This window comes from Pelophylax lessonae, assembly GCF_965119305.1.
Source record: "Pelophylax lessonae genome assembly, chromosome: 3".
NCBI lineage: Eukaryota > Metazoa > Chordata > Amphibia > Anura > Ranidae > Pelophylax > Pelophylax lessonae.
The window spans coordinates 236,405,780-236,549,958 of NC_138770.1; the positions used below are offsets into that span (position 1 = coordinate 236,405,780).

Consider the following 144,179-nt stretch of genomic DNA (forward strand, 5'->3'; position numbering starts at 1 on the left):
CAATCTTTTTGTGGGGGCTGATGGCATAATCCGATGTAACTGGCTGTCGGTTTAGGTGCCTGAGCAAGGGAGGATGAGAATGCATACAAGGCAGCTAGGGTCATCTGGATCTGAAAGTGGCACACCCTCTAAAATTTGCAGATGTTTGTAAACTGGTGAGATCCAGAGTCACAAGCATCAGTTGAACCCTGTGTATGGTTTGTCAGACAGAACACATAATTAAATAAAAAACACACAGATGACCATTTTGAAAAAAAATTATACAGATTTCTTGTATCCAATATTTCTGGTACATATTAAAGGAAATATTTTGGTTATTTTAATTTATGCACCAGCATTTCCTAAACCTAAAGCCATGTTCTATAAATTGCTGATGACATTCACAAATGCGCCATCTGTGAAGGCACAAATTCTTGAAAGTGTATCCCATCGCCAGACTCTCTCAAAGATATACAAAGCAATAGGGACATTCCAACAAAGATATTCAACAAAGTTAAAGAATAATTCCAGGTATCAGCATGTTATACATAGTTACATACTACTTCTGTGATCTTCACTTGCTTCTGGATCTCTGGATTTTCTGAATGAATGCGAAGTGTTCTCTTACTGGAAGAGGCGGAGAGCTTGACATCACCACCCTGCCTCTTCATCTCAACCAATGCAAAGCATTCTCTGATTGCCGGCTGTGTCAAGGGACCAATCGCCTGTATTCATAATGCAAGAGAGCAGCATCTTGATATAAGACCCAGAAGCAAATGGAGATCATTGGAGTAGTGGTGTCTACTTTAAACTTTCATATTAAAAAAGAATAGCGCACACATGCAAAAGAAATGGCTATCAAATATGAAGACAATCCATAAATAAAAATGGGGATTTGGTCCCACCATATGGCCATATCGTGCTCAAGCCCACCACTACGTCAAAGTACCCCATTTTTAGTGGGTCCTACGCTATCCATAAAAAAGGATGAATCCAGCCTCTCTAACCCTTGGAGACAACACTCCTTGCTGGGAGAAATGTGCTAATGCACTACAAGGGACTCCTCCTATATCTACTTGATAGTGGACACTGATCGAGTACAGGCGTGTGTGGGGGGGGGGGTGCTCAACCTCAGAAGTCTGGTCAGACCGAATACATAATAAACAAGCAAGGTTGAGCACCCCACCCCTGACACACACACACACACCTGTACTCGATCAGTGTCCACTATCAAGTAGATATAGGAGGAGTCCCTTGTAGTGCATTAGCACATCTCTCCCAGCAAGGAGTGTTGTCTCCAAGGGTTAGAGAGGCTGGATTCATCCTTTTTTATGGATAGTGTAGGACCCACTAACAATGGGGTACTTTGACGTAGTGGTGGGCTTGAGCACGATATGGCCATATGGTGGGACCAAATCCCCATTTTTATTTATGGATTGTCTTCATATTTGATAGTCATTTCTTTTCCATGTGTGCGCTATTCTTTTTTAATATGCATGTTGCTTGGTTCATAGCTGCACCAGCTTTAGAAATACATGTTCAGGGTTTGCTCCCCCAACTTTTTGCTACTTTAAACTTTCAGTAGTGTTGGCCAGGTATGTCATATACTGTACATTGTTACATTGGTCTGAGCTGGATCAATGAACCCAAGTATAATATGCTGATACCTGGAATTATTCCTTAATGTATAGATATTTTTTAGATTGGATAGCATAGGGAAGGTTAAATAATATGTAAATCCAATATTTCATAGTCCTGATATGTGTCTGCTGTACCATGTACTTGTATAAAAAGTATCCTCTTCCCTTTTTATTGCTTCCTTTGTATGAAATACCTGATGTTTCTGCCAGTCCCTCTGATATCGTATTAAAAGCTGACTACACTAACAAAAACAAAAAAAAAAAAAACAAAAAAAAAGAAAAAACAAAAAAAAAAATGATCAGTTATAAGGCTGTGCTGGGAACTCAGCCTGCTCTCCTCCAATGATCAGACCTGTCATGACACACACCCCTGCAGAGCCATTCATTTGAAAGACGAGTGTGATGCTGTTTCTCCTCTCCTATCTCTGATGCAGCGGAAAACATAGGGTATGTGATCACATACTTTAAATTTCATGTTTTACTTCTTTTCTTGTGTGTATCCTTTTGGGAGATTCTCTTTCACTTTCTGTTGACAACAGGCACAGCAGGAAGGGAGAATGCATCTCCACAAAGTGAGGGAAATTCACCTCTTAGATCGCTATTACTGGGACAAGGGTGCCCAGTGGAAGATTTAGGCCAATTTCGCACGAGCGATCCGATCAGATCCGACTGTCAGTTTTTTAGGCGGATCTGATCGGATCCCCCGTGCATCCCTATGGGGCAGTGGATGTCAGTGGAGCTATACGCATCCGATCTTGTCCGTGAAATCTGGATGGATGGAAACTCTATTTTCCATCCGTCCAGGGGATCGGATGGGATTGGATGAGAGTGGACAGGCGGTCCGCTCTCATCTGATTCCCCCATAGAGATGCATGGGGCTCTGACATCTCCCTCTCCGCACAAAGAGCGGAGAGGGAGACGTCACCTTCCTGCTTAGCGGGGATCTGTGTTTACGATCCCCTGCTGAGCAGCACGGATCTGCCTACGAAGGCGGACTGTGTGAAAGAGCCCTTACTCTCACTTTTCATTTTCGTAACATTTGTAACATTTTGGATAGGTCATCAGGGCAAATATAGCAGGTGAAACTACCTAGTGGGTACAAAGACACCAAAAAAAAGAAAACCTAACAGGGTTTTATTCTTTCCCTTCTCTATTCAAAAAAAAAAAGGTAATTAAAAGTTCATCTTCAAAAACTTGTGTTTAGATAAGGTTTTGGTAAAGGGTATTTTTATTAGGTTCCCCGACATCATAAGAATTTGTTAAACATTTTATTTTATTTTTTTATCTCTAAAGAGTATCTCAAGCTCCATTTTTATACTGAACCAATACTGAAATTTATTGATTCAGACTTGCTGGCGTTTTTTCATATGTTATTAGCATTATTGTGTCAGTATGTTATTAGCATCTTATGTTTTATATACTAAACTAATTCTTATGGATTCGCCTGTAACACAGCCTTTTTTTTATACTTATTATTCTATTCATCCAGTTTGATCACAACCAGGTTTGCTCCTCCGTCTTGGTGTAAGAAGTTACATATATGAGTCTCAAACCCTGCAGATAGACTACAAACCTGGACATTGGTTGTTTGAACAATCTGCTAATTTTAAAAAGAAATCATAATAAGGTCTAACATTTGTTTTTAAGAGCCAAACTTACCAGATAATTCACCTGCACTATATCATGTCCAGCTTGTGCCACGAATTCTTGAGTATGAGTCTCACAAGATGCAAATGTTGGGAGAGTTTAACAAACTTTTTGATGAACAAAAAAAGATATACAGTTCAATGACCAGATATACTGGTATCTATCATTCCAGTTCTTTATTTACCCAGAACAAACATAATTGTCAGCTTATGTCTAAAACGTCCGATAAAATGATCCAGTTTTTAAATGTATTAACAACTGCAGTCTTTACTAGAAATTCTGTGACTTTCCTTTTGTAGTTCAAATATGTATTTCTCACTTTATGAAAATATTTCTTATTCATTGCAAGAAAATATAGGTTAGGTTATAACAGTGGTTTAGGATGTGTAAGTGTGGGGTTCTTTTGACTCCAATAACAAAAGCTGTACATCTGGCTATAAATAAACCAAAATTCATTATTTAAAATTGTCAAATATATTTTGTGTTCAATAAAACAAAAATACATCTGCTCTAATTTGTCTCCCTTAAAAATACTTTGTTTAAAAATGCAACAGCCAACCATTTTTTTTTTCATTTTTTTTTTATTAATTATGTTGACCTTGAGATCTTTTTCTTTTAAAAAAAAATAGGTTTGCTTGTTTTATTTGTAAAGAAGTATAATGGAAAAATAATAAATGTCCATAGTATAGTTTTTGAATAAAAATGTTTTTATATATAATATTTCATTCTTTATTTTCACAGTTTCCTTATAAAGGAGGTTTTAGAAAAGTGCCATAAGTCATTTATTTTATGTAGGCATTGATAAGATCCTACATTTGTAAGCCAAACACTAGAGTCAGTTGTCTCTTCCGCCCTCCTTTTTTGACTTCCCTTCAAATGCATTCATGTTCTGTAGTTTACTTCTATTTAGCTTTAGATAACTTTTAAATATGTTGAGCTGCTGTCCATGCCAAGGGTATTTCTAACAATACATTTGTACACCCCAGAGTCTGAAGGTCTAGGATTTTGTACAACTAATGTTCCCTGGGGGTGAAGAAGCTCAGTCCCCGTAGACCGTCCTTTGCTAGCTGTTGTTAAGACTGATGAGTCTGGTAGCTCCCAAGTTATCTCTGGCTTTGGTATTCCAATGGCCATACAGTTTAGATGTACAGGTGAACCAGATCTTGTATGAATGTTTTGTGGGGCTTTACTTGTAATCCTTGGAGGATATGCTACAATCATAACAGGAACACTTATGGATGATTCACCAGCATTATTTTTTACCTTACACAAATAGTTTCCTCGATCATGTATAGTTGCTTCTTGAATGACCAGAGTGCCATTTTCTAGTAGCATATATTTCCCACTAAACTGAGGTCTGTCTATCACATATCCACTTGGGAGCGTCCAGATAACACTAGGCTTTGGTATTCCATCAGACAAACAGTGTAAAGACAACATCTCCCCAATGATACCTTTTATTGGTCCTCTTGGATGTGTTAGAATATTAGGTTTTTGACCAACCTCAAGAATGATGAGTTTTTCAATGTAGCCTACTTTATTTCTGGCTGCACATCGATATTTGCCTGCATCATTTTTGTTTGGACTGTAAATAATTAAGGTTCCATTAGTGCCTGCATAATATTTTGAAATCATCTGTCCACTTACAAATCTAGAGCCATTTGGCAGAAGCCACATTATTTCTGGAGTTGGGTTTCCATCTGCAAAACAGTTGAGAATAGCCATTTTTCCTGGTTTGGCAATTATCTTCTCATTGAATGGATTTTTAAACACTGGCCTCCTAAGCACTTCCAGAACTTCCAGTTGGACCACCAACATACTTTCACCACCATCATTGCGAGCAACACAAGTGAATTCTGCTGTATCAGAGGGCCTTACATTCCGAATTTCCAGTGTTCCATTCTGATGTACTATAATCCTGCTGCCATGATATGGTGCTGTAAGATAAATATTATCAGGCATGATCCACATGATTTGAAGTGGTGGTGTCCCTTCAGCTTTGCAGTTGATTAATTTCCTAGAGTGTTTTAAGGTTGAATCTTTAATTATTGTCTTATTTGTATATAAACCATTAATAACAGGTGGTGTTGATTGAACATCTAATTTGAGGAGCTTTGTGTCATCTCCTGCAGGATTACGTGCCACACACATGTACTCGCCTGCATCCAACAACTTCACAAAGTTAATAGTTAAAGACCCATTTTCATGCAATACATATCTGTCATGGGATGTGGCTATCATGTCACTTGATGGAAGCAACCAGAATATTTTAGGTTTTGGTTCTCCTGTAGCCTCACAATCAAGAACCACACGACCACCAGCTCTTGCCTCAAATTTTGTTCTGGTGTTTATTTTAATGCGTGGAGCAGCAGTGACCACAGTAATATGGATTTTCATTTCATCTCTTCCTAATGTGTTTTCAGCATAACATGTGTAATCTCCCTCTTCAGCCATCCCTACTTTGTTGAGATACAAAGTACCATTGTCGAAGAGAACATATCTCCGTACCCTCCTGCCACTGTCATCAGCTTGTAGAACATTGTTTATTACTGTGCCATCAGGTAAAGTCCAGGAGATTTCTGGAGATGGAGAACCTAAAGCCTTGCAGTCTACTTTGAAGTCTTTTCCATATGGAACTTCCTTGAGGAGCTGTTGTTTTTGTATTATCTTTGCAGGTTTCATTGTTATACTGACTTTCATAAGAATTACATCATCTCCCATTTTATTTCTTGCTACACACAAATAATCACCGGCATCCTTTTCATTTACAGACTGGATGATGAGTGAGCCATTAGGGTACACTTGAATCCGACTTCCCATTCTGCAGATAATAAGAAATAGTATTGAATTAGCAACAATAGTTTTGTTTGTTTTTTTTATTCTTGTAATTGGTAAAAGCTTTAATCAAATATTACATTTAGGTAAATATTATAGAAATATAAGGGGATAATAAAGCAGTTTTGTACTTCAACAGAGGTCACTTAACCAAATTACTATGTTTGGTTCTTTTTATAGAAATAGTGTAGCAGCATTTTCTCATGGAAAAGTAAGTCTCTCTGTTACTCTATATTTGTCCATCTCAACATAAATGTGAATGTGTAATTGCTCGCTGCTGTCTCCTACCACTCTTCTCTGCTTGAGTGGTAATAGTCCAAGCCGACTCCACAGCATCAGCCCACTCACCTCCAGCACACAGCAACTGACTGACAGCCTCAGCTGTGTAGATTTTCCTATAATTATGTCTAGAGGAGAGTGTGCATGTTCCCTACATTCAAGTTTCACTGAGCCCTATGTTGTAGCTGTGAAGTGCGTGTGACCACATCCCCCCCACCAGCCTTTTACTGCTGAGAAATAAACTTTGATCTGTGTGTTTTAGATTGATGTAGAAAAGGGAGGACTGCAGATATACAGATAAACAAGAACAATGTATGTAGGAGGATTTGATTAATCCCCTAATATCATTTGAGACTAATCACTTTAGTGGGCATATGTATGGGTTTACAACCACTTTAGAAGAGAAGTTAAAGATTAAAAAATAAATAAACATATATACTTACCTGTTTGGCTGGAGTATCGATGCAATGCTGCATCTGTTCCCCACCAGCTTTGCAGTGAGAACTGAGTGATCAAACTACACTGATCGCTCAGTTCTCCCCCTCCACTCTGAGCAGAGAGCCGTGACTGTCACTCTCTGCTCCATCCTCCTGTCCTCACTGCAGCGCTGAGCTGTGAAGGGGGTGGAAGGGGCTGGCTCAAGCTTTCAGCAGATCCCTGAGAGGCTGAGCCAGGTGCTGATCAAGGATTCTGGGCGAATACTGACCATATAGTGGGGATCTTTTCAGAGCCTGGACTGGCTCTGTAAGCTGAAAATGGGTCACAGGAGGGCAGAGCAAACTGCGCTCCTGTAATCTATAGCAGAAGTATGCTTTGGCCATACTTCACCTTTAGTTTGGATCTAAGTGTAGTTCCAATTTAACTCTGAGCTTTTTTATAGGTACAGCATAAGTAGGGTGATCTATATTTTAAACAAAATGTGCTGGAGAAAAGGGATCATTATAACTGAATTTAAAAGCAATGTTATGTGACTGATTCAAGCATGGCTGGTGATAGAAGTATAATATAGTGGATATACAATTATTAACTCTGTTTGAATCAGTCATTGAAGAGATTTTATGGTAATGCTATGTTTGCAACCTATCTTTACTCTCTCCTTTTTTTTCACATGAAAGAGAAATTATCTTTTTATTACCTGTATGCCAAATATAATGTTATCTGAGTCTACATTTGGTACTGGTGGAACTAAATTTGTCAAGAAAAGTACAGCAAATATCCTGGCCATCTAATGACACTATAACGGACAGGAAACAAAGGGTCTTGCCTAGTTCTCCGAGTCTGAGGACTGATACAGCTAGTAATAGTCTACATGTGTGTCTAGTGTTAGGCAGGGCTTGTATTAGAAGCCATTTTCCTGCCCTTAGTGACCACAAAAGTACACTGAAACTGTCACCCAAATTATTTTTTTTTCTGCTGTTACAGCCACAAAATACAAATAAATGTGGAAATAGAGAGATAGCACAGGGAAATATAGGATGGGAAATAGGGAGACCAATGTTGAGAGAGAGAGAGGCAACTTTTCAGCCTTCAGGGTACCCATAGGAAACATTAGGTGGACCTAGAAAATCTCTCTTCTATGGGTCTAGGAAATCTCTGTAATAATTTAAGACATTTTTATCCATGATCAGGCTTACATGTATTGGCACCTTTAATTAAGTATCCTACCAGCACTAAATACTCTGATTTGCCAATTTTTTTGACACAAAGAGGTTTGCAGAGATAACTTTGGCTCCATTGCTTCATGCTGAGAGGTGCAAAGGAAAATTGCCTCCCCCGCAAAACAATTTTCATTTCAAATCTTTTAGGTCCTGTGGATTTGTGGAAACTTCTGAGCACATGTTTGTGAATATCACAAAGAACTCTTTCACACAGTAACTCATTGCATGTTAAATTTATTTTACTTTAATTTGAAGCCAGGAGAAGGAAATGGAAGCATTGAAAAGGCAAGTAAATAGAGCTGTGATAGAATGTAACAGCAATATGCTCTATGCCAGTATTCTAAAAAAGGAAACATGAGGGCTAACTTAAATGATAAATGAAAAGAGAAAAAAAATGAATTGGATTATTATAACTGGAAGTCAAACATAAAGAAAGTTTACAAACTAAAACAAAGAGTTTTCAGATCTAGGGTATATTATAATTAGGGTTGAGCGGACACCTAGATGTCCGTGTTCGACGGGTTCGGCCGAACTTTAAAAAAAAGTCCGGGTCCGTGTCCCGGACTTTTACCGAACTTTTCCCGGACACCGAACCCCATTGAAGTCAATGGGGACCCGAACTTTAAGGCACTAAAATGGCTCTAAAACATCAAAGGAAAGGGCTAGAGTGCTGCAAATGGCAGCAAAACGTAATTAAGAGCATGGCAAGTGCTCTGCAAACAAATGTGGATAGGGAAATAACTTAAAACAACAAAAAAAAACAGAAAAATAAAACAATGTTCTTCTTCATCTCTGAAGGACGAGGCCCATATGGAGTAGGAGGGAGGTTGAGGTGGTGGTGGATGTGGCGGTGACATAGGCGTGCGCACAGGGTGTGCTGGGTGTGCCTGGGCACACCCTAATCACCTAGGGCACATAGCATTGCCAGTGAGGAGATGGGAAAGATCTCCCTGGGACCTGCTCTGCTCTATTTCTCCTTGCCTACAGGTACATGGCCCCGATACATTACTCTCCCTGCTGGCAAACACATGCATGTGTATTTCAACTTTGGGGTGCACACCTTAATGCAATAGGCTGCGCACACCTATGGGCGGTGTAGGTGGAAGCGGCGGTGGAGGAGGACCAGGGCCGGATTAACAGCATCATGGGCTTGGTGCTGAGGATTTTGAAGGGCCTTAGGGCCGTGCCTTGCCATGCACCCAGAGGAGGAAGGGTGCAGCCATGCATGCCTAATTCAACATGGGATGCTGTCTCTGAAGCCCATAAACACATCCATGCATCGCCAACTGTCCCTCCTTGTCCGGCCTTCACGCTGTGTGGGGAGGTTCTGAGGGTGCTGCCTGGGGAAGCGAGCATAGAAGCCAGACTTCTGTGTTTACAAGTGACAGAAGAGCGGTAACAGTGAATATGGCCAACCCGGGGCCTATATAAAAGGTAGGGGCCTGGAGCTGCAGCTCCAATAGCCCCTACATTAATCTGGCCCTGAGGAGGAGGACGAGGTAGCCAACACTGCTTCTTTTCACAAATTTTAAATGAGGGTACACCCCAAAAGAGTGAGAAAGAGCAAAAATGGAACAATGGGTGGGTAAGGTCGGTATCCATTGCTATTCTGCATAAGGTACGGAAAAGTCCCGTGGGATCCATGCCTGGTTCATTTTAATGAACGTGAGCTTGTCCACATTGTCTCTGGACAGGCGGCTGCGCTTGTCTGTTATAACGCCCCCAGCCGTGCTAAATACCCGTTCAGATAATACACTGGCTGCAGGGCACGCCAGCACCTCCAAGGCGTAAAGGGCAAGCTCAGGCCATGTGCCCAATTTGGAGACCCAGAAGTTGAAGGGGGCAGACCCGTCATTCACTACATGTAGGCGTGTGCACACATACTGCTCCACCATGTTGGTAAAATGCTGCCTCCTGCTAAGACGTTCCATCTGAGCTGCTGGTGCTGCTGTTTGTTGTGGCGTGCTGACAAAGCTTTTCCACATTTCGGCCATGCTAACCCTGCCTTCTGAGGTGCTGGCGGTGCCCTGGTTGCGTTGGCGACCTCCTCCTCCTCCTCCTCTGCCTTGTGCTTCCACTGTGGCCCCGCTGTCAGATGGGAATGCCAGCAGCATGGCGTCTACCAGCGTGCGCTTGTACTCGCGCATCTTGCGATCGCGCTCCAGTGAGTGAATTAAGGACGGTACGTTGTCCTTGTAACGGGGATCCAGCAGCGTGGCCACCCAGTAATCAGCACAAGTTAGAATGTGGGCAACTCGGCGGTCGTTGTGGAGACACTGCAGCATGTAATCGCTCATGTGTGCCAGGCTGCCCAGAGGCAACGAAAGGCTGTCCTCTGTGGGAGGTGTATGGTCCGTGTCCTCTGTATCCCCCCAGCCACGCACCAGTGATGGCCATGAGCTGGCCTGGGTGCCACCCTGCTGTGAACATGGTTCCATCTCCTCCTCCAGCTCCTCCTCCTCCTCATCCTCCTCATCCTCCAGAACTGTGCCCCTGCTGGACAATTGCGTCCCTGGCGTTTGCGTGTGCAGGAACCCACCCTCGGAGCCCCTTGCGAATGACTGCCCTGAAAGCCTTGGAAATGTTACCTCTTCATCCTCCTCCTCCTCCTCATCCTGTGCCACATCCTCTTCCATCATCGCCCGAATTGTTTTTTCAAGGAGGCATAGAAGTGGGATAGTTAAGCTGAGAACGGCGTCATTGCCACTGGCCATGTTGGTGGAGTACTCAAAACAGCGCAACAAGGCACACAGGTCTCGCATGGAGGCCCAGTTATTGGTGGTGAAGTGGTGCTGTTCCGCAGAGCGACTCACGCGTGCGTGCTGCAGCTGAAACTCCACTATGGCCTGCTGCTGCTCGCACAGTCTTTCCAGCATGTGCAAGGTGGAGTTCCACCTTGTGGGCACGTCACATATGAGGCGGTGAGCGGGAAGGCCGAAGTTACGCTGCAGCGCTGCCAGGCGAGCAGCAGCAGGGTGAGAACGCCGAAAGTGCGCACAAACGGCCCGCACTTTCTGCAGCAGCTCTGACATATCGGGGTAGTTTTTAAGGAACCTCTGCACCACCAAATTCAGCACATGCGCCAGGCAAGGGATGTGCGTCAAACCGGCTAGGCCCAGAGCTGCTATGAGATTTCGCCCGTTATCGCACACCACCAGGCCGGGCTTGAGGCTCGCTGGCAGCAACCACTCATTTGTCTGCTGTTCCATGCTCCTCCACAACTCCTGCGCGGTGTGTGGTTTGTCCCCCAAACAGGCAAGTTGTAAAACTGCCTGCTGTCGTTTACCCCTGGCCGTGCTGAAGTTGGTGGTGAAGGTGTTACGCTGTCCGGATGAGGAGGCGGTAGAGGATGAGGAAGCGGAGTAGGAGGAGTTAGGAACAGGAGGCAAACTGAAGCGCCCTGCAATCCTCGGTGGTGGAAGGACATGCGCCAAATTGCTATCCGCCTCAGGCCCATCCGCCACTGCATTTACCCAGTGTGCCGTTAGGGAGATATAACGCCCCTGACCGTGCTTACTGGTCCACGTATCCGTAGTTAGGTGGACCTTGGCACAGATGGCGTTGCGCAGTGCACACCTGATTTTTTCCCCCACTTGGTTGTGCAGGGAAGGGATGGCTTGCCTGGAAAAGTAGTGGCGGCTGGGCACGACGTACTGTGGGACAGCCACCGACATAAGGTTTTTAAAACTGTGCGTCTTCACCAGACGGAATGACAGCATTTCAAAGGCCAATAATTTTGAAATGCTGGCATTCAGGGCCAGGGATCGCGGGTGGGTAGGGGGGTACTTCCTCTTCCTCTCAAGTGTTTGGGAGATGGAAAGCTGAACGCTTCCACGGGACATTGTGGAGATGGTTGTTGGTGACCCAGGTGGTGGTGTTGCTGACAGATCGTCTGTTTGCGGGGTGGCAGGTGCCGGTATCACTACAGATGTGGCTGGAGCGGCCGAGACTGCAGCAGAAGAGGAAGCAGGATGAGCCAGAGACGTTTCTTGGTTTTGAAGGTGTGTACTCCACTGCAGCTCGTGCTTTGCACTTAGATGCCTGATCATGCAGGTTGTGCTCAGGTTGAGAAGGTTCATGCCTCGCTTCAAGCTCTGATTGCACAGGGTGCAAACCACTCGTGTCCTGTCATCAGCACATTTTCTAAAGAACTTCCACGCTAGAGAACTCCTTTGAGCTGACTTTGGTGCGCTCGTTCCCTTGCTGCGTTGGGCAGTAGCGGGCGTAGTGTCTAGGGCACGGCCGCTCCGCTTCTGCACCCTGCTCCCTCTTCTGCTGTGCTGGTGGCTCTGTGCGACCACCGCCTCTTCCTCCAAACTACTCAGTTCACCTGCATGACGTTCATTCCATGTGGGGTCGAGGACCTCATCGTCCTCCACATCATCTTCCACCCAGTCTTCACCCCTGCCCTCCTTGTCGGTCTCCACAATGCTGAACGCCGCAGCAGTTGGCACCTGCGTTTCGTCATCATCGGAGACGTGCTGCGATGATCCTTGCATGTACTCATCTTGAGAAATAAGTGGTTGGGCATCGCTGCACTCAATCTCTTCCACTTCTGGGGCAGGGCTAGGTGGATGGCCCTGGGAAACCCTGCTGACAGAGTCCTCAAAAAGAATAAGAGACTGCTGTATGGCTTGGGGCTCAGACTGCTGGCCTGATTTGCAAGGGGGTGAGGTGAAAGACGGTTGGACATTGGCTGCAGGTGCCAACTCTGACCTTTCTGCAGTAGACTGGGTGGGAGACAATGTGAAGGAACTGGAGGCACTGTCAGCAGCAAACCAATCTACTATCGCCTCAACTTGTTCTGGCCTCATCACTTCTAGGGGCGTTTGATGCCCTACCAAATACTGATGCAGGTTCTGTCGCCTACTCACACTTGAGGAAGGTGTTTCACTTGTGCGTGTAGCTGGCACAGATCGACCATGTCCTCTCCTTGCAACAGGAGCTCTACCAGCAGCACCACGACCCAGGCCACGGCCCTTATTTGACGGTCTCCTCATATTTCTGTAATTTAAGATCTTGCCCTAGAAAGGTTTTTATTGAATAGCGGAATAGAAAATATGATCCAAAAAAAGTGTATGTATATCACACGTACACAACCACACTAGGCCCCAATTACTATTGTTTGTACCCCTAAAAGGCTAGATGAGGAGTAGGGGGAGTATGGAACAGGCAGCACCCTCAAACCTTCAGAAGTATGAGATGAACCCCAACAACTTGGAAAGGTGGATCTCTCTCACACGTACCGACACAGACTATCCCGCAATTCAATTGATCCTCAAAGGTTTTTATTGAATAGCGGAATAGGAAATATGATCAAAAAAAGTGTATGTATCTCGCACGTACACAACCACACTAGGCCCCAATTACTATTGTTTGTACCCCTAAAAGGCTAGATGAGGAGTAGGGGGGGTATGGAACAGGCAGCACCCTCAAACCTTCAGAAGTATGAGATGAACCCCAACAACTTGGAAAGGTGGATCTCTCTCACACGTACCGACACAGACTATCCCGCAATTCAATTGATCCTCAAAGGTTTTTATTGAATAGCGGAATAGGAAATATGATCAAAAAAAGTGTATGTATCTCGCACGTACACAACCACACTAGGCCCCAATTACTATTGTTTGTACCCCTAAAAGGCTAGATGAGGAGTAGGGGGGGTATGGAACAGGCAGCACCCTCAAACCTTCAGAAGTATGAGATGAACCCCAACAACTTGGAAAGGTGGATCTCTCTCACACGTACCGACACAGACTATCCCGCAATTCAATTGATCCTCAAAGGTTTTTATTGAATAGCGGAATAGGAAATATGATCAAAAAAAGTGTATGTATCTCGCACGTACACAACCACACTAGGCCCCAATTACTATTGTTTGTACCCCTAAAAGGCTAGATGAGGAGTAGGGGGGGTATGGAACAGGCAGCACCCTCAAACCTTCAGAAGTATGAGATGAACCCCAACAACTTGGAAAGGTGGATCTCTCTCACACGTACCAACACAGACTATCCCCCAATTTAACTGATCCCCAAAGGTTTTTGATTAAATAGCGGAATAGAAAATATGATCCCAAAAAAGTGTATGTATATCACACGTACACAACCACACTAGGCCCCAATTACTATTGTTTGTACCCCTAAAAGGCTAGGAGTAGGGGGAGTATGGAACAGGCAGCACCCTCAAACCTTCAGAAGTATGAGATGAACCCCAACAACTTGGAAAGGTGGATCTCTCTCACACGTACCAACACAGACTATCCCCCAATTTAACTGATCCCCAAAGGTTTTTGATTAAATAGCGGAATAGAAAATATGATCCCAAAAAAGTGTATGTATATCACACGTACACAACCACACTAGGCCCCAATTACTATTGTTTGTACCCCTAAAAGGCTAGGAGTAGGGGGAGTATGGAACAGGCAGCACCCTCAAACCTTCAGAAGTATGAGATGAACCTCAACAACTTGGAAAGGTGGATCTCTCTCACACGTACCAACACAGACTATCCCCCAATTTAACTGATCCCCAAAGGTTTTTGATTAAATAGCGGAATAGAAAATATGATCCCAAAAAAGTGTATGTATATCACACGTACACAACCACACTAGGCCCCAATTACTATTGTTTGTACCCCTAAAAGGCTAGGAGTAGGGGGAGTATGGAACAGGCAGCACCCTCAAACCTTCAGAAGTATGAGATGAACCCCAACAACTTGGAAAGGTGGATCTCTCTCACACGTACCAACACAGACTATCCCCCAATTTAACTGATCCCCAAAGGTTTTTGATTAAATAGCGGAATAGAAAATATGATCCCAAAAAAGTGTATGTATATCACACGTACACAACCACACTAGGCCCCAATTACTATTGTTTGTACCCCTAAAAGGCTAGGAGTAGGGGGAGTATGGAACAGGCAGCACCCTCAAACCTTCAGAAGTATGAGATGAACCTCAACAACTTGGAAAGGTGGATCTCTCTCACACGTACCAACACAGACTATCCCCCAATTTAACTGATCCCCAAAGGTTTTTGATTAAATAGCGGAATAGAAAATATGATCCCAAAAAAGTGTATGTATATCACACGTACACAACCACACTAGGCCCCAATTACTATTGTTTGTACCCCTAAAAGGCTAGGAGTAGGGGGAGTATGGAACAGGCAGCACCCTCAAACCTTCAGAAGTATGAGATGAACCCCAACAACTTGGAAAGGTGGATCTCTCTCACACGTACCAACACAGACTATCCCCCAATTTAACTGATCCCCAAAGGTTTTTGATTAAATAGCGGAATAGAAAATATGATCCCAAAAAAGTGTATGTATATCACACGTACACAACCACACTAGGCCCCAATTACTATTGTTTGTACCCCTAAAAGGCTAGGAGTAGGGGGAGTATGGAACAGGCAGCACCCTCAAACCTTCAGAAGTATGAGATGAACCTCAACAACTTGGAAAGGTGGATCTCTCTCACACGTACCAACACAGACTATCCCCCAATTTAACTGATCCCCAAAGGTTTTTGATTAAATAGCGGAATAGAAAATATGATCCCAAAAAAGTGTATGTATATCACACGTACACAACCACACTAGGCCCCAATTACTATTGTTTGTACCCCTAAAAGGCTAGGAGTAGGGGGAGTATGGAACAGGCAGCACCCTCAAACCTTCAGAAGTATGAGATGAACCCCAACAACTTGGAAAGGTGGATCTCTCTCACACGTACCAACACAGACTATCCCCCAATTTAACTGATCCCCAAAGGTTTTTGATTAAATAGCGGAATAGAAAATATGATCCCAAAAAAGTGTATGTATATCACACGTACACAACCACACTAGGCCCCAATTACTATTGTTTGTACCCCTAAAAGGCTAGGAGTAGGGGGAGTATGGAACAGGCAGCACCCTCAAACCTTCAGAAGTATGAGATGAACCCCAACAACTTGGAAAGGTGGATCTCTCTCACACGTACAAACACAGACTATCCCCCAATTTAACTGATCCCCAAAGGTTTTTGATTAAATAGCGGAATAGAAAATATGATCCCAAAAAAGTGTATGTATATCACACGTACACAACCACACTAGGCCCCAATTACTATTGTTTGTACCCCTAAAAGGCTAGGAGTAGGGGGAGTATGGAACAGGCAGCACCCTCAAACCTTCAGAAGTATGAGATGAACCCCAACAACTTGGAAAGGTGGATCTCTCTCACACGTACCAACACAGACTATCCCCCAATTTAACTGATCCCCAAAGGTTTTTGATTAAATAGCGGAATAGAAAATATGATCCCAAAAAAGTGTATGTATATCACACGTACACAACCACACTAGGCCCCAATTACTATTGTTTGTACCCCTAAAAGGCTAGGAGTAGGGGGAGTATGGAACAGGCAGCACCCTCAAACCTTCAGAAGTATGAGATGAACCCCAACAACTTGGAAAGGTGGATCTCTCTCACACGTACCAACACAGACTATCCCCCAATTTAACTGATCCCCAAAGGTTTTTGATTAAATAGCGGAATAGAAAATATGATCCCAAAAAAGTGTATGTATATCACACGTACACAACCACACTAGGCCCCAATTACTATTGTTTGTACCCCTAAAAGGCTAGGAGTAGGGGGAGTATGGAACAGGCAGCACCCTCAAACCTTCAGAAGTATGAGATGAACCCCAACAACTTGGAAAGGTGGATCTCTCTCACACGTACCAACACAGACTATCCCCCAATTTAACTGATCCCCAAAGGTTTTTGATTAAATAGCGGAATAGAAAATATGATCCCAAAAAAGTGTATGTATATCACACGTACACAACCACACTAGGCCCCAATTACTATTGTTTGTACCCCTAAAAGGCTAGGAGTAGGGGGAGTATGGAACAGGCAGCACCCTCAAACCTTCAGAAGTATGAGATGAACCTCAACAACTTGGAAAGGTGGATCTCTCTCACACGTACCAACACAGACTATCCCCCAATTTAACTGATCCCCAAAGGTTTTTGATTAAATAGCGGAATAGAAAATATGATCCCAAAAAAGTGTATGTATATCACACGTACACAACCACACTAGGCCCCAATTACTATTGTTTGTACCCCTAAAAGGCTAGGAGTAGGGGGAGTATGGAACAGGCAGCACCCTCAAACCTTCAGAAGTATGAGATGAACCCCAACAACTTGGAAAGGTGGATCTCTCTCACACGTACCAACACAGACTATCCCCCAATTTAACTGATCCCCAAAGGTTTTTGATTAAATAGCGGAATAGAAAATATGATCCCAAAAAAGTGTATGTATATCACACGTACACAACCACACTAGGCCCCAATTACTATTGTTTGTACCCCTAAAAGGCTAGGAGTAGGGGGAGTATGGAACAGGCAGCACCCTCAAACCTTCAGAAGTATGAGATGAACCTCAACAACTTGGAAAGGTGGATCTCTCTCACACGTACCAACACAGACTATCCCCCAATTTAACTGATCCCCAAAGGTTTTTGATTAAATAGCGGAATAGAAAATATGATCCCAAAAAAGTGTATGTATATCACACGTACACAACCACACTAGGCCCCAATTACTATTGTTTGTACCCCTAAAAGGCTAGGAGTAGGGGGAGTATGGAACAGGCAGCACCCTCAAACCTTCAGAAGTATGAGATGAACCCCAACAACTTGGAAAGGTGGATCTCTCTCACACGTACCAACACAGACTATCCCCCAATTTAACTGATCCCCAAAGGTTTTTGATTAAATAGCGGAATAGAAAATATGATCCCAAAAAAGTGTATGTATATCACACGTACACAACCACACTAGGCCCCAATTACTATTGTTTGTACCCCTAAAAGGCTAGGAGTAGGGGGAGTATGGAACAGGCAGCACCCTCAAACCTTCAGAAGTATGAGATGAACCCCAACAACTTGGAAAGGTGGATCTCTCTCACACGTACCAACACAGACTATCCCCCAATTTAACTGATCCCCAAAGGTTTTTGATTAAATAGCGGAATAGAAAATATGATCCCAAAAAAGTGTATGTATATCACACGTACACAACCACACTAGGCCCCAATTACTATTGTTTGTACCCCTAAAAGGCTAGGAGTAGGGGGAGTATGGAACAGGCAGCACCCTCAAACCTTCAGAAGTATGAGATGAACCCCAACAACTTGGAAAGGTGGATCTCTCTCACACGTACCAACACAGACTATCCCCCAATTTAACTGATCCCCAAAGGTTTTTGATTAAATAGCGGAATAGAAAATATGATCCCAAAAAAGTGTATGTATATCACACGTACACAACCACACTAGGCCCCAATTACTATTGTTTGTACCCCTAAAAGGCTAGGAGTAGGGGGAGTATGGAACAGGCAGCACCCTCAAACCTTCAGAAGTATGAGATGAACCCCAACAACTTGGAAAGGTGGATCTCTCTCACACGTACCAACACAGACTATCCCCCAATTTAACTGATCCCCAAAGGTTTTTGATTAAATAGCGGAATAGAAAATATGATCCCAAAAAAGTGTATGTATATCACACGTACACAACCACACTAGGCCCCAATTACTATTGTTTGTACCCCTAAAAGGCTAGATGAGGAGTAGGGGGAGTATGGAACAGGCAGCACCCTCAAACCTTCAGTATGAGATTGTGTTCACTGTACCCCACAAAGATTGAGTTCACTGCACCCCACAATGATTGTGTTCACTGCACCCCACAAAGATTGTGTTCACTGCACCTCACAAAGATTGTGTTCACTGTACCCCCCAAAGATTGTGTTCACTGCACCCCACAAAGATTCTGTTCACTGTACCCCACAAAGATTGTGTTCACTGCACCCCAAAAAGATTGTGTTCACTGCACCCCAAAAAGGATGTTGTTCACTGCACCCCAAAAAGGATGTTGTTCACTCCACCCCAAAAAGATTGTGTTCACTGCACCCCACAAAGATTGTGTTCACTGCACCCCAAAAAGATTGTGTTCACTGCACCCCAAAAATGATTTTGTTCACTGCACCCCAAAAAGGATTTTGTTCACTGCACCCCAAAAAGGATGTTGTTCACTCCACCCCAAAAAGATTGTGTTCACTGCACCCCAAAAAGATTGTGTTCACTGCACCCCACAAAGGATTTTGTTCACTGCACCCCAAAAAGATTGTGTTCACTGCACCCCAAAAAGGATGTTGTTCACTGCACCCCAAAAAGGATTTTGTTCACTGCACCCCAAAAAGATTGTGTTCACTGCACCCCACAAAGGATTTTGTTCACTGCACCCCACAAAGATTGTGTTCACTGCACACCAAAAAGGATTGTGTTCACTGCACCCCAAAAAGATTTTGTTCACTGCACCCCAAAAAGATTGTGTTCACTGCAGCCCAAAAAGATTGTGTTCACTGCAGCCCAAAAAGATTGTGTTCACTGCAGCCCAAAAAGATTGTGTTCACTGCAGCCCAAAAAGATTGTGTTCACTGCAGCCCAAAAAGATTGTGTTCACTGCAGCTCACACACAGAAAAATGGATGTGGATCACTGACACCTGCCTATCTCCAATCCCACACCACACAGCAATATCGATTGTAGTTTGTAGAACACAGTTTCCCTAAAATTCAGCAGACTCTGTCCCTAACAGGATTGAGAAGAGATCGTAGATCAGGATTGAGTGCAGACCCCACCCCCCACACAGCAATATCGATTGTAGTTTGTAGAAGACACTGACCCTATATAATTCAGCAGACTCTATCCCTAAAATGCCTACAACTCGCCCTGCCTAAACACTCCGACCTGTCCCTCAATTCTATCCGGACACAAATGGTTTTTTCCTGCCTATCTTTCCCTAATCAGCAGCCAGCACGTTGATGTGTGCTCTGTCCCTGAATCTAAGCAGCATAATGACGCCGCTGCGGCTGCCTCGAACTTATAAAGACTTGGTCACATGCTTCAGACGGCCAATCACAGCTACTGAGACATTTGCAGGCATGGCTGGGATGGCTTAAGGCACACCAGTTAAACGATTGTTGATTGGCTGTTGAAAGCCCGCCATGAAAAGAGCGCCAAAGCATGCAAAACCCGGAAATAAAACGACCGAACACGGATTTTTACCCGAACATACAGTAAAGTGTCCGTGTCCGTGTTCGGGTACAAAAAATCCAATTATTCGGTACGAACACGAATAATACAGTCCGTGTTCGCTCAACACTAATTATAATTGAATTGGAATTAGGGTGATTGGCTAGACTTAAACAGGTAAAGATTTTTATATAGTATGAAAGAAATGCAATCTTTACATCAGAGTCTTTCACATCTGGCTTTCACTGGTATTGGCACAGGTCCCGTAGAAGAACAGTTTTAGAGTTTCATAACAATTTAAGGCCTTCTCCACATTGCATTTTTTGGGTGTTTGGCAGGTGATTCTAACAGCTACCAAACTCCCTACAAACTACGGGTCCTTAAAGCACGCACTAAGTCAAATAGCTCAGTTCACACTTCATAGTTGAGTGATGGAAAATTATGGCACGGCTTCTTTGCATTGATATAAACCATCAAACAACAGTATTGCTACACCTAACATTACTGACTAAAAGGGAAGCTTTGCAGTAGAAATCACAACACTACTTGTTAGTATTGCTAGTATCATTGGTGGTCATAAAGCACCTGGACCAGATGGCTTACATCCAGGGGTCCACAAAGAGCTGTGCTCTAAGGCTATATCTAAGGCTGGGTTCACACTGCCGCATGGAGCGGCTGACAGCAGGGGTCCAGTGCATTCCTGTTCCTCGTTTCAGGTCCGATTTCAGTCCGAATTTTTTAGCTGAATTCGGGCCTGAAATGGACCAGAAGAAGCACAGGACTCCTGTGCAATTCGCTCCGGAGCCGCTCTAGAGATGTGAACTGACTCTATAGAGAGTCAATCACAATCTCCTGACATGCGAATTGGAATTTTTCGAGACATTTTATTTACTGGCATGGTACCACTAGATTGGTGTAAGACCAATGTGGTGCCTATATTTTAAAAGGGAGCAAAGTCTACTGAGTAACTACAAACCAATTCGTTTAACATCTATAGTCAGGAAGATACTGGAGAGTTTAATAAAAGAACACAGGGGAATTTTTGCTAGAAAATATTATTTCAAGGAATAGTCAGCATGGATTCATGAATGAATGAAGTTGTCAAACAAATATGATTTTGATTTTGTTTTGAGGAAGTAGGCAAAAACTTTGACAAGGGAATGGCTGTGGATGTAGTATACTTGGATTTTGCAAAACTGTTTAACACATTCCTCGCATACAGCTAATTTGTAAATTACAGTCTACTGGCTTTGAACATTTAGTTTGTAAATGGATAGAAAATTGGTTAAAAGACCATATTCAGAGAGTGATTAATGATTCATACTATGAATGGCATCATAATATCATACATACTAGGATAACAGCTGGGGGAGTCAGTGGTGGAAAAGGAGCTGGGTTTTCTGGTAGATCATTGCCCTAATAGCATGCAATGACAAGCTGCAGTTTCTAAAGCTATCACAATACTTTTTTATATTAAAAAAGGTAAAGACTCCAGAATGAGAGACATTGTTTTGCTACTGTACAAATCATTAGTAAGACCTTATCTGGCATATGCAGTTTAGTTTTAGGCACCAATTTATAAAAAGGATATCTGCAAACTAGAGAAAGTGCAAAGAAGGGCAACCAAACCGATAAGGGTCATGGAGGAGCTTAGCTATGAGGAAAGATTAGCTGAACTGATTTGTTTCTCTCTTGAGAAGAGGACATTAAGGGGGGATATGATCAACATGTAGAAATACATATGTGGACCACATAGTGAACTTAGTGAAGAGTTTTTTTACTTCCAGGTCAATACAAGGGACAAGGGGGCACTCTCTTTGCCCTACGTATACTGTATATGGAAAAGCTGCTTCACAATAAGAGCTGTGAGACTCCCTCAAGAACTAGTTCTGGCCAGCTCAGTAGATTATTTTAAAAAAGAGCTGGATGCATTCCTAAATGCACAAAATATATCTGGATGGAAATTTTTGGAGATAATAATGCCAGGGGTAGTTGATCCAATATCCGATTGCTTCCTGGGGGATCAGGAAGGATTTTTTTCCCTCACTGGGGTGAACTGGATAATGCTTTATTTTTATTGTTTTTAGCCTTCCACTGGATAAACAATGAGTATAGGATTGTGTATATGAAGGTTTTTTGTTTGTGAATGGTTAAACTTGATGGTCAAGTGTCTTTTTTCAACCTAACCATATAACTAACATAGTACAAGGAATTTCTACACATGTAGTTTGTGGTGGACCATTGAAGGTGGAATCCTTTATATCACAGCTTGGCCAAAGTTTTTACTAAATAGTGACTGAATCCTAAACAAACCAACTAACTTTATTAAGGAAACTCCAAATTCAAATCACTTTCATAACCCATAAAAAGAATAAGGTCTTCTTTTAAAGCAGCAAGTCCATATAAAATGAAAATGTTTAGGTTAAATATTTGCTATCCATATTGTGCAACAGATGCATAAAAACGCTGACAGGTAAAGGTTTTCAGATTCAGGAATGATTCTAAAGTACACACTGCTAAAACCTATTAAGGAGAATAAAAGCCCTCTTCTATGGAGAGTAATGTACCACATGTGGTCTATTTTTTACATGCTCTTGTGGGTTTCTTTATGCTGACTACACCCGAGAGTGCTTGAGAATTTGATTTAGCCCACATTAGTCTAGCAATAAAATCAAACATGACAGCTGTGCTGGATAACATTTCTTTTAGAATCACAGGAATTTCAGATTTCTAGTTTAAAGTAATTGAATTTGAAAATGTTTGTTGTACTTTTAGAGGGGTAAATCTGCAGCTATTTACTAAAAAGGTGCCTTTTTTTTTTTTCAAATCCTAATCCAAGAAAAAATGAAAGCTCACACAGAGCAGAGCACTGAATAATGCCAGCAGTGACACATCTTCCACTCTGCACATATTACAATCAGCCACTGCTTTGTTTTGTATTTTTGTGACCCAATGAGTCTGCTCCAACTGGTACTGGTGTTATTGAAGCACAGATAAAAAATGCTGATCTTGCCTGAAATCCTAATGTTTGCTAAAAAGTAGCTTTGCAGGCTCCTGTGCCTGCCTACATTGCAGCAAGCGGAACAGGGCAGGAGCAGGGGTCAGATTCATACTATATTTACAAGGGTCACAACATGAAAAAAAAGCAAACCTTAGTACTGCGCTAAATAATATCATATAAAACATTTAAAAATGAATAAATAATAACATCTGCTGAAACCTCAGTTGTGACAATTGTGTACTATACTATAGATAACATGTGAAGTATTAATACTTGTGATATAATTAAATGCTACTTTAAAAACATAAAGTCCACAACTATGCAAATTTTATGTAAATATATTGTGATGATCCTTCCTGCCACCGACATCCGTGTTGTATAGGGTGCTCACTCTTCCTTCTCCTTTCGTGCATTTAAATGAACACATCCATGTGCCACCACGATGAGTGTTCCCTCCCTTATAGTTGGGTTCTCACCTCGCACCTAAGCTTGGTCTAATAATGCCTCCCCCCCCCCCCGAGCTGGGGATGAGTATCCAATTAGCCCCAATACGTATTGCTTGTCTCCTCACTCCACTCCTCCACAGCACCATTGCAATGCCAAATAGGAAGAAATAATTCAATAGTCCTTACACCCTTAAAAGCATATCTTTATTAAAAACCATAGTATGGGTACTCACATTTTGCTGGTGCTTCCAGGGTACCAGTCTAAACATACAAAATATCCTCCAACAGCAGTTTCATTTGTGCCTGCAAGCCCTCAATCTACACTCCTGGGAGCCGGTTCTGCCTAGCCATCGGCTTGCCGTCACTGTCCTTGCCCTTCCCCTACGCGTATCGACACAGGGTCATGTGTCTTCATCAGGGGATTATTCTACTCATAGAATATCCCCCTGATGAAGACACGTGACCCTGTGTTGATATGCGTAGGGGAGGGGCAAGGACAGTGACGGCACCTGGCCTGCCTTCATCAGGGGGATATTCTATTGGATCTTTCCCAATAGAATATCACCCTGATGAAGATACATGACCCTGTGTCGATACGCGTAGGGGAGGAGCCGGTGTGAAAAAATTAATGCCATCAGGATACACACACTTTTTTCCAGAAAGATTGGATCTCAGGGAAATGAAATCAAATGAGCTCAGCTGACACACAGACACACATCATGAGATATCAATCTATGAGGCTCCTATACTGTCATCACATTTGTTCTATGGCTCCGCCAAACTGGTTCCCCCACATCAGCATCACAAATGGTAAGTATTTATATAAAAGAGGAAGAATAGAACCTCATAGCGCAACCAATAAAATAATTTATTTTGGTTATATGTGGATATCATGAAAACCTAAAAGAAAACAAAGAGTGCACCACTCTATTGTATTACACCTTTATTAGGTAAATAATAAAAAAGCACAGTTGTACTTTTTTAACCACTTTCCAACTGTCCTATAGATGTTTTACTACTAAACGGCAGCCACGCTGCACAGGATCATGTAAAGTATATATAAAAGATTCTGCACTTCCAGGTAGCCAGCGGCTCTCTCCTGTTCAGATTCTACAAAGCCCCGTAGACTCGATGTCCGCTGACTGCTGCTGATCATTCATTATACAGGCAGAATGGCAGTCTTCCTATGTAGATGTAGCACCCTCCTAGTCAGGTAGGTGCTAGGCAAATGAATCTATGCTCCTTCTGCTTATCAGGGGAGCCTGATTTATTAGGTTGCCTGTCAAATGTTTCCAGGTGTGATTCATTGGGTCTGAGGAAGTGTCCCCACTGTATCCAATGAGGGAGCTTGTTGGACAGTGGAGAAAACCCAGCCAGTGACACATTAGCTTTTATGGGAGTCCCAGTGGGAGGGCATTCTTGCAATGCATCCTGGGATTGCTCATAAAAGCGGAGGGGGCATGTGACAGAGCGTCTTTGGCAGGAAGTAGAGTCCCAGAAGGAGATGGATGGCTGTCTCTCCTCCTGCAGAGTGTGAGAAGGTGGTCTTAGGCAGTCAGCCTAGTGAACCAGGTGTGGAGCTGAGCTGCAGAGGATCCAGTGTAACTGACGATGGAGCTGCTGGCAGAGTCTCTTGGGAAAAACAGTGTCCATGAGTACTGATGGACCTGCCAAAGGATCTGGCCCAGGAAGGGGGACCACACTAGTGAAGTCAGGGGATCAAGGAGCTAGCTCACACAGAGAGTATGACAGTAAAGTGGGTGCCATGCAGAAAGCCCTGAAGAATGGGAACAAAAGGGGGTACCAGGAAGGACCCTGAAGAGTGTTCTGCAGTACAGTACAGCTTATCTAATGCGGTTCATTAATTACTACTTCATCGCTAGTATCCCACTCATTCCCTTCTCCTATCCAAGTTCTCAATAAAACCACAAAAACCAAAGCTCCTAGACTGTTTCTTGACTGAGCCAGGCACTTTGAAGTCGCTGAACTATTGTACTGTTGCTATGGGTAACCCAGGGAAACCCATCACCAGCAGCTCCCAAGGGAGTAGTGCTACATAAACAAGGCAGATCGCTGCTCTGTCAGTAAGGAAGGCATCGATCCTGTGTTCCTGCAAAGCAGGGACACAGATCCATGCCTTCCCCTAGTAAAAGCACCTCCCATACTACACTAAAACACTTGCTAGGTACACAGTTAACCCTTTGATCACCCTTGATGTTAACCCTTTCCCATCCAGTGACATTAGTACAACGGCTGTGCATATTTTTAGCCACGATTCCTGTATTAGTGTCACTGGTTGCCAAAAGAGTGCTAAAAGTGTCAGTTATTGTTCGATTTGTCCGCTGCAATATCACAGTTCACTGATCGCCACCATTACTAGTAAAAAAAAAAAAATTCCATAAATATATCCCATCCCAAAAACATGTAGTAGAATATATATTGTCCTAAATGGACAAAGAAATCTGATTTGTTACATTTTTTTATTGGATATGTTTTATAGCAGAAAGTAAAAAATATTGTTTTTTTTTTTTTTTTTAATTGACGGTCGTTTTTTGTTTATAGCAGAAAAAAAAAAACACAGAGGTGAACAAATACCTCCAAAAGAAAGCTCTATATGTGTGAAAAAAAAGAACATACATTTTATTTGGGTACAGTGTCGCTCGACTGCCCAATTGTCAGTTAAAGTAACGTAGTGCCGTATTGCCAAAAAATGGCCTGGTCATGAAGGGGGGTAAATCCTCCAGAGCTGAAGTGGTTAAAAAAAAACTTGCTTTATGCTTGTCTCATGTGTAAAAACTTAGTGACAAATCCCTCAATCCTTTGGAGAATGGACAGCTGCAGACTCTAGTAACAGCACCTCTGAAGCCTAGGAGCGGTCTCTCTCTCTCCCAGCTTCCAGGCCACCACCTAGTGCAATGTACATCCTAGCCGGCGGCCCAGAGAGTGTCCGCTCCTAGGCTTCAGAGGTGCTGTGATGAGACTCTGCATCTGTACATTCGGCGAAGCGGCTTTGTCCATCCTCCTGAGAATCAAGGGATCTGTCACTAAGCTTTTACATGAGACAAGCCTGAAGCAAGTTTTTAAATGTGAGTGTAACTGTGTTTTTTTAATGTTTTCCTAATTAAAGCAGAGTTCCGGGCACAGAAATAATTTTTCAACAAACATACCCCTGGGACAGTCAGGGCTAGTACATTCCACAATGGCTAGCTTCTGATCTGTCCCGGTTCGCACTTACCTTTTAGAAGAAATACTTACTTATAAAATTTCTTCCACAGCGTTTCCATCTCTCTTGTGGGCAGCTGAAGCCGGCGCGGTCCTCTTCGGCGTCTTCTTCCGTGTCTTCTTCTCCCAGAATGCGCCTGCACCGGCCCCTCTCGTGACTTCCGGTGCGGTGCCGCATTCCTCCACAGCTTCTGGGCATGCCCAGAAGCTGTTTAGCAGGGAAGTCGCCCGGAAGTGACGAGCGGGGCCGGTGCCGTCGCATTGATTCCTGGGAGCGATGACGTTCAGCTCCCAGGAATCACTGCAAGCCCGGAAGTGACGACGGAGCCGCGGCACAGAGGGAGGAAGTGAAGACTAGGTGAGTATCTTCGATCTTCAATTACAAGGTGAGTAAATAAAAAAAAAAACCTAACTATCCAATTCCTTTTCAGGTGAAGGTGTAGAAGCGGACGGGCAAAAAAAAAAAATATCGATTTTGTGCCCGGAACTCCGCTTTAAGGTATAACACACTAGGGCGGTGCGCTTTCTGTTTTCCTTTATGTTTTCACAGTCACTGGTTGCTCATGCCAGTTCATGAGAGCTGCATGTCCCAGACAAGTAGGATCCACAGAGACTTTTATGGACTATGAACTTTTTTTATTTCTCTGACAATTTCATGTGAGACTATATTAGCCTAACAACTGGTATTTATTTCTTATTTACTATGTGGATATCAGTAACTCGCATTGACAGAAACAAACATGGCGCCTCCAGAACTTCCGCTAGCTTGCACATTAGGGTTACTGGCCACAAGCTCCACCCAACGCATTTCCACACAACTGATTACAGTTGTGTTTTATTTAAAGAGATAGCACACCTCTTCTTTTTTTTTTTGTAATATCAATTTAATACCTTTGCGTTTTTAATCTGCAGTTGCTGAATTTTTTTTTTTTTCGATAAATGAAGAAAAATTAAAATGAAATGTTCTTGCAATATGGGAATAAGGGCAGTCTTTACAGTGACTGTGTACTATACAACCCCCAGAAAATCTAATTCCCTACATGTATGTACCATTCACTGCTTTTCCTAGAAGATAGTTACACGTCATATTTCAAACATCCCCTGCCAAAGGGGTATTAATTTGAAACATTTTCTAAGATTATCCACTGCCTAATGGCATGCAAACTCTGCAGATTTTCTCACTCTAACACTAATATCGTACCAAGTGACTATAATGCAGGCTGACATTTGGAAACCTGTTTGAGAAAGGACATGTTGAAACAGACAACTTCTTCGGAGAAAGGTATGAGTCTGCAAAAATGTTTTTTTAAATCCTTGCAATGTACAACATTTTCCTGTAGGGGAGTTTTTTTATTATCAGAGTAGGTGGTCAGTTCCACAAAACTGGGTATATGATGTATTCCACTTGTATGCAGGAGAACTTACTGATGGTTGGGTGTGGGTCTGTGTGTGTGTTTTACCCAAAAAATGCAATAAGGCCCCCTCACATTGGTGGTCAGTGTGAGAAAGGCCCCTTTACATTAGCAGTCAGTGAGAGATGGACCCTTTACAAAAGTGGACAGTTATATAGGGGCCATCTTACATTGATAGTCAGTGTGACCCCCCCCCCCCCTCCCCACACACATTGATGTCAGTGGAAGAAGGGCTTTCTTTCACTGGTATTTGTGGGGAAGTGTATTTGTGGGGAAGTCGAGCCCTCTTCAATTGGTGTCAGTGAGAGAAATGCATCCTTACATTGGTGTTTAATGGGAGAGGGACACCTTAAACTAGTGGTCAGCTATAGAAGAGTCGCCTTACATTGGTGGTAAGTGTGAGGAATGCTGGCCGGTGTGAAAAGGGCTCCCTTAGGTGGTTTTCATGGCTAAAGGTTTTTACCTTCATGGTAAAAAACCCTTCTGTGTGCAGCTCCCTTCCCCCCACAGAACCCCCCTAATAGTTGCCTGAGCCTGATCTCAATCCAGTGATATACACAAGAGTAGACACAGTAGCGGGAGCTATTGGCTCTTGCTGCTATCACAGAGATTGAGGAGGGGGCAGGGCTGTGTCCCGTTCTGTGTGTCAATAAACACACAGAGCAGGTCTCGGGAAGAAGCATGCATGATTCCCCCCATAGCAAACAACTTGCTATGGGGGCACTCAGTGGGGGGGGGGGGGCAGAACCCCATAGGGACTTAAGAAGAGGAGGATCAGGGCTACTCTGTGCAAAACCATTGCACAGAGCAGGTAAGTATGACATGTTTGGTATTTAAAAAAAACCTTTAGTACTATTAATACCCCTTTCATTGGTAGTCAGTGGGAGAAGGAGGGCCCCCTTTCATTGGCAGTCAGTGGGAGAAGGGCTCCCTTATATCAGTACCAGTGAGAGAAGGGGCCCCTTAAATGTAGTAAAGTGTAGTTATTAGGAGAAAAACCCTTTACATTGTAGGTCAGTGGAAGAAGGACTACCTTATATCAATGTCCGAAAGAGAAAGAGTCCATTAAATTGGTGGTAAAGGGAGAAAGACACCTTATATTGGTGGTCAGTAGGAGAAGGGTCTCTTTACATTGGTTGTCAGTGGGAGAAGAGCCTCTGTACATTGGCTATCCGTGGAAGAAGGGCCCCTTTACATTAGTGGTCAATGGGAGAAGGGCTCATTTACATTTGTAGCCAGTTGGAAAATTGCTATTTTACATTGATATTCATTAGAAGAGGGACCCTTACAACGGTGGTCAGTTGGAAAAGGCATTGTTTGTCAGTAGGAGGATAAATGCCCCCATTACTTTTGGGGTCAGTGGGAAGAATGACTCTTTATTTTGCTGGTCAGTGGGAAGAATTCTTCCTCAAAGATAGCTAAAAAAGATCATTGGTGTCAGTAGTTACTTACCTGTGAGGAGACGTTCCACTGGTCATGAGTGAGATTGGTGCCTAACTATGCAAGCACTGTGGAGTGAGAGATCAATCTACCCAAACAAACTGCAAGCAAATAATGTACTTATTGGTTGCCTCCAAAGTAGACTATACCTACCCTTGGTATGATATTGTTGAACTTATTATTTTTGCAAGTACAGCAAAAAGTTATAGTTGGAGTCTTATCTCTAAACCTTCCAGTAAGAAGTGTCTGAGACAAGGTTCCCCTTTCACCCTATATTTCAAGCAATTTTTCAGGCATAAAACAGAGGTAGTACACAAGCTTTTTTTCTCAATCAGATCAACATTCTAGTGTACAAATATAAAAGAGGCCTAGCAAAGCCCACAGTCAACATGATGGTAAAGAATAGCCTGAATGATGGGCAATGAGGGTGCATGGGAAAACACGGGACACAAAAACAGATAAGGAGAAGAAAGAGAGAGGGTGGGGAATGAATAACTGTAAATTCCAAGGACATCAGCATTGTTTAACTGTTGTTAATGTAAAATAATTCTTCTAGAAAATATAATTTCATTACTTTTTAATATCATCACTGAAGCCTGTGAGCACACAGCTTTTGGAAACAAAAGCAACCATCCCCTTCTAGAATCACAGCTTTAAAGAGGAAGTAAACCCTCCTCTGACACTTTTACCTATAGGGAAGCCTATGATAAGGCTTACCTATAGGTACTGTAAATATCTCCTAAACATGTACCGTTTAGGAGATATTTAACTTACATGCAGCCAGTGACATCACTGGCGCATGCGCTCTGAAGGAACGGCCGCTGGTGCCGTTTCTTCAGAGACCCGCGCCGTGACTGTCGGCCAATCAGTGACGTCACCGCGGCTCCGGCCAATCAGATGGCCGGATGCCGCGATCCCTGAAGACGGGCGACTGGACATGTCGCCCGTCATACACGTAAGCGGGCTGCACGGCGGGGGCTCGTTCTAAGGTAAGTATTGCATAATGAGCTAGTACGCGATGCATACTAGCTCATTATGTGTTTCTCTTACAGGTTGCCAAAAAAAAAAGTTGTACGGGTTTACAACCTCTTTAACACAGAATATTAGTTTTAGTTTTACTAGTCCTAACTTACATTAGAATGTATTTCTGCTGCTAATGATGGTAAAAATGTACAGTATATCCAACAACAAATCAAGGAAAAGTCACCTCCTTGCCTCTGGCTACTAACTGCACATAAATGGTTATTCCAGCCCTAAAAGATACAAATAAATATTAAATACGAACAATAAAGAACAAAAAATGTATTTTACCTGTGCCACTGATCTACCACTGCTTTTGATGGCAGTCTCCATATTATTTTTGGTATTGGCTCCCCAGTTGCTGTGCAGTTTAGCACCAGTTTGTCACCATAGTTCATTGCTGTGGATTTTGGAGATGCATGGACAATCCTTGGAATTGTCTCACTTTGCTCCACAAGGAGGCTGACCACTCTTCTCTCAGATCCAGTAGAACTTGTTGCTATACACTCATAATTGCCATTATCTTCGGGTTCTGCATTTCTTATGTAGAGTGTTCCATTAGAGAAAAGAAAGAGCTTTGCATTAACATACTGCAATGGCTTTACTTTTGTGCCATCAAATGCTACCCAGTGAACACTAGGCTGAGGATTTCCTTTTGCAGAGCAATGGAGTTTCACATTTTCTCCTGAAAGTGCAAGGACCGTCTGACGTTTATCTTCCAGAATAACAGGTGGGGCAGCAATAACTTGAATCCTTACTGTAAAGGTATCTGCTCCAGCTATGTTGGTAGCTAAGCACTTATAAATCCCGCGGTCATAAATAGACACTTCTTTAATGATGAGGGTCCCATCAGATTGTACAAAAACTTTGTGATTATGGGCAGACTTCTCAGATGCAATGGTTTCATTGGACAGTATCCAAGTTATTGTGGGAAAAGGTCTTCCTTCTGCTTGGCATTTCAAGTTGATAGAGCTACCAGAGTGCACTGTGATCTCCTTTGATTTGCCTTGTAGAATCCTGGGAGGGTATGTTATAACAGACAGTGTGACGAGTAGCCGGTCTGAGCCATACTGATTTGTAGCCACACAAAGATATTGACCTCGGTCCTGGATTCCCACATTAGAAATAGACAACGTTCCATTTGGAAAAACTTCCATCCTGTTTCCACGTCTTGTCTTTGACACAAAAGTCCCTTTTCAAAATAAAATTTAAATTACTAAAGTGACTCTTTAACCAATTTTTTTTTTTCATTTTAAAAGAGTGTTGGGGCTAGAATCTCTTTAATATGTTATAGGTGTTTGGGTCCATTATGAAGATTTCCCTGTCTCTTGATTTTTTTTTGTCCCACTCACTATATATGTAGTTAGGGGAAGCTCCCCAATAGGTACAAAGGCAGCAATACAAAATGACAGAGGTTCAACTACAAAAAAAGTGTTTTATTGCTGTTTGTGTCCTGATTACAGAGACCCTGCTCACTTCCTGTCCCAGTGGCAATGTGGGAAGTAAGGAATCAATTCATAATGGGGACACAAGCAGCAATACAATCCTGACAGAAGTTTTATCCTTTTCTGAATCTTCGAATTCATCTAGCATAACATAATTTTGTCTGGAACTGGACTTGCTGAAGTTGGATTCAAATTTTAAAAGGCTTTTCAAATGTTTAAATTATTATTTTATTAAAAAAAAAAAAAAATATATATATATATATATACACACAATCTGAAACCCACAAATACCTGGGATAAAACAGCCTAAACACACTAAGGGCACATTTTATCACATACATATTCCTGTTTGAATGTTGTCTCATCTATCGTACAAAGATTGATTTGATCATACAATGAGAATATACTTTTACTGCATGTTAGCCATGTTAGCCAACGTTTTGGTCTCCTCAAATACAGAACCAGGTGATTGTGGCGAGTCTGTATGTGTACTTATGTTTCCTATAAGATCTGCCTCTCCATAGCCAGCCTTTTTATAATCTGTTTCTGCTTTGCGTTTTTTCTCTTTCTTTCTTTTCTTTTTCTAATAACTTTTCAGGTCTTGGAAACCTAAAAATACATACTTTTCTGGAAATGTAAATACACTGCTCAAAAAAAAAAAATCAAAGGAACACTTTGAAAACCCATCAGATCTCAATAGGGAAAATATCATGCTGGATATATATGTATACTAATATGGACTGGGTAATGTGTTGGGAACTAAAGTATGTCACATTGTTTGATGAAAATGAAAATTATCAACCTACAGAGGGCTGAATTCTAAGACACCCCGAAAATCAAAGTGAAAAAATGATGCAGCAGGCTAGTCCATTTTGCTTAATTGCAGCAACTCAGGTCAGAAGTTTGTATGGCTACCACATGCTTGTATGCATGCCTGACCACAGCAGGGCATGCTCCTAATGAGACGAATAGTAGTGTACTGACGTATTTCCTCCCAGATCTGGATCAGGGCATCACTAAGCTCCTAAACAGGCTAAGGTGCAACCTGGCAGCGTCAGATGGACCAAACATAATGTCCCAGAGATGTTCTATTGTATTTGGGTCAGGCGAGCGTGGGGGCCATTGGTATTAATTCCTTCATCCCCCTCCTTTACTTTTTTTAAGCAGTGTATATAAGAAAAAAAGAAAAAGAGTGAACTAATTTCTGCATTCTTTAAAATGTTGTATATTTACACACAGGTGATCAGCTTGATGTTTTATTAACTGTTGTGGAACACTACTAAACAATGTTTCACATGCTAGTTTTAGCATGGGAAAGACTGTGCATTGTATCTAAATGGTATATTTTGGGCATATTACTTCAAAATAAGAAAAAATTGAGGTTCAAGACACTCAGAGCACATGGATTCTGAATATTATATCACAATCATGAGTAAATGCATCTATATAAGTATAAATATACATCATACCAGCAAAAGTTATTTCTGCAAATACAATAAGAAGAAAAATGGCTTACCTGAAGACACTTTAGTCCACAGAATAGTAGAAGTAGGATTTCCATTAGCTTCACATGGAATAAAAGCATCAGAGTTTGCAAAGACTGTGAAGCTTGCAGCTTTGCCTCCCTTAATGCGTGGCTTAGAGTGGCCATTATTTGATGGACCTTCTTCCAATTTGTTGGTTGTTGCTCTCTTATCTGTTTCTTGTGCTGTGGTGGAGGAGTGGTTAATTGGCACTGTTTTTTTCAAGACACCAGGAATATGTGCTATTATGTGTACTTTTCTATCTGATGTTTTTGTATCTGGCCTGATCTCTACATTAGATGTAGCTACTTTCTTTCCAGATATAAATGGTGGTTGGGTTATGGCTGGACTTAATATGGGTGATGGGTCAGTCAGACTGCTAATGATTTTAGCTGTCACTGACAGTGGATAAGCAGTGCTGGTTAAACTATCTTTATGGTTTGGTGATGTTGCCTTTGGTTTTGCTGTAGTAACAATTGTATATTTAAAATTGTTCTTGTTGTTTAACGCTTGGTCAGATGTGACAACAAAATTATCAGATGGTTCAAGATGTTGAGTTGGTAATGTATCAGTGCGATTTAGCATAGGTGAGGGTTTCAGGAATGATCTAGGAGCCTTTGAAGTACTGGTCAAGAAAAATCTTTTAACAGGGGTCAAAGGAATATCATTGTTTGTAGTCACCATTGTTGTTTTGTGTGCTACAGTAACAGTACTAGCTAAGGAATCTGAAGGTGGAGTTATTTTATAAGATTTGGTGGTTTCTTCTTGAGAAGTAGCAGGCTTGTTTGAATTTGTTGTTGACTTCCAATCATTGTGTTGTGCAAAGCTGCTATGAGGATGCTTTTTCCGTGGTCTTTTTCGTCTCAGGTATCTAAGTCTTGTTGTACTTTCAACAAAGGCAGATGTTACTGGGGTTATTGTTGCAGACAGATCACCTTTTGGAGGAGTAAAACTAACATCTTTAAAAGTGGTATCAGCAAATGAAGTGGTAGAATAAGTCTTGGACCATGCATCACTTGAACTGGTTGTTGGAATGGTTATTTTTGCACCACCTGCCTTGGTTTGAGAAGCATCAGTGGCAGCTGCTTTTGTGGTGCTTAAATAAACTGCAGCAAGTTCAGACCCTGGACTAGAAAGATAAAATGGAGTTGCTGGTGTAGTGTCGGTTGGCTCAGAAACTACTGTGTTTTGGGATCTGGTTGATAAAACTGAGGTAGGTGTTATATGACTTTCAACAAGATTAATTACACTTGTAGCTGTATTAATAGCAGTTGTGTGAACAGTGATGGGTGTTACTAAGTCAGGATCACCATCTGGATTAATGAAAGATTTTGTAGCTTTCACACTTTTTGGATATAGTGCTGTCTTGCTCTCTGTTGTTATCGAAGATGTGATGGGTGAAATGTTTGAACTGCTCACAATAGACTGAGTTGATTCTATAGCTGTAGACATTTTGGGAGGTGGGATGCCAGATGTTGGAGCATGGGTATTATTTACAGATATTGCAATAATATTTTTTCTTATCTTCTTTAATATTTCCCTTTGATTTATCTGGCTGTTACCAAATAATCTATGCCAAGGAATTTTCCTTCTGATTACTTTGGAGGTAACTCTAGGCCTGGCAGTGACATGGGAAGAAGTGGTTTTTAGCAGGACTTCACTTTCTGTGATAGACAATCTTGTTGGAATATCTGTAGTTACAGCTTGTGTTTGTGTTATAGCCTTGTTTGTGCTGCCAGCAAACAACATACCCAAAGTAACCTCCTTGGGATTTCTAGAAGTAAAAGGCTGTGAAGGCATAATCCCAACACTACTTGATGGATCACTATATTTTAATCCTGCATTTGCTTGAGTGTTGGATTCTTCGCCATGTATAGTCTCTAAAGATCTTATGTTAGACTGTTCAGTTGGTGAGTAAATGTATGTACTTGAAGAATTAGGACTGTACAGCAGTTGATTTTGTTCACTAGTATCAGAAACTTTGGTGTGAGGTGTTGTAGGTGTGGACAGCTCTATTAAACTAGACTTGCCAAACTTCCCAAACTGATGAATTTTAATGTTTGGATAACGACCTGGTCTTACAATGCGTCTCCTTCCAGGAAGTTTCCTACGACCATAACGCCTTAGAGTTGGCACCAATGTTGTAACATCTTTAACTATCTGAATCTGTTGATGAGAAATAATTGTGGAGCCAGCTGACAGACTTGGTGAAATTATTTTCTGAGTACTGTGAATATAAATTGGCCCAATATCTGTTTCTGAAAGAAATACTTTTGTACTTGACTTTGTTGAAGAATCAATGCTAATGACATTTTTGCCCTCAAACCCATCTTTTCTTTCAGGGTAGTGTGGAACCCTTGTGCTGTGAACAATTGGTTGAGTTGAATCTAGAGAATTGGTCAAATATTTAGACCCCTGCGTAGATGCAGAATTATCTTTTTCAGCTGTTGAAGTGATGATTTGTTGTGCACTGCTTTTAGTGTTTGGTGTGACAAGTGACATATGGGAATTGGAAATATCTTGATTAGGAGTAGTTAGTTTATTTGTGATAGTTAATTTGTGCATAAGGGGTGGTTCTGTAACTACTTCTATATCTGCAGCCCTTTGTGTACTTTGAGCAGTATCCGGGGATAGGTAGGAGGGCTTATCAATGCTTTGGGATGTACCAAGAATACTTTGGGAAGTTGTAGGCAAAAAATGAAATGCGGTTGTTTCATCTCTGATAGTATTATGAATGGGAAGGGAATACGATAATATAGCTGGGTCAGTAATAGTATCTGGAGATGTAGTTGTAACATAGCTGATTTCTGGTGGTGGGCTGGCAACAACATCATCTGAAAGGTTATTCAAATAGCCAGATGTAGTAATAAAGCTGTTGATATCATTATGAGTTGTAACTTGTAGTTCATTATCACCAGTGGTTGGTTTTATTATATTATGCTGAGTAGTATGGAAGTTACTGGATGCAATTGGTGATGCAGTTAAAGTTTCCTGTGCTGTAGTATAAGGAACACTGTTGGTAGTTGGTGGTCTAGTAATCATTATTTTTGGGATTGCAGTCAATGAGTAGAATGCAGTAGTGGAGTATTGTCTTTCCCCTTTGAGACTCCCTGCACTAGTAAGAGGAAAAGATTTGAGCAAAGGACTGGTTGTGACTCCTCTTGATGTCATGTGTGGGATACCTGTAGTAGCTTCAGGTGCAGGTACTGCTGCCACTAATGTGGTGTTTAAGATGCTTATAGTGGTCATTTGCTCATTATTATAGCTGACTGTATTATGTGTAAATGTATCAATATATTGAGGACTTTTAGTACTTTTGTATGAATATTCTGACATGGTAGAATCTCCTGTGGTGACTGTGATTTCTCTGTTTATTGCTGTTTTGTGTATATTGCCTTGGTGAATATTGGTATGTTTTGATGTTGCTGATGAAGATGTGAATGATTGTGTATTTGTTGGAGCTGTAGTTGTGCCATACTGTGTTGAGTGCTTTTCTGACACTATCAAAAACTTTTCAGCCACTGGAAGGAATTCTTCACCAGATGCTTCATCCGGGTCACCAGATCCAATTTCTACGATATTTTCTTCTTTTGTTGAACTCTCTGTAACTTGTATTGGTGTTTGACTGTTCAATGAACTCTTTTTTGTCTTTTCTAAGATCTCTGTCCAGCGCTGAGGATCGATTTTCCTTGTGTTTTGTGTAAATTGCCTCCGATATCCTCTAAGGCGTTGGTTTATTCTATTCCTTCTGTGAAACTCAGTGTTCACATTTCCTTCGCTGTCCAGCTTGGTTTTGATGCGTCTGGTTGGGAATCTTCTTTGTGTTACAACTTTCCCTGTGGCCAAGTAGTTATTTTCTTTAACTTCTTCAGTGCCTGATCCTTCATCAGTTTCCTTTTCAGTCTGGTCTAACTGTGCTTTTTTTTTGATAAACTCAAGTTTCCTCTCTTTCACAAAAACTCTGTGTGTCAGAATGTCAAGACCATACTGATTAGCAGCTATACATCTAAAATGTCCTCTCTCTCTATGTGTTGTGTCTTGAATTTTAAGTGTCCCGTTGGGGAAAATAAGTTTGTTCCTGGATGTCTCCTGTAGTATAGAATGGTCAGGTAATATCCAGTTCACTGATGCATCAGGAACTCCATTTGATCCACAAGGAAGATACAGCATTTCCCCATTAGTAACTGAAAGCTCAGCTCCATTGACAGCTTCTTCTTCTACATCAGCACTTACAACTGTTACTCTGAAACTAAGCACATCTGCATCCACATAGTTTGTTGCTATACAATGATAAACACCTGTGTCAAAACTGTCAGCAGCTTTTAAAGTAAATTTTCCATCCCTTGTTATTGTTATCCTACCCTCTTCACTTAAATATGGAGCTCTGATCTTGCTTCCATCAGGAAGAACCCATTCAATGTTTGGTGCAGGTTCACCATCAACTTGACAGTTCATCTCCACAGTTCCTCCAATGATTACAGCATACTCTGTTCGTGTTTGGTTGCTTTTTTTAATCATGACCCAGCTGTTTTTCGCAGGATTATAAACAGAATTTGGAATAGTGACATAGACATCAGTTAAGTACTTAATGTGGAGCATGCTGAGGGTCGTTGCTGACCTGTCCAACTGTAATGTCACTAAGTCTTGCATTAACCAGGTTGGCTCTGCTCGAAGATCTGCCTCAATGTCTGTAAACATTTCATCACCAGACCCCACTTGTTTGTATTTATAACTAATGAAAGGAGACTTTGTAAGCAAGAGGTCTCTCTTAAGCTTCATTGGGGAGTCACTGTACATTGCTAATATCCCCCATATTTTTTGTATATGATCATAGTCTATGCTGCACACCAAAAAGGAAGAAAATGTAGTCCTCATTATTGTAATTTCATCCCTTCTGTCCAATGTTATCTGGGACATTTTGGTTGGTCTTTGAATGTTGCATGCCAGGTTTGCCTCATTTCCAGATTGGTCTGTCATATTTAGAACAAGAGATCCCATTGGAGCCACAAAATCTTTGGCTGATATAACAGTAACACTCCCGTCCTCTGGCGTAGTCACATTTTTCAGTTTGTAAATGTTTTCTATAACTGGTTTTGCACAACTTAGATCTTGAGATGTTAGTTCGTTTAAAGATTTACCCTTATTCTTTTGAGGGGTAGAACAAAGTGGGCATTGCTGACCTGAACGATCCCTCTTGCATTTAATCAATTCTGTTGAAACATAAATGAGAATAAAGTTTTTTACAGTTTTTAGGTTACATTATTTTGATTTATATTTAGTGTTGTCCCCTCCAGACTGCTCAAGTACCTTATAATTCCCCCCAAAAGAATGAACTCTGCATCCCCCACAAGATGAAAGTTGTCCACTTTTTTAATAAAAGTAAACTCCCTTGTCTGACTTATTGTAGCATAATTATTGGAAAGTTGTGGCTATGTAATTTTAAGTGATTACAGAACTATCCAAGGTCTAATAAAAGGACATTAAACATACATTACAATAACTTTCATGAATTATTTTGTAAGATTTTGAAGGGATTATAGGTGAAGAATATTTTTCAAATGATCCAGCTTGGAGCAATATTTTCCAAAACATAACTGACATCCTGTCCAGTAATCCCAGTTAGCATTGTTGCCAAACCAGGGTTGCCAAATGTAATTAAAGAAATAGTCAAACACTGGCTAAAAACTAGCATGAAAAGTAAATCTGTCTCTAAAAACATATATAACATTAGATAAAATATTTGTTATTTACTATTTCTAGATTTACTAGATAAAAATGAGCCAACCTGTAAATCCTACTGCCAGAAGTAGAGTGCACAGCAAAGTTTCAAAACCTAATTTACTGTACAGGAGTGGATACTTTTGCACAAATCCTTGTTTTTTAGATGTTGTTTGCAGCTGTTTCTCATAGAATATTGGGCTCTATCTCTTAAGTATTGATATTTTGCACAGAAATGGAGACTTATGCCCTGTGTGTATTAACAACACATGTCTAATGCATAAATAGAGTGCAAAAGGAAATACCTTTATATTGCTGTCCCAACTCTGCGAGCCACAGCAGGTTGCAATCACATGACCACGGGTTACCATGAAGATAAAGTCCTTCTAATTCATTCAAGTACAAGAACATTTCCTTGGGCAGTGTAGATAACTGATTGTCAGACAGATATATATGCTTTATAGATGATGTTTTAAATATCTGGATGTAGCATAAAGTAACAAAGGTGTCTGTGTGCAGCTGCCGTAGTGCATTTCCCTCCAGGTGAACTAGTTTCAGAGAAGTGAGGCCATAAAAGGATTCTGGGGCCAGAAATTCCAGTTTGTTATGATCCATATGTAATCTGACCAGACTCTTTAGACCACGAAATGTGTTCCTGTGTAGGGTTTTCACTTTATTATAACTCATTTTCAATACCTAGAAAGCAAGGAAATAGAACATAACTAAATCTTGTGCATAGGGCCATCACAGCCAGTGTCATGAGTTATTTTTTAAAAAGAGCTTAGGTCTAATAGAAAAGCAGGATATTGATACCTTGTTGAAATCACTACAAACAACCAATAAAGATTTTAACTGGGGAGAAAAAATTATTTTTAACTCTGGACCTGAAAACTTTATAGCCCAACTCCACCCAAATCAATTTTTTTCCCATCCCTCCCTCCCACTCCCTGATAACCCATTCTGCTAGGCTTTCAGCTGTCCTTGCCTTGCAAAATCAGTTATCTGAACTGAGTCCCCCTATCCATGTCCCTCGCTGACACCATTTCTGCCTACAGGGACTGCTACTCCAGCGCCGCACGGCATGTTAGCCCAGTCAGTCTCCTTCACTTCCCTCTGTCTGACATTGGTCGTCTTCTTAAAATTAACAGGACTCCTCTGCTGGTCAGCTTTCAGTCTTCCCATATCCTAAAGTTCCATTCCAACTCCTCACAGAAACTTGAATTCTATTTCAAAAAGCCTTTTCTTCTGAGATGTTGCAAAATTGGGCTCCATTCCTGTATTTTGTCTTTTCTCCCATGATTCACCTACTTCATCTGCTTGCAGGGCAGCTCCAGCAGGGTGACTGAAATCATCTTCTATAGGGAGCCTCCCAGTCCAATTTTTTTTTTTTTCAAAAACTGTCTTTCAACATAGCTTCAATGTGCTTTGTGCACATATTCCCTGAAAAGGATTTTCTGTAATGTTCAGATCACACAATGTGGTGCAGTGAACGTTACCTTGAAAAAAGATATGCTATCTATAGACAGTTGTTGAAATGATGTTATTTCCTTCTCATATACTGGAACAGCTTAAATTGGTTTACACTTAAAGTGTTACTATACCCACAGCAGTAAAATCAGTCTGTATATGCAGTAAAGCATGCTTGTTATACTCACTGTGGAACCTAAGCGGGTAATCCTCCGCATTGTATAAAAAGGCTGATCGATTCTGTCTTCTCTGATCATCCTCTTCTTTAACAGTCCCAAATCTATCTGCTAATAGAACAGAGCCTTAGGGGCAAGCTGCACATACTCAGTTTGGTGTGTATTGGTAGAGATTTTTTTTTCTTGGGAGAGTGCATGTGATCAGCACAGGGTCAATCAGCACTGTCCAGACAGAGGGTCAGGGGTCCTTCAGCCTCATAGGACAGTCAGAGGAGAGTGAAAACTCTTCCTACAAGTTTTAACCAGATCCTTAAAAAAAATAAAAATGAGTGCGCTGTCCATTTAAAAATAAATATTTTGCTGTAATCAATGCATAAAGAGCCATCCTCTCCAAAGGAGCACTTTAGCACTTTGAGACTATACTGCACATCAAGCACTTTTCACATATATATGGACCATTATTTGATTTATTGATTGTTCTTGTATTTTTTTATTTGCATATCGCTTTCCAGAATCCTGTATAGGGGACATTTAAGTTCCATATCACAGGTTTTTTTTTGCACATTGTTTATTTGGACATTGCCTTTGTTTGCACTTTTTTTGCATTGATTTATTTATTTTTAAAGGGACAGCGCATTATTTTTAGTTTTTTGAGGATTTGCTAATTTGCCTAGTGTCGGTAATATATATGCTGCAACAGTCCCATCAGGTTTATTTATTAAAATCTTTGAATCAGTGTACAGAGCGCAATACTTTTTTTTTTGCATTAAAGCTTTAACCAGACACTGGTGGAAGAAAATGTTTTTGGCTGTTTATATTTACAAAAATAATTGTATTTCCATATTCTGTGTACTGTAGGAGACCAGATATAGTGAATGCATGGTCCTGGGTTTAGTAACACTTTAATGTCATATCAAAAATAAGGAACAAACTTGTAGAAATGTAAACTTCAAATTTACAAATAAACACTGTAAGAATAACTCAAAATATGCTCTACTTTCACTTTAAACTAACTGCACTGACTGAACAGTCCTATCTCTAGTGCTATTTTGTAAACTTTTAAAAATAGGCTGTCATAAGAGAAATAAAAAACTGTCTTAGTCTACCTTTTTCTGAAAAAGGCAAGTTGCTTGGGACATTATTATTTTGAGACAATGCATGAAAACAAGTATGACGTTCAGAAAGTCTTATTTAAATTCATAAACCTAACCACAAAAATCTCATATCATTTTTAACACATTATTGTAACTTCAAGAGTGATTTTATTTATTTTTTTTCATTGGTAGTCATCATTACAATAATACCTTATTACCTTAATTATAGTGCAATCTATTGAGGCCCCCACTAGAAATGATGCTCTGTTGGACCTGGTAATCTCAAACCATGCAGAGCTTATTAATAATGTTCATATAAAAGAACATCTGGGTAGCAGTGACCATAATATGATTTCATTTAATGTTAGCTGTAAGCAAACAACGCATACAGGAAATATAAAAACACTTAACTTTAAGAGAGCAAATTTTCCAAGGATGAGGGCTGCTCTCCAGGATTTAGACTGAGAGGGAATATTGGCATCGATGAGCACAGTACAGAAATGGGAATTTTTCAAAAAGACTTTATGCAAACTCACTGCAAGGTATATTCCCATTGGCAATAAGTTTAACCGCTTGCCGACCGCCGCAAGTAAATTTACTGCGGCGGTCAGCCCCTGCCAGGCAGAGTGATGTTAATTAACGTCACTAGCCTGGGAGGGTCTGGGGAGCGAGCGCGCGCCCGCGGAGGCGCGCTCCCGCTCCCACGCGGTCACGGACCCCCCCCGCGCGTGTGACCGGCGGACCCGATGTCCGCCGGCCACTCTGCGATCGGCGGGGGAGAGGGAGAAAGTCAGGCAGCTTGTGTAAACAAGCTGCCTGTCATTCTCCTCGGTGTAAAGACACTGATCACACGGATCTACTATGTAGATCCGTTGATCAGTGTCCTTACAGCTCAAGCCACAGCCAATCACAGTAGAAAGCATGCCCCTAGGGACACACACAGCCCCTCCCTTCCAAATAAAGTTAACCCCTTCACTACCAGTGTATTTTTACAGTAACAGTGCATATGTATAGCACTGATTACTGTAGAAATGTCACTGGTAACCCCAAAAGTGTCAAAAATGTCAATCAAGGGTCCGATCTGTCTGCCCCAATGTCGCAGTACCGCAAAAAAATCGCAGATCGCCGCCATTACGCGTTAAAAAAAAACAACAAAAATGACAAAAATCTTTCCCTTTGTTAGTAAACGCGATAACTTTTGCGCAAACCAATCAAAATACGCTTTTTGCGATTTTTTTTACCAAACATAGGTAGCATAAAACAAATTGGCCGAAAATGTTAAAAAATTTTGATTTTTACATTTTTTTGGGGGGGAATTTCATATAAAAAAATGTGAAAAATATTGCTATTTTTGCAAAATTGACGCTCTTTTTTTGTTTATAGCGCGTGATCAAAAAATCGCACAGGTGATCAAATACCACCAAAAGAAAGCTCTGTTTGTGGGAAAAAAAGGACGTCAAATTCGTTAAGGTACAGCGTCGCACCACCGCGCAATTGTCCGTTAAAGTCACGCAGTGCCGAATCGCAAAATACCCCCTGGTCTTTTAGCAGGAAAATCCTCTGGGGCTTAAGTGGTTAAAAGGCTAAAAATAAAACCTATGTGGCTCCTGGCCAAAGTTAAAAAAGCGATAAATAATAAGAAAAGAGCTTTATCAAAAATATAAAAATGAAGGAACACTATCATTGTTTAATTGTTTTGAAGAATATAACAGAATATGTAAAAAGGAAATCAAGGACGCAAAAATTCAAAATGAACGACAGATTGCAAAAGATAGTAGGACAAACCCCAAAGAATTCTTCAAATATATTAATAGTAATAAGGTCAGGTCTGAGCACGTAGGCCCTTTACAAAATAATCTGGAGTGGGTGACTGGGGACAAAGAGAAGGCACATTTATTAAATTCTTTCTTCAACTTTGTGTATACAAAGGACCATGGGGGAGCTCATGACCATAATGGGGATGGTATTGACACGGCCCCAAATGATCCATAATGGCTCAAAAGTGATATGGCCCAGAATTATTTTGACAGAATAAGGGTGGATAAAGTGCCTGGACCAGAAGGCATTCACCCACACATCCTAAAAGAATTTAGCACTGTAATTTTAAAGCTTTTGTTTCTAATTTTTAGGGACCCGTTAAGGACTGTAATAGTACCATTGGATTGGCGTAGGGCCAATGTGGTGCCTATATTTAAAAAGGGATCAAAGTCTTTGCAAATTAATCATAGACCTGTTAGTTTAACTTCTATAGTCGTTAAAATACTGGAGAGTTTAATTAAAGACCACATAGATGATTTCTTGCTGGAAAAAAATATATTTTAAGCAACAGTCAGCATGGATTCATGAAAGGCAGAAGTTGTCAAACAAACCTGATTTCTTTTTATGAGCAGGTAAGTAAAACCTTGGACAGAAGGGTGGCTGTGGATGTAGTATACTTGGATTTTGCAAAAGTGTTTGACACAGTTCCCCACACATGGCTAATGTGTAAGGTAAAGTCTACAGGCTTGGAAAGATCAGTTTGTAAATGGATAGAAAATTGGCTAAAAGATAGAATTCAGAGAGTAGTGGTTAAGGATTATCACGTTGAATGGTCTAATAAGGTTATCAGTGGTGTACCCCAAGGTTCAGTGTCGGGACCCTTACTTTTTAATATCTTTATAAATGATATAGGGTTTGGGATAAAAAGTACAATTTCAGTCTTTTCAGATGACACCAAGCTTTGCAGTGGAATAACTTCCTTACAGGATGTCTCCAACTTACAAACTGACCTCAATGCACTGTTTCACTGGGCAACTATGTGGCAAATGAGGTTTAATGTTAATAAATGTAAAGTTATGCACTTGGGGGCTAAGAATATGCATGCATCATACATACTAGGGGGAGTAGAACTAGGGGAATCCATAGTGGAGAAGGATCTGGATGTTCTGGTAGATCATAAGCTTAATAATAGCATGCAATGCCAAGTTGCGGTTTCCAAAGCAAGCAAAGTCCTTTCTTGTATTAACAGAGGCATGGAAAAAAAACAAAAAAAGAGGAGAAACAGAGGTCCCCCCTGAAAGAGTCAACTTGGGACACTAAATTATCGTGAAAAAACTATAATACTTTATTAACAAAAAATATAAGCAGGTGACTAGTGGTGTAGAGCAAACCACAGAGTAAAAGACATATACAATGTAAAAGAAAAATGGGATTAGCTGCAGCAAAGCATACATATATGGGGTGCAGGTCTTGGGATATAGACCAATATGTGGGGGAATGAAACATTCAGCAAATGATGGCAAGTCCCAAGAAAAAGTTGCACTTGGTGGGTTGGCTAAGTCACTGTTATCACCTTTTGGAAACCCATTCTGGCTGCAAAAAGGCTGCATGAGAGTAACAGCACTGATATACAACAGGAGGAAAAGAGGTGAAGAAATGTATTTATTTATTTTTTTTTGTATTAAAAAAAATGACAATTGTTTATGATATGCAGTGTTTTAGCAAATAATATAACATATAAGTAGTGCATACATTTACTTTTAGGCTCCGTTCACATCTAGGCGTTTTGGGGCGTTTTTGGGGCGTTTTTCTGCTCTAGGATCAGCTCTCAAAACACCCAACAAGACAAATCCTATTCATTTCAATGCCCCCTGTTCACATCTGAGCGTTTTGACGCTGTATACAAAACGCCAAACGCTCAAAAAAGTACATGAGCTTCTTTTTGGGCAGATTACAGGCGTTTTCCATTGATCTCTATTCAATCTAAAAACGCCTGCACAAAAATCGCGGTAAAAATCGCGGTAAAATCGCGGTAAAAAACGCCGCAAAAATCGCGGTAAAATCGCGGTAAAAAACGCACGAAAAACGCTACGCTCAGGTGTGAATGTAGCCTTATTCTGACTTTCATCGCTGTATGCTTGTACTGGGTATGTGACTTAAAAATCATTCAAGCCAGAGAAAGCTGGGCAACTAAAATTTTTAGGAGGGGGCCAGAAATGTGAGCCCTAAATTTGCATAATGGCAGGTTTTCCTTAAAACTGAACTATATAATTGAGATATATATTGTTGCATAGGAATCTCTGTTAGTGGTCATGTCATGCTTGACTCACCTTATCATTGTTCCAACCTGTACTGCAATTTTGTATATTTTTGCTAAAACACAATAAATAGTATTAAAAAACAAAAACAAAAAAAAAAAAACTGAGCTTTAGCCAGGTTATGCAGACTGAGTTTAATAAATTAATGAATTCCCATGCTAATTATTTAACTTTTACTGTTCAAGAATTGGGTACTGCCAATCAAACTGTACGGGACCACAGAGTTAGGAATAGACCATGTTGGTTTAATGAGGGGTTAGGAGTATTTATGAGCCATTTCCCAGCTTCTAGGGGGCATGTAAGAGTTGTTACTTCTGCTATTCCATATTCCTGGAAGTGCTTAGAAATTGGTCTAAAATGATGAATAACTCTTGTGAAGGTGTCTATTTCTCTTCTTTCTTTGTGAGAACACCTTTCAGAAATGCACCCCAATTATTTTTACCTGCAATGAAGATAAGTCACTAAAAGCATTTTCATGGATTGTATGTATCTCATTGCTATGTAACATCAGTAGCTCCAGCTTCTGTAAGTCCGAGAAGTCGGTCTCTTCTAGTCTGCTTATGCTGTTGTACCTGCAGACAGAAGAATATGTAACAGTCACATATAAGGAATGTGATTTGTACAGCAGATATAGAAAACATGTAGAACATGATGAATATGCTTCTACACATAAAAACATGAATACAGTACAAGGAATAAATGAATTTTTCTCCAGTGGAGTGAGGTCATTTATGAAACATACCTTGGAGAGCTCTCCTGCCTAGAATATCACTTCATAGCATTTCTTGGAAATCTCACACACTACATTTTATTGCAGATCATTTTATACTTTGGACTTCTGCCTCCACGTTTTTTATGGCTCCACAGCTTATATCCTGTCCCAGATTACTGATGTATCATTTTACAAGCTATAGACATATATTGCAAGGAATTAATATACAACCATGAGCTGTAACCCATGGTAACTATCCAATGTCAATGTCTGTTTGAAGGAGTTACAGTCAGAGGTCCAACTATAACACACCCTTCCCTAATGCAAAACTGAAACAGGGCCGTATCATATCTCATGCCAAAGCCTTTGACTGATTCTCTTTTAAAAGTAAACTTGGATAAAAGTCCAGCTTTTTTTAATACTTTATGTCTACTAAAGGCTCAAACATTAGATAATGTTACAAGAAATGGGCAGGGAAGGATAGAGCACCAATGCTTTTTTTTGTACAAAATGGGCATCATTTAATAAAGGATTACATGTTCTGGTTTGCCTGCATCACTTTGCACTCCCAACAATCTGTAGGTAAATTTAAAATTCCCTTATTTGCATTGCACATTACTTGAAGACTGCAGTAACTATAGCATCACTCAGCTAATGAAAAAAAAAAGTGCTCCTTAAAGTAGTATTAAACCCTCAACATTTTTAGCTTAAGTCATTGAGCACAATAAACATTTCATAGTACACTGTTAACATTTTTACCCTAGTACTTGTAGTTTACACCTTTCAAAGTTGCTAGCTCCTGGTTTCTCAGTGCTGCCTCCCTGAACTTCTGATCTTCAGAGGAAAAAAGGGACCATTGGACAGTGCAGTCTGTTAACTTGGAGAAGGGAGCTGGGAATTTTAGCATAACTCATTGAGCACAATAAACATTTCCCAGTACACTGTTAATGTTTTTACCCTAGTTCTTGTAGTTTACACCTTTCAAAGTTGCTAGCTCTTGATTTCTCAATGCTGCCTCTCTAAACTTCTGATCTTCAGAGAAAAAAGGGACCCTTGGACAGTGCAGTCTGTTAACTTGGAGAAGGGGGTGGAGGGGAATATGATTAGCAGACAGGTTACTGCTGGTTACTGCACTTTGCATGTCATTAATATTCTTTTGAACTGCGTTAATAAAAACACCTTCATCTGTCACTTTGGAGAAAGGCACTCCACTAGAGCTCATAAGATTAAACTTATTTTTATTACCAAATAGAAAGTAAAATATATATGATCTGTCACACATAGACGCAGATCACTAAAGAAAGCAACTGTGGACATCTGTAAATCATTAGCTACTCTTAGCGTTTTCTCAATTGGCCTCATAGTCAAGCCTTTATTTGTTTATTTCTCATGAGGAGGTTGTCTTTCAAGTTGCAAGACCACGGCTGTTTCTGAAACATGCTGTCCATTATATATTTGCAAATTCTCTTATGTGTTGTTAAGAAAAATAAATAGATTAGGTAACTGCTACGGTTCATGGCTGCCAGCTAAGTGTGGTGCCAAAATGGTGGAATAACTGAATGGTATGCATAGGTTAGGAACACAGAAACATTATTGAAAGGTAAGGCTTAGCAGGAAAATGTTCACACCTGCGCATGGTAATTGTTCTTGGTCTATGATTTTGTAACTGATTACTGTAGCTGGGGATAAGCATTTCACAAAATGCAAAGTTAGAACAGTGGAATGTGCAATATTTGTTAATTAGAATGTGAGATCAGTCTGGAACACACAGTGGTGTTAGGCAGCCCTGCGGTGGATCTTAGCAATGTTTATACAACAGTGGTTTGAAGTGAAAAGTAAATTCCCTGCTGAGGAAACCAATGTGTTGCAATATCATACCTTTAATGAAACAAGAGACTCTTTTGAGAAGGGACTAAATTATATAGGTTTTTTCTAGTCATGGATCAATGGTATAGGGCAAGTCCACAACTCTTGCCTATCTAGACTTTCTAGCCTCCTAACTGGCAAGTAAGACAGTTGCTTGGGGGCTGGGGCTAGGTCTCAACTCTCAACCCGTAGAATCTGGTAGAGATTTGCATAACAGAGTGCCCCATGCTCCAATGCTCTATGTGTTCTTAAAGGTATGTGAGAATCTATACAAGAAAGTGAAGATGCCTGCTTTCAATACCTCTCACCTTTCTGATGCTTTTGAAGCAACCCCAGAGTTGTCTGAACTTGCATGCTGCATGTAATGGGACCTCTTTCTCGACTGTAAAAAAATAACTTTGTAAGATCTATTCTCTTATCAGTTTCATACCGTTTATAAGTATGAAGAGTATGAAGAGGTCCAAGGTACTCTTAGGCCAGCTCACCTAGAAGTTCCTGGCACCTGTTTTCAGCATGCAGATCTTCTTCTCCTTTGAATGGGCATGGTAAAGCCCCTAGGAACACTCCCAGGAAGATCTATACAAAATTTCCAAGTCACATCAACTGGCACTTCTCAATCCACAAGCAGTGGAGTAGTGCTTCTGCCCCAAGGTGCTCCTTAACTTCAAAACCCTTCACCCTATTAGAAAGTATGCTCATGCAGGGAAAATTTAGTTCTGCCACTTGAGATCCAGGATGTTAATCACACTTGTAGTGCTATACCTGTAGGAGCCACTGGAAATGTGTCCAGGTTCCTCCCCAATGGATTGCCCAGCAGCCAGGCACACAAACACAGTCACTATTTTCCTTAATAATGAGTCTAGGGGAGTTGTTTTATTTTTTGGAGACCTTGGAATAGGGTTGAGGGAATTGAGTGGAATACTCCAAAAACAGAAACTTTGTAAGGACAGTGAACTCCTTTCTGAAAAGTTGAAGCAGAAGATCTTGCATATAGCAAACTGTGGACTTGATTAGAAGCAGTTAACTTCACACAAGCTTCTTCCTTTAGGGTAGCAAGAGCAGAGTCCCTTCACAGAGAACTAAGTAGACTAAGCTGTTCAGGACACCAGCCAATATTCCCTTTAGCACACATCTAGCTGACTCTCTAGCACAGTGTTTCCCAACTCCGGTCCTCAGGGCACACTAACAGGCCAGATTTTAAGTATTACCTTGGGGAGATGCAGATTAGAATACTGCAATCACTGAGCAGCAAATGATATCACCTGGGATGTATTTCAGTTTTATTGCAAACCTGGCCTGTTAGTGTGCCCTGAGGACCGGAGTTGAAAAACACTGCTCTAGCGCAAGAGGGGTGACAGCAGCTCAAAAGTCTCTAAGATCTCTTACAGCCATCTGTACTCACAAAAATGTCCAGCGACAGTTGGCTGCCTCCTTCCAACTTCCAAGTGACACCTTTCTCCGGTGATAACAGATCAGATCTTCAGAAGACAGCCCCTCAGTCAGCTCTCATTAGCTTCAGCCTCCAGGGCCTCAGGTTGCCCACCTGAGGCCTCACAAATGGCAAGCAATTGACAGCAAGCCCTCCAGGCTGGACTAATCCTCTCCAGGAAAAGACCCAGAGCCCAGTGTCCTGAGAGAATATATACATTCTCCCAGCATGCCTTCAGGGCCCTGCTTTCTGGAATTGGCCAGGGTTGTATAAATATTCATGCTGCCATCTGCATAGCTCCACACGTATAATGCAGAAAGTTCTCACAGCTTTTCTAGAAAGCAGAGGCAGTAAACAGACTAGCAGCAGCTAAGAACACTGAGCAGCCCTAACTATTTAAAGGCAGCTGCACTGAATACAGTGAGCAACTCAATTTACCTAACACAGTAATTGCAGGCACACCAAAAGCACATGTCCACAGAACACAGTGGGGTTGAGTTACTAAAACTGGAGAGTGAAAAATATGGTGCAGCTCTGCATTGTAGCCACTCAGCTTCTAACTGCAGCTTTTTCAAATAAGCTTTCACAAAAAGTCGGGAAGCTGATTTCTATGCAGAGCTGCACCAGATTTTGCACTCTCCAGTTTTAGTAAATCAATTGCAGTGAGCAAACACTAAATCTATCTATCTGATCCTAGCACCTATCTGAAGGGTGCTTCACACATAATAGGTAAAGACAGGAATATATACTGACTAATAAACTCTAAGCCTTATCTGAAAACGTGAATTTTCCACCTTAGACTGGAACAGATAAATCAGAATTTGCACTCCCTCTATTAAAAGTTCTCAATCAAAATCAAGTGGCACAGTACTTATACTCTAACAGAAAGCAACACTAGACAGGTTATGAGGTGGGCCAAAAGGAACAAAGCTTGCCAGTGAACCAATGTGAAATCCAGTAAAGTCTTCCTAAAAATAAAGGTATCTATACATCTCACAGTCACTAATAAGGGGTTTTATTATTCATTTCTGGGCCATCTGTATATCCAGAACTGGTGCTTCAATGTGAGGTTTTTTAGTTCTATTTTGCCCACCTTACCTGAACCTTTCTGGTTATACTTTCTTGTTACTTTACATGCTCTACTCAATATAAGCCATTGCTCCCACACACTGTACTAATGATAGCCAACAAGAATGAAAAAATTGTATAAATTGCAATGGCTCTATAATATTAGGCTGTATCTGTTTTAAAAAGAGCATCTCCAGGTGTACAGGGGGCTAAGAGGCACAAAGGAATCAATTGCATGGTTCAGCCCACCATCCAAAAATGAGAAGAAAGCTCCCTTATTTGTGGAACTTGAAGTGGAAGTGAAACATATCTGTTTTTAGAAGGCTCCCCTGTGCTTCATAGAAAGAAATCATATTTGTTTATTAGATACATTTACACAGTATATGAGATAAAGTATTTCAATGTTACTGAAGATCAGTTTTTAAAGAATTTTCCATTCTAAACTTACCCTAAATTTATGCGTTCCACATCAACTTGAATTTGTTTAGGGATGACATTGAGGTACCTAAAAGTGCAGTGGACTTCTGTCTTAACATAACAAGCACACAGTTTGGGGCATGCCCTTACACCAGGAAGAACCAGGATCCAGAAGATGAAAAGGTAGCCAGGGAGACATGAGTGACGTCTGCCTATCGTCTGCTTCATTATTGCTTATTTTACCGCAACATTACCCTAAGAAAGAAAACAAAAAAAAAATAAATAAAAAAAGGCAGAAAGAATTTCACATTAGCATCTGTTTTCCATGAGGTAAAAACCACAAATGGAATGGCCAAATACCAAAAGACATCCACAGAACATAAAGGAAGCAACAAAAAATGGCATTTAAGCCTTTACCTCAAATCTGTGGCTCAAGTGGCTGACACTTTGTAAACAGGTTAATGGAATTTCTGGTAAGGCGGTTCATGTTACCATACAGATTTAGCCAAGAAATCAGAATGTGGTTTTCGTACATAATTTGGATGTGTCAGTCTAATCGCCAGATGTCTGGGTTAACCCATTCCTAAGAGTGGGATTTAAAACTTAGCAAGCATGAGGAAAAATGCAAATAGTAATGTTGTGGAGTTGCTTGAAACAGCTAATAACATTTCAGCTTACAAAAGTTTCAAGTAGTCAGAACATTATAATAGAAGATTTCTGAAACACATTAACCACTTAAGACCCGGAAGATTTTACCCCCATTCCGACCAGGGGGTTTTTTGCAATTTTTTACTGCGTGACTTTAACGGACAATTGCGCGGTCGTGCTACGCTGTACCTAAACTAATTTCACGTCCTTTTTTCCCCCACAAACAGAGCTTTCTTTTGGTGGTATTTGATCACCTGTGCAATTTTTTGATCATGCGCTATAAACAAAGAAAGAGCGTAAATTTTGCAAAAATAACAATATTTTTCACATTTTTTTATATGAAATTCCCCCCCAAAAAAATTTAAAAATCAAAATTTTTTAACATTTTCAGCCAATTTGTTTTATACTACATATGTTTGGTAAAAAAAATTGCAAAAAGCGTATTTTGATTGGTTTGCACAAAAGTTATCACATTTACTATCAAAGGGAAAGATTTTTGTCATTTTTGGTGTTTTTTCTTTAACGAGTAATGGCGGCGATCTGCGATTTTTTTTTTGGGACTGCGACATTGCGGCGGACAGATCGGACCCTTGACTGACATTTTTGACACTTTTGGGGTTACCAGTGACATTACTACAGTAATCAGTGCTATATATATGCATTGTTACTGTAAAAATGACACTGGCAGGGAAGGGGTTAACTGTATTGGAGAGGGAGGGGTTAAGTGTGTCCTAGGGGCGTGTTTCTAACTGTGATGGGACATGTCTCCTATTGTAAAAACAGAGATCAACGGTTCTACATAGTAAAACCGTCTGATCTCCATTTTTACACAGGGGAGAATGACAGGCGGCTTGTTTACATAAGCCGCCCGCCTTTCTCCCGCTCTACATACGATCGTAGTGTGACCGGCGGACATCGGGTCCGCCGGTCACACGCGCGGACTCCTCCGTGAACGAGCCGCGGCGGGCGCGCGCCTCAGCGGGCACGCGCTCGCCCGCTATTGGCTCACAAACCGGTCACAGGCTAGTGACGTATATATACGTCACTTTGCCTGGCCGGGGCTGACCGCCGCAGTATATCTACTTGCGGCGGTCGGCAAGCGGTTAAGACATGCTGGAATACCTTGGGTATTTAGGTATTTAGTTTAGGTCAGTGCACTTTGCATACTCCCTTCAATTTGCAAAATAAAGACATTTGGTTTTTCCATGTGTACTTAAACCAGGATTCGTAAGCACTGTGTGTATATCTACTGTCTCCTTACCTAAAACAAATTTCAATTTAAATAAGACAACCACCCTCTGTATGTGAAAACACTTAAAGTAAACCTGAGCCTAGGCTATGCACACTATTTTTTGCAAGTAGCAAAAGTACTGTAAGACAAACCCTCATTCACCTCTGCATGTATTGGTGTGGTGGAAAAACAATCTTCAAAAATGTTCTGTGTTAATAAAAGAACACCAGATGTTTTTAAGAAAACTACTGAAAGTAGAGTTCATGGGCTTTGTTTTGATATTTAAGAATTAATTAAGAATTAATTACTTTACAGTTAAAAAAAGCTAAAAAGGTTAGATTTGGTTTGTTTTAAAGCTATTTTATTGCTTGTTAAAACAATGGAATTTTCTTAAGGGTTAACTCCACTTTTGTGGGAAAAAAATAGCAAAAAAAGAAAAAAAACAATATAATGTATACAATATGCAACACAAGTCATATTGTTATTGTATGTTATTAAAATGACCTTTCCTTTTCAATCTGCAGCTGTAATCTTCTGAAAATATGGTTACCTGGAGTTGTTCTGTCCACAGAATGTGTACTGACCACACCCCAGAAACATAATTTCCCGCTTGTGTGATTGGCTCGCCAATTTTACCAGAAGTCTGCACTAAGATACAAGTCAGATTTTAGGCATCCCCCGCAACAAACATGTCATTTTTGGTGAGATACTCCCAATAGGAACACGTCTAAGGGGATGCAGGCCCAGCAGCTTTCCTCATTAGAGCCCTGCAGCTGCCCCAGCTGATAGATTATGAAACCACTCCCATTTGACCTACTCAGCACAGAGGAACAAACAGGGATTTCTTCAGAATAACAAAAGGTAGGAATCTGCAACAAAGTTTGTTAAAATCCTTGTAATGTACATAGATCACGCAGAGGGGAAGGTTTTTTTTCTCAACAAAGGTGGAGTTAAGCTTTAAGTCTGTACTCTGGGCACACTTGGACTTTAAAGCAATCATAGATAAGCAAAGGTGATTAGATGAGCAAGTATGATCTGACCACATGTTTTTCAGACGGTGTAGACTTCTTATATGGGCTATACAGTAGTAGTTGAATAAGGTATTCCAGCATGTCTTAATGTGTTTTACCACTTGGCTGAAATATATGCAAGTATACCACAAACATTAGACCATTTGCAGATTTGAAGTCTGTCAACTGTCTGTTTTTGGAGTCCACATATTAAACAGTCACCCAGTCATGCAATTACACAAGCATCTAAGAGCCGGTTCACACTACCATGACCAGAAAGTCGCCCCCTGACTTGAAGAGACTTGTTTAGAGACTTGGAAGAGACTTGGAAGAGACTTGTGCACTACTTTGAAGAGACAGGCGACTTTGTCTGTGGGGAATGCCTGGCTAATCTCTTTCTTCTTCCTGGAAAGTCTGATAACAAGTCGTGTCAATTAAGATAAGGAGGCGACTCCCATTGAAGTATATGGGACAGTCGGATCACAGGTCGCCTCAAAGTAGTACAGGACCCTTTTCTGAAGTCGGAGCAACTTCAGTAGTGCCAATTAAGACAGCACTGATTGATTAACATTGCTTTTGTTATGTCAAGCTACCTGGGGCAACACAAGTTGCCTCACAAGTCGGCTAGTGTGAATGGGCTCTAAATCCTGCTCATTGTATCCTCGGGCTTTGTTTATCATCATAAATGTACATGGAAAATGCATTTCAGCCTGCAGCTTTTTTTTTTTTTTCAAGGTGTCAAAAAAGCAATAGGCTGCATTACATTAGTGCCAAACTGTGATCCACCCATTATTGAGGAACAGCAGGACTTGCAAATCAATAAATGGAGCTTGATAATTGTCCAAAACAACACTAGCCTTTATATTTATTAAAACTATTTTTCCTGACACAGTTGGGTTGATTTACTAAGACTGCAGAGTGCAAAATCTGGGTGCAGCTGTGCATGGTAGCCAATCAGCTTCTAACTTCAGCTTGTTTAATTAAAACTAGAAGCTGGTTGGTTTCTATGTAGCGCTGCATCAGATTTAGAATTCTCCAGTTTTAGTAAATCTACCCCAGTGCATCACCATGCTAAATGAATGCCATCACAATGCATGGTGTAAAGCAGGAGTAAAAATGTAGTAAGTCACTTTGATTCCTGTAATTCGATAACAGGAATGATTATGTTTTAGCACTTTATACATGTTGTTCACTAAAGGAGTCAAATAGACCAAAGTAAATGCCATCCACAGATAAAAGCTCTGCTTGCAATAGATTGGCTCTGGAGGCTTTAAAGCGTATTTCTACTTTTACAGTCAGTTTCTAGAAAAAAAAAAAACACTATACAATATGCGTGTTCCCATTCATACAGCATAGCTATTTTTTAAAATATTTCTTACTTTTTAGATATTTCACAAAAAGAGGTGTCATGACTGCAAGGTTTTTGAACAAAGACAAAGATTTGTGCCAGTAGGGGGTGGTTTGAAAGGAGGAGAAGATGATTTGTGCTTGGGGGAAGAGGATTTAGGCTGGGAGGGGGGTCTGGAAGGAAAGAGGATTTGTGCTGGGAGGGAGGATTTGTACTTCTAAACCTGACACTGACTGTTGCACTCTGTGCATTATGTACTTCTGACCATAGAGCTCTGTGTGTTACAAACTCCTGACCTCTGCACTCCATAAGTTATGGACCCCTAAACCCGGCCTTGAATGCAGCACTTTGTGTGATATATAGTCCCAACTCATGAAATCTGTGCATTACATAATCAGCCCTGATACCTTTTTATTATGTACTGCTGGCACTGACTGTGCCACTTTACCACACCCCTCTAAGCCCCACCAACTTTTGGCCATGGCGTGCTACATGCGCTGCATTATTACTCTCCTTGGGGTGTCCAAAGGTGCTCCAGGTTCTATCAATACCTAGCAATGTCCCTGGTCATATTTATTGCAAATACAGTTGGGTCCAGAAATATTGGGACATCGACACAATTCAAATCTTTTTGGTTCTATACACCACCACAATGGATTTGAAATGAAACAAACAAGATGTGCTTTAACTGTAGACTTTCAGCTTTAATTTGAGGGTATTTACATCCAAATCAGGTGAAAGGTGTAGGAAATACAACAGTTTGTATATGTGCTTCCCATTTTTGAAGGGACCAAAAGTAATGGGACAATTGGCTGCTCAGCTATTCCATGGCCAGGTGTATGTTATTTCCTCAGTATCCCATTTACAAGGAGCAGATAAAAGGTCCACAGTTCATTTCAAGTGTGCTATTTGCATTTGGAATCTTTTGCTGTCAACTCTCAATATGAGATCCAAAGAGCTGTCACTATCAGTGAAGCAAATCATCATTAGGCTGAAAAAACAAAACAAACCCATCAGAGAGATAGCAAAAACAGTAGGTGTGGCCAAATCAACAGTTTGGAACATCCTTAAAAAGAAAGAATGCACCGGTGAGCTCAGCAACACCAAAAGACCCGGAAGACCACGGAAAACAACTGTGGTGGATGACCGAATAATTCTTTCCCTGGTGAAGAAAATACCCTTCACAACAGTTGGCCAGATCAAGAACACTCTCCAGGAGGTAGGTGTATGTTTGTCAAAGTCAACAATCAAGAGAAGACTTCACCAGAGTGAATACAGAGGGTCCACCACAACATGTAAACCATTGGTGAGCCTCAAAAACAGGAAGGCCAGATTAGAGTTTGCCAAACAACATCTAAAAAAGCCTTCACAGTTCTGGAACAACATCCTATGGACAGATGAGACCAAGATCAACTTGTACCAGAGTGATGGGAAGAGAAGATTATGGAGAAGGAAAGGAACTGCTCATGATCCAATGCATACCACCTCACCAGTGAAGCATGGTGGTGGTAATGTCATGGCGTGGGCATGTATGGCTGCCAATGGAACTGGTTCTCTTGTATTTATTGATGATGTGACTGCTGACAAAAGCAGCAGGATGAATTCTGAAGTGTTTCGGGCAATATTATCTGCTCATATTCAGCCTTCATAACTCATTGGACGGCGCTTCGCAGTGCAGATGGACAATGACCTGAAGCATACTGTGGAAGCAACCAAAAAATATTTTAAGGGAAAGAAGTGGAATGTTATGCAATGGTCAAGTCAATCACCTGACCTGAATCCAATTGAGCATGCATTTCACTTTCTGAAGACAAAACTTTGGATTTAAATACCCTCAAATTAAAGCTGAAAGTCTGCAGTTAAAACACATCTTGTTTGTTTCATTTCAAATCCATTGTGGTGGTGTATAGAGCCAAAAAGATTAGAATTGTGTCGATGTCCCAATATTTATGGACCTGACTGTATGTTAGAAAGTCAGCCTGCTGATTGCCTCGAATCTCATGCCTGCATACTAGAGTCCCATTCCCAGTCTTCTAATAAAAGTACAGCTCCTGGGAATAGCTGTGTCAGTCACACGAGCATATTTGTGTCACAAAACATTACATTTCTGAAGGTGTTCTGTATGTAGGGTTGCCACCTCATTGCTTTAAACCCGAACACATATTAAGGTGGTAATTAAACTTATCTGCATTAAATTAGCCTCAGAACCTGTGTAATTAATATGTGTTTGGGTTTAAAGGGATGAGGTGGCAACCCTATCTGTATGTGTCATTGAGTTAAAAGTCTTCCAGTAAATTGAACATTTTTTTTTTTGTCCATTTAAAAAAAAATCATAGCTGGCTATTGAAAATCATTTACAAATGTGTACAGCAAATAATATACAACTTTTCAATCAAAGTGATTTACTCTTTAAATTAGAACGTGAAGTAAAAGTAAAGGCAAAACTTTTTTTTTTCATGTTGGATAGAGTAAGGATGTCAGTCAGGGTTTTTGTTAACTTTGCTTTATTGGGGAGATTTCCAATTGAGAAAAAATCCCTCATAAGTGAGGGAATCTTTGGTTGTCACCAGAACTAGTGTTTCCATTGGAAGAAGTTCTGTTCATTCCTTTTCTGGTGACAACCCAAAAGTTTGGATTTTCTTTTAGGCTGGGTTCCCACATATGAATTGGATGCGGTTTTCCCCACATCCAATTCGCATGACAGGTGAGTGTGACCAGCTCTCAATGGAGCCAGTTCAGACAGCTCTCGGGCAGCCGCGGTCTGCATTTAAAAAGGGTCTTGTGCAACGTTTGTTCAGATTCAGGTGCAAATTCAGGCAAAAATTCAGACCTGATTCGCAGCTGAATTGGTGAACAGGGACCCACCGGACCCCATGATGTGAACCGCAGCCTTACTTTCAGTGATAGCAGTAAACAGAACGAATAGAGAGGGTGAGGCAAAGATGGCAATAAAAACCTAATAGGAGTTGTAAAACCTCTCCATCAAATCATCTTCCCCCTCACAAATTCCCTCTGTCCAAAAAAATAAATAAAAAGTTTGGCCTTTAATGCTGCTTTCACACCTAAGCGTTCTGGGAAAGCGGGCAGAAAAGCGCGCTCCTGCCAGCATTTCCAGAAATGTAAATAATACAGCAAAATATGCAACACACTTGCAGCGCCATTATTTTTTAATAGCTAATGTGGGTAGTAGTCCCACGTTTTATCATGAAAAAAAATGCAGCAAATTGAGCACCACAAAACACACTTGGCTATGTGCCAAAAAAGGTACAGGAGCTACTCTGGCGGGCTTGTTGTGTGTAAGGTAGCCCATTCAAGTGAATGGGCTGCCACATTTTATTGCACAACAAATGTGCCAAAATTCGTGGGAAAAAATGCAAGTCGTGATGCGAAGGTTTGAATGCAACTTTAGTGATACTTTAACTCTGACAAAAGAATACACATATCACATTCATTGCCTTACTCCTTCTAGTTTTGTTGACAACTGTAAAGTAAAGAAGATTGCACTTTTTTTTTATTTACTTAATTTATATTTTGTCTCCTGCTCTGCGCAGATCCTGTAGAATCTTGGTATGAATTTCCTCTGGATGTGCCCTGAAGCTGCTCAATGCCACAGTTTAACTGCAGTGACCAGTGCAGAAGTTTTCAGTGCCCGCTGCATTGGTATGGATGCCTATGGTCCAATTTTGTAGCGTGCAGGAAAGAGTGATGCAGCTGAACTGAGTAGGCATTATCATCCTAGAAAAGTTAGCGCCTGTTGATACATCTTGCTTTTATGGTTTAACTTAAAAGCCAGAGATATAAAAAACTATTTATTTTAGCATGTGCAGTACTATACTTAGGTGTTTATGATTTCATATACACTACATTAAGCTACATCTAAAGGCAAACTTTTTAAATGGGTTTAAATTGTTTTCATTTCCCTAACTCGAAAGTGAAAGGAAATCCTCTAGATCAGGGATCTCCAAACTACGGCCCTCCAGATGTTGCTGAAATACACGTCCCACGAGCCATTGTAAAACTCTGACATTCACAGACATGACTAGGCATGATGGGAATTGTAGTTCCTGAACAACTGGAGGGCCATAGTTTGGAGACCCCTGCTCCAGATGGATGCCCCAAGTGGAAAATGTCCCTTCTATTATTGTTCAGGATTCTGGCGTTAGATATACTTTAACTTTACAAAGAGGCAACAAACATTTCTGGACATCAGAAGTATTAATTTGCCAAGCTGTTTATGTCATATGTGATGTGCACCGTTGTGCAGTGTCAGTAAGAATTAACAGGTTTTTCATTATCGATCACAATCTAGGTTCACATGACCCTCTAAGGTCCCATATTTTTCCCTAGTGTTTTTCTGGAAAAGCATGTGAACGACAGACGAGACATTGCAGAGTAGGAAAGAAAAGAGAACACTTGCACTCTATGCAAAATATATTAGCTGCACGCACACCTATAGTTTGGAATAAAGGGGAGTTAGACAAATTAGGGTTAAATGCATCTGTAATATACATGCCCATAGTAAAGTATCGCATTGTTGGTGGGGCTGCAAAAAAAGACATCACGCAAGCTTTAGGATTTGCTGATATTTTTTTGTAGACCTTACAAAGAAATACAAATGCCAGGCAAAGCAGCAAGGTACTTTACCCAGGCAGAGTAGGCCCCGTTCACATGGACACTTAGCAGCTCCTGTGTACTGAGGCATTCAATCCCTGGATTGAAATTCCTTTCTGGAACTGCTTCTCCCCAAACATTCAATTTCGTATTTGCCTGTGCACAATTGCATACAGTCATTCACTTGTATTGGCCTCTGTTTGCAGTAAGTGCAGCTCTTGGGTTGCCAGAAAGGACTGGGGATTTTAGGCCTCAGCACACAGAAGTTGCTAAGCATCCATGTGCATGAGGTTTGATTATGTATAATCAGTTCTTCTAAATGCAATTTCTTTCTCTGGTAAATGATCCCCTAGGGTACATTCTGACTATACAAATTAGTACCACGGTTGGAGATGATTTCAGCCAAAATGTTTATTTTGTATTGTATAGAGTCTTAAAGGGTTAGAATCATTGTCAGGTTTTTATTCCAGTTTGTGTCCTCATTGGGTAGATTTTTTCCCTTACTTTTTGTGCTAGAGAGTCACAGGGGTGTCACTGACACACACAGTGAGAGAAAATCCCTCCAGAGGAGTCAAAGATAGCAATATAAACCTGATAAGAATTTTCATCCTTCCCAAACCTTTCAATACTAAAACAAAATTCTGACTGAAGTTGTGCTTTAATAAGACGATGAAGCAGATAGCCCTGAATGAGGGAGAAATGCTTAACTGCTAAACAAGTAACAGTCTTGAGTGGGTCAGCAGTCCTCATTCCAGGTACTTCAATTTAATAAAAGTGTTGCCAAGCAAGCTCCACCTTAAGAACAGGATTCGTTGAAGGGGAAATCGGCACACTGATAGCTTTAACCTGCCTAAAAGGCGCAAACATTACACCTTACTTCCACAGCAGATTATACAAATACTCTCACTGTGATACACCCTGATTCCTTTACAACATACCTCTATGCCTCAAATACAGCCTGGGGTAACTCTGATGAGCTTTCCATTACTAATCAAACATTGAGATTCCTGCCACATAGTGTACATAAAGCCCTATAAGTCCCAACATCATATACTTAGAGCAGGGGTGTCCAAACTATGGCCCTCCAGCTGTTCAGGAACTACAATTCCCATCATGCCTAGTTTTGTCTGTAAATGTCAGAGATTTACAATGCCTCATGGGACGTGTAGTTCCGCAACAGTTGGAGGGCCGTAGTTCGGACACCACTGACTTAGAGTGTTTTTACATTAAGAACAGTAGTTTATTTGCTGTCAACCCTAAACTGTCCTCTGTGGCTCAGTGTTATTAAACATCATCAAATTAACACAGTTTTAAGTGTACATTTCTCAAAACAAATTCTGACATAATATGGTGATCTATTAAACCAAAAAATACCTAGACCCAAAATGTAAAGTTTAACTAACATGTATTTAATAGTACAGTTATTGGGTCAAAGCATTATAGAATTATCCTCTCCACTACCATATCTGATTGCTGTATTACATTTATGGTGTTATTGTAGAGGGTGTCTATGAAAAGGGAGAACTGTACAATAATAGCTTGACTCTGCCTTACAAAGCTTAGTGCTATGTTATTCACTACTGACTTGCTTTGCACTTTTTAAAGGATGAGGTTGACTAGGTCCACTTTTAAATTCCACTTGTTGATGAGCCTCTGAGAGTCAGGGATGTTAAGCCAGTTGTTTGGCCTAAGAGAAAACAGTTATGTCCACCCCTGGGGTCAATGCAACACTGTTGCCAGTGTACATGAGGAACCTTATTGGTCACCATCACTGATTGACCCCTGTAAATAACTAAGACCACCACTGCCAGTTCTGCTTTCATCCAGTATGCCCACTGGTCCAGCTCTAGGCCCACTGCTTGCAGCCTTTAACCTCCTCCCATCCGCGCTACAGCCTATATACGGCTGCAGCGCGGACTTACATTTTCGGGAGGCCGTTTTTAAACGGCCTCCCAGAAACAGTCTCCCCGCGTGCTCCCGCGAGCGCGCATCGGGGAAAATCTGTGTCGGCCGTGTCCCTTGGACACAGCCGATCACAGATCGTGGTGAATGGCCAATCACAGCGGCCATTCGCCACGTGATCGGACCGTCCAATGAGAGATGATCTCATATGTAAACATATGAGATCATCTCTCATCGCCAGCGCTCCTTCCTCACACGGAGACTGCAGTGTGAGGAAGAAGGGAGAGCTGCCCAGCGCCGGGGACACAGAAAAAAGTAATCAGGGCACTGATCACCAGTGCCCTGATTACACAAGGTACACCAAACACACCATCAATGCCCACAGTGCCTGCCATCAGTGCCCCATCAGTGCACACAATCAGTGCCCATAGTGCTGCCAGTCAGTGCCCATCAGTGCCTGCTCATCTAGGCACTGATGAGCACTAACTGGCAGCACTATGGGCACTGAGTGTGGGTACTGATGGTGCTGCCCATTAGTGCTCATCAGTGCCGCCCATCAGTGCCATCCGTCAGTGTCAATCAGTGCCACCCGCCAGTGCCCATCAATGCCGCCCGCCAGTGCCCATCAGTGCCGCCCGTCATTGCCACCTCTCAGTGCCCGTCAGTGCCACCTCTCAGTGCCCAGCAGTGCCACCTCTCAGTGTCCAGCAGTGCCGCCTATCAGTGCTCATCAGTGCTGCCTATCAGTGCTCATCAGTGCGGCATATTAGTACCTCCTCATCAGTGCGACCTCATCAGTGCCCATAAGTGCCACCTCATCAGTGCCCATAAGTGCCACCTCATCAGTGCCCATCAGTGCAGCCTATCAGTGCCCATCAGTGCCGCCTCATCAGCGCACATCAGTGAAGGAGAAAAATTTATTTATTTTCAAAATTTACTCGCAGAAAATAAGAAAAACTTTTTTTTTTTCAAAATTTTCTGTCTTTTTTCTTTTTTTTTTTTGTAAAAAATAAAAAACCCAGAGATGATTAAATACCACCAAAAGAAAACTCTATTTGTGTGAAAAAAACGATAAAAATTTCATATGGGTACAGTGTAGCATGACCGCGCAATTGTCATTCAAAGTGTGAGAGCGCTGAAAGCTAAAAATTGGTCTGGATGGGAAGGGGGTTTAAGTGCACAGAAGGCAAGTAGTTAAGCTATACTATTCATTTCCTGTGCTGTTCACTTACACTCAACATTAAACACTATAATAATAATATAATATAATATATTACAATATAATACAATATATATAATAATATTACAATATAATACAATCCATGCAAATGGTACACTTTAATTCCAAATGACTGGTAGTATTCCATTCCCAAGAAGGACAATTGTCCAAAGCAACAGATGTAAATAGGAAGAGGGGGCTGGTGTGCCTCAATTACTCATATGCCCTAGCTGCTATTTCTTTCCAGGACCATAGGCCCTCCCACATGCACCTGTCTGTAGAAGTACGCATGTTCCATTGCACATCCTACATCTTTGGCTTTCCTAGAATATGAACTTGGACCTTTAACTCGCTCCTCCCACATAATAAATAGACCAATGCTTTACTTCCAGGCCAGTAAGCAGGTAAATCCAAAAAAAAAATCATTACCTCCGTCTTACACACTGCAGGTGCAATCTCACTTTGAAAAACCCAGATAACCTATCTAAAGTCATCTAAGTGAAAACACAAAATGGCTTGAAGAAAAGGGACATTGCTATAAATTCATGGTGGTCATTGTAAGTCCTATCTATAGTATAAATGAGTGCAGGCAAAGACAATTGAGCTACAAGTATTTCTCATAGTATCTAGCTAGCTGTGTGGTTTTATGAACTTATATCCTTTTTTGCCATAAAAGTCTTTTCTCTACCTTAAATCGTATTGCTTGTCGTCTGTCTTTATTCTGAAACCTGAACGACTCCAGAGCAATCAATTCCCGGATAGTTGTGTCTTACAAAACACATTTTATCCATTAAAAACATTCTTAAATTGTCTGTGAATAGGCCTGTGCCAGAGAACACGTCAGCTCCCTGGTTGCCAAACAGCCATTCCAAAAAAAATGAACGGTTTACACAAGATGGATAGCGCCAGCAAAGTGAAATTCCAGGAAGAAAATTTGCTGATATGTTTGAATTGCTTGTCCCTTTCCTCCTCTGCAGAATGTGGATTACACTAGGTATTTTCTGTGTTGTAGACGAAACATGAAGCCTCTGTATGTACGGAGGTCTTCCTGCTGGGGGTGTAAAAAAAATGGAATAATGGCACACGGCCACATTTAGGCTTACCATACATTCTATGTGGAACAGTGTAAAGGATTTACAGTATGTAATACACATTTCCCAGTGGTATATCTGCTGTTAACAGTTATAAGAGCAGATTTCAACTCTAAGATGCTAAATTCCATCTATACCATATACAATATGCATGCTAATTCTTCTTACCAAATTCCAGAAAATCTCAGTTCATCATTGTGTTAATATTTGGGTACAACCATTTATTTGCTGCAAATATCAGTGTACAATATTTTTCATACTGTAAGACACAAAACCACCATAATGCACCCGACATTCAGTTTTCGATTGCCCTATTAAAGTCATAAAGGTGCCTATGAGTCATAAAGACAGCACTCCTTGGCATTCAGTCCTGAGCTGAACACCCCGCATGGTAACTGTTTTTATGAAGTTTTGTATATTCTTTCCTATGTGCATGAGTTTCCGCCAAAAGATGTATACCATATCTACTTTTTATAGTAGTGTTTAAAGTGGTTGTAAAAGGATTTTTTTTTTTAAATAACAAACATGTTATCTATAAAAGGACTGAGCACCAAGCTAGGATAAAACTCAATCACCCAGCGCTCTGCACTCCCAATAAATGGTGTGCAATAACACACAAACAATTTAACTCAAACAAACATGTTATACTTACCTGCTCTGTGCAATGGTTTTGCACAGAGCAGCCCTGGTGCTCCGGACTCCACCTTTTTGCCAAGCGGATGGTCTCGAACACAGCACTGGATTGAGATTGGGCTCAGGTAAGTATTTAGAGGGGCTGTGGTGGGGGTAGCAGAACACAGAAGGTTTTTTTTTTACCTTAATGCATAAAATGCATTAAGGTTAAAAAAAAAAAAAAACCTTCTACCATCACAACCAGTTTAAGAGGAACTAACCCAAAAACTGGAGACAAAAGGTAAAAGATTAGCCAACTGTGTAGCCGCCTCACAAGACATTGCTATGCTGCCTTTTTGGCAAAATTAATTTTTTTTCCCTTGCTATTTGGAAGCAGATCTTCCCAATTTCACGCAGACTGTTTTTGTCCATTAGAGGGCACTGTTCTTGAAAGTATGACAGTAATATAACTCAATAGACTTTAGACCACCCCTAAATGGCCACCGCAATTTACCTCTATGGGACAGCTACACTATCAGTGGTATAGGTGTCAGACTGGAGTGTGGATGTGACATCAGAGGGAGGGATAATCTGCAGAAGAGTCAAGAAGGTCAAGGGGAGATCAAGATCGAGAGGAGCCATCTCAGAGAGCATTAAGGCAGTATTTTGTCCCTGTGTCCTAGAAAGCTGATAAATCAGTACAGTTAGCCCTCCTGTACTCGGCCCAGGCCCCATTAGTTTGAGGGGGGCCCAGACACTGTTAGTGTTCGGGGCTGTGCACCCACATGTGTGTCAAATTAGGACCTGTTGCTGTGTTCAAATAGCTGCTATGCCCCCAAACCATAACATAGACTGTCTGTGCAAAGCTCCAGCCACATAAACAAATTACTAATTAACACTGCACAGGCCACAGCACCACAATGCCTCATGATTCATTTACACACAGATCTTTATTTATTCATTTAATACTGCATCTGCTACAGAATGATCTTCACCGGTTTATGACTGACCCTTTGAAAACACAATATATTTATCTTAAAGCGGAGTTCCGGCCCCAAAGCGACATAGTCGATTATGGGCCATCCGCTTGCTTCTAGGTCACCTGAAAAAGAAATGGATAATTACGATTTTTATTTTTTTGTTACTTACCTTGTAATTGCAGAAAAATATACTCACCTTTCTTCCACTTCCTCCCTCGGCGGCGCCCGCGTCGTCACTTCCGCTTTGCAATGATTCCTGGGAGCTTAACATCATCTCTCCCAGGAATCAATGCGCCTGCACCGGCCCCGACGTCAGTTCCGGTGCAGGCGCGTCATACCTTGCTAAACAGCTTCTGGGCATGCCCAGAAGCTGTGCAGGGATGACGCTGCAGCCCCAGAAGTGACGGCGGGGCCGGCGCAGTGCATCGTGGGATCGAAGAGGATGGAAGAGGATGCAGAAGAGGATTGCGCTGGCTTCAGCTGCCCACACCTGAGATGGCAGCGCTGGAGAAGAAATTTTCAAGGTAAGTATTTCTTCTTGCAGGTAAGTGTGAACAGGGACAGATCAGAGGCTATCCATTGTGGAATGTACTAGCCCTGACTGTCCCGGGGGTATTTTCATTGAAATTTTTTTTGGTGGCCGGAACTCCGCTTTAATGTGAGCGGCCACAGCACACAGTGGTGAATTGATGAGTTGTTGAGATAGAGCACCGTTTGAATCACTCATAACCTTGGATTCATTGGATTCCAGCACATATCGATATAGACTGTTTTTCTTGATTTGATCAGTATTTGGTACTGGACTTGGATACTTTTTATTTTAATTTTTTTTTTTATGTTTTTGTCTTTATATTTTTTCCTCTATTCATTTTATCACTGGATTTTTTACATGAATCGCACTATTTGCTACACATGTTGTATGTTGCACATTATTCATGATTTGTTTAGATATTGCACATTTTTTTATGTTCAGTATTTTAAAAATTTTCAGTATTTTACATTTACTATTTTTACAGATAGGATCACTTGATTTGTGTTTTTAGGTGGTTTTTCAAGCCCTCTTTTGGGAATCCATATATGCAGATGTTTTTCTTATTTCACTGAAGATATTGCGCCGGTCCATACTTTTCTATTGTTACTTTCAGTGTATGTGGTGACACTACATGGATTGGCAGCTTTATTTCTGTTTTGTTCTGATACTTATTATACATGCTTTTTTCTCTACTTAAACTTGATAACGCATTGGTATTTATACTTCCTAATAAACCAAATAAGTTAACCCCTCAGGATAGAAGATGCTTTGAACTGACTTGTGGGCAGCAAGTAGTTTAGTGGCCTGGACTTAAGTAGTGGCTATTATCAGATTTCAGTGCATCCAAAAGATCACAAGAAGACAGCCTTCATCTGTCATTTGGGATTCTTTGAATTTGAGAACATGCCAGAAGGGTTTAATAGGTTTGCCTGTTACTTTTTGGAGCCTAATGTAGAGAACAGTAGGAGACTTGCATCGGCTGAAGGTTCTTGTTATTTCAATTAAGTTATTGTCCTTGGGAACACTCTTGAAGAACATAAAAAGAGACTCACTCGAATGCTAGACCGACATTGATAAAGAAGGATTGAAATTGTCAATTCACAAGTGCAAATTCATGAAGCCATCCATGATATATGTGGGACATGTAGTGTCAGTCAAAGCAATGTCCAAGCTGTTATCTATTGACCCAAACTAAGGAACATTACTTAGCTGCACTCTTTTGTTGACTTCTGCGATTACTACAGACTGTTTGTCAAAAACTTCTCAAAATTGCAACACCCCTCAGCTAGTCTCTACAAAATTACTGACAGTGAGGGGACAGATGAACATATTCATTTTAAGGAAGCCAAGAAAACAAAAAGGGGTTCCATAGAGGGCATCAAAAGCTGTTGGACTCCTGGGATACCAGTAGATATTTGGCATATGCTGATCCAGGCAGGTAATTAACTTTTCATGTTGATGCTAGAAGAGAAGGTTTAGGATGTCTCCTGACATACATCCAGACTACTGCCAAGATGGATGCTACAGGGCACAGATGGATAGCCAATGAACAAGATCTCATGAATCATGATAATGTTCTTTGCACTCATACTCATCCCTTGCTAAGACTCTTAGCCAAAGAGCAGAGTAAACTACAAATTAAAAATGGTTTAGTAAACAGATGAGCACATATAGTCCAGTCACTGCATGAAGAGCATGGGCTATGATAGAACTCTAGGTTAAAGGCAGATTCTACCAGCCCTGCATGAAACAAGATGTGGAAGACTATTGTCAGTCATGCATTTGCTGCCTTCAGCAGAAGACCCTGCCTACTAGAGCTACCCCTCTAGGACAAAGGGAGAGTGCTGGATCTATAGAACATGTCTGCATATACTTTGTATGTAATAAGCCAGATGATGGGGGAATCAGTAATGGGGTGGTGGTGACAGATCACTACACTAGATTACTCTCTTAAAGAAGTTCTTAGTGCACTATAGCCCACCAAACAGAATTCATTAATAGTAGGGATGTGACCCCAATAGCAAGCTCGTTCAAGAACTGCTAACTTTTCTGGGGGTTCAGAAGAGTCATATTACTCCTTTTCACTCTCAAGGAGACCATCAATTGGAGAACTTCAATCGGACCTTGCTGAATATGCTAGATACACTGTCAGTGAGGAAGACCCTCTGGAGTAGACATGTAGCTACGGTTGTACATACTTACACTAGCACAAAGAATATTGCTATAGGATTTTCACCGTATTTTCTAATATTATGGAGAAAAGCTTATCTTCCATTTCATTTGCCTTTTTGAGTTAATGATGAAGATACCCCTGTCCAATCTCATACAAGCTATGTAGAAGGATTGAAGAGAGATATCAACAGGTTTATGAGAGGGCTAAGGTCACTATTGATACCAACAGAATAAGAAACTTTATGACCAGAAGGTGAGGATACGTGATTTGCAACCCGAGGGCAGGTCCTTCCCTGGGACCTGGTTCTGCATAGAAAGAATAAGTTAGTGCAGTTCTTATCTATAGTCTGTTTATAGTTGCCCCACACTTCAGTTTTCCAAGTTTGTCCTAAAAGGAAAGATGGATCCACTAAACTTGACACATAATAATAATAATCACATGATGCCTTGTCAGAGTCAGTCAGAAAGAAAAATCTGAACCCAGAATTGCTCACTGTGAGCCTAACTTTTAAAGTTCCAGAAGAGTAAGGCGCAGAGGAGACATGCCAGCATTTACTCAAACACCTTCAACATTCTTCATAATAGAAGGTGATAGTGAACAGGATTTGGGTGGAATTTTCTTTGGTTGGTATAGTGGAGACCTAATCTCAATGTGAATGCACATGAGTTTGTTCTCTATCAAGTTGGACAGCCAACTTCAAACACAAAGTGAGGACCGCACACCGATGTAAGTGAACATGTGAAATCTATTCACCACTGTAGATCCAAAACTGGACATTAAAACATCACGGACAAGGACAAAAGGTTGACGCGTTTCCAGGGTTTACACTCGCTTACTTATAACTCAAAAGGGCAAGATATTGCTGGAGACTATGGATCTGACCTGCACCTGATTACAGATCCTCACCTGAGCGGCTCATCTGCATTTGTCTTGGACAGCCAACTGCTAGGTTGAGAGAATTCTCTATTTCTTAAGCAGACCCTACTTCTATTAGAAAATGGTATTGAGAGTGAGAAAAGAAACTGTGTTTGTAAAATATCTGATGCTGAATCTTTACGACTTGAGAAGCGAAATAGTGTAGATTCTGAGTCTATGTCTGTTTTAGAACCTAAAAGTGAGTCTTTAAAACTTTCAGGCCCATGCTCTCTAGTTGCAGGGTTTGGGCTAAAGCCTCCCAGAGCAGTAAGGCCCCACAAAGACGTATTTATGATGCCTCATGAAGTGCACTTATGATTACTTGATCAGTCTATGCCCATGTTTCCAATTATTCAACCACCTGTTTAACTGGTGACACCATATCCCAGATGCGATCAAATGGTAATAGATGTACCTTTTGACTGCCAAACGTTTGTTCCCTTAATTTTTTGCTAATGTTAGCTAATATTTCAAGTGATCACGTTGTCAGCCTACAGTATGCTTTCACTTGGATGTGAGCTAGTATTTAAGGAAGGAGGGGGTGGTATTGCCACTCCACAGACATTGCTATGCTTCCTATTGTGTACTTGTATTGCAGAACTGTTCCATTTTGTAAAACTAAAATTTTCACTTGCTACATTAGTGAAACAGTAGTTCACAAAGACTGTCACTAGAGCACACTAGTACCGACAGCTTTCCAGGAATGTAGCTTTGGACCGCTCTAAAATGGCCACTGCAATTTATGTCTATATCATAACTATAGAAAATAATGATATATATGCCAGCATTGAGTGTAGATTTGATATTAGAGGAGGAAATAGTCTGCAGGACAGTCAGGGAGGAAGAAGGAGAGGAGCCATCTTGACATACATTAAGGTGGTATCCTGTCCCTATGTCCAGAGAGGAGACTTTTATCTATGTCAGCTAAGATTGCAGCCAAGCAGAGATAATCATCTGGAGAACAGAAGCAGCATTTGACCAAGGCTGTAAGTTATTGAACCCCTGTTCTTCCAGGTTGATAATTTGAAGGGGTTATGCATGTCAGCCATTTCTGCTGCCCCGTTGATTGCATAGAAGCTGAAATCTAAACTTAGGATACAGCAGCTGCAAATCTGAAATTCCGAAGTTCCAGTTGTAGCACTGCTTTCATTAAGCCTTCATTACAACTGTGGACAGCCACTATATGGGCCATGTGCACTTAATGGACTGTAGGGCTGATGATCAACATTGCTCGGACTGTGCCTTCATGTCCTACAACTGGCCAGTTGTGCTCCAGAATATACAACCAGTTGTTGAGCTTACATCAGAAATGAGTCTCCTGCTATATATATATATATATATATATATATATTTATATATATATATATATATATATATATATATATGGTGGAGGAGCTCAAGGTCTCCAACATCCACCAGCTCCATGATGTCATTATGGAGTGGAAGAGGGCTCCAGTGGCAACCTGTGAAGCTCTGATGAACTCCATGCCCAAGAGGGTTAAGGCAGTGCTGGAAAATAATGGTGGCCACACAAAATATTGACACTTTGGGCCCAATTTGGACATTTTCATTTAGGGGTGTACTCACTTTTGTTGTCAGCGGCTTAGGCATTAATGGCTGTGTGTTGTTATTTTGAAGGGACAGAAACTTTACTCTGTTATACACACTGTACACTCACTACTTTACTTTATAGCAAAGTGTCATTTCTTTAGTGTTGTCACATGAAAATATATAATAAAATATTTACAAAAATGCGAGGGGTGTACTCACTTTTGTGAGATACTGCATAAATACAGTATATCTACATGATTGGGAAGGCTTCTTCAGATGAAGTTCAGTAGCAGTGGCCCACTTCCCCCATGGGTTTCTGCCAATCAGCTGTTCCAAGATTTACTGCAAGGCTGGTCAACAATTATTCATCAAAAAGAGGCATCCCACTGGTTTTCAGTTTTTCTGATCAGTCATTATATGATGCATTGCAATGTTTTTTTATGATGTTTGTGTGCCATAAAGTAGTGAAATATGATATATCTAACAAATAATTGCAAGCAGAGAAGATAGCTGCTTATTCAGTAACACAGTTTAAAGAAACAAAGTGCAGCAGCCCAAAGCAGACAATCCATCATCATCCAAGAGCCATCCTTGTCATGTGGATATTGATGGTGGTGCTGTACAACACTTGTGAGCAATAGACAACTCACTTTTACTTTCACGCTACTGTTACAACTGAATTTACACGGGAGGTCTGTTTATAGAAATTTCCCTTTAAATTAGCAGATTGCAGACTAGGGTTGAGCGGACACCTAGATGTCCGTGTTCGACGGGTTCGGCCGAACTTTAAAAAAAAGTCCGGGTCCGTGTCCCGGACTTTTACCGAACTTTTCCCGGACACCGAACCCCATTGAAGTCAATGGGGACCCGAACTTTAAGGCACTAAAATGGCTCTAAAACACCAAAGGAAAGGGCTAGAGTGCTGCAAATGGCAGCAAAACGTAATTAAGAGCATGGCAAGTGCTCTGCAAACAAATGTGGATAGGGAAATAACTTAAAACAACAAAAAAAAACAGAAAAATAAAACAATGTTCTTCTTCATCTCTGAAGGACGAGGCCCATATGGAGTAGGAGGGAGGTTGAGGTGGTGGTGGATGTGGCGGTGACATAGGCGTGCGCACAGGGTGTGCTGGGTGTGCCTGGGCACACCCTAATCACCTAGGGCACATAGCATTGCCAGTGAGGAGATGGGAAAGATCTCCCTGGGACCTGCTCTGCTCTATTTCTCCTTGCCTACAGGTACATGGCCCCGATACATTACTCTCCCTGCTGGCAAACACATGCATGTGTATTTCAACTTTGGGGTGCACACCTTAATGCAATAGGCTGCGCACACCTATGGGCGGTGTAGGTGGAAGCGGCGGTGGAGGAGGACCAGGGCCGGATTAACAGCATCATGGGCTTGGTGCTGAGGATTTTGAAGGGCCTTAGGGCCGTGCCTTGCCATGCACCCAGAGGAGGAAGGGTGCAGCCATGCATGCCTAATTCAACATGGGATGCTGTCTCTGAAGCCCATAAACACATCCATGCATCGCCAACTGTCCCTCCTTGTCCGGCCTTCACGCTGTGTGGGGAGGTTCTGAGGGTGCTGCCTGGGGAAGCGAGCATAGAAGCCAGACTTCTGTGTTTACAAGTGACAGAAGAGCGGTAACAGTGAATATGGCCAACCCGGGGCCTATATAAAAGGTAGGGGCCTGGAGCTGCAGCTCCAATAGCCCCTACATTAATCTGGCCCTGAGGAGGAGGACGAGGTAGCCAACACTGCTTCTTTTCACAAATTTTAAATGAGGGTACACCCCAAAAGAGTGAGAAAGAGCAAAAATGGAACAATGGGTGGGTAAGGTCGGTATCCATTGCTATTCTGCATAAGGTACGGAAAAGTCCCGTGGGATCCATGCCTGGTTCATTTTAATGAACGTGAGCTTGTCCACATTGTCTCTGGACAGGCGGCTGCGCTTGTCTGTTATAACGCCCCCAGCCGTGCTAAATACCCGTTCAGATAATACACTGGCTGCAGGGCACGCCAGCACCTCCAAGGCGTAAAGGGCAAGCTCAGGCCATGTGCCCAATTTGGAGACCCAGAAGTTGAAGGGGGCAGACCCGTCATTCACTACATGTAGGCGTGTGCACACATACTGCTCCACCATGTTGGTAAAATGCTGCCTCCTGCTAAGACGTTCCATCTGAGCTGCTGGTGCTGCTGTTTGTTGTGGCGTGCTGACAAAGCTTTTCCACATTTCGGCCATGCTAACCCTGCCTTCTGAGGTGCTGGCGGTGCCCTGGTTGCGTTGGCGACCTCCTCCTCCTCCTCCTCTGCCTTGTGCTTCCACTGTGGCCCCGCTGTCAGATGGGAATGCCAGCAGCATGGCGTCTACCAGCGTGCGCTTGTACTCGCGCATCTTGCGATCGCGCTCCAGTGAGTGAATTAAGGACGGTACGTTGTCCTTGTAACGGGGATCCAGCAGCGTGGCCACCCAGTAATCAGCACAAGTTAGAATGTGGGCAACTCGGCGGTCGTTGTGGAGACACTGCAGCATGTAATCGCTCATGTGTGCCAGGCTGCCCAGAGGCAACGAAAGGCTGTCCTCTGTGGGAGGTGTATGGTCCGTGTCCTCTGTATCCCCCCAGCCACGCACCAGTGATGGCCATGAGCTGGCCTGGGTGCCACCCTGCTGTGAACATGGTTCCATCTCCTCCTCCAGCTCCTCCTCCTCCTCATCCTCCTCATCCTCCAGAACTGTGCCCCTGCTGGACAATTGCGTCCCTGGCGTTTGCGTGTGCAGGAACCCACCCTCGGAGCCCCTTGCGAATGACTGCCCTGAAAGCCTTGGAAATGTTACCTCTTCATCCTCCTCCTCCTCCTCATCCTGTGCCACATCCTCTTCCATCATCGCCCGAATTGTTTTTTCAAGGAGGCATAGAAGTGGGATAGTTAAGCTGAGAACGGCGTCATTGCCACTGGCCATGTTGGTGGAGTACTCAAAACAGCGCAACAAGGCACACAGGTCTCGCATGGAGGCCCAGTTATTGGTGGTGAAGTGGTGCTGTTCCGCAGAGCGACTCACGCGTGCGTGCTGCAGCTGAAACTCCACTATGGCCTGCTGCTGCTCGCACAGTCTTTCCAGCATGTGCAAGGTGGAGTTCCACCTTGTGGGCACGTCACATATGAGGCGGTGAGCGGGAAGGCCGAAGTTACGCTGCAGCGCTGCCAGGCGAGCAGCAGCAGGGTGAGAACGCCGAAAGTGCGCACAAACGGCCCGCACTTTCTGCAGCAGCTCTGACATATCGGGGTAGTTTTTAAGGAACCTCTGCACCACCAAATTCAGCACATGCGCCAGGCAAGGGATGTGCGTCAAACCGGCTAGGCCCAGAGCTGCTATGAGATTTCGCCCGTTATCGCACACCACCAGGCCGGGCTTGAGGCTCGCTGGCAGCAACCACTCATTTGTCTGCTGTTCCATGCTCCTCCACAACTCCTGCGCGGTGTGTGGTTTGTCCCCCAAACAGGCAAGTTGTAAAACTGCCTGCTGTCGTTTACCCCTGGCCGTGCTGAAGTTGGTGGTGAAGGTGTTACGCTGTCCGGATGAGGAGGCGGTAGAGGATGAGGAAGCGGAGTAGGAGGAGTTAGGAACAGGAGGCAAACTGAAGCGCCCTGCAATCCTCGGTGGTGGAAGGACATGCGCCAAATTGCTATCCGCCTCAGGCCCATCCGCCACTGCATTTACCCAGTGTGCCGTTAGGGAGATATAACGCCCCTGACCGTGCTTACTGGTCCACGTATCCGTAGTTAGGTGGACCTTGGCACAGATGGCGTTGCGCAGTGCACACCTGATTTTTTCCCCCACTTGGTTGTGCAGGGAAGGGATGGCTTGCCTGGAAAAGTAGTGGCGGCTGGGCACGACGTACTGTGGGACAGCCACCGACATAAGGTTTTTAAAACTGTGCGTCTCCACCAGACGGAATGACAGCATTTCAAAGGCCAATAATTTTGAAATGCTGGCATTCAGGGCCAGGGATCGCGGGTGGGTAGGGGGGTACTTCCTCTTCCTCTCAAGTGTTTGGGAGATGGAAAGCTGAACGCTTCCACGGGACATTGTGGAGATGGTTGTTGGTGACCCAGGTGGTGGTGTTGCTGACAGATCGTCTGTTTGCGGGGTGGCAGGTGCCGGTATCACTACAGATGTGGCTGGAGCGGCCGAGACTGCAGCAGAAGAGGAAGCAGGATGAGCCAGAGACGTTTCTTGGTTTTGAAGGTGTGTACTCCACTGCAGCTCGTGCTTTGCACTTAGATGCCTGATCATGCAGGTTGTGCTCAGGTTGAGAAGGTTCATGCCTCGCTTCAAGCTCTGATTGCACAGGGTGCAAACCACTCGTGTCCTGTCATCAGCACATTTTCTAAAGAACTTCCACGCTAGAGAACTCCTTTGAGCTGACTTTGGTGCGCTCGTTCCCTTGCTGCGTTGGGCAGTAGCGGGCGTAGTGTCTAGGGCACGGCCGCTCCGCTTCTGCACCCTGCTCCCTCTTCTGCTGTGCTGGTGGCTCTGTGCGACCACCGCCTCTTCCTCCAAACTACTCAGTTCACCTGCATGACGTTCATTCCATGTGGGGTCGAGGACCTCATCGTCCTCCACATCATCTTCCACCCAGTCTTCACCCCTGCCCTCCTTGTCGGTCTCCACAATGCTGAACGCCGCAGCAGTTGGCACCTGCGTTTCGTCATCATCGGAGACGTGCTGCGATGATCCTTGCATGTACTCATCTTGAGAAATAAGTGGTTGGGCATCGCTGCACTCAATCTCTTCCACTTCTGGGGCAGGGCTAGGTGGATGGCCCTGGGAAACCCTGCTGACAGAGTCCTCAAAAAGAATAAGAGACTGCTGTATGGCTTGGGGCTCAGACTGCTGGCCTGATTTGCAAGGGGGTGAGGTGAAAGACGGTTGGACATTGGCTGCAGGTGCCAACTCTGACCTTTCTGCAGTAGACTGGGTGGGAGACAATGTGAAGGAACTGGAGGCACTGTCAGCAGCAAACCAATCTACTATCGCCTCAACTTGTTCTGGCCTCATCACTTCTAGGGGCGTTTGATGCCCTACCAAATACTGATGCAGGTTCTGTCGCCTACTCACACTTGAGGAAGGTGTTTCACTTGTGCGTGTAGCTGGCACAGATCGACCATGTCCTCTCCTTGCAACAGGAGCTCTACCAGCAGCACCACGACCCAGGCCACGGCCCTTATTTGACGGTCTCCTCATATTTCTGTAATTTAAGATCTTGCCCTAGAAAGGTTTTTATTGAATAGCGGAATAGAAAATATGATCCAAAAAAAGTGTATGTATATCACACGTACACAACCACACTAGGCCCCAATTACTATTGTTTGTACCCCTAAAAGGCTAGATGAGGAGTAGGGGGAGTATGGAACAGGCAGCACCCTCAAACCTTCAGAAGTATGAGATGAACCCCAACAACTTGGAAAGGTGGATCTCTCTCACACGTACCGACACAGACTATCCCGCAATTCAATTGATCCTCAAAGGTTTTTATTGAATAGCGGAATAGGAAATATGATCAAAAAAAGTGTATGTATCTCGCACGTACACAACCACACTAGGCCCCAATTACTATTGTTTGTACCCCTAAAAGGCTAGATGAGGAGTAGGGGGGGTATGGAACAGGCAGCACCCTCAAACCTTCAGAAGTATGAGATGAACCCCAACAACTTGGAAAGGTGGATCTCTCTCACACGTACCGACACAGACTATCCCGCAATTCAATTGATCCTCAAAGGTTTTTATTGAATAGCGGAATAGGAAATATGATCAAAAAAAGTGTATGTATCTCGCACGTACACAACCACACTAGGCCCCAATTACTATTGTTTGTACCCCTAAAAGGCTAGATGAGGAGTAGGGGGGGTATGGAACAGGCAGCACCCTCAAACCTTCAGAAGTATGAGATGAACCCCAACAACTTGGAAAGGTGGATCTCTCTCACACGTACCGACACAGACTATCCCGCAATTCAATTGATCCTCAAAGGTTTTTATTGAATAGCGGAATAGGAAATATGATCAAAAAAAGTGTATGTATCTCGCACGTACACAACCACACTAGGCCCCAATTACTATTGTTTGTACCCCTAAAAGGCTAGATGAGGAGTAGGGGGGGTATGGAACAGGCAGCACCCTCAAACCTTCAGAAGTATGAGATGAACCCCAACAACTTGGAAAGGTGGATCTCTCTCACACGTACCGACACAGACTATCCCGCAATTCAATTGATCCTCAAAGGTTTTTATTGAATAGCGGAATAGGAAATATGATCAAAAAAAGTGTATGTATCTCGCACGTACACAACCACACTAGGCCCCAATTACTATTGTTTGTACCCCTAAAAGGCTAGATGAGGAGTAGGGGGGGTATGGAACAGGCAGCACCCTCAAACCTTCAGAAGTATGAGATGAACCCCAACAACTTGGAAAGGTGGATCTCTCTCACACGTACCAACACAGACTATCCCCCAATTTAACTGATCCCCAAAGGTTTTTGATTAAATAGCGGAATAGAAAATATGATCCCAAAAAAGTGTATGTATATCACACGTACACAACCACACTAGGCCCCAATTACTATTGTTTGTACCCCTAAAAGGCTAGGAGTAGGGGGAGTATGGAACAGGCAGCACCCTCAAACCTTCAGAAGTATGAGATGAACCCCAACAACTTGGAAAGGTGGATCTCTCTCACACGTACCAACACAGACTATCCCCCAATTTAACTGATCCCCAAAGGTTTTTGATTAAATAGCGGAATAGAAAATATGATCCCAAAAAAGTGTATGTATATCACACGTACACAACCACACTAGGCCCCAATTACTATTGTTTGTACCCCTAAAAGGCTAGGAGTAGGGGGAGTATGGAACAGGCAGCACCCTCAAACCTTCAGAAGTATGAGATGAACCTCAACAACTTGGAAAGGTGGATCTCTCTCACACGTACCAACACAGACTATCCCCCAATTTAACTGATCCCCAAAGGTTTTTGATTAAATAGCGGAATAGAAAATATGATCCCAAAAAAGTGTATGTATATCACACGTACACAACCACACTAGGCCCCAATTACTATTGTTTGTACCCCTAAAAGGCTAGGAGTAGGGGGAGTATGGAACAGGCAGCACCCTCAAACCTTCAGAAGTATGAGATGAACCCCAACAACTTGGAAAGGTGGATCTCTCTCACACGTACCAACACAGACTATCCCCCAATTTAACTGATCCCCAAAGGTTTTTGATTAAATAGCGGAATAGAAAATATGATCCCAAAAAAGTGTATGTATATCACACGTACACAACCACACTAGGCCCCAATTACTATTGTTTGTACCCCTAAAAGGCTAGGAGTAGGGGGAGTATGGAACAGGCAGCACCCTCAAACCTTCAGAAGTATGAGATGAACCCCAACAACTTGGAAAGGTGGATCTCTCTCACACGTACCAACACAGACTATCCCCCAATTTAACTGATCCCCAAAGGTTTTTGATTAAATAGCGGAATAGAAAATATGATCCCAAAAAAGTGTATGTATATCACACGTACACAACCACACTAGGCCCCAATTACTATTGTTTGTACCCCTAAAAGGCTAGGAGTAGGGGGAGTATGGAACAGGCAGCACCCTCAAACCTTCAGAAGTATGAGATGAACCCCAACAACTTGGAAAGGTGGATCTCTCTCACACGTACCAACACAGACTATCCCCCAATTTAACTGATCCCCAAAGGTTTTTGATTAAATAGCGGAATAGAAAATATGATCCCAAAAAAGTGTATGTATATCACACGTACACAACCACACTAGGCCCCAATTACTATTGTTTGTACCCCTAAAAGGCTAGGAGTAGGGGGAGTATGGAACAGGCAGCACCCTCAAACCTTCAGAAGTATGAGATGAACCTCAACAACTTGGAAAGGTGGATCTCTCTCACACGTACCAACACAGACTATCCCCCAATTTAACTGATCCCCAAAGGTTTTTGATTAAATAGCGGAATAGAAAATATGATCCCAAAAAAGTGTATGTATATCACACGTACACAACCACACTAGGCCCCAATTACTATTGTTTGTACCCCTAAAAGGCTAGGAGTAGGGGGAGTATGGAACAGGCAGCACCCTCAAACCTTCAGAAGTATGAGATGAACCCCAACAACTTGGAAAGGTGGATCTCTCTCACACGTACCAACACAGACTATCCCCCAATTTAACTGATCCCCAAAGGTTTTTGATTAAATAGCGGAATAGAAAATATGATCCCAAAAAAGTGTATGTATATCACACGTACACAACCACACTAGGCCCCAATTACTATTGTTTGTACCCCTAAAAGGCTAGGAGTAGGGGGAGTATGGAACAGGCAGCACCCTCAAACCTTCAGAAGTATGAGATGAACCCCAACAACTTGGAAAGGTGGATCTCTCTCACACGTACCAACACAGACTATCCCCCAATTTAACTGATCCCCAAAGGTTTTTGATTAAATAGCGGAATAGAAAATATGATCCCAAAAAAGTGTATGTATATCACACGTACACAACCACACTAGGCCCCAATTACTATTGTTTGTACCCCTAAAAGGCTAGGAGTAGGGGGAGTATGGAACAGGCAGCACCCTCAAACCTTCAGAAGTATGAGATGAACCCCAACAACTTGGAAAGGTGGATCTCTCTCACACGTACCAACACAGACTATCCCCCAATTTAACTGATCCCCAAAGGTTTTTGATTAAATAGCGGAATAGAAAATATGATCCCAAAAAAGTGTATGTATATCACACGTACACAACCACACTAGGCCCCAATTACTATTGTTTGTACCCCTAAAAGGCTAGGAGTAGGGGGAGTATGGAACAGGCAGCACCCTCAAACCTTCAGAAGTATGAGATGAACCCCAACAACTTGGAAAGGTGGATCTCTCTCACACGTACCAACACAGACTATCCCCCAATTTAACTGATCCCCAAAGGTTTTTGATTAAATAGCGGAATAGAAAATATGATCCCAAAAAAGTGTATGTATATCACACGTACACAACCACACTAGGCCCCAATTACTATTGTTTGTACCCCTAAAAGGCTAGGAGTAGGGGGAGTATGGAACAGGCAGCACCCTCAAACCTTCAGAAGTATGAGATGAACCCCAACAACTTGGAAAGGTGGATCTCTCTCACACGTACCAACACAGACTATCCCCCAATTTAACTGATCCCCAAAGGTTTTTGATTAAATAGCGGAATAGAAAATATGATCCCAAAAAAGTGTATGTATATCACACGTACACAACCACACTAGGCCCCAATTACTATTGTTTGTACCCCTAAAAGGCTAGGAGTAGGGGGAGTATGGAACAGGCAGCACCCTCAAACCTTCAGAAGTATGAGATGAACCCCAACAACTTGGAAAGGTGGATCTCTCTCACACGTACCAACACAGACTATCCCCCAATTTAACTGATCCCCAAAGGTTTTTGATTAAATAGCGGAATAGAAAATATGATCCCAAAAAAGTGTATGTATATCACACGTACACAACCACACTAGGCCCCAATTACTATTGTTTGTACCCCTAAAAGGCTAGGAGTAGGGGGAGTATGGAACAGGCAGCACCCTCAAACCTTCAGAAGTATGAGATGAACCCCAACAACTTGGAAAGGTGGATCTCTCTCACACGTACCAACACAGACTATCCCCCAATTTAACTGATCCCCAAAGGTTTTTGATTAAATAGCGGAATAGAAAATATGATCCCAAAAAAGTGTATGTATATCACACGTACACAACCACACTAGGCCCCAATTACTATTGTTTGTACCCCTAAAAGGCTAGGAGTAGGGGGAGTATGGAACAGGCAGCACCCTCAAACCTTCAGAAGTATGAGATGAACCCCAACAACTTGGAAAGGTGGATCTCTCTCACACGTACCAACACAGACTATCCCCCAATTTAACTGATCCCCAAAGGTTTTTGATTAAATAGCGGAATAGAAAATATGATCCCAAAAAAGTGTATGTATATCACACGTACACAACCACACTAGGCCCCAATTACTATTGTTTGTACCCCTAAAAGGCTAGGAGTAGGGGGAGTATGGAACAGGCAGCACCCTCAAACCTTCAGAAGTATGAGATGAACCCCAACAACTTGGAAAGGTGGATCTCTCTCACACGTACCAACACAGACTATCCCCCAATTTAACTGATCCCCAAAGGTTTTTGATTAAATAGCGGAATAGAAAATATGATCCCAAAAAAGTGTATGTATATCACACGTACACAACCACACTAGGCCCCAATTACTATTGTTTGTACCCCTAAAAGGCTAGGAGTAGGGGGAGTATGGAACAGGCAGCACCCTCAAACCTTCAGAAGTATGAGATGAACCTCAACAACTTGGAAAGGTGGATCTCTCTCACACGTACCAACACAGACTATCCCCCAATTTAACTGATCCCCAAAGGTTTTTGATTAAATAGCGGAATAGAAAATATGATCCCAAAAAAGTGTATGTATATCACACGTACACAACCACACTAGGCCCCAATTACTATTGTTTGTACCCCTAAAAGGCTAGGAGTAGGGGGAGTATGGAACAGGCAGCACCCTCAAACCTTCAGAAGTATGAGATGAACCCCAACAACTTGGAAAGGTGGATCTCTCTCACACGTACCAACACAGACTATCCCCCAATTTAACTGATCCCCAAAGGTTTTTGATTAAATAGCGGAATAGAAAATATGATCCCAAAAAAGTGTATGTATATCACACGTACACAACCACACTAGGCCCCAATTACTATTGTTTGTACCCCTAAAAGGCTAGGAGTAGGGGGAGTATGGAACAGGCAGCACCCTCAAACCTTCAGAAGTATGAGATGAACCCCAACAACTTGGAAAGGTGGATCTCTCTCACACGTACCAACACAGACTATCCCCCAATTTAACTGATCCCCAAAGGTTTTTGATTAAATAGCGGAATAGAAAATATGATCCCAAAAAAGTGTATGTATATCACACGTACACAACCACACTAGGCCCCAATTACTATTGTTTGTACCCCTAAAAGGCTAGGAGTAGGGGGAGTATGGAACAGGCAGCACCCTCAAACCTTCAGAAGTATGAGATGAACCCCAACAACTTGGAAAGGTGGATCTCTCTCACACGTACCAACACAGACTATCCCCCAATTTAACTGATCCCCAAAGGTTTTTGATTAAATAGCGGAATAGAAAATATGATCCCAAAAAAGTGTATGTATATCACACGTACACAACCACACTAGGCCCCAATTACTATTGTTTGTACCCCTAAAAGGCTAGATGAGGAGTAGGGGGAGTATGGAACAGGCAGCACCCTCAAACCTTCAGTATGAGATTGTGTTCACTGTACCCCACAAAGATTGAGTTCACTGCACCCCACAATGATTGTGTTCACTGCACCCCACAAAGATTGTGTTCACTGCACCTCACAAAGATTGTGTTCACTGTACCCCCCAAAGATTGTGTTCACTGCACCCCACAAAGATTCTGTTCACTGTACCCCACAAAGATTGTGTTCACTGCACCCCAAAAAGATTGTGTTCACTGCACCCCAAAAAGGATGTTGTTCACTGCACCCCAAAAAGGATGTTGTTCACTCCACCCCAAAAAGATTGTGTTCACTGCACCCCACAAAGATTGTGTTCACTGCACCCCAAAAAGATTGTGTTCACTGCACCCCAAAAATGATTTTGTTCACTGCACCCCAAAAAGGATTTTGTTCACTGCACCCCAAAAAGGATGTTGTTCACTCCACCCCAAAAAGATTGTGTTCACTGCACCCCAAAAAGATTGTGTTCACTGCACCCCACAAAGGATTTTGTTCACTGCACCCCAAAAAGATTGTGTTCACTGCACCCCAAAAAGGATGTTGTTCACTGCACCCCAAAAAGGATTTTGTTCACTGCACCCCAAAAAGATTGTGTTCACTGCACCCCACAAAGGATTTTGTTCACTGCACCCCACAAAGATTGTGTTCACTGCACACCAAAAAGGATTGTGTTCACTGCACCCCAAAAAGATTTTGTTCACTGCACCCCAAAAAGATTGTGTTCACTGCAGCCCAAAAAGATTGTGTTCACTGCAGCCCAAAAAGATTGTGTTCACTGCAGCCCAAAAAGATTGTGTTCACTGCAGCCCAAAAAGATTGTGTTCACTGCAGCCCAAAAAGATTGTGTTCACTGCAGCTCACACACAGAAAAATGGATGTGGATCACTGACACCTGCCTATCTCCAATCCCACACCACACAGCAATATCGATTGTAGTTTGTAGAACACAGTTTCCCTAAAATTCAGCAGACTCTGTCCCTAACAGGATTGAGAAGAGATCGTAGATCAGGATTGAGTGCAGACCCCACCCCCCACACAGCAATATCGATTGTAGTTTGTAGAAGACACTGACCCTATAATTCAGCAGACTCTGTCCCTAAAATGCCTACAACTCGCCCTGCCTAAACACTCCGACCTGTCCCTCAATTCTATCCGGACACAAATGGTTTTTTCCTGCCTATCTTTCCCTAATCAGCAGCCAGCACGTTGATGTGTGCTCTGTCCCTGAATCTAAGCAGCATAATGACGCCGCTGCGGCTGCCTCGAACTTATAAAGACTTGGTCACATGCTTCAGACGGCCAATCACAGCTACTGAGACATTTGCAGGCATGGCTGGGATGGCTTAAGGCACACCAGTTAAACGATTGTTGATTGGCTGTTGAAAGCCCGCCATGAAAAGAGCGCCAAAGCATGCAAAACCCGGAAATAAAACGACCGAACACGGATTTTTACCCGAACATACAGTAAAGTGTCCGTGTTCGGGTACAAAAAATCCAATTATTCGGTACGAACACGAATAATACAGTCCGTGTTCGCTCAACACTATTGCAGACATTTTCACAATAATTAAAATAAACTGATAAAATATTTTGGGACATTCCCAAATCTCTGTACAATCTGTCAAATCTCATATGCAACAGATATTTTAGTAACAGCATAAAAACTGGATGAAAACACAAAAGCCAAACACAAAACAGATCAAGGAATGTTTTACATCATTGTACATAACACAAAATGGACAATTTTAGTCCCGAAATAAGTTATTTGTAGGCTATTTCTGGCAAAGACAAATATTTAATATATCATAGTGAACAGGCATGAACCCTCAACAAAAATTCAGCTTTCAGTGGCTTAAAATAGGCTATCAACAGCTGATGACTGATTGGTAGTCACAAGTTACAACACTGCTCATTACGGTACTAAGGGGTTGATTTACTAAGGGTAAATAGATTGTGCACTCTGCAAGTGCAGTTGCTCCAGAGCTTAGGAAATAAAGTAAAGCTTCACTTTACAAAGAATACCCAATCACATGTAAAGAAAAAATAAAAAGTATTTTAGCTTGCACATGATTGGATGAAGTCAGCAGAGCTCCCCTTCATTTACTATGCTCCGGAGCAATTGCACTTACAGAGTGCACAGCATAGGTGTGCACAGCCTATTGCATTAGGGTGTGCACCCCAAAGCGCAAACGCATATATGTGTGCATGTGTATATATACTGCCGGGGTGAGTTGAGCAGTGGCTGGTGTCAGCAGGGCAGAGTTTGGTGTCAGTAGGGCTGTGTAAGGTGTCAGTAGTTTTTATTTTTATTATTTTATTTTATATTATTGTTTACAATTTCATTTTTTTTCGGAGCCGCATTAGGGGAGCTTTGGTGAAATATTAGGGGTCTAAATGGGGAATCTGCAGCACACTGGGTGATTAGGGTGTGCCCAGGCACACCTGGCACACCCTGTGCGCACGCCTATGGTGCACAGTCTATTTGACTTTAGTAAATCAACATGTGTTTTGTCTGTGATTACCATATACACAGTCCTCCAGCCCAAACTACAGCGTTCAGTCTCCATTTTCTTACTACCTTTATATACATACACGTAATGCATATAATATGTTGTACAGTGCTTTAGAGGGAAATAAGCCCTTTTATGTAACAGAGAGGCACAGTGGATAGCACTTCTGCTGCTGGTGTGAATGGAGCCTTAACCTGGCTAAATATGTAACTGTGTAATTATTAGATTAGGAAAGGGTCAAACCCTGTGAATTTGTTGTTTGCCATCTCACTGGGGAGATTTTTCTTCACTGTGCGTCCCACAGACACATCAAGAAGTGAGAGGAAATCCCTTCTTTGTAAGGAAATCCTCTCTTAGTTATTACCACAACAAGAGTCCCCATTGGACAATTTTACTACTATTTCTGTTCCAGTGACAACTCTCAATTTTGGATTTTAAGCTCACTTTCTGGTGCCAATAGACAACAGAAAAACATAAGGGGCGAATAACCCTGCAGGAATGCAAACAGCAAAAGAAAGCTGACAGGGGTTCTAACCCTGCCCAACACCTTTCCAAACAGAAAAAAAAACTACAAAAATAAAAAGTTTACTTTCGGCACGCTTTTGAGGCTAACTCCACCGTTTTCACCATGTTACACCTGTATTTGTAAAAGGTGGGCTTAGCCTTTAAGTTAGTACAAAGACTAAAACATCAAACAATCCAATCCTTTCATCACATAACCAATCAGACTATTGATCCATTTACTTGTGCACACCTCAGCTACATGGATTGGATTTTAGTTTATGCATGCACGCAGTAAACATGGTACCTGGTGGTCCTGGATGTGGCTGGATTCCTCTGGGTAAGGACTAATGCAGCATGTAGATCCTGTAAGTAGTCCAAGTCATATAGAAAGCAGGTTGAGTAATACCAGTCCAGAAATCACTGGTCTTTGGTTGCATTGAAGAGATCAAACATGTTCATGGTGAATTGTGCCCATGTGTGCTGGGAAGTCAATCAAGGACTGTATTGTATGGAGCAAACACATAACTTCTTTCTCTTATGATGTGCAAGCCGGTCCTTTCATGAGCTGCACTTCTACTCCTCACAGGTCTCTCTCCATCTGTTCCCAGTAAAAGCAGAAGTAGCTGGCTTTCTATCTCTTCTTATATTTTTGGAATTCCTTTCTTGATTCATGTGTGTCTCCTCTCTGCCCCCTGCAGTCTCCCCGCACAGTGCAGGAGTGTAGACTGGGCTGCAGTACAGCATCCTCTCCCAGTAATTCTGGAGAGGAACACACTTAGTACATATACAGGATTGATGTCATTGACACCCGATACCCTCACTGTATTTTTGGTAACACAATGTATGCTCATGTGAAATGTCACTAGTTCCAGATAACTCACTTATATTCTGGAAATGATTTAGGATACCTTTGTGCCATTTTATTTCTGCAATTTACATGTATATATGGAAGAAATGATCCAATAGGAGTCAGACGATATGAACTTTGTTTTCAGAAGTATAGGCATACAGGGATCTGCTGAAATGCCTGTGAGCTGTGCTGTATGGCCACATTCCCAACAAGGTTTGAAAATCCAGGAGTCACTTTCTGTCCTGCTGGTGGTCTCAGACCTCCTTGTGCTGTTGTAAATCACTGAACAGCTATGAAATGATTTTGACTGTGATAATGGCTACTAAGTGCTGCACTTGCAGCTGTCTAGCTACATGTTCAGTTACCAGCGCAGAACAGAACACTTTCTACAAACCTTTTATACCCTCCCTCTTAGATTGTAAGCTCTAACGAGCAGGGTTCCAACTGTATTAAAGTGTATTGTATTTGTACTGTCTACCCTCGAGTTGAAAGCCTCTATCCTTAAGTTGTAAAGCGCTGCGTAAACAGTCAGCTCTATATAAATCCTATAAAATAATAATAATAAGCGGTTTGCTAGAATAGTATGTTAAAGCATAACTCCACTTTTGTTGAGAAAAAAACATTCCCCTCTGGGTGATCTCTGTACATCCCAAGGACTTTACCAAACTTTGTTGCAGAGTCCTAACTTTTGTTATTCTGAAGAAATCACTGTTTGTTCCTCTGTGTCTCTGTGCTGAGTGGGTCTAATGGGAGTGATTTCATAATTATCTATCAGCTGTGGCAGCCGCAGAGCACTAATGAGGAAAGCTGTTGGGCCTGCATCCCTTTAGACGCGTTCCTATTGGGAGTATCTCACCAAAAATGACATTTTTGTTGCAGGGGATGACAGACATCTGACTTGCATCTTAGGCAGACTTCTGGGAACCTGAGTGGGTCTAATGGGAGTGGTTTCATAATTATCTATCAGCTGTGGCAGCTGCAGAGCACTAATGAGGAAAGCTGTTGGGCCTGCATCCCTTTAGACGTGTTCCTATTGGGAGTATCTCACCAAAAATGACATTGTTGTTGCAGTGGATGCCAGAAATCTGACTTGTATCTTAGGCAGACTTCTGGGAAAACTAACCTCCACTATTTCTTTATATTGGCTTTTAAAATTTACAAATGCAGGAATTTATAAATTGGATAAAAGGTTTAGCACTATATAGATCAGACTAAAATGAGGGACACATGAGGTGGAAAGAGGGACAGTTGGGAGCTATGTTGTTTAGAATGACAAAATGAAAAAACATGCCATTCTGGCTAAACAAGCTATTAACCACTTTCCGACTGCTCACAGTAATATTACTGCGGCAGTGCGGCTTTCCTGGGTCCAGTCATGTCATGTGACTGGAGGGGAAGGGCGTGCTCCTGCTGTGTTTAGACACAGCGGGAGTCGGGCCGTTGGAGGAGAGGCGGCGATTACCGCCTTCCTCCCACAATCATTCGGTAAACGGAAAGAAGACCCGCTTGCTTATGTAAACAAAGCAGGCGGATCTTCTCACTGACATGCAGGGACAGATCTGCAGTTTCAGCATAGCTGAAAATGCGATTTCTGTACCTGTCACAGAACCCCCCCACACACGCAAGTCAGTAAGCATTAGGCTCACTTTTAACCCCTTGATCACCCCCAGTATTAACCCCTTCCCTGCCAGTGACATTATTACAGTAACAGTGCATATTTTTAGCACTGATTACTGTAGTAATTGCACTGGTACCCCTAAAAGTGTCAAAAATGTCAGTTAGTGGCCCGATCTGTCCGCTGCAATCACAGACTAGTAAAAAAAAAAAAAAAACAACAAAAAAAAAAATGACATAAATCTTTCCCGTAGTTTGTAGACGCAATAACTTTTGTGCAAACCAATCAAAATACGCTTATTGTGATTTTTTTTTTACCAAAAATATGTAGCAGAAAACAAATTGGCCTAAAGTGTTAAAAAATTGTGATTTTTATTTATTTATTTATTTTTTTGAGAATGTCATATACCAGAATGTGAAAAATATTGTTTTGTTTTTTTTTCAAAATTGTCGTTCTTTTTTTCTTTATAGTGAAAAAAATAAAAATCGCACAGGTGATCAAGTAAAAAAGGACATAAATTTTGTTTTGGTACAGAATCGCACAACTGCGCAATTGTCCGTTAAAGTAACGCAGTGCCGAATCGCAAAATAGGGCCTGGTCAGAAAGGGGACAAATCCTTCCGGGGCTAAAGTGGTTAATGTCATTGTGGGCAGTAAGGGTATGGGAGCCGGTTGCCTGAACTATGAAGAGATGAAGAGATTGTCAGGCTTTGGATAACATCAGAGAAGATGTTGGTGTGGGACCAGCAGTGCAGTAGATCAGCGGACAATGCTGAATTTGTTGTTCAGGGGACTACGTGAATCAAGATTAACACTGCATAACTTGTAAGAAATGGAGTAACCAAAAATACAGAGGGGGGGGGGAGTGAAATTCTTCTTTAAGGGCTCAAAAAGTCTATTTGCCTTATATCCTATTGTTCCAGTGTACATCGACATGCTGAGTTGAAAAAAAAAAGACAGGATGCATTTTTAAGCAGCTCAGCATGTTGCAATGAATTATGCTAAAAAAAAGAAAATCTCTGTGCGCCACCACAGCAATAAAGTAAATAAATAAATAATTCTTCTTAATGAGTTGCAATAAAACCCTCAATGTGTTCCTACACCAACATTAATATGCAGTGAAAAATAGTGTTACGCTAATCTAATAAAACATATAACTAGTAAAAAAAATAATAATAATAATAATCAAACAATGAAACAATAAGCAATATTATCACACTTGAAGATATTCATTGTAGGACTGAACGTTTTGATTAAATTGTATTTGTTTCGCCTAATATTGCTTATTGTTTCATTGTTTTATTTTTTAGGTTGTTGTTTTTTGATAGTTATAGTGTAAATGTGCTATAGGTACAGAATATCATTGAGTAGCGCAACACTATTTTTCACTGCATAATGAATTATACTGCATCGCAGGATGCTGCAGTGCATAAAGTTGAATGAAATATTTTGTGAGATTTCAATAAAGTTTAAAAAAGTGTTAAAATACATTGCACTACCCCAACATAGCCAACACCAGTAGGCACGCATTACACATAGCCTAAAGCATTTCTGCTGGTGTGAATGAACTCTAAAGTATAACTGTATGTAAGAACAAAATGTAATATATTGCACATTACCAAGTCATGTGGTGGCTGCATTCGTTTTCTTTTTTCAGGCCAATAACATTTTCTACAAGTGCAGGAAACAACTATTGATCTTTCTAGCAGTGCAGTGTTCTTGTCAGTTCCTGTGCGAGGAACAGATTGCAAAAACAATATGGTCATTCTACTAATCCCATCACCTCCAATGTAATGGAGATAAACAAGGGCAGACATCAGTGGCACTCTGTGCATACGGGGCGCAGGGGCACCTCCCCCCTAATCCATGCACCCGGCCCAATAATCTACATTCAGGCCACCGGACGCATTGATTTCAAAGCGTTTTTTATTTTTTTTTTATTTTTTTGAAGCACAGGATTAGAGCATGAGGCTCTAGGAGTCTTAGGACTCTCGGCCAATCGGGTCTCAGGACCCACTTCCTGTTCGGCTGGGAGGAGAAGCAATGGCCCTGAAGTGAGGAGCAGCAGCCCTACTATCCTAAGGTAAGGAGGCCAAAAAATGAAAAAAGAGGAAACATGGACTTTTCAGGCACTGGGTACTAAAAAAATCACATTTTATAGTATAATGCATTTAAAATTATCAAAGAAAAAAAACATATAACAGTAATATCCCATATACGGGAAATATAAAATACAAAGTTGACAAATATGTGATTACACTGTTGGTAATGCTGAACAATTATACAAACATAGTATAGTATATCAGTAATAATAATTCACATCGAGACAATCATAGCCGCAGGTGACAGGGAATGGTACTTTCTTCCCAGAAAGATCGAACAATGTATATTAACAGCAGATCGTACAATTCCGTTGAGCCATATTGCTCAACGGGAAGGTGTATGAAGGATCAGAATCATCAATGTTGATGGTTGTTAAAGATAAATATGCAACCAAGCGTTATAGACCAGCAAGAATTGGCATAAAGCACATCAACTGGTATGCCAATAGAATATACTTTCATAGAGTGGAGTACTCATATATATAACAGGTATATGCACTCAAAAATATACTGTTATATATATGAGTACTCCACTCTATGAAAGTATATTCTATTGGCATACCAGTTGATGTGCTTTATGCCAATTCTTGCTGGTCTATAACGCTTGGTTGCATATTTATCTTTAACAACAATCAACATTGATGATTCTGATCCTTCATACACCTTCCCTGTTGGCTACTAACTAAGTCTTTTATCTACATCGTTATTGCCTATTGAATTATACAGAATACTGATCCATTAGCTCCCAGAGGAAGCATAAGGCGAAACATGTCGAGCAATATGGCTCAACGGAATTGTACGATCTACTGCTAATATACATTGTTCGATCTTCCCGGGAAGACAGTACCATTCCCTGTCACCTGCAACTATGATCGTCTTGATGTGAAGTATTATTACTGATATAATATACTATGTTTGTATAATTGTCCAGCATTACCAACAGTGTAATCACCTATTTGTCAACTTTGTATTTTATATTTCCCGTATATGGAATATTACTGTTATATGTTTTTTTGTGTTTTTTTTCTTTGATAATTTTAAATGCATTATACAATAAAATTTGATTTTTACGTACCCAGTGCCTGCAAAGTCCATGTTTCCTCTTTTTTCATTTTTTAACTTAAATTAGGATGTGGCACTTATTACCTTATTCATACGCCCAGCTTACCGCTTTCTGGGAGCGTATTTTTCAGCTTCTCATCTAAGGTAAGGAGGCCTATCACTGCCTCCTAAGGTAAGGAGGCCTCTGATTGCCTCCTGAGGTAAGGAGGCCTCTGATTGCCTCCTAAGGTAAGGAGGCCTCTGATTGCCTCCTTTCCGTCGCCTTCATGGAAAACCACATTGGTTTTCCAACCCCCCCCCCCCCAAAAAAATATTGAGCACTAGCCACCACTGGCTTACATATTAAAAGTAAAGCTTGGGTGACAACCATGGTCCTTTCTATAGGTACAGTGGGGGAAAGCTTAACCAACTAGACAGGAAGCGTGTTAATTAAAAGCATTAATTTTTAAGATTTTGTTTTGGCATGTAGATATGCTTACCTTTGGTAAAGACCAGAGACTAAGCATGTAAACTATGAAAATCATATAAAACTATTTCAGGTAAACACTACATAATAAATCAAAATATGATTTATAACATGTAGCTATCTGTGGAGTTAATATAGACAGAAAGTTGCAAATAGGCTGCAGGATATCAGCAACACTGTGATGCAACAAAAGATGCGAAAAAGGTGAAGTCAATTATCAGCACACGCAGGGCTGTAGATCATTTTTCTGGGGGGGGGGGGGGTTCAGCTTGCAGGTGAGCTGCATGTTTACCACCCCCCAACTGCTCTCCCTTAAGCTGCAAAGGCAGCAGACAGGGGTAAAAGTCATGCAGGCTGTTGCACTCAGTAGGTAGTAACACCTATCAAATGTGACCCATTCACCATGCAGTTGTGGTGCAGCAGGTGGTGAGAAGGCAATGTTATTACCTCCTCACAGATGCATAAAGGTAAATGGAATAAAGACAGAGAGCTAACACTTTTTCGGAGCCTACTATGAAGATGAACTTCATTAAACAGTTGCAATCTACACAGCAACTGGGAACCATTGAGAAAATCCTGTTCAATCAGCGCCACAGGCTATAGCCAGCAAAGCTGATCAGTGTATTTTAATGGTGAGGAAGACTCCCTGCTGTCACAATACAAAGGCTCAATGAGAAGGATTCCCCCATCCACACTCAAATCAGGTCAGTTTTTTTGTTCAATCATTGACTCATCTATGGCCAGCTTAACAGCGGGACTTTTCCACTCTCAGGATTCACTGAGCAACACTGCAGACACTGACTGAATGAACATTTTCCAACATTCCCATTACCAAAAGTTGATCGTTAAATCGATGTCTGTCAATGGGAAAGGGCATAGCTGGATTGAAATTTGGCTGGTGCCTGCTGAACTGGCTGAATTTCTTTCGATCCATCTATTGCCAGCCTAAAGTTAATGTAAGGTACTACACGTGTAAATAAGGCTTAATTTACAAATCTGACATACCAGGATAAGAATCCTTATTTTTTTTAAATGTTACAGTTCATTTCCAGTCCAATGAGCTTTGAAAATGACAATTACACAGATAAAATAAAAATCCGTATCCTGGTGTTACAACGTTGTGAATTGAACCTGTGTTCTGTGTAGCTGTCAGGACTATACAATGCCCTACATAGTTTATGTCAATGGATCCTGAGTGGGGGGAAATGTATTGATGTCAGTGATTCCTAGGAATAAAAAATTCCTCACATTAGTGGGGGGTGGGAGATTGACCTGACTTAAAGTGTTACTAAATCCAGGAGCCTGCATTCACTACATCTGATCTCCCTAAGTACACAGAACATGGAAATGCAATTAGTTTAGTAAATCTAAGCTGCTAAACACCTTTTCTCATTGGCAGTATATAGCAGTCTTGTGACTTCTATCAGTGTCAAGGTAAAGCTTGTAGGATGAGTTTTCATTCTACTCTGACTGTCCTTTTAGGCTGCAGGGCCCCTGACCCTCTATCTGGACAGTGCTGATTGGCCCTATGCTGATCACATGCACCCTCCCAAAAAAAAACAAAAAAACTCTCTAGCAATACAAACTAAACCGAGCAGGTGCAGAGTGACTTTAAAGGCTCTGTTCTATCAGAAGATTGATTGGGGACAATGGAAGAAGGGGAGGATCAGGGAAGACAGGATCTGGCAGCCTTTTTACACAATGAGGAGGATTAACCCCTTAGGTTCCTCAGTGAGTTTAACAAGCATGCATATATACCGTAGGCATATTTTACTGTTGAGGGTTTAATAGCACTTTAATAGTCTGTATGAAACAGATTGCTCTATCAAACTCTTTGTGCTGATGGAGAGATCTTCACTTTTTTTGTTCAGCCCATTTTCAATCAATTGTTTGCCTAACATCATGTATATAAATATGGTTGACAAGTAGTGATGAGCTGAACCCCCCCCCCCCCCCCCCCCCGTTTTGGTTCCCACCAGAACGCTGCCAACAGGGGAAAAGTTCATTAGAACATGCAAACTCCATTGAAGTCTATGGGACTTGAACATGAAAAATCACAAGTCCTAATTTTAAAGGCTTAAATGCCAGTTGTTACCCCAAAAAAAAGTGTATGGGAGTCCGGGTACTGCCCTGGGGGACATGTACTATTGCAAATCTTTCTTTTTTTTTAACGATAGTTCTTTTTACAGGAGCAGTGATTTTAATGATGCTTAAAGTGAAACAATGAAAATGAAAAATTCCTTTAGATATCGTGCCTGGGGGGGGGGGGGGTTCCCCTAATGTGCCTGTAAAGTAGTGCATCTGTACGATGTATGTAGCCTGCTGCAGCAATACTGGCATTTCTAAAGGAAAAAAATGTAATTTAAACTTGCTCGTGGCTGTAATGTATTGTCAGCTCCCTGCAATACAGATGAAAAAAAAATTAAAAAATGGTGTGGGGTCCCCCCCCCAGTCCATTCCAGGCTCTTTGGGTCTGGTATGGATTTTAGGGGAACTCAACTCCAAAATAAAAAAAAAAAAAACGCCATGGGGTCCCCCCAAAATCCATACCAGACCCTTATCTGAGCCCTCTATATGGGGAAGGTGCTTTGGGTGCCCCCCAAAGCACCTTGTCCCCAAGTTGATGGGCACAAGGGCCTCTTCCTGGACAACCCTGGGCTGTGGTTGTTGGGGTCTGTGGGTAGGGGGCTTATTAGAATCTGGAAGCCCCCTTTAACAGATCCCCAACCCCCCTATGTGAATGGATATCGGGTACATCGTATAAGCCCCCCACCCCCCCCATCCGCAGACCCCAACAACCACAGCCCAGGGTTGTCCAGGAAGAGGCCCTTATCCCCATCAACGTGCTCTCCAAAGGGCCTGGTATGGACTGAGGGGGGACCCCATGCAGTTTTTTTTTTTTTTAATTCTGTCATAAGAATCATCCCTACACTACACTACACTGCTTGATATATATCCTGCAATAACCGATGAATATATTTATAAATATACATATATGTGTATATATATATATATATATATATATATACTACACTGGCTGATCTATTTCTAGATACAATGCACAATCCACTAACAGACATTGTGCTGAGATTGGCCAAAGCATACAGGTCATGTGCATGCTTTGGCCAATCATCAGACAATCAGTGATTTAATCACTGTACCAGCGCAGTGCATTATGGGGCGCTCATCGTCGGGCAAACTTCCCACCCAGCGCCCCATTTGTTCGTGTGTTAAGCGAACGCACAAACGCCCGATATTCGAGTTGAACTTACGTTCGACTCAAACTCGAAGCTCATCCCTATTGACAAGTGTAAATCCTGACTTAGGGAGCATAGGACTACATCCAGGGGCAGTCATCAGCAGGAATCAGTAGATTCTTGGTGGCGATTGTAAAGCTGCCTGCACACACAGAGTGTGACCAGCAAAGGCTGTTAGCAACAGCTGTCAGAACTCTACTCTCAAATCAATCACCTGTGCCGCTATTCACAAGTATCTTACATGTGAACAGAATCTCCGACTGACAGAGGCGGCTCTAGACTTTATGAGGCCTTAGGCGAAATTAAAATATGAGGCCCCCCTTGCGCGATAAAACCCCAGGCGCTAGGTCGCTAATTCTAGTCGCCAATGCGCCAATTTCGAGCCCTGTGTTAATATTAATATATTAACAATATATGAATATATATTATAATAATTATTAATATAATAAAAATAATATATCCACCATCCTAAAGTCTGTTTCTGATTGTTTAGTCAGATATTCACATCAGCAGCCTGCTGGAGGACATTTTGTAGGGCTCTGGCAGGGCTCATCCTGTTTCTCCTTGCATAAAGGAGCAGATACCGGTCCTGCTGAAGGGTTAAGGACCTTCTATGGCTCTGTCCAGCTTTTCTAAAATAACCACCTTTCTCCTGGTATCTCCTCCATGCTCTTCTGGCAATGGCACGTATTGATGTTCCATCCTGGAGGAGTTGGACTGCCTGTGTAACCTCTATAGGGTCCAGGTATGGCCTCATGCTACCAGTAGTGACACTGACCCTAGCCAAATGCAAAACTAGTGAAAAACAATCAGAAAAGAGGAGTAGGGGGAAAAAATTCAGTGTCCTCCACCTGTAAAACCATTCCTGTTTTGGAGGTCAACTGTTGCCCATCTAGTGCACCTGTTGTTAATTTCATGAACACCAAAGCAGCTGAAACTGATAAACAACCCCCTCTGCCATTTTACTGACCATTAAGTATTGATTGCTATACTCTGATTAAAAAAGTGTTCCTTTAATTTTTTTTGAATAGTGCATAGTTTGTAGACGTGATAACTTTCACACAAACCAATCAATCTACACTTATTGGGATTTTTTTTATTATCAAAAACATGTAGCAGAATACATTTTGGCCCAATTTAATGAAGACATTCTATTTTTTTTCATTGGATAGGTTTTACAGCAGAAAGTAACACATATTTTTAACACCAAAAGAAAAGCTCTATTAGTGTGATAAATTGTATTTGAGTATAGCGCTGCAACTGCAAGAGCTGCAATAACCAGTTAAAGTAATGCAGTGCCGAAATAGCAAAAAATGGCCTAGTCATAAAGGGGGTAACATGTTCTGGAGCTGAAGTGGTTAAAAGAGTCAGTGCCGGTTTACATATGTGCGGCTGCGGCGATCGCATGTAATGTCGGAGCGCACTGCTCCTTCATTACATGCGATCGGATGTGCGGTGCGAGTTTAGCCAAACACTTTGTATGGTTGAAATTCGCACTGCACCCGCAGCAAAGACGCACATGACCCTTTTTTTTCAGCCCTATCAGGATCGGATCGCACAGTGGTTCACACTTGTGCGATCCGATCCTGTGCGAACTGTCAGATCGCACTGCGATATGCGATCAAACTGGGGGTGTCGTTAACATTTAATTGACACCTCCTGCGTATCAAATATGGCAGTGTGAACTGCCAGGGGTGTGTTTGCAATGTGGGAACAGGCTGTGAATTCGCAGCCTTCCTGCATTACACAAGTGTGACCCGGGACTTAGTGAATTGTTAATTGTTTATATTTGTAAAAAACAATAAAAAAAGGCTGCAGACATTAATCCAGTTTGGTGTGTCCAGTATTCTTTGTATATTTGGAGTATATGTAATGCCACCTACCGTCCCCTGTTACATCACTTCTGCTTTGAACGCAAAACATGTCGTCACTTTGACACCTGCGATTCATGAAGTGTATCCATATTTTTGACCAAACTCTGTGTGTGTGTGTAAATATATATATAAAAATAAAGTATATCAGACGGGGTTTCTCTTTTCCCCCCTATCTTTTACCACTTGCTGACCAGCCATCCAAAACATATACTGCAGGTTGGCAGATTCCCGCAAAATGATGTGCCCATATGTCGCTTTGCAGGAGCTCACGTACCCATTTGTTAGGGCAGAGGGGAAGCTGATCTTTGAATAAAATATCTGGAAGGTACCTTACTATGGAGATCTCCTTTTTTATACCCATGGGGGAGCTATGTAAGAGGCACCGTGACCCAAGGACTTGACTGAGAGCCATGTTTATGCCACGGTCTTATCTTCAGCAGAAGTTCTGCAAGTCCTTGGGTCACGGTGCCTCTTACATAGCTCCCCCCATGGGTATAAAAAAGGAGATCTCCATAGTAAGGTACCTTCCAGATATTTTATTCAAAGATCAGCTTCCCCTCTGCCCTAACAAATGGGTACGTGAGCTCCTGCAAAGCGACATATGGGCACATCATTTTGCGGGAATCTGCCAACCTGCAGTATATGTTTTGGATGGCTGGTCAGCAAGTGGTAAAAGATAGGGGGGAAAAGAGAAACCCCGTCTGATATACTTTATTTTTATATATATATTTACACACACACACAGAGTTTGGTCAAAAATATGGATACACTTCATGAATCGCAGGTGTCAAAGTGACGACATGTTTTGCGTTCAAAGCAGAAGTGATGTAACAGGGGACGGTAGGTGGCATTACATATACTCCAAATATACAAAGAATACTGGACACACCAAACTGGATTAATAACGTCTCTGCAGCCTTTTTTTATTGGTTTTTAAAAAAATTAACAATTCGCTAACTCTTTTAACCACTTCAGCTCCAGAACATGTTACCCCCTTTACAAGTGCAGGCAGTCTACACACCATTCATCTGGGATCTGGCACCTTATTGAGCCCCGGTTCACACTCATGCGAGTGCCGGGTTCGCATGTAATGTCGGAGCGCACTGCTCCTTCATTACATGCGATTGGCTGTGCGGTGCGAGTTTAGCCATACAAAGTGTATGGCTAAATTCGCAGCGCACCCGCAGCAAACTCGCACAGGATCCTTTTTTGGAGCCGCATCAGGATCGGATCGCACAGCGGTTCACACTTGTGCAATCCGATCCTGTGCGAAGTGCAAGATCGCACTGCGATATGCGATCAAACTGGGGGTGTTGTTAACATTTAAATGACACCCCCAGCGTATCGCATATGGCAGTGTGAACTGCCGGGGGTGCGTGTGCGATGCGGGAACAGGCTGCGAGTTCGCAGCCTTCCCGCATCGCATCAGTGTGAACCGAGGCTAATGCTGTGACACTGTGACAGGCGTTTTTCCCTTGAGGCCCGGTTCACACTTGTGCGATGTGGGAAGGCTGCGAATTCGCAGCCTGTTCCCGCATCGCACACGCACCCCCGGCAGTTCACACTGCCATATGCGATACGCTGGGGGTGTCAATGTAATGTTAACGACACCCCCAGTTTGATCGCATATCACAGTGCGATCTTGCAGTTCGCACAGGATCGGATCGCACAAGTGTGAACCGCTGTGCGATCCTATCCTGATGCGGCTGCAAAAATGCCTCCTCTGCGTGTTTGCTGCGGCTGCGGTGCGAATTTAGCCATACAAAGTGTATGGCTAAACTCGCACCGCACAGCCGATCGCATGTAATGAAGGAGCAGTGCGCTCCGACATTACATGCGATCGCCGCAGCCGCATCAGTATGAACCGGCTCTGAATTGTACAGTGAGAACTTGGGGGGGATTGAGAGGGGAGCACTGAGTGGATGCACTGGATAAAAAATAAATTGTGAGGAATCTATCTGACTTAGCAGCACAGAGCACTTATATAAAGAAAGAAAAAAAACCATACCATTTGGTTGTCATAAGAGAAGAACTAGTGACATTATACATGAAGCAGAAGCACTGAGACTGAGCACTTTTTTATTATTTTTTTTTTTTCATCTCATTTTTTTCAGTTGCATAGCGTTTCGTTTCCCATATAGCCTTTTAAATTCAACAAGCCAGCCTGGATGGTAAGGTATTATTTAATTTATTAATTCAGATTCAGAATAAGGATGACAGGAGTCAGGACTGACAGTAGGACACAGTACTAGTCACTGCAGGGCCGGCGGCGGGCTGGCTGCCTCTTGGACAGGACACTACAGGCCTTGTTTTTGCAGTCAGTCACACAGCTCCAGACTCCAGTACTTACCTTTCGTCTTCTTCTTCTCGTCTGCTGTTCTCTGCAAGGAGTCCTCATGGTACCGAAGCCGGGAGAATGCAGGGGTGGGGTTACGTGACATCACGTTGTGACGTCATCGCAATCCCCGACCATGATTGGTTGAATGAAGGAGCAAGAGGCGGAGACAGTGCAGCCAGCAGCCCAGCCAGCCAGGAGAAACCGATGTGAGTGCGTGCGGGGCCGGGCCTGGCTGGAGTGAATGATGCAGACAGCCTAGAGAGTAGAGACACTGACAGTCTACTACGCTAGCGCGTAGCGCCGCTGCGCCGCAATGTGTGGAATGTGGATTGCGGATGCGGCTCCCGGCGACCTGGCGTGTCGCATGGTGAAGGTCGGGACAGGTCTAAAAAAAAAAAAAAAAAAGTTTGGGAAGGATGCAAGGCCCCTTTCAGTGCGAGGCCTTCGGCGGCCGCCTTACCGGCCTAATTAGAGAGCCGCCTCTGCGACTGACCCTGGACACCGACACAGTGCATTCTGAATCAAGCCCTGTCCACAACTAGTGATTTGGGATCACGGACAGAATTGCTGCGATTCTGCCCATGTTTCCAAATCACACTGCAAACCTGGCAAAATGTAGCAAGCATGTTTTTGTGCCATTTATTCTTAATGGCACCTAAATAATTGTATGGTTTTGCTGCGATTGTTGTGTGGCAAACCACATCGCACAAAGCTTATCGCCCAAAAGAAGCTCCTGCTCCTTTTTGGGCAACAAGCTTCATGTCACAATTGCAGCAAAACTGCACCTCGTTTTAGGTGGAATCAAAAATAATGGTACAAAAAACATGCGTGCTTTGATAATTCAGGATTGCAGCTTGATTTGGAATCATGGGCAGAATTGAAGCTATTCCACTCGTGATCCCAAATTACTAGATGTGAACGGGGCCGCAGAGTTCTCGCTGCACACAAACTAGCCCCAGCTAATCAGCCAATTTATACACAGCCATAGCACAGAGTGTTGTTGCACCCAGAGGTGCCCTTTAGCAGCCTCTGAATGCAGCAGACTGTCCACCCTGTGTGCCCGTGTGAATGTAGTGTGAGCTGTAGAAGATGATTGTAGATTAGAGTGGAGCCAACAGCACTCACATTAGTTATCAGAACCTGAGTCAGTGAGGATGAACTACTCCTGTAACGTGATGGATTTGGTAAGTGGTTCTCATGCCCTCCCACAGACCAAGTTCCCTCTCTCTCGCCTCCCATAAAGTTATGTTTGGTAACTTCTTCCCTGCCTGAATGCCTATTTTGACACATTTCAAAATACAGTCTGTTGCTGTGAAACTCACCCATGTTCTTCCTGTCACAAAGTCAGAGCCCCACACAGTAGCTGCCATGATTTACTGCATGTGGAGGAGAAACATTCTGCCAAAGCAGCAGCAACAGTGTGACAGACTGCCAGGGCTCCGAGCTCAGCTGATCAAAAAATTGTCTGATATCAGAACTGTAAAAGTACAGCGCATAGGTGGCTGTTCTGTATATTGAAAATAATGGACGGGAGCAAAGCACCCTGTTTTTTACAGTCTCCCCCAATAACAGACAGTTAAATACTTCTCTGGGTGGGGTTTAGACTCCCCTGACCCCCCCTTATCTACGCCCCTGAGTGCATGTAAACTTAATGTGGTAGGTGACACAGGCAATCAATACTCCTGTAAGTTTCAAATGCTAATAAATCTGACAGAGGCTGTATTGCTTTAACAGAGGGAATATCATTGGCCCAGGTTCCTGGAGAAGTAATTCTATACCTGGGAATAGATGGATCAAATCCCATCCAGTTCACCAGGCACTGCCCAAATCTCAATCCATCTATGGCTGTTTCTGTTTGAGAGAAGTTGTCCTAGTGATCTACACTCTAAAACGGGACTGCTGGAAAATTTGTGCTTGATCAGTCCCACTGCCAGAATACAATAGCACAGCAGGGAGGATTTGTTTATCCATCTCAAATGTGTGGAAGGGGGAATCCTTATGTTTTCAATCAAATCCCAATCCATCTTTGGCCAGCGTAATTCTTCTTTTTTTTTTTTTTAAAGCACTGTTGTATATTTGGGTGAAAACAGTGTTACTTTAAAGGATACGTTCACCTTTGGAACATGTTACACGTTCCACCTGTTTTTGGATGGCGCATGTAACTTGTTCCAGCATCTGCACCTTCAACCCCCTCCCCGCCCTCTCCCTGTGACAGCCAGAGGGAGATCAGCTCCCCAAACCCGCTGTCACAATTTGAAAGCAAAGCTATCTTGCGGGGTTGCGTTGTTCATTCACAGTTTCCTGTAAATGAATAGACTACAAGTACCATCATATATTGTGGCAAATGGATTGTAGTTCTCAGCGAGCTATGAGGTTGCTGGTCAACATTATCAAATGTTTTTGATCTTCCTGCTCTCAAGTAACTGCCTGCCTATATTGAAGCTACGGGCAGACAACTATCCTGAGGTTCTGCAGGAGCCGGACATTGCACCCACGATCTGCTGGCCACTCTCTGCATGTGCATTTATTATTTTTTTCAAAAGGTAAACTTATCCTTATACCATTTGTGCTGAATTCAGTGTACAGAACACCTCCAGGGTGCTATATTGCATTGAATTATACAGAAAATGACATCATTGAAGAATGAATAGGACACATATTTTTTAATAACAATAAATTACAAAATGGCTTCTATAGCAATTGTAGATGCTATATTATTATTCGATACTTTTTTTTTTTTTTTTTACAAAAGTGGATGTACCCTTTCATTTAAAACATATTCTCTTCTTGCTTGTTTTAATGACTTGTTTATTTTCCCAGAAATCTGCACTGAGATACAAGTCAGATTTTAGGCATAATCTGCAACAGAAATTTAATTTTGGTAAGATACTCGGACTCCCTAAGGGTTAATTACTTCTAAAGGGATATAAACACCGCAACGAAAATCTCTCAAATGCACATTGATAATCCAGAGGTGATTGCTTTTTCCTCAAAAAAAGTGGAGTTACTCTTCAAATTTAAAACGAATGTTTCGAACATGTTGAGATTGGTCCATGAACTCAACCTCTATCTAGTCTAATATAGGTAGCATATTCAATCTTTCGAGCTGACCTGTACAAGACTAACTGCAGTTGTATTCTTCCTTTTTTTTTACTGTGACCCTTGATGGGAATGCTAGTTCCTGTTTTTGAAATAGAACCATTGTTTGTTGTCCAATTCTGTGTGGCTCCTGATCCAGTCCAGATGCCATGCACATGCAAAACAATCCTCTTTGACTTTTGTCTTTGTCAACATTTGAGTTACCATCTGTTAATTTAAATAATAAATACAATATAATAGAAAATACAATCAATATAGTGTATTTAATTAACGTTCTTACTCTTTTATCAACAGATACATAAATATCAACAGGGATCATTAGAAAAATATTCATCTGAAGGAACATACAGTTTTTATACTATGCACAAAGTATCTTCCTTTTATTGGCCTTTCACCCCCACATTTTAACCTTGTAACTAAAACATCCTTAAACTTAAAGGTTTAATTACACTTTTGCTTGAACAAACACAGGAAACAAGTGGAGAAACTCAATTTCCTACAGTCCATGTGAGGCATGAATGCAGGAAGTCCTACAACATTCACTTGATCATAAAATAGACCATTATCAAACTCCAGCAAAAATAAGTATTTAGTATCCTAGGCAATGCTTGCCAAAGCCAGAAACTAATGTTAAATTATATATTCATACATACTACTACTCAGGGCAGGTGCTACCACTAGGCAAACTAGGCAGCCGCCTAGGAAGCACTACTGTCTAGGGTGCAGCCATGGCCACTGGTTTCACCACTCTGCTGATGACAGGTCCTCTTTGCTCCCCTAATATAAAGGTGATAAAAGGCTCATTGATGTTCCGCATTTAAGGGCATCTGGTCTGCAGAATCCCTCCGTAGGTGATAAATCTAACATTTAGAGGTTCCTAAAGAGTGCCCTCCACTTGTTATCAAAGCCTTCCGGGGACAGCAGAAGAGGCAGCTGTGACCCCACCGATTACGTGGTGTAGCCCAGGGGCATGAGATTGACAGGCGCTGCCGGCTAAATGCATCCTTCATGCAGGGGGCGGTATGGCAAGCACAGCCGGCCAATGGCACAAAGGGAGGAGAGTAGGGCGAGGGTGTAGTGCCAGCGTGAGGAGTTTACCGGCAACGGTTCTCCAACAGACCAGAGAATGGAGAGGTGGCAAGTGGATCCTTCCCAGTGTGTACCGACCTGAGCATGCGGGGGGGGGGGGGGGGGGGTGTTCAAGTAGTTGGTCTTGCCTAGGGCACAAAGTAGTCTAGCACCGGCCCTGCTACCACTATAGAAAGGTTGGCACTTATGAAAAGCCTCTTATAGATCGCATTTGTGATGTTGGAATTTTGGACTTTATTATTCAAACTACCAGTTGACTTACAGTACAAATTGAAAATAGTTAACCTTCTCATTGTGGCTTTTACATGTGATTGTCTAATGAGCTTTCAATTAGTCATCCAATTGTGGGAAGATATTTTGAACAAAGCCATAAGTCAAACAGGTCATCATAAATGTCAGATTCAGAACTATGCGCTTTATTACATCGGGCCAGTCAAAGAAGGAATCTCCTCTCTAACTTTTGGCAATTATTCGCAAATGTTAAGGCTTAAAAATATGATTAAAGGCTAGGTGCTTCATTTACTAAAACTGTAGAGTGCAAAATCAGCCAATCAACTTCTAACTTCAGCTTTTTCAAATAAGCTTTGACAAAAAACCTTGAAACTGATTGGTTTCTATGCAGAGCTAGATTTTGCACTCTCCAATGTTGGTAAATCAACCCCACAGTGTTCTTTTTCTATTTATATATAGAGTGGCGAGGGACAGTACCTTTGTCAGGTTTTTATTGTTTTCTGTGTCCCTGTTAGGGAGATGCACTCTTTAAAATTGTCCTGATCATCAATGTTTCTGAGAATAAAAGTGAGGGTAAATCCAAAATTTTCAATTGTCACTGGAATAGAGGGAAAATCTTCCAATGGAAACTCTTTTTCCTGTGACAACTGTCTAAGAGGGTATTCCCCTCGCATTGGAAAGACATACTTTAATTTCCTCTTGAATCTACTGGACAAAAATAGTTAAGTGAAATCTTTCTAATGAGACACAGATAACAAAAAAAAAGAAGAAAGAATAACAATGGTTTAAAATGGTTCTAAACCCAAAACATTTTTTCAGACATGGGAGTAAGTCACACATGTGCAAGTCACAAGCAAGTCTCAAGTCTTAACCTTCAAGTCTCAAGCAAGTCCCAAGTTACTGTGGCGAAAAGAAAGCAAGTCAAGTCGATTCCCTGCTAGAAGTCAAGCAAGTCAAGTCAAGTCATTTATTTTGATCAAGTCACAAATCAAGTCAAAATCCTGATCTACCCCAATTTTAACCTTTAAATCAGTTAAAAGTCAGTGGTCAGGAAAGGTTTTGTTTTATTTTCAACATTAACAAAACTGCTTAGTGATTTTTTCTTGGCATATTAAAGAAACACAAAATGCCCAAACAGCTCAAAATCCTTCGTCCGGTCATGTTTCAACACCACAGTCACTAATTTCCATTGTTAAACAGCCAGTGTCCTAAAATCAGAACACACTGAGGTGTTTTGAATGACTCTGGTGTCAGAAACATAACAGGCACATTAATTTTGTTTAACACATCTTGAGAAAATGCAAATATTTAATAACTTAAAAATAAAGTAATTTCGAGTCATGTGTCTCAAGTCAAAGTCAAGTCTCAAGTCATGAATACCAAGTCAAAGTCAAGTCAAGTCTTTTATTAATTTTAGTCAAGCAAGTCTCAAGTCCTCAAACTGGTGATTTAAGCCTGACTTAAGTCAAGTCATGTGACTCAAGTCCCCCACCTCTGCATTTTTTACCTTAATGTATTCCCTGCATTAAGGTAAAACATGTTTTATACCATTCTGCCCCCTTCCACTTCCCTGTGTGAAGGGCAAAAGAGGGGAGAAGAGATCCAGCTGTGCATGGCTGGATCTCTTCTCCCCTCTCTTCCTCTTCACACAGAGACTCGGGCAACAGCAGAACTCACAATGCCTCTTATTAAATACCTTGGGGTGTCTACTTTCCCGAAAAGGGGTCATTTGGGGGTGGGGGGGGGGGGTTGTGCTATCTTGGCTTTTCATGGCTTCCAAAACTGTAATAGGTAGTGAGGAGTGAAATCAACAACAAATCCTGAAGACAGTAATTGGTTTTTGGGTCCTTTACGTGGCTAGACTGTCAAAACGTATCACACATGTGGTATCCCTGTACTCAGGAGAAACAGCAGAATGTATTTTGGGTTGTCATTTCACATATAGCCATGGCATATTTGAGCAATATATAATTTAAGTGACAACTCTGTGTACAAAAAAAAAATTAATTTTCGCAAAGTTTGTGGTAAAATATTAAGTATTCTATGGACTCAACAAGCCTCTCAGCAAATAGCTTGGAGTGTCTACTTTCCAAAATGGGGTTATTTGGGTTTTTTGTGCTATCTTGACATTTCAGGGCCTCCAGACTGTGATAGGTAATGAGGAAGTAAAATAAGCAATTTCTGCCCTTATAAAACCTGAAGGCGGTGATTGGTTTCAGGGTCCTGTACACAGTTAGGCTCCCAAAAAGTCTCACGCATGTGGTATCCCAGTACTCAGGAGAAGCAGAAGAATGTATTTTGGGGTGTCATTCCACATATATGGATGGCATGTGTGAGAAATATACCATTTAGTGACAACTTTGTGAAAAAAAAAACTTGTCATTTTCACAAAACTTGTGGATAAAAATAAAATATTTCATAAATTCAACATGCCTCTCAGCAAATAGCTTGGGGTGACTACTTTCCAAAAAGGGGTCATACGGGTGGTGTTTGAACTGTCCTGGCATTTTATGCCCAATTTAGAGGCTTATGCCACACATCACCCTCTCTTCTAACCACTTGAAGACCAAGCCTTTTATGACACTTCTTGTTTACATTAAAAAAAAAAAAATGTTACTAGAAAATTACTTTGAACCCCAAAACAGTATCTGTTTTCTTAAAGCAAAGATGCCCTGCAGAACAAAATGGTGGGTGCTGCAATTTTTTTTCTTTGTCACACGGTATTTGCGCAGAAATTTTCCAAACGCAATTTTTTGGGAAAAAAACACTTTTTTTTAATTTAATGCACAAATACTCTATATATTGCCCAATTGTTGGGCAAAATATAAAAGATGATCTTATGCCGAGTACATAGATACCAAACATGACATGCTTTAAACTGTACACGCCCGTGCAGTGGCAACAAACTACGTACATTTTTAAAAGCCTTCAAAAGCCTTTACAGGTTACCACTTTGGATTTACAGAGGTCTACTGCAAGAATTATTCCTCCTGATCCAATGTTTGCAGCGATACTGCATATACATGCTGCAATTGCTGTTTACATATGACACCAGACCAATGCTTGCATTTGCCATTGCACACAAATGCAGGGGGACAGGGGTGCTTGGATTTTTTTTTTTTTTATTATTATTATTTATTTTGCTTTTTTCTTTTATTTTGACACCTTCCCTTTCATTTTTATTTTATTTTTTTTATCAATTTTATTGTTATCACAGAGAATTTAAATATCACCTATGATAGCAAAAAGTAGTGACAGGTACTCTTTTTTCCAAAAATTGGGGTCTATTACACTCTAGATCTCTCCTCTGCCCTTAGAGCATCTGACCACACCAAGATTGGTGTGATAAGATGCTTTCCCTATTTCCCAATGGCGCTGTTTATATCTGGCGAAACCAAAGTCATGAAATGCTCTTAGTTTCTGGTATCTTAGGTCTTAGAGATTGTTGGAGCCATTCTGGTCTCCAATCAGCTCTATGGTCAGCTAACAGAACAACCGACTGCAGTCTCGGGTTACCCTGTGTGACAGGAGAGCCCGAGAAAACCGTGGAAGGCGGGGGGGGGGGGAGAGTCCCCTCCCACTGCTTGTAAAAGCAGTCTAGCGGCTAATTTTCTGCTAGGATTGCTTTTACACGAAAGCAAACTGCTGACTGTAAAAAACGATACCAGAAAGTGTGTGGTATGCCCACCATTAGACCTCCCAGCATCCATCCACTTCGAATGATGGGCATACATGCAATGTTCTTTTTTTTTTTTATTCAGCCCATGGGCCGAATGAAAAAAAGAACATAGCAGATTCCTCTATTCGCATTGATCGATGTGGATGAAGAAATCTCTGCCAAGAAAAGTGTTAAAAAACATATGGCGAAGCACAGGGGAAGTCCGCCCTCTGTGTCCACCCCAACCCCTATGCTTCGCCATATATGCTCTTTTTAACTGCGGTGGTGAAATCACCTCCTACAGCGCTGCAATCATTGATTACGCATATGGTGAGAGCAAACACTGTTGCTGTCAGAATAAACAAATCAGTGCTGCAACTGATGGGTGTACCTGTAAAGCAAACAATATTTAACAATAAAACACAGTAACAATAAAACATTACAGTATAACAGTATATAATAAAGTACAGCAAAAGTAGAAAGAGTAGAAAAGTAGAGTAAGAACAGAAAATTAACCCAATAAAATGACAGCTATTTTTGGCTTTTTTATTTATAAAATTATTTTACATTTTTTTTTTATAACTTTTTCTTACAATTTTTTTGTAATTGTAAAAAACTATTCCAGGCTATGGTCTCTCAAATTGCGATAGCCAACATTTTTCAAGATCCTGTGTGAAAAAGTGTGTCCTAGACTATGCCGTGGTGTACCCTATACGAATACTCTACTAGTGTGTGGTAGCGACGGAAACAGTCCCTGATGCAGAGACCAGGTTAGCAGGTGTCATGCCTATATCTGCGTTTTCTACAGACACGACATCTTCTTTGGGGTGCTCTTTGGGTAGGGGTACCAGGGAGGACATTCGGAAAATGACTCTCATGCAGCCGGCTCACTGCATCTGGATTGTGAATTTGGGCCACAGCACCTTCGGGATACAGAAGGGCTGTGATGATCTCTTCCTGAAATTTTAGGAAGGATCCACTTCGTTCTGACGCTCTGTATAGCACAAAAGCGTTCAGCAGAGCCAATTGGAATAAGTATAGAGAGACTTTTTTGTACCAGCATCTAGCCTTACAGGCAATTAAGTATGGCGCCATCATCTGGTCGTTGAAGTCCACCCCTCCCATGTTAAGGTTATATTCGTGGACATAGAGGGGCTACTCAACAACATCAGTCGCCGTTGCAATTTGGACTGTCGTATTGTAACGCTCCTGCGTTTCATGTATGGTGTGGTTTTTTAGCTGCAGAAATATTCCACTTCAGTAGTCATGTAAGAGAGATGCTGAGATACCATTCCCAACCTCAATGACTCATCATGTGTGGAAGGTCTTAATTCAGCTAGTAAATACACACACTCAACAAGCTGGTTCCTAGAGTGACTTTATGTATGTAGTAACACAGTGATGAAGATTTAAGAGACAGGTTGAGTGGAGGTGGTAGGTGACAGACACTTGAAGGTAAGACAGTAGCAGATGGATGCAGGTAGGTTTAGCAATCATGTATGGTAGCAGATGACAGAGTAGCAGGTGGACATACAAGAGAGATCAACCCAGTGCAGGAATAAGTAGCAGTAGTCTTAAGAGCTAGCAATCTAGATATGCAGATGTGATAAATAGTCTTTACTATGCAGAGCTAGATAGTGTAAGCTTAGTATAAGTTTATAGAGGGTTCCCCTGCGGGGTACTTAGCACTAATAGCAATACAGCCGAAGGTTGGTTCAGGAGGAGCGGATGATTCGGAAGCGGGATGCAGGGATCAGCGCAGCGAGGTTCCGTCAGCGAGGTATGCTTGCAAGCACGAAAGCTTCAAGCCAAGTTAGCATCCAGGTAAGGGTGTTTGAACGAACACATGTGAGTGAGAACCGGCGATTTAAATAGCGATCTAGTCCGGCGCTGAGTGATGACAGCTTCAGTCTTAAAGGTGTATGCGCACCTTTCCAAAAGAGAATGGTGGGGCGCATACACTTGTGAAAAGAGTAATTTAGGGTACCAAAGGTACTGGAACATTACAATACCCCCCCCCCCTTAAGGCCGGCTCCTGAAGGCCTCTGGAGCTGGTTTGTCTGGGTATCTCGCATGAAAATTGCGGATTAATCTAGGGGCATGTATTTCAGAGGTGTTTAGCCAGGTGTCGTCTTGGGGCCCATAGTTCTTCCATCTAACCAAGTACTGAATTCTTCTTATGTAGATACGAGAATCCAGAATCTCTTTTATCTCGTATTCTTCTCCACCTTCAACTTGTACAGGAGGCGGAGGTGGAATATTAGGCCTTATTCCTTGGTCCGGAACATGGGGCTTCAGTAGCGACACATGGAAAATGGGATGGATTTTTAGGTCTATTGGCAATGTAAGCTGTACTGCAGCTTTTCCAATTAGTTTTTTGATTGGGAAAGGTCCCAAGAACAGAGGTCCAAGCTTTTTGCTAGGGATCTTCAGTCTTAAATTTTTTGTTGAGAGCCAAACGAGGTCCCCGATAGTGTACTGTGGAGAAGGTCTTCTGCGAAGATCATAGTACTTCTTTTGTTGACTGTGAGCGTGTGCAATGGTAGTATTTAATAAACCCAGAGAATCCTTTATTTGGGTAAGATAGTCTGAGGCTACTGGGTTGTTTGAAGGAAGGATGCGTGGTGGAAGAATAGAGGGATGAAACCCATAGTTCAAGTAGAACGGACTCTGCTTGGTTGTACTGTGGGTTGCGTTGTTGTAGGCAAATTCTGCCAGAGGGAGAAGATCCACCCAATCATCCTGTTGGTAAGAAGTGTAACAACGTAAATACTGCTCGATGCATTGGTTGACTCTTTCAGTCTGTCCGTTGGTCTGCGGATGGTAAGGAGAAGTGAGCTTCCGCTCGATCCGTAGTATGTGACATAGTTCTTGCCAGAACTTATTAAATCCTTTGGAAAGAGGCAATTCTACGATAAAGTCCAAGGACAAAACTTCCCATGGAGTTTGGGGTATTGGTAGACTGCATAGTAGACCGGATGGTCTCGTAGTGTCAATTTTGGACCTGGCACAGACATTGCATGAAGAGACGAATTTTTGTATAGATGTTTTCATGTCAGGCCACCAGAATTGCCGGGAAATCAAATTAAGAGTCTTTGTCATACCCATATGTCCTGCCATAAGCACATCATGAGATAATTCCAAGATCTTGGTGCGTAGGGTAGGTGGTATGTAAAGTTTGTCGTTGTAGTAGAGGAAGCCTTCTGCATCAGTATTTAGTTGTGGTGGGGGTGAATCCAAACTTATACCATGCAAAACCTCTTCCTTCAAGGAAAGGACAACTCCAATAATGCGTTTGTGAGGTATTATAGGAACGGAAGGGATTTCAAAGTAGTTTTCTTCAGTTAGTCGTGATAGTGCATCCGCCTTTTTGTTCTTATCTGCAGGTGTGTAAGTCACTAGGAAGTTAAACCTTAGAAAGAATAGTGACCATCGTACCTGTTGGTGCGAGAGAGTTTTGCTAGTCTGAAGATATTGGAGGTTTTTATTGTCCGTGTATATAATTATTGGTAATTGGGTGCCTTCGAGTAAATGTCGCCAATTCTCCAGAGCCAATTTTATAGCAAGCAGTTCCTTTTCACCCACGGGGTAATTTATCTCGGGACTGCTTAGGGATTTAGAAAAAAAGGCGACTGGATGAAGTGGTGAAGTGTGGGTTGGTCGTTGGGAGAGTATTGCTCCTACTGCCATGTTTGACGCATCTACCTCCAGAATGTATTGGAGGGATGGGTCTGGATGGCGTAATATGGGAGCGGAAGTAAACCTTGTCTTTAACAAGTGAAAAGCTTTATTGGCTTCTTCTGACCATTTGAATGTTTTTTTTATGCTAGTGAGCTGTGTGAGGGGTCTCACAATAGCAGAAAAGTTTTTAATGAACTTCCTGTAGAAATTTGAAAATCCCAGGAATCGCTGTAGCGCCTTGCGTGTGGTTGGTGTAGGCCAATCCTGAATGCAGGATATTTTACTCATGTCCATCTCGATTCCTGTTTTGGATATGATGTAGCCTAGAAAGAGTACCTCGTCTTTATGAAACAAGCATTTCTTCAGTTTCACATAAAGGTTATGTGCAAGCAATCTCGATAGTACAAGTCTTACATGTCTTATGTGTTCAGACAGGGATCGTGAATATATAAGTATATCGTCCAGATATACCACAACACAGACATCTAGTAAGTCTTTAAAAATATCGTTTATAAATCGTTGGAAAACTGCAGGGGCGTTGCATAGCCCGAATGGCATCACAAGATATTCGAACAATCCGTATCTGGTTCTGAATGCAGTCTTCCACTCGTGTCCATCACGGATTCGAATGAGATTGTATGCTCCTTTCAGGTCCAATTTTGAAAAATAGGTAGCTCCACGCACCTGCTCAATGAGCTCAGGGATAAGTGGTAGAGGATAGCTATCTTTTATTGTGATAGCATTCAATTTCCTGTAGTCGATGATAGGTCTGAGACTTGAGTCCTTATTGCAAACAAAAAAGAGTCCTGCTGCTGTGGAAGAAGTGGAAGGTCTAATAAAACCTTTTTCCAAATTCTCATCCAAATAGGTTTTGAGATGGGAAAGTTCATCCTGTGAAAGAGGATAAACATGACCGAACGGCAATTTGCTATTTGGGAGTAGATCAATGCTACAATCATAGTCTCGATGAGGAGGTAATGCTTGAGCATTTTTCTCAAGAAAAACCTCAGAAAGATCCTGATAACATAGTGGTGCAATCTCATCTGTCACCATAGACAGAATCTTCCCGGAAGACGGGAGGTTACACGTATCCTCGCAATAGCAAGAGAGGAAGGCCAAGGACCGTTCCTTCCAATCTATGGTTGGTTGGTGTGTGTGTAACCAGGGAAGTCCCAACACAATGGGAAAGTGGGGTGAAGGTATTAAATCGAAGGTAGTAGTCTCCCTATGAGACTCGTTAATAGTGACTAGAAGTGCTTATGTCTGATCGGTGATTGGACCAGAGGATAACGGAACACCGGTAATAAGACTTACTGAGACAGGTTTAAGTTTAGAAATAATAGGAATTTTATTTGAAGCAGCAAAACATATATCAATATAATTTCCACAAGATCCTGTGTCAATCATGGCCTTAGTAGTAATCCTGTTCTGGTCCCACTGTAATGTCAAACAAACAAAAATGTAAGGGTTAGTGAATGAAGTTGTCAATCCCCCTAGGAGGACATGTGAACACTCACCCTTCTTTTTGTTGACTAGGGGACAGACATTTATCTTGTGATCCGGGGATGCACAGTACAAGCAGAGATTTTCATATCGTCTTTTGACTTTTTCCATAGTTGATAGCGGTGGGCGTATAGTTCCTACCTCCATAGGAACGGGGTTAACGGCCGGAATCCGAGAGGAAACGGATAATGGCATTCCCATTTTCTCAGCCTTTCTTTCTCGTAGTCTTCTATCTATGGTAATACTGAGTTGTATTAATGCATCCAGGGTTTTTGGTAGATCCGCTCGGGCGAGCTCGTCCTTAACGGCTTCTGATAGGCCAAGCCTAAATTGGGTTTTCAGAGATGCATCATTCCATTCTGAATCAAGGGTCCATCTCTTGAATTCCGCGACAAAGTCTTCTTTTAATTCAGCAAGTGCGTGTATTAACGCAGTTACTTGCTGTTTTAATTGTGTCACCTGAGTGGTTATTTCTGCTGAATCCATTTGTGGGTTCGTTCAATCTGTAACGCTCCTGCGTTTCATGTATGGTGTGGATTTTCAGCTGCAGAAATATTCCACTTCAGTAGTCATGTAAGAGAGATGCTGAGATACCATTCCCAACCTCAATGACTCATCATGTGTGGAAGGTCTTAATTCAGCTAGTAAATACACACACTCAACAAGCTGGTTCCTAGAGTGACTTTATGTATGTAGTAACACAGTGATGAAGATTTAAGAGACAGGTTGAGTGGAGGTGGTAGGTGACAGACACTTGAAGGTAAGACAGTAGCAGATGGATGCAGGTAGGTTTAGCAATCATGTATGGTAGCAGATGACAGAGTAGCAGGTGGACATACAAGAGAGATCAACCCAGTGCAGGAATAAGTAGCAGTAGTCTTAAGAGCTAGCAATCTAGATATGCAGATGTGATAAATAGTCTTTACTATGCAGAGCTAGATAGTGTAAGCTTAGTATAAGTTTATAGAAGGTTGGTTCAGGAGGAGCGGATGATCCGGAAGCGGGATGCAGGGATCAGCGCAGCGAGGTTCCGTCAGCGAGGTATGCTTGCAAGCACGAAAGCTTCAAGCCAAGTTAGCATCCAGGTAAGGGTGTTTGAACGAACACATGTGAGTGAGAACCGGCGATTTAAATAGCCATCTAGTCCGGCGCTGAGTGATGACAGCTTCAGTCTTAAAGGTGTATGCGCACCTTTCCAAAAGAGAATGGTGGGGCGCATACACTTGTGAAAAGAGTAATTTAGGGTACCAAAGGTACCGGAACATTACACGTATCTGCGTGAATGGAGGACAGAACGTGAACATTCCGTGTGTCCCTCCACTTCACTGCAAGCAATTTATTACACTTCAAGAAGGCTCTCTCCCATCATCTAAGTCGGGAATCTACAAGCCATTGGGGGAAGCCCTGGCGATTAGGTCACACACAATTCCAAAATCAAAAAGGTGACTAAAAGTGGCACGCTTGTGTAATAATTGTCCATGTATAAATGGTACCCCTTTCCGAATAAGTCCCAAACAATCTTGCCACTGCTTCCCATGAAGTCTGGGCAGTGGGGGGGCTCCACATTGCTATCTTTTCCCTTGTGAATCCAGAAACTACATGTATAGCCTGTCACAGAGCTTATACATCCTGACCCCATATCTGGCACGCTTGCTGAGGAGAAACGATTTAAAGGAAGGCGGCCAGACAATTTAATCTGGGATTCATCAATGCAGACAACTTGTTGGGGTGTATACAAGGCTGCAAACATCTGGTTGAAGTGATTTACTAGAGGCCAAATTTTGTGGAGCCGGTCATATCCAGGATCACCCCAAGGAAACAGAGTTCATTGTCACTGAAGTGCATGAAACGTAAGATTTGCTCGTATCTAGTCCTGGCCATGGCAGCAGAGAACACGGGCATATGATGAATTGGGTCAGTGGACCAATATGACTGCAAATCACTTTTTTTTTTTTGAAATGCCCATGATGAGGGATAGGCCCAGAAAGGTTTTAAATTCGGAAACAGTGATACGTTTCCATGCAAGTTCTCTGGCAAAGGTCAAATTTGGATTTGCGGCGATTAATTGATCGGTGTATAAATTGCTTTGGTCCACAATAGATCTGTAAAGATCTTCCGTAAAAGACAGCTCAAAAAACCAAGGGGAGTACAATCGTCTGTTTCCAACTGAATTCCAGGTTGGCTAGCGAATGGGGGCAATACAGGCGCTGCAGAAGTGGTAGGCTCCCAATCAGGATTTGCAAGCGCATTAGGAAGGACACTTTGGGCTCTTCTGTCTTCTAATAATTGGTGGCTGCGGGACACTACTTGTGCTAGCCACCGCACTGTTACTATGCCATGTAAGTTTTCTTTTTGTATTCACATAATATTTGAGCAAGGGCCCTGGTCTATGTCTTGGAAATGTCATACCAATTAACAAGCGGTAATGCCGACCATGCGAATGGAAAGGAATATTAGCTGGTGAGTTTGACATTAATTGGGAGCGAGATCACTTGCACCTTATTTGGTGGCTTGAAAATAGTCCTTGGAATAAGGAGGATACCACTAAACCTTAATAAGAGCTTTTCACCAGTCTTTTTCACAAAGACCAGCACTGGGTGTTTATGTGTATGAACTTTTGGTTTTCATGTTTTATGGACTTTCAATTATACTTTATGGTTTTATTGGAATATCAATATTCCTTTTGATGTTCACAGTGCTACCTTTAAAGTGTTAGACTGTAGAGGGCAGCTGGAAGCAGGATTTGTTGGACTGACAGTTGTAGCAGGCCGGATGAGCAGGATGCAGGGTCAGACAAGCCTGGTTGGAAATGGTCGGGCAGATTAGACATAGAGGGCAGACAGCAGGATGGCCGGGTCACAGGCCAAGTTGGTAACAACAGTAGAACAGTTAAGCAGAATCAGGAGGCAGAAGCGGAATCCAGTAGACAAGTTGGGGTCAGCGTATGAAGCAGACAATCACAGATTGAGTATAAGCCGGATCAAGATCAGAGGTCACACGGAATCAGGAACAACACGCAGAAGCTGCAGACCAAACAGCAATAAGTCAATACAGAAAGCCTGTTAAATAGCCCGCTTGGTGCCAGCATTAGTGACGGGTGCACGCATTGATTGATTGAACCCACGAGTATGAACATCTGCCTGGCCACTTGCTGGTGTGTGCATGCGCATATGTGCGCGCCGTGGAACTCCATCTACACTATGTACCTGTCTTCTCTGACAGTATCAGAATGATGGAACATTGTATGATCTTTACCATATAGCCTGTTGTAGACCGTTGCCATGCCGTCTGATATTCCTGATTAATAAAAGCATGGTAATAGTGAAAACGTTTATTAATAGGTCAAATAAAAACTTCCAAAGGACTATGAACGGCTGTAGGCAATATGTAGCAAAGAAACAAATGTTCATGATCCATCATATTAACAATATTCACTGTAGGACTACACATACCAGAAATCCAAACTCTAAATGAAAGACTGGAAGTGATCTGCCCGGGAGGAAACCGACTTGTCTCCACAGTGTGGTCAGCTGGGTCTCCGTGATGTACCGCAGTGTGAAAACCCTCTGGGATGTCTTGAAAGATGATGGTAGATACGGGGAGGGGGAGAGCGGCTGTACTCCACTGGCTGTGTGTCCCCAGAGCGCTGTCCTGGACACTGCAGCGGCAGACCCACGATACACACTGGAGCCAAACAGCAAGTAGGGAAGCTGGCAGTGGGCGGGGGAATGCCAGGAAGGGAATAAGTCCAACCGGACAGCTGAAGTCGAGCTGACCACACTGTCGAGACAAGACGGTTTCTTCCCGGGCAGATCACTTCCTGTCTTCCATTCAGTGTTTGGATTTCTGCTATGTGTAGTCCTACAGTGATTATTGTTAATGTGATGGATCATGAACATTTGTTTCTTTGCCACATACTGCCTACAGCCATTCATAGTCCTTTGGAAGCTTTTATTTGACCTATTCATAAACTTTTTCACTATTACCATGCATTGTCATTGCATCCATTCTGTGGAACTAAAAGTAACCGCCGGCAAGTGCAAGCATATGGATTACTATTGGGCTGTGTAGACTCACATCCCCCAGCAGTCTATGTCAAGGTTTTTTTGTTGTTGTTTTTTGGGTATTAGGACCTTTAATATTTAATATTTATTTTATGGTCCACTACATAGTGCCATAATATTTGTTTTTTTGCATCTATTGTCTCTGCTAGCAAACCCTTGTGGGATGTGTTTATACTTGTAATAATGTGTCCAATGTATTCACTGTTGTAGGGGCCGAATACTCTGGTCACACATGCTGGTTTAAGTGCTTAGTTAATTACAATGTTAATTATAACATTGTCTAGGTATGGATTCCCATTCACCTATTGATTCAGTCCAGGTGGCTAGGTTAATTATTTTTCTGGTTACAGTTTTATTGTTAGGGAAATATGATCAGGAGGGGGATGTCCTCCTGTGGGGTATATATTCTGTGTGAGTTTCTTCAATAAACAGTTCCAGATCTCATACAAGCTATTTGTCAGCTAGTCTTCTATATTGCGGCGATAATATCTGATATCTATGTTCAAGACTGGAGGAAGCGGTATACTGACGGAAGCACACAAGCACACTGTGGGTCGGTTCCGTCCCATTGGTGGCAGCAGTGGGGTGCCGGTTGCATTCCCTCCCTGGAGCTCCTACGGAGTTGATTGTGGTGGGCAGAGGCCAGTATTGTTCTGCCCAGCTGCCAGCTGTGCCACTTAGAAGTAAAGTGAAACGTTGGTGGCCTTCAGGTCCACCATTTGTTGTATGCAGGGGTCAACAGCGCCATGCTCTGAAGCCAGATCTTCTGCTGGAGGCTCACCGGGTTGTTTCTCCTCAGCAGAAAAGTCTATTAAATCCCCAGTCTCTGGAAATGGTATCTGGGGATAGAGGTTAGCCATTTCCTGTCCATGGAATGAAGAAGATGTTACTGGTGCTGGGCAGAGGCTAACAGAACTCTGCCCTGTTGTCAGCACTTCAGCTTTAGGGACAGCAATACCCAGAGTTTCCACTGCAGATTCTGGGGCATGCTGCTGAACGTGTTCTAGCAGTTCCTTGTATGCCCTTTCCAGATGCTGTTCTTTCTTTAGCAAGTTTTCTAGATCAGTTTTAAGCTCTGAGACCCCTGCAAGACCATTCATAGCCTCCCTGTATTCTTGCAGGTCCTCAAAGGTAGGTTTCCCTTCCTTGCCAAACACAAACACATCTTTAAAGCTCTCCCACAGCAATCCAGGGCCATCAAAGTCATATCTCTCCGGAGAGCATTCTGTTGTCTCTCCTAAATATTCCTAATCAGCGTGTTTTTGCAGAGTCCAATATCGATTGTCCAGCTCTATCTCCTGCTGGACCAGCCTGTCCAACTCGGACACCCATTGCTCCTGGGGTTGCTCTTTCCTAGGAATGGCATCCACAACTCCCGTTGGCCATTGGCCCATTGCCCTGGGGGGGTTAAAAAGGACTTGGCCTGGAGTGTACCAGCGACCATCAGAGCAAGCAAGACCTCCACCCGAATCTGCTGCCTGATCTCCAGGTATTGATCCGCAGACACAGTCCTGGGGATTGCTGAAAGGGCAATCCAAAGTAGCCCCTAAAACTCTGATGCCAGGTCCATATCTCCACTGGGGTGACTGAAGTCAGCTATCCTAATCTTGGATCCTGGTGGTGGTTTGGACATGTTCCCAGCTAGGAAGTGTTATCCCACCACTTGCCACCAATGTGATGGACCCCCCTACTCAAAAGGAGTATGTCCGCCATGTAAGCTCCCCTTGCCCGCTACCAGCGCGATCCAAGATCTCTTAGCCCACTCAGTCACTTGTCGAGACATCAGTGTAGGGTGGTAAGAAGCATAAGACTGTTTATTCAAACACGGGCACAAAGAGACATACACTCAGGGGACAATCCCCCCCCCCCTTTGCATAATGACACACAGGTGTATTAAACTTTCCAACAGTAGACAATCTTTAGGAAGGGCTGTTGGAAAAATCCCCTTCCCCTCTAGCAGCTAATCTACATACACATATACATCCCATAATAGGTTGATCCCAAGGCAAACAGAAACAATAGAACAATGGGATACAGGCACTTAACAATAACAAACCCCACCCCATCCCACCTAAAACTATCTAGCAATGGTCTATGAGACAAACTCCTACAAGCAGCCTGAAAAGGTCAAACCAATTTATCTTCATATATTTCTTGAAAAATATTGTTCATAAATAATACTGTCCTAAGTGAAAGAGTCCAGTGTGGTTGTACAGTGAGTCTGGTTAGTGCAGACCCGACTGGGGTTCTCGGTCACCCTGTGCCCCTAATAGACACAGGGTGACTTACACATAGGAGGGGCTGGGGAGTTTCCCACCTCTCCAAAGTAATCTGGGTTCCACAAGCCCCCTGCCCAAAGTGACTCCCGTCACACCCACCATTCAGCTACATTATATAAAAATTACACTTATGTTATAATCCTTAGGAAATTTGTGCCTTTTATATCAGCTTGGTGTTTAGCTTAAAAATTGAAGGACAATGAGCATTAAGCAGGACAGCGGCAGTGATTAATTTATTTTAACCAAAAATGTTTCCATTTCTTTTTTTTTTCTTATTTTCTATTCGTGCATACTGTAAGTGCTGTGAGAAAACCATAAAAAACGACCAACATAGCAACAAAAGAAAAAGACAAAACAACCAAATAGTTAATATGTATGTAAACTCTAAGGCTTCACGTACACTGGCAGCCCGTAAACTTAAGTTTGAAGCTTTTTAAGTGTTTGTCCTTGTACACAGGCTTTTAGCAGTGTTTAGGAGCTGTCACATTTAACTCCATGCACACTAGTGTTTTTTAAGCTTCTAGAAGCTATTAGCATTTTTTCTGCTCCTAGAAGTTAAATAGTGTTATCCTATGTGTCCATGCACACTGCTTTAGGCTATTAGCATTTTTTTGAGCTTCATCGTCTAGGAGCAGAAAAAATTGTAGAGTTTTTTGGAGCGTTTTACAGGAGAAAAATACGCTAAATGCTCCTAAACGCTTCTAAACGCTGGTAAAACACTCCTCACAGCTTTTTTTAAAGCTTTTTTTTCTTCATGTACTTTAAAAACAGGAATAAAATACTAACACACCTAAATGCTCTTAAAAGCTTCTAAAGGCTACTAAAATGCAACTACAAGCCGGCACAAGAACACTATTATCAGCATTTTTCATCCAGCATTTTTTTCTAGCATTTTTTGAGCTTATAAAAAACACTATTGGGCATGTAGTCAAAACCTCTCTCTCCTGAACGTGGAGGAATCGTGTTCCGGATAGGAACATGGGAAAACACAAAATGTGGCAAATCGTTAAATTTACAGTTGAAAGAGTTTTATTAAAACAAATGAAAGAAAAAATAAAAAAAAAACCCTGTTCATTCAGTCAAAAATGTTGTGAGCTGATAACTTCCTGTGCTCTCCTCCTCTATGGATGGTCATAAGTTAGCAGTGATCCTTGCTATTTCCATGGACTTCAAAACAATTTCCCCTGTTATGGAGAAGAGAGGGAAGTGTCATGTAGTCATAATACTGTACAGGGGTTGATTCACTAAAACTGGAGAGTGCAAAATCTGGTGCAGATGTGCATGGCAGCAAATCCACTTCTAATTTTAGCTTGTTCAATAAAGTTTTGGTAAAAAAAAAAAAAACCTGGAAGCTGATTGGTTTCTATGCAGAGCTGCGTTTGATTTTGCGATCTCCAGTTTTAGTAAATAACCCATCACTGTGTTGTGAAGTCCCAACATACTCCCTGTCCTAAGGTGCCAACTTTGCCCAGTATGGCTGCCACCCTAGAACAGGAAGTGAGGTAATGGCAGGATAACCAGGTTTTTAGAATAAAGGAAAAAGTGTGAAAAAAATAATGCTGTTAATCCATCAACTGGTAAGCTGCTATAATATCAGTTTTGGTTTTTTGGTTTATTACATTGCCAAATATATTGTATGCTCGAATTACAATCAGCATCTGGAAATGATGTGATATGTTGTTTTCTCCAATTTCCTGGAAAAGCTATACAAAAGACACTAATTGAAAGAAGCAGTCACACAGATAGTAAGTTACTTCTATGAAAATGTCTATATTTGTCAGGGCACACTAAGTGGAGTTATGGGCCATACACACTATAAGATTTTCTGAAGACTTTTTCCTTTAGACTTACCAAAACCATATAATATGAGGTCAAACCTAAACACTTTCAATTTGTATGCAATCTGGCAGGCCCTTGCACTACATAGAAAAGGTAAATCTGAAGGAAATCTAACCACAAAAGTTTGATAGTGTGTATCCAGCTTTAAGGAAAAAATCTAAAGCCTCATTTTGAGCCAACTTTTCTGTGCTCCTGAGCAGTTTGATTACAGGTCCACTTTAAAACCCAAATTAAGTTGTACACAATTAAAGTCGTATGTGTTTTTATCTCTTTCTATTCCTTTCTGGCAATTATGAGTTGCTATGTAAATCCCATATAACAAAAAATAATATTAATGAATTGTTTCTTGGAAAGTGCTTTAATGATTTTTCTCTGCTGCTTCCACTCCAGTGCTTTTTGCTGGCTATGCTGAGTAAGGTCCCTTTTACACATAGCGGAATCTGATTTACGCGGCAGGGGAGTGATCCAATACACTAAAGCAGGCCATACATGATGCGAATTTCGTCCGAAAATCGAAATTGCCAGTGAATTTGAAACATTTTTGTATTGTTAGTGTGGTATGTGCAACATGCGATTTTCGTACGGCAGCAAAAATTCACATATCGAACATGTTTTTTGGCGAGAATTGGCCAAATTTCGTATCATTAATGGGGGAGTTGTATGATTTCACCTAACAAAACGCAGAACAGTAGGGGGTGTGTCCAGTAGAGATGTGGTTAAAAGGGCACAAAAAATAGTGTTTGGAAGTACGATTTTCAGATCACATTGATGGCACACTCCAATGATGTACACGAGTGCCGCTTGCGTTTATCGCACGATAAATCGTTCGAAATTCGCATCGTGTATGGCCTGCTCAAGCTGGATACACACTATCCAACTTTTGTGGTTAGATTTCCTTCAGATTTACCTTTTCTATGTAGTGCAAGAGCCTGCCAGATTGCATACAAATTGAAAATGTTTACCTCATATTTTATGGTTTTGGTAAGTCTAAGCTCCATGTACATGGGACGTTGTTAAAAGTCCCTTGAATGCTGGAATTTTTTTTTTTTTTAGGACGTTTAAAACGTCCATTGTGACACGTTTGCACCCGCATTTAGCGGGCGTTTGCGGGTGTCTGCGTTTAAAACCGTTCCTAGAGGTAAAAAAATCATTCCCCTTTAAAATGGAAAAACACGAGGTAGCGTTCAGCTGCATTTTTACGTTTGAAATGCCGGGAAACACACGTTCGAACGCAAATAATTGCGTTCTAAAAAATGTCCCTGAACTCAACTGCCTGCAAATGACTGTAAACGACCCTGTGTACATGGACAGATAAGATAACATGTAGGTGGGTTCAGGGCCTTCTGAAAAAACGCCCAATTGCTCCTAAACGGCCATTTACAGCGTCCCGTGTACATGGAGCCTTAAGGAAAAAGTCTTCAGAAAATCTTATAGTGTGTATGGCCCATTAGGCTTGACTAAAATGGGAATGGTCTTGTTCAAATGTGGACCTTAATTAGTCAATGCAGGATTCAGGAAGAATGTGGGAAGGTCTTACTTATTTTACTTTCTAAAATTGTATAAAACCTAATGAAAATATAAAAGCAAACTATCCTCTAAAAAACATTTCTATATAAATTAAACCTGCGACAAACGTGGGCAATTTAAACTGAACATGTGACAAAATTTGCATGAGGAAATGTAACCATTAGCGACTACGATATGTTGCTGCCTGCCCACAGTACTTTTACTGTGGACAGGCAGCACAGCCAGGCTTAGCAATGTTAGTATGCGTTACTTGGCACATGCACACTGGCGCGCCCCCTGGGGCATGAAACACGCTGCTTCCGTAACCGGATTATGGTTTCTGATACTGAGCCACATTGCGCAGCCAGGGGATCATATGATCGCTATGCGATCACATGATCGCAATGTCACCAAAGCTGTTATGAATGAATTTCCAGTATCTCACAAAAGTGAGTACACCCCTCACATTTTTGTAAATATTTTATTTTATCTTTTTCATGTGACAACACTGAAGAAATTAAACTTTGCTACAATGTAAAGTAGTGAATGTACAGCTTGTATAACAGTATACATTTGCTGTCCCCTAAAAATAAATCAACACACAGCCACTAATGTCTAAACTGCTGGCAACAAAAGTGAGTACACCCCTAAGTGAAAATGTCCAAATTGGGCCTAAAGTATCAATATTTTGGGTGGCCACCATTATTTTCCAGCACTGCCATAACCCTCTTGGGCATGGAGTTCACCAAAGCTTCACAGGTTGCGACTGGAGTCCTCTTCCACTCCTCCATGATGACATCACAGAGCTGGTGAATGTCAGAGACCTTGCCCCCCTCCATCTTCCTTTTCAGGATGCCCAACAGATGGTCAATAGGGTTTAGGTCTGGAGACATGCTTGGCCAGTCCATCACCTTTACCCTCAGCTTCCTTAGCAAGGCAGTGGTCATCTTGGAGGTGTGTTTGGGGTCGTTATCATTAAAATACTGCCCTGCGGCCCAGTCTCCGAAGAAAGGGGATCATGCTCTGCTTCAGTATGTCACAGTACATGTTGGTATTCATGGTTCCCTCAATGAACTGTAGCTCCCCAGTGCCAGCAGCACTCATGCAACCCCAGACCATGACACTCCCACCACCCTGCTTGACTGTAGGCAAGACACACTTGTCTTTGTACTCCTCACCTGGTTGCTGCCACACACATTTGACACCATCTGAACCAAATAGGTTTATCTTGGTCTCATCAGACCACAGGACATGATTCCAGTAATCCATGTCCTTAGTCTGCTTGTCACCAGCAAACTGTTTGCGGGCTTTTATGTGCATCATCTTTTGAAGAAGTTTGCTTCTGGGACGACAGCCATGCTGACCAATTTGATGCAGTGTGCGGTGTATGGTCTGAGCACTGACAGGCTGACCCCCCTACCCCTTCAACTTCTGCAGCAATGCTGTCAGCACTCATACTTCTATTTCCCAAAGACAACCTCTAAATATGACGCTGAGCACGTGCACTCAACCTCTTTGGTTGACCATGGCGAGGCCTGTTTTGAGTGGAACCTGTCCGGTTAAACCACTGCATGGTCTTGGCCACCATCCTGCAGCTCAGTTTCCAGGTCTTGGTAATCTCCTTATAGCCTAGGCCATCTTTATGTAGAGCAACAATTCTTTTTTTCAAATTTCAGAGAGTTCTTTGCCATGAGGTGCCATGTTGAACTTCCAGTGACCAGTATGAGAGAGTGAGAGTGATAACACTAAATGTAACACACCTGCACCCCATTTACACCTTTAAGACCTTGTAACACTAAGGAGTCACATGACACCGGGGAGGGAAAATGGCTAATTGGGCCCAATTTGGACATTTTCACTTAGGGGTGTACTCAATTTTGTTGTCAGCAGTTTAGCCATTAATGGCTGTCTGTGGGGTAATGTAGAGAGTAATGGCGCCTCCCTTTTAGATAAAACAAAAAAATATTGTGAAGCTGCCTTCAATTTAAGTATGAGGAACTTAAATAGATATGAAGGAAGTAGTGAGGCGCTAACACATAAGTACAACAAGTCATGAATATTCTCTTAAATCACAACCTCAATAATGAACGTAATAGTGCTATACAAATCACCAAATGTGACTAATATCAGTGCAAAAACAACTCAAATAATAAAAAATTTACCTAAAACAATTGATAATAGTGCACAAAGCAGACGTGAATGAATGGTGGAATAGGTAATAAAAGTGCTGTTGCAATATTCCTCCTAAACATAATAATACTGGTGTTATAAGTGGGTGCACCAATTTATGCAAACAAGATATAATGATAAAAGTAGGTGGGTTGCTTCATGCAATAAACCATATAAGAAAAACTCTAGGACAAATACATAGGAATTGAAGTGTGGATTCAATAAATGTGAATGAGTGCTGGACACAAATATGAATGATGAAAAAGTGACACACCATAAAAATTAATTAATTAAAAAGGAAGGAAGTCAGGAAGTCTTCCTGATGACGCTATGATCAGCGAAATGCATTGAGGGTCCAGTACGTCACGTCCGGTTTGCTGGAATCTGTAGCGTGGAGCGCAGAAGGAACACTTCCCAGTGGTTCCTACTGATTTGTATTCAATGCCTACTGCAAGTGCCTTAAGAGGCACCAAAAAATGTGAGTTTCTTTCTTTTATTTATTCTACCTTTAATAAAAATTACTGCACCATGAGTACCTCTCCATGTGTTTTTTGAGCCACCTGGAATTTGAGCCATCCATATAGGAGAATATTACCCCTGAATCTTCACCTAGGAGGAGGGTGTTGCTGCAAGACCTTAAAGCTCTACCTGCACTATAGGTCCTCAGAGGCCTTAGTGCTTCTGGTAAGTGACCTCAGCTCACTGGGTGAAGGATCAGATATCCCCACGTCACTTTTATATCCCACTAAGAGAAGAAGCACAGAGAAACAACACAAGAATTGTCACTATTTCAATTGGAACGTTTATATCCCATATGGACTTTCTGGCAATCTTTTTAGTTAATTAATTTTTATGATGTGTCACTTTTTCATCATTCATATTTGTGTCCAGCACTCATTCACATTTATTGAATCCACACTTGAATTCCTATTTATTTGTCCTGGAGTTTTTCTTATATGGTTTATTGCATGAAGCAACCCACCTACTTATACCATTATATCTTGTTTGCACAAATTGGAGCACCCACTTATAACACCAGTATTATTGTGTTTAGGAGGAATATTGCACCAGCACTTGTATTATATATTCTACCGTTTATTCACATCTGCTATGTGCACAATTACCAATTGTTTTAGGTAAATCTTTTATTATTTGAGTTGTTTTTGCACTGATATTAGTCACATTTGGTGATTTTTATAGCACTATTACGTTCATTATTGAGGTTGTGATTTAAGAGAATATTCGTGACTTGTTGTACTTATGTGTTAGCGCCTCACTACTTCCTTCATTAATGGCTGTGTGTTGAGTTACTTTAAGGGGACAGAAAACGTACACTGTTATGCCAGCTGTACACTCACTACTTTACATTGTAACAACGTGTCATTTCTTCAATGTTGTCACATGAAAAGATAAAATAAAATATTTACAAAAATGTGAGGGGTGTACTCACTTTTGCGAGATACTGTAATTCCTATAGAGTAATGATGTAATTGGCCCACAGCTATTACATGGTACCTGGGCCAATCAAAGCACCCTGTACCATGTGTTTAGCTGTAGCCAATTACACCATGTCAACAAAAAAGCAGAGTTCTGCCCCCCCCCCCTTAAAAATTAAAGGTCAGCAGCTACACATACTGTAGCTGCTGACTTTTAATATTAGGACACTTACCTGTCCTGGAATCTAGCGATGTCGGCACCCCAGCTGATGTTTTCATCAGCTGTCTGTTGCTGCCCCCGCCATTGCCGGTTTGGGAGCCCAGCAGTAAAGCCTTGCAGCTTCACAGCCGGGTCCCCATTGCATGTGTGCGAAGCGCACTGTGGTCTCTTTCTGGCCCGGCAGCAAGGGAGGAGGAGAGGGCCGAACTGATAATGTACCTCACCGTGGCAATGTCTGACCAAAGTAGGGACAAAACAAGTACCCCCCCAAAGATGCCAAATGTAGCACCAGAGGGAGGGGGGATCAAATAAGTGGAGATTCCACTTTTGGGTGGAACTCTGCTTTAAGTCCAGCTGTTACAAATGTAATCCATTCATGACAGTGATAATCACCCCCCCCCCCCCCCCCAGAATAGTACGGTCTCACTATGGTGAAACTGGTCTACTCTGATGAAAGTATGTACAAAAAAAATAGTAAAAAAAAACACATTAACATATTGTCACCAGACAATATCCCTGATCACCACCACACCAGTCATTTGATGATGCTGTACTGCACCGGTGACAGTATGAAAAAAAATTGTGGAAAAAAACATTATTTAATTGTTTCATTTTCCAAAAAATTGTAACAAAAAATGCTTACAACTTCAAAAAATTTGCCATGCCTCTTACTAAATACCTTGGGGTGTCTACTTTCCAAAATGGGATCATTTGAGGAGATTATTTTTACTGTCCTGTCAGTTTAGGACCTCAAGAAATGAGATGGGCCATCGTTACATCAGAATTTACCAATTTTCAAATATACAGTATACTGTATACCATTGTTTGTAGACTTGTTAAAAAACCCAGTGGTGATCAAATACCACCAACAGAAAGCTCTGTTTGTGTGGGGGAAAAAAAGAAGTATATTCAGTTTTATTTATTAAAAGAGATAATGAAAAACATATGTTTTCCATTACTAGACACATGCAGTGAATTAGCTTGCCTTATTCCCTGCAATGGTTGTTGTCTATTTGCTTCCAATTTCCACTGAATTGCACATCATATGTGTTTTATTGTATCTTAATCCCACTATAAACGATTCCTCAGCTTTTATTTATTTCTGAGACATAAACAATGCAAGATCAAATATAGTGCAACTCAAAATAAATGTATAAATAATACTGGTAAGATAAATTTAAAGTAAACCTTTGTCAGTCTTGGGAAAATCAAAGTGAGCATATAATAGAAAAAAATTGAAATTTTGATACAACAAAAGGCTACTTATGGAGTTGCAGAAGGTGATTTTTTTGGCAGGTTAAAAAAAAAAATGTAAAGTGTATGGATGGATAAACAGTGGATAAACAAAGTAACTTTTTTTTCATTTTTGTGAACTTTCTCAAATCCTTTAGTAAATGAGCCTTAGTGCTCTACTGACCTAAAATGGTGAGCAGCATTGTCAATCCTGCCTGCGGAACTACAGAACTCATATCCCCCACCCCTCTCTGTCCCATTCTTTATTTATACATTGATTGTTCTCGTAAACTTCCCCACATTAGGATTCTCAGTTTTTTTTTAGTAATTCGGTCCAAGTGTGTATAGTAAAAGAAAAAAACTCTTGGGAAATGTAGTTCTGGGGGATATGTCAATAGGAAGTGAACTCTCAGCAGCTGCCCCCCGCAAAAATTTTACAAGCCTGGTGTGGGAGTAAAAAATTATGTTTTTTGCAACAGGAAAAATTTAAAAATACACCCGGTTGTGGTGTGTTGGTGAGATAATTATAGGGTCAAAGCAGGTGGTGAGGAAGCGTCACATCGCCTCCTCACTACCTTTCAAATGCCTCTGAAAAATTATCTGAATGCTGATCATAACTTATCTGATCTGATAACACAACTGATTAAAACTTATCCTAACCTCCTTGATGACGCCCTGTGGGAGGACGACACGTGTTAACGTAATTTCAGGTATCGAGTTGTAACAACATCACTTCCTGTTGCTGTGGAACGCATGGTGGTTACGGCGTTCGTGGAAGCACCTTGCAATTTACATGCTGTTTTATTACTACTGTCTTGTAAGTATTGTTTTATTGCGCAATTAAACTGCAACCCTACGGTACTTCACTATTGGCTCCTTCTCTTTGTTCTGCACTTGAGGATTATTTGCAAAATCTAAGAGGCTACTGGGGAGTCCTTGATCTGTTCCTTGGGACCCATCAGTCTTTTTTTTAACCAAGCCTGTCTTATTCCCAGACTGAAAAGCTGGGGGTCCATTGATTCTGGTAAGGAGGGGGTCACATCACTGAATGAATGTATGTGGAGCACTTCACCACTTTTAAGAAGATTGAAGCACAAGAGCACTTTATATTGATTACATCAGTTTATTTGGACTTTTTTTGTATATTTCATGTTTATTTGATGCTAGTGCTGTTTGTATTTATACACACACACACATATATATATATATATATATATATATATTTGAATGTGAGACACGATGAGTGCATATCACATCACTTATCTATAAAGAATAAAGGCATTCACATAATGTATTAAATAAAAAATAAAAAGCAGCGCTAAACTATTAACTTAAATAAAGACGCGCAAAGTTTAAAAAACATATATACATAATCTGTCCAAGAATTATACAAATATATATTCACACTTAAACTATGGAAATCCATCTAAGTGTAAAGTGCAATGTGTAAAAAATTATAAAAATATTCTATCTAGAAATTATGCAAATTCATATATTTACACATAAATTATGCAAATCCATATAGCCACAGTAAAAAAAAAAAAAAAAACAAAAAGAACAAAAACAGTTGAGAATATATGATACATTTATGTAAAAAAAAAAGTCCTTCCAATATGTGAAAAAAACATGAAGTGTCCAAAAAGTGCAAAGGTGCAATTAGAATTGAATGAGGAGATCCACTACCGAACACCAACAGTTTGCATACGCCTCTTACCACGTGTAGTGGACCAAAAATTGTGGGCTCTGGGCAATGACTAATTGAGGTACTAATGGACCTAGGTATGGTTGTCTGGGCCACCTGAGACGCAGTTGAGGATTTGGTTAGATATCTAAGCCGATCTCTGCAAATATCATATTATGCGAATGTTAAAAACGCTAGACGTGAATGCTCTAATCACAAGTTGTTCATCTTATGTTTATATGAGGTGGGCCACTCCCATGGGCCGGTAGGTGTTACCTTCACCTGGAGATATGTTTTTTCTTGTTACTTGATGGTACATACAATAGCTACCTAATACTATTCGAGGTAAAAGTTGTATACTGTACATGCTTGTGTGGTCCTGAGGAAGCAGGGGGCTCGGTGAAATGCATTGGCCAGACCAAGCTAGCATTGCAATTACGTACCATACGTTCTGTACCCATATGTACCTTGTGTTGTATGGTATAAACTACATGTTTTCATGCCAGGAGGAATTCTAATGATGTGTTAACATTTCAATAAGTACTTTTGTACCTTTTAAACATTGTGTGTGATATGTTCCCAAAGGCATATGTAAAGTCCCGCCCCCTTTAGTGCTCTCTTTTTGTATCTAAATACTATTGGAATGATGAGAATGAAAACATGATATGACATACTGGATGGCATCTCACCCCTAACCCATATACAGTATATTTACTAACCAAAAATTGCAATGGTCGTGAATGCATGTGATAACACATGGATAACCGCCATCAGAGGCTGGCGATGGCTACTCGATAACAGCTCCAAATAGAGCAAGGAATAAAAGGACAAACGTAGTGAAGCCTGTTTAAACCCTACTTCTTTTATTAAGTTATGTAAAGTACCTTATTGTAACTTTTAATCGTGCTAAACAAAGCAGATCCCAGCAGACTGTCGGCTCAGAGATAAGCAAAGCCGTGAGTGTATGTTGACTATGGAAGAAAACCTAATTTAATGTAGAACTTTGGTCAGAAAATGAAGTCCTACTAGATCACTTCATGCTGGTCGCTTTTGCAGGTATAACTATGTAAAACATTAAAAATAAGTGCCTATATTGTTTAAAACACAGTAATACACTCTCACCTTACTCTTCACATGCTCAGTTGATCTCAATTTTTAGGCACTGTCGAGTTTGTAAATGCCGATCTGCGGAAAGCTTTGAAGTGGAATTAAACCCTCCTAAACTTTACAGCCAAGGAAGCTGCTCCTGTTTGATCTGCAACAGCCATGATGCTGCACATGTGATTAGCTATGACACTGGCTATTTGATGGTTTGACAGTTTGGTTGAGGATACAAGCAAATGTGACAGTTAGCCAGGAATGTAATTGCTTTTTGAAAACGTTCAATCGGTGGGTTTAGTTCCACGTTATGATTTACTGCTGTTTAGGGGCTTCAGCAAAATGGCAGCCTCCAGCAAGAAGAAACTGAAGAAATGCTGGAGGCAATTTACAGAGCACACTAATTTTGGTGGCATCATTTTTAATGTGGAATGTATTTTCCTTGCTAAAGAACGTTATCTTTTATCAAGTTGTTATAGGTAAAGTTCTGCTTTTACTGAAACACTTGTCAACTTTTCACAAGCTTAAAATTGGCTTACAAATCAAAGAATAATTTAGAATATATTACAGCAAATGAAACATAATACAGATTGGGGTGGTAAGGACTAACTTTATGTAAACTGTTACAGAATGACAGCATGCCTACTGCTGCTATACAGGGATCACACAAGGCTGATATCAAGACATGTTCAGTTACCTGTGGGCATAGATGGTTTGTAACTGTATAGACAAGCATTACAGCCAACTGTAGCAGCAACACTGTACCCGACCGCAAATCAAGTGAGAAAATAATTATAGTGATTAGTAGCTGCTACAAATCAGTGGTTAGCTTTACATCTCAATTTACAAAAATGGACGGATTGATTTATTTGTACAAACCACTGCAAACATACTAATATGTTTGTGTCCTGCTGCTTTTCCTCTGCAATATTGTTTGTATTGTTTGTCAGTGCTGTTTAATTTTTTTTTTATATACATTTTATTAATTTTCACTTTATCCAAAATACAACAGCCAGTGCTGTTTTAGGGCTATTTCACACTATATGCGCTGACCAGCGCTATACTGCATTGTCAAACAGGCCCGATGCCCTGACAGACACCAGTGCTCAATAAGCAATCATGTCATTGGCCACCCTCCCTGTCCCCCCCTTGTGCACCTGGGGGGGGGGGCGTGTAGGGGAGGATACAGTGTGCAGCCGCACCGCCTGGAGAGTCGCTTCTTCAGACTGTCACTCCCTGGGCATCGGGCTTCTGTACTAAGTGACAGGAGGCAGCTGCAGCAGCAGTGAGAGTGGGAACGGCGTTCTTGTACTTATTCTACAACAGGAACGCCGCCCCCCCCCCCCCCGAGCGCTTGCCATCTCCTGCTCTGGGATGACGGGTCAGTAAGCCCAGATTGCGGGTTCTTGACCCGCCATCCCAAGAATCACTGTACACATTTCCGGCACTACAGGAAGCAGAGCCGATGCATCCTGTATAGCACCGGCTTCTGTCACAAGCAGAGTGATATCAAATGTACTCCGCCTCCGCCTGTGACAGGGCACAGGAGCCATAGAGGAACGACTCTGCAGATGGGAGGGAGGTAAGGAGAGACATGAGAGGAGGGAGAGAGCGAGACAAATGAGAGAGACACATGAGAGAGAGACACATAAGAGAGAGACACATGAGAGAGAGACACATGAGAGAGAGACACATGAGAGAGACACATGAGAGAGAGACACACGAGAGAGAGAGATACATGAGAGAGAGACACACATGAGAGAGAGAGTCACATGAGAGAGAGACACATGAGAGAGAGACAGACAGAGAGGAGAGACATGAGAGACAGAGAGGAGAGACATGAGAGAGAGAGAGAGAGAGACAGAGAGGAGAGACATGAGAGACAGAGAGGAGAGACATGAGAGAGAGAGAGAGAGAGAGACAGAGAGGAGAGACATGAGAGAGAGAGAGACAGAGAGGAGAGACATGAGAGAGAGAGAGAGAGAGAGAGAGAAAGAGAGGTAAATATACACGAACACACACCTTTTTTTTATTTTTGAGGTTGGGGGTGGTAATCTTGGGTGAGTTCCCACACTTTATTTCCCAGGACTTGACCCCTGGTCTGAGGAGTCTCACTCAGGGCTAGCTCAGCACTGGCATGTTCCAGCTGAAAAAAGCCCTGCCAGGACCCAGGACCCTCGCCTAGATGCAGCCCTTAGGATTGGTGTCACCCCTCTGCTGGGTGTTACCCGGGTGTGGGGTACACCCCCTGCACTCCCATAGCGATGCCACTGTAAGGTTCCTAACTCACATTCATACAAACACATAAAAAGGGCAATTTAGACAGGAGCCAATTAACCTAACAGCATGTCTTTGGAGTGTGGGAGGAAACCGGAGTACCTGGATGAAACCTACACAGGCACAGGGAGATCATGGAAAATCCAGGTAGGTGGCGCCATGGTCGGGATTTGAACCGACGACCCTAGTGCTGCTAGGCAAAAATTCTAACATTGTAGCTACCGTGCTGCTAAAGAATCTATTTTTTTTTAAGGCAAAGGGTGGTCACATCAAATATTGATTTGATTTTGATTTTTCTTCTGTTCATTTACTTTATATTTTGTTAATTGGTAACAATAAACTTTTAACACTTCTATTTCTGAAGGCACTCTTAATTTACAAGCATGAGTAGCCGCCGAGATGATTTTGAATTTGTGTGTGTATGTGCGGGGAGGATGGGGGATGGATGGGGGAGGATGGGGGATTGTGGGGCAATATTTGGAGAGGGGGTAGCTTAAATTAATTAAAAAAAAGTAGCTATGACATCATCCACCATGAGTCTTCCTCTTAGGCAGCCAGGGACTGTACCCAGTACTTTTGGGTTTGGAAGAGCATGTGACCTCCTTTCTGTGACAATGCTTGGATCCAGAAGTCAATCACACTGTTATATGACTAAGGAGGCGATGTCACTGTATCCCCTGGTTGATGATACAAGACAATATTGGTGCAATGGATATACCTGGGTTAGGACACTGTCACTTGCTCTTGTTTATTCCTAAAGACAAATTACAGGCAAACAGTTTGAATACACAAATAAATTACGTACATTTATAGGAACTGTTTTCCCTGTGTTCCTTGCCAAAGGATTTTATTATTATCTACCCAGTCCTGATAATTTACTCAGCTCTGCCACATAGCAAAGTCCTCTCTGCTAGGACAGTAGACCTGATTTTTCTCTGCTGCAATTCAGTAACAATTGAGGCTGTCCTTTCCACCCACAACCTGTGACTGAACGGTAAAATGTGAAGCAGCACACTAATCAACTTGTTTCTCAGTAGGACTCAAACAATCGAGCAGATCAGGCCATCATTATGCAGCTGTGATGGTGCACACTGGACAGTGATATGCACTCTCTGGGCTCCCTCATGGCAAGAGGAAGCTGAATCCCTTACAGCATGGCAAAATGCAGCTTTTTCACCTCCTTCTGCTTCTTCTTCAGGGTCTGGAGGAGGCTGTAGTTCAGGCCCCATTGCTTTCAATAGACAGTTTCATGATCCTCCTCCAGCTTTTCCTGATTGATCCCTCTGCTGCTTGCCAGGAGGGAGGGGGAGCGAGTGGAGGATCACACACAGAGCTGCTCTAAGGCCCTGTTCACACCTAAGCGTTTTTCAGCTTGTAAAATGCTCATCTCTGAAGTCTCAAAATGCCTAACAAGCAAAACCCCATTAATTTCAATGGCCCCTGTTCACATATGTGTGTTTTGTCGCCTGAAGCAAAAGTACATGAGGTTCTTTTTTGTCAGATTACATGCGTTTTTGTTAGGTGCCAATGACTGCCTCCAAACACCTGCAAAAAAACACCCGAAAAAAACCCCCAAAAAAACACCTGAAAATGATATGCTCATGGAGGTGTGAATGGAGATTTAAGCTACGCAGCAGGGAAACTCAGGGTGAGAGTCAGCTGCTGCACATACAGCCTGCTGTTTACTCAGATCCCGGCAGCTGAGGGGGGGGGGGGGGGGGAATCACACAGAAGGCAAGGCATCTGGCTACAAAAGTAATGCCAATCATCATCATCATCAACAATAGCAATAATTATGTGTCTATATTTGTGCAAAATCTAAAAAACTTTTTTCTTTAAAAAATAATAACAATATTTCCCCACATATTTTCAAATGCTTTTAGCTATATCTTTCGTAGATTTATTAGTGATAAAGATCTTCTCCATGATGTTATGTAAAAATTTTCCTTCTGATTACTAATAGAAATAGGATAAAGCTTAAGCCCCCGTTCACACTGGGGCGACGCTACTTCGCACCGCGACCTCCAAGGTCGCGGTGCGAGCAGCGCGCCGCGACCTCGGAGCGGCCGCCACGGACTTCATAACATTGAAGTCTATGGCGGTCGCCTCCTGGTCACCCCAAAGAAGCTCCGGACCCTTTTTCTGAGTCGGAGCGACTTGTGTCGCTCCTATCAGAACGGGTCCGCAGCTTCCCTATGGGAGGCGACCTGCGGCGACCTGTGAGGCGACCAGGTCGCCTCACAGGTCGCCCCAGTGTGAACGGGGGCTTATCAATTGTTATTGTTCTAAAAATATATCTGTTGGAAAAAGAATTTCACTTTAATCAGTAGGTGGGTCAAGTCTTATACAAATTAAAATGTAAGGGTAGAGATAGACAAATGGTTATTTTTCAAAGCTTCCCTTCAGTAGTAATTTGGGTAATAAACAAATGATAAAAAATATAAGAACTAACAAATTAATTATATATATATATATATATATATATATATATATACATATATACAGTATATATTTACAATATCTCACAAAAGTGAGTACACCCCTCACATTTTTGTAAATATTTTGTTATATCTTTTCATGTGACAACACTGAAGAAATGACACTTTGCTACAATGTAAAGTAGTGAGTGTACAGCTTGTATAACAGTGTAAATTTGCTGTCCTCTCAAAATAACTTAACACACAACCATGAATGTCTAAACCGCTGGCAACAAAACATCCCTAAGTGAAAATGTCCAAACTGGGCCCAAAGTGTCAATATTTTGTGTGGCCACCATTATTTTCCAGCACTGCCTTAACCCTCTTGGGAATGGAGTTCACCAGAGCTTCACAGGTTGCCACTGGAGTCCTCTTCCATTCCTCTATGACGACATCGCAGAGCTGGTGGATGTTAGAGACCTTGCGCTCCTCCACCTTCTGTTTGAGGATGCCCCACAGATACTCAATAGGATTTAGGTCTGGAGATATGCTTGGCCAGTCCATCACCTTTACCCTCAGCTTCTTTAGCAAGGCAGTGGTTGTCTTGGAGGTGTGTTTGGAGTCGTTATCATGTTGGAATCCTGCCCGAAGGGAGGGGATCATGCTCTGCTTCAGTATGTCACAGTACATGTTGGCATTCATGGTTCCCTCAATGAACTGTAGCTCCCCAGTGCCGGCAGCACTCATGCAGCCCCAGACCATGAGACTCCCACCACCATGCTTGACTGTAGGCAAGACACACTTGTCTTTATACTCCTCACCTGGTTGCCCCCACACACGCTTGACACCATCTGAACCAAATAGGTTTATCCTGGTCTCATCAGACCACAGGACATGGTTCCAGTAATTCATGCCCTTAGTCTGCTTGTCTTCAGCAAACTGTTTGCGGGCTTCCTTGTGCATTATCTTTAGAAGAGGCTTCCTTCTAGGATGATAACCATGCAGATCAATTTGATGCAGTGTTCGGCATATAGTCTGAGCACTGACAGGCTGACCCCCCACCCCATCAACCTCTGCAGCAATGCTGGGAGCACTCATACATCTATTTCCAAAGACAACCTCTGGATATGTCGCTGAGCATGTGCACTTAACTTCTTTGGTCGACTATGGAAAGGCCTGTTCTGAGTGGAACCTGTCCTGTTAAACCGTTGTATGGTCTTGGCCACCGTGCTGCAGCTCAGTTTCAGGGTCTTGGCAATCTTCTTATAGCCTAGGCCATCTTTATGTAGAGCAACAATTGTTTTTTTTTTAGATCCTCAGAGAGTTCTTTGCCATGAGGGGCCATGTTGAACTTCCAGTGACCAGTAGGAGAGAGTGAGAGCGATAACACCAAATTTAACACACCTGCTCCCTATTCACACCTGAGACCTTGTAACAATAATGAGTCACATGACACCGGGGAGGAAAAATGGCTAATTTGGGCCCAATTTGGACATTTTCAATTAGGGGTGTACTCACTTTTGTTGCCAGCTGTTTAGATATTAACCACTTAAGCCCCGGAAGATTTTACCCCCATTCCGACCAGGGGGTATTTTGCGATTCGGCACTGCGTGACTTTAACGGAGAATTGCGCGGTCGTGCGACGCTGTACCTAAACGAATTTGGCGTCCTTTTTTTCCCACAAACAGAGCTTTCTTTTGGCGGTATTTGATCACCTGTGCGATTTTTTGATCACGCGCTATAAACAAAAAAAGAGCGTCCATTTTGCAAAAATAGCAATATTTTTCCCTTTTTTTTATATGAAATTCCCCCCCAAAAAAATGTAAAAATCAAAATTTTTTAAAATTTTCGGCCAATTTGTTTTATGCTACCTATGTTTGGTAAAAAAAATCGCAAAAAGCGTATTTTGATTGGTTTGCGCAAAAGTTATTGCGTTTACTAACTAAGGGAAAGATTTTTGTCATTTTTGTTGTTTTTTTTTTTTAACGCGTAATGGCGGCGATCTGCGATTTTTTTTGCGGTACTGCGACATTGCGGCGGACAGATCGGACCCTTGACTGACATTTTTGACACTTTTGGGGTTACCAGTGACATTTCTACAGTAATCAGTGCTATACATATGCACTGTTACTGTAAAAATACACTGGTAGTGAAGGGGTTAACTTTATTTGAGAGGGAGGGGCTGTGTGTGTCCCTAGGGGCGTGATTCTAACTGTGATTGGCTGGGGCTTCAGCTGTATGCAGAGTGATCAACGGATCTACATAGTAGATCCATGTGATCAGCTCTCATACAGCGAGGAGAATGACAGGCAGCTTGTTTACACAAGCTGCCTGACTTTCTCCCTCTCCCCCGCCGATCGCAGAGTGGCCGGCGGACATCGGGTTCGCCGGTCACACGCGCGGGGGGGTCCGTGACCACTCGGGAGCGGGAGCGCGCCTCCGGGGGCGCGCGCTCGCTCCCTAGACCCTCACAAGCTAGTGACATAGCCCTACGTCACTTTGCCTGTGAGGGGCTGACCGCCGACGTAGATAGTCGTGCGGCGGTCGGCAAGTGGTTAATGGCTGTGTGTTGAGTTATTTTGAGGGGAGAGCAAATTTACACTGTTATACAAGCTGTACACTCACTACTTTACATTGTAGCAAAGTGTCATTTCTTCAGTGTTGTCACATGAAAAGCTATAATAAAATATTTACAAAAATGTGAGGGGTGTACTCACTTTTGTGAGATACTGTATATACTTACCACTTTATTAGGGACACCTTGCTAGTACCGGGTTGGACCCCCTTTTGCCTTCAGAACTGCCTTTATTCTTCGTGGCATAGATTCAACCAGGTGTTGGTACTTGGAAACATTCCTCAGAGATTTTGGTGCATATTGACATGATAGCATCACACAGTTGCTGCAGATTTGTCGGCTGGACATCCATGATGTGAATCTCCCGTTCTACCACATCCCAAAGGTGCTCTTTTAGATTGAGATCTGGTGACTGTGGAGGCCATTGGATTACAGTGACCGCAATGTCATGTTCAAGAAACCAGTGGTGAGATGATTTGAGCTTTGTGACATGGTGCATTATCCTGCTGGAAGAAGCAATCAGAAGATGGATACACTGTAATCATAAAGGGAACTCAGGTAGGCTGTTGTGTTTAAATGATGCTCAATTGGTACTAAGGGGTCCAAAGTGTGCCTAGAAAATATCCCCCACACCATTACACCAACACCATCAGCCTGAACCATTGATATAAGGCAGCATAACATGCTTTTATGTTGTTTACTTCAAATTCTGACCCTACCATCAGCTGAAATCGAGGCTCATCAGACCAGGCAATGTTTTTCTAATCTTCTGTTGTCCAATTTTGGTGATCCTGTGCAAATTGTAGCCTAATTTTCCTGTTCTTAGCTGACAGTAATGGCACCCGGTGTGGTCTTCTGCTGCTGTAGCCCATCTGCTTCAAGGTTCGATGTGTTGTGCGTTCAAAGATGATATTCTGCATACCTTGTTTGTAACAAGTGGTTATTTGAGTTACTGTTGCCTTTCTATCAGCCTATTCGACTCTGACCTCTGACATCAACAAGGGATTTTCCTCCACACAACTGCTGCTTACTGGATATTTTCTTTTTGGGACCATTCTCTGTTAACCCTAGAGATAGTTGTGCGTGAATATCCCAGTAGATCGGTAGTTTTAGAAATACTCCCGTCTGGCACCAACAACCATGCCACATTCAAAGTCACTTAAATCCCCTTTCTTCCCCATCCTGATGGTCGATTTAAACTTCAACAAATCATCTTCACTATGATGAGTCGCTGCCGTGTGATTGGCTGATTAGCATTCGTGTTACCAAGCGATTGAACAGGTTTACCTAATAAAGTGGCAGTGAGTGTATATCTTTCAGAGGAGAAAAGGATATACTGTACTGTATATATACACCATATTAGCATTATGTGTAGTGATACATTCCTATAATGGTACAATTGGATTTGGATTTTGCTATCATAGTAAGCATATGGCTGGATTTCTCTCAGTTCTTTAAATATTTCTGTTTGACAAAGAACCTTTTTCTTTTTGGCTTTCAATAAGGAGATGGCTTTGTAAATATCCTGGGACTGGTGCCATCTATTCAGAGCTTATAGATTCAGATTCTCTGTCATTTTCCCCACTTCATTCACTTTTTGTAATAAAGCTTTCTCCAAATTCTTATTTAGCTTTTTAAACCACACTATTTTTTTTTAGGCTCTGTTCACATGTAGGCGTTTTGGGGCGTTTTTGGGGAGTTTTTCTGCTCTAGGATCAGCTCTCAAAACGCCCAACAAGACAAATCCTATTCATTTTAATGGCCCCTGTTCACATCTGAGCGTTTTGATGCTGTATACAAAACACCCAACGCTCAAAAAAGTACATGAGCTTCTTTTTGGGTAGATTACAGGCGTTTTCCATTGGTCTCTATTCAATCTAAACACGCCTGCACAAAAATCGCGGTAAAAATCGCGGTAAAATCGCGGTAAAAATAGCGGTAAAAAATAGCGGTAAAAATAGCGGTAAAATCGCGGTAAAAAACGTGCGAAAACGCTACGCTCAGGTGTGAATGTAGCCTTAAGATTAGAAACTTTTTCCTGAGCATCCCATACAGTGTTCCTAGAGATGGAGTGCCTAATAAGATTTAGGCACTTCAATAGTCAGGAATATTATTGGTTGATTGAAAAGAAGTTAAAGTGATTTTTTTTCAGTTTTACTCTTCTGTGCTTGCCCCTATAATGTTCTCCTGGCCACACTGCCCAGCTTTAGGTATGTGGGTGCCCCCATGCCTGTAAGGACCATATGGAGTCCCACTGCAGTCTCCACTTCATGCATGCTCCTGTTTTGAATGACTGTCTTTTGTGAAGCTGCTTCCAGCACTGCACACACAGGCAGTGCATAAGACATAGGACCAAGTGTCTACAATTACTTTAATGGAAGCACTAAAGTGGTTGTAGAGGCAGAAGGCATTCTATGCATGAAGGTAAAAAACATTCTGTATGTGGCAGCCTCCCCCCCGCCAATACTTACCTGAGTCCCTCTCGATCCAGCAATGTCCACGGGAGCCTTGCCTCTCTGGGGGCTCGCACTCCTAGCTGGCTTTTTGCTCCTGCTGCTGACAATCACAGCCAGTGAGCCAATCAGGAGATGAAAGGGGCGGGCTGAGCCACGGCTCTGTGTGTGTGAATGGACACACAGAGCCGCGGGTTGGGAACGCACCTGTTTGGGTGCCCCAAGAGCAAGATGCTTGCTGTGGGGGCACCTGGCTGGAGGGTGGAGCCAGCGGAGGACCCGAGAAGAGGGGGATCTGGGTTGCTCTGTGCAAGACCACTGCACAGAGCAGATAAGTATAACAAGTTTGTTATTAAAGAAAAAAAAAAAAAGACTTTAATATCGCTTTAAATATGAGAAAACACTCATCAGTTCCATCAAACATGAAAATAACTTTACAAGTTTTATTCTACATAACGATCTTCCAAGTACAACTCTGTTTTAGCAATCCGCTATAGGCACTTAGATATATTAAAGAGTGTTAGCAGAACTATTTTTCTCAGTAACAAAATAATGAAATGGAACAGGCAAAGAGGAAAAATGGAAACGTTTAGTCAAGTAAAATCTTGGAATCTCTCATTTGTGTCTGTAAAATGTTTCAGGCTCCAAAGTAAGACCTTACTACTGCAGAGGAACGCCTTAAAAGTGTACAACAAATTTGGAATATTACAGAGATAACTTTCATTATTAAAAATAAATAAAAATGTACAATGAAATCTGTGAGGACCAGAAGATAACTTCACCAGCAGAGTATTTAAAGATCAATGTCTTCTATACAACTCTTGATATTTTATTACTGCAATTGCTTTAAAGGGCTTCATGAAAATGCCAACAATTTTGCTGACATATAGCCATCATTTTGCCTGAATACTTCTGATAAAGACCTGCATTCTGTTGGCACCAACTGTAACAGAGGCGTAACTAGAACCTTCAGGGCCCCGGTGCTAGAAACCATGAAGGGCCCCCCGGACCCCTGGCCGGGCCCCTTCCCTTCAAGCCTGGGGCTTTTCCCACTGATCCTGGGGCCAGTTACTCTTGTTGCGGGACCCTTTTACAAGTTCTTCAGTGTTCTTCCTTCCTGCCATCTTGGGGCCTACCCATGGTGGTGGAATGCCAGGCCCCCGGTCACAAGTGGGACTTTTGTGATCCTGGAAGTTCACCCACTAGAGGCAGTAGTTTTTATTTTTTGGTATTTTAATTATATTATTGTTTATCATTTTATTTTATTTTTTTACAGTATCACTGACTATGACTCTGTCCATTCAGAAAAGGAAGGAGCTGGTAAATTACATATTTACCAATCCCTTCCTGGTTCTCTATTGTGACACATCCCCTGCAGCAGCCGGCAGGAGAGGGAAGGGAGCACAGTGGGGTGGGGGGGCGCAGCACAGTAGGGGGGGGACCAGGGGAGTACACAGGGCAGGGGATCAGAGACAGCAGAACACAAGTGAACTGAATAGGAGGAGTGGTGGTGGCAACATACAGAGGAACCAACCTCCTCCATTTTCCTGCTGCAGCTACAGGAGAAAAAAGGAGGACAGTGATTTCTCTACATGCTGCCCTCGCCTCCCCTCCTATCCAGTGGTACAGGGGAGGCCCGCACAGGCCCCCTGGAGCATGAGGCCCGGTTGCAATTCCAACCCCTGTAGTTACGCCACTAAACTGTACAATCAGTATGGGTCCAGTTTATCTTCTCCTTTCCCTTTCATTTAGATCTTGCTTGAAAAGTAAAATTAAAGAATAAGTTCATCTTTAAATAAATAAATAAATAAATGCACATGTTAGGAGCCTGGAAAGCATTGCACCAGTGATCAGCATATCGCTGGTGCCATGCAGGACTCCTGCAGACTGTCAGTGTATGCTGAATAAATATAAATGGGATATAAGTATTAAGTCCACTACCTGCGCAACCTAATTAAACTAAAGCTGTGCCAAAAAAATATATTTATTAATACAAATAAAGCTGCTGGTTATTAGGGATGATCGAACTTTTGAAAAGTTCGGTTTGACCAGAACACCCGAAGTTCCCGAAATTTCGGTTCGGATTCCAGAACCCCATTGAAATCAATAAACACAATTTTGAAGCCCTAAAACCCAAAAAATGCCCCTAAAAAGTGCCTAGGGTTCTGGGTCATGCCCCAGGGACTATTAATCACACAAAAAAGTTCTTAAAAATTGTTGTTTTTGATAGAGAGACAATTATTGAAAAAATTATTGAAAAAAACAAAATGAGGTTTCTTTGGATTTAGTGTCTGGGGGGTCTAAAAAGTGTGCCTGTGAAGTTTCTGCTCTGTAGCATGTCCAGGACCAGAAAAAAAACATTACAGCTTATTAGGCGTTTTTTGTGCGTCTTTGGAGGCAGGCATGACATCTGAACTTCTGTATAGGGGTATATATATATATATATATATATATATATATATATATATATATATATATATACATATATATATATATATATATGTGTGTGTGTGTATGTATATATACAGTATATAAATATATGTGTTTATATATATATATATATATATATATATATATATATATATAAATATATATGGAATCAAAAAACACAAATTTGAAGCCCTAAACCCCAATAAATGCCCCTGAAAAGTGCCTAGGGTTCTGGGTCATGCCCCAGGGACTATTTTTCACACACAAAAAAGTTCTTAAAAATTGTCGTTTTTGATACAGAGACAATTATTGAAAAAATTATTGAAAAAAAAAGAGATTTCTTTGGTTCTGGACATGCTACAGAGCTGAAACTTCACAGGTACACTTTTTAGACCCCCCAGACACTAAATCCAAAGAAATCTCTTTTTTTTTTTTTTTCAATAATTTTTTCAATAATTTTCTCTCTATCAAAAACTACAATTTTTAAGAACTTTTTTTATGTGAAAAATAGTCCCTGGGGCATGACCCAGAACCCTAGGCACTTTTTAGGGGCATTTATTGGGTTTTAGGGCTTCAAAATGGTGTTTTTTGATTCCATATATATATATATATCTACATTACGATCACCCTGACATGGAAGAGTTCGGACACCCTGGCATAGCAGAGTCAGTTCACCCTAAACTACATTACTGTCACCCTGACATGGAAGAGTTCGGTCACCCTGGCATAGCAGAGTCAGTTCACCCTAAACTACACTACGGTCACCCTGACACTTAACACTTTCCCTACAGAAACTAGATTATTGAATCTAACTATAGTGGTATATAGTACCCTAACTACACTGCATATCCCTTTCCTCACACTAATAATTGCAAAATGACACTGGAGCAGCAGGAGTAACAGAAATGCTTCCACTCTTTTGCACAGCCTCTCTATTACAGTGCTAGAGATTTGGTGGGGCTATGCTATATACTGGGGGGCGTATGGGGGGCATATTCACTCCTGATTGGCCTCTGGACCCCCTAGTCACTCCAATCTGCTTTTACTGATGTTTCTGGGCCAATCACAGGCTTTTAAAGCCCAGTTCCTGTCCCATTGCATTTTGGGCGGTTCTGGTGGCTGAATTCCGAACTTTTACCGCAAAAAGTTTGGAATTCGGCCGAATTTCGAACAGCCAATGTTCAGGGCGAACCGATGGTCGACCCAAACCGTTCGATCATCCCTACTGGTTATAAGACCAAAGAGATCTGAATAAATGTAAAATTCAAAAGAACCGGTAACCCTTCCCAAGCTGATCGATTTTTTGACAAACCACTCTTAATGAATCAATATAATAAAGTGCATTTTGTGTAAAAGTGCCAATAAATATACAGAATTTCACAAGAAATTCAAAAATTGCGATAAATACATAACAAACTTAAAGTACATTCAGTGTAAAAGTGCCAAGTAATTATTTTGTAAAACAATTACAATAAGTGCATAAAGTTCTATAAATTGCATAGAAAATTAATATATAGTGTCCTTGATCACCAATGTGATTCAAACGGTATGATTTCAGGTCACTCTTCAAAATCCTTCAAGGGATGTGCTAGGTAATTGTGCTTGAATCCACCACCGATAAGAATTACCTACTCACCAGAGGTAAGTATGTATCTGACATAATACGATAGGGAGACCCACAAACTAGGCACATAATCTCCACCGGGACCACAACGATAAGCCATATGAAAGGGGACAAGAAAAGAAGGCTTCCATAGTGTAATATATTCA

General features: G+C 41.9%; 1 protein-coding gene across 1 annotated transcript; it reads right to left on the minus strand.

The window, feature by feature from the left end:
• Window positions 1-3,888: 3,888 nt before the first annotated feature.
• Window positions 3,889-86,618, minus strand: IGSF10 (immunoglobulin superfamily member 10). The gene is made up of 7 exons (XM_082251897.1): window positions 86,213-86,618; window positions 51,688-51,911; window positions 46,607-46,736; window positions 39,657-40,047; window positions 33,627-38,843; window positions 30,957-31,857; window positions 3,889-6,087 (listed from the first exon to the last, which is right to left on the minus strand). Exons 2-7 carry the CDS (start codon window positions 51,882-51,884, stop codon window positions 4,179-4,181), a joined length of 8,745 nt encoding a protein of 2,914 aa, XP_082108023.1. The 5' UTR covers window positions 51,885-51,911; window positions 86,213-86,618; the 3' UTR covers window positions 3,889-4,178.
• Window positions 86,619-144,179: the final 57,561 nt, after the last annotated feature.

What these genes read in the sequence shown, in the direction of transcription:
- IGSF10 (XM_082251897.1), bottom strand. Translation starts at nt 51,884, where the DNA reads ATGAAGCAGACGATAGGCAGACGTCACTCATGTCTCCCTGGCTACCTT. An exon ending in GTTGGGACAGCAATATAAAG is followed by an intron (nt 38,844 to 39,656) that starts GTATTTCCTTTT and finishes ATGTTTCAACAG; the next exon opens with AATTGATTAAATGCAAGAGG. An exon ending in GTGGACTAAAGTGTCTTCAG is followed by an intron (nt 31,858 to 33,626) that starts GTAAGCCATTTT and finishes TATTTTGAAAAG; the next exon opens with GGACTTTTGTGTCAAAGACA.